Genomic DNA, 106,864 nt, shown 5'->3' with positions numbered 1-106,864 from the left:
ACCTATCCAGAAGGATACAATGGTCGATGGTATTGAAAGCCGCTGAGAGGTCCAGGAGAATCAACAGGGTCGCACTCCCCCGGTCCCTCTCCCGGCAGAGGTCATCCCACAGGGCGACCAAGGCAGTTTCCATTCCAAAACCAGGCCTGAAGCCCGACTGAAATGGATCTAGATAATCCCTTTCATTCAACAGTGCCTGGAGCTGTCCTACAACCACTCGCTCAAGCACCTTGCCCAGGAAGGGGATGTTGGCCACTGGCCTATAATTGTTAACATCCTCTGGGTCCAGGTTAGGCTTTTTCAGGAGTGGTCTAATTACTGCCTCTTTTAAAGCGGCAGGCACCACTCCCTCTCTCAAGGAGGAATTTACAACCTCCTGGACCCAGCCGGACATCCCCTCCTTGTTTGATGTAATAAGCCATGAAGGGCAAGGGTCAAGCACACAAGTGGTCTATCAGACTTGTCCAAGCACCTTGTCCACATCCTTAGGCCTCAATAACTGAAACTCATCCAATAAAACTGGACCAGACGGTGCTCTGAACGCCTCTACCAATGGAACTGCATTAATGGTGGTGTCCAATTCATGACGAATCTGAGTGACTTTATCTTCAAAGTGCCGCGCAAACTCATCACAGTGTGCAACCGAGGGTTCCACAGTCTCTCTCCCAGCCCAGAATGTAACAGGCTGCAAACCACTTGGAAAATCTCCGCTGGATGACACTGAGAAGATGCAATGCTGGTGGAAAAGAACTGTCTCTTTGCCACCCTCACCGCCACAGAGTAGGCTTGATAGTGGGCTCTTACCTATGTTCAGTCAGACTCAGCACGAGTTTTTCTCCACCTGCGTTCTAGCCGTCTCCCCTCTTGCTTCATTGCCCTCAGCTCAGGTGTATACCAAGGAGCTGGCCGGGCTCTGCTCAGAGGGAGAGGGCGCTTGGGCGCAGTCGTGTCAACCGCCCGAGTCATCTCTGCATTCCACAGAGCGACCTGGGCTTCGACAGGAGCACCAGCCATGCCAGCAGGAAAATCCCCCAGAGCCCTCTGGAATCCATCAGAATCCATTAGCCTCCGGGGGCAGACCATTTTAATAGGTCCCCCACCCTTGCAGAGGGGGAAGGCTGCCAAGTGTCTAAACCTCAGCAGGAAGTGATCTGACCATGTCAAAGGGACAGATGTTAATTCCTCCACTTTCAGATCACCATCTTCCTGCCCAGTTGAGAAAACCAGCTCAAGCGTGAGTCCTTTTACATGTGTTCGGCCGATGGCATGTTGGGACAGCCCCATGGTTGTCATGGCGGCCATGAAGTCCTGAGCCGCCCCGGATACAGCGGCCTCGGCATGGAAGTTGAGATCCCCCAGGACCATCATCCTAGGGGTCCTCAACACCAAGTCCGAGACCACCTCCGTCAGCTCAGGCAGGGAGTCTGATGGGCAGCGGGGTGGGCGGTACACCAACAGAATCCCTAATCTGTCCCGGGTACCCAACGCAAGGTACAAACACTCAAGATCTGCACTCAAATGAGCAGGAAGCCTGGAGAGGGAGATTGAATTCCTATAGACCACGGCAACCCCCCCTCCCCAACCCTCAAGTCGGTGTTGGTGCTGCACGGAGTGCCCAGGAGGGCACAGCTGGGAGAGAGTGACCCCTCCCAGTTCCCCCACCCAGGTCTCAGTAATACATGCCAGGTCAGCCCCCTCATCCACAATCAAATCATGGATGAGGGAGATTTTATTTTGGGCTGAACTGGCATTCAGCAGCAGCACCACCAGACCCGAGGGCAGACTGGTAAGGCTGCCAGGAACCATCAGGTTGGGGGAAGAACCAGAAGAGGGGGCAGCTGTAAGGTGTCTAGCCCCTCTTCTCCTCAGCTGGCCTGTTAATCCCCCAATGCCAAACCTCCCCCTGCCCGTGACCACAGTTATGGTGGCACCTCCCCGACCCCCTGAGTTGCTCAATGAACTTCCCAGGGGAGTAGTGACAGAAAGAGCAAGGAAAGCTAGAGGCTAGGAGGAGGGAAGCAGCGAGGTAAAGAGGTGGAGAGAAGAGAAAAGGCGAGGCTAGACGGAGGGAGAGGGAAATAGTAAGACAAAAGGGGAAAGAGCAGAGAGAGAGAGAGAGAGAGAGAGAGAGCCAGGCTAGAGGCTAGGAGGGGGAGGAACTGAGGTAAAGAGGTAGCTGGGAAAGGAATAGCGAGGACAGGGGTTGGGGGAAAGAAGCAGCGAAATAAGGGAGTGAGTGGGAGAGAGAGCAAGGCCAGGGCTGCGAAGGGAGAGAAAGAAGAAATCTAGGGATGGGGAAGAAATAGTGAGGCTTGAGGCTGGCCCTGGAGAGTGAGAGATCAAAGGGCGAAGATCTGTGCAGGCGGAGGAAGACTGGGTTGGTCTCCTGCCTGCCGAACAGGTGATCAGCAGCAAGTTCAGGAACAGGAAGGAGAACCTGGCACCTGACTGTTTTTCAAGGTTTTTCTTAAACATAAATTTTTGAAGGGGTCAGGGAATGGAGAGTTTCATGGCTGCTGCTGGAGCGGCATGCGGGCGCCGCGTTGGGGACCCATGCTTTAGGAACATGAAAAGCGCTATGATATCCCTCTCCAACTTCTCTCCGCAAGGCTAAACATACGCTGTTCCTTCAGTGAACCCCTTTGCGTATGTTGCAGGGTTGCCCTTCCTTTATGCCGTATCTCCCCACAAGCACAGGGACCACCCTTGGGGGATCACCTGCTTCCTTTCCAGGACAGCCCCATGAGACTCATTTGGTTTTTCTGGGTGTGTCTGCATGTATTATTATTATTATTATTATTATTGGCAACAATAGATGCTTCATAGGTTCCCCCACCCACAGATCTTCTTCCTTCCCTGAGAAAAACACCAAATCAAGCATAAGCCCCTGTAGAATGGAATGAATCGTAAGAATCACAGAGTTCAAATGGACCTTGAAGATCATCTAGTCCAACCTCCTCACAGGTTAGTGCCCATCCAGGCCATACAAAAGCAGCCAAGATGAGTTCAAATCCCAGAATTCCTTAAACTGACACAAAACACACAAAAAGCCACAGTGCCCTATTTTTACCTTCAAAACTGGTTCGGTGCTGTGTGGTTAGCATACACTCTGAGCTGCTTCTGAACTGCCAGAGTGAAAGAGGTGATGGAGCTCGCTCACAGCCAAGCAAGAGAGAACTTCATCACAACCAAGAGCCACCAGCAGGAGAAACCCAAAGGTGCTTGTGTGAGGCAGCCAAAGACTAAGTCAGTGACCGACATCGGAACCTGACCGTCTCCTTCACAAAGAGTCGGGCCTGCTCAGAACCTCATTGTCATGGCAACCATGTAAACATACATGGCATTGGAATCCAGAGCAGCCAGTCTTGGGGGGTGGGGGGGAAATGTTTGTGGACCAAGTGGGGAGAGCCTTGGGGGTCTGGCAGTGGAGTTCAGTTGCTTAAGATGTACTAAAATGATGGGTCAAGGAGGCAGAGGGAATGGCTTCTTACCAGATTTTTCTGGCAAGTGGCCTCAGAGGGGGTGGGTGGGAGGAATTGCCCCAGCCATGATTCAAAACTCAAAATATTGTCAAGCTGGTGCTGTGTTTGTCTGAAGGCCATAGCGAAGGATTATTTAAAATAGTCGTCCCCACCTGGTATGCTATTCTGACTGGGGATTATGGGAGTTGTAGTCCCAACACATCTTAAGGGCACTGGATTGGGGAAGGCTTATTGAAACTGTCTTCCATTTAAGTAGGACTAACATATAAGAAAGGTTATGTCGTTGACACCAATGGACCTCTTTCATCAAGTGAGCGGATGATATATTGGCAATGTGCCTTTCACAGTTCAATCAAGACACTCCCTCTTTACTGCCAGTATACCAATGAGCTGTTCATGGAATTACCTTGTGAGCAGTCGCTGGCTACACATGAAGTTATGGGCAGAGAAAGAATCAGTGTGGTGACCTATGCTTGACTACACAGGGAAGACTTTGGTTTTGATCCCCGCTCAGCCATAAAGCTAGGTGAACTTTGGCTACGTCACTTAAGAGGTAGCTAGATCTACCTCTTGGGGATGATACAGTTGGGGAGGGAGGGGATAATTAGAGGAACACCAGCTTAAGTTTCTTGGACGAAAGGCAGTTTCAGTGGAGGCTGGTGGCTCCGATGGCTGAGGGGCATTGAATCCGCTCCAGGTTTCAGTCAGAACTCTATAGGAGCTATCCAAGATGCAAGGATAGCTCCTTTAGAGTTCTGACTGAAACCCGGAGTGGATTCACCGCCCCACTGACATCAGCGCCACTAACCAGCCTCTGCTGGGCAGTATACAAATATGATAAACTCTTGTAATTCTGTCATATGCTTGTCTGTGTATTTGGTCTTGTATCTCTGCGGTTGCTAATGTATTATCATCTGAGATGTTCAATCAACAGACAGCAGACTGGATCCTGCCCTCAAAGCAATTTTATATGAGCCCCAGCACCTTACTAATTTTTACGTAATAGGGTAAAAAAATCCTCAAACTATAAGAGGGAACAAAGTGAGCGAGAGTATACGGGACACGGCATCTGAACGAGGTGAAGCAATTGTGACATGAGGTTGAATTGGTAGTTTGTTCTCCCATGGGGAAGACAATCCTATCGCTGCACTTTTGTAAACTGGGACCAAGTGATACCTTCTGTGTTCATAAGGGAGAGACAATCTGTAGGTGGGAAAGCTCTGAGAGGACTACTAGGGATGTGGCAGTTCTACTGCTTAGATCCCTCCATAATAAAAGACCCCCAACAACTGCAGTTAATTGCCTCTTCTTGTTTAGGAGGCGATATTGCGATTCAAACCCATGCTAATGAATGCACGATGGTAACACAAAAGCAATCGTGCCTACAAGAAGGAAGTGCTTTTTCTAACCAGTGTTGGTGGTCTTAGATACGGAACTGCAGTGCAGTATTTATTCTGGACTAGCAAAAAGCTGGTCAAACTTGACTGGAAAGAAAATTGTCCTGGGGGGAGCAAGAAGTAGGGGCTAGTCCTACTTTTCAAAATCTGGATCTTTCCTCCCAAACCAAAGATGCCCTCCAGGTAAGGCAAGACATGCTACCTGCCTCCCAAGCCGGAAGCTGTGTTCTGTCCTTTTCACTCCAAACCAAGACTCTCTCCTTTGCAACCTCAGAGCTGCCTTCCGGCATGGGAGGAAGGAAATTGTTTCCCCTCCACCCCACGATGCTCCTGGCCTTGAAGAGAACATTGTCCTCAAGTGCATTGTTTTACGTTGTCCCTGGGCCAGCCCTACCATTAGGCAGAGTGAGGCAGCCATCTCAGGAGGCTAGGAGGTGGCAACAAGAAGTTGGAGGAGAGAGCTGCATGTCAACTGGCTTGTCCTGTGCTCCTGAAGCTTGGAGGATGCTGTCCCATTGCCAGAGTCAATGAAAGATTCAACTGCCAGTCTAGTCAGTGTTTGTACATGGAACGAGAGGCGCGCCATCTTCTTCTGTGCCCGAGGCAGCAAAATGTCCTGGGCTGGCCCTGGATAGGAATGCGTGGCAGCCACTCACTTATATAGGAGGAAAAGGGGGTGGGATACCATTGGGGTGGGGGCTAAAGCTGCCTCCTGGCACATGAAGTCATGAAGAGATCACCTGTTCCTCTGCATGGCCCCATTCCCGATTCTGATGCTTGGTCACACTCGGGTGTTGGTGATATATTAGACGAAAGTTGGCTTTTTATATTTTTCTTACTACCCCATACAGAAAAACTCCTTACACACAGAAAAAGGAAGTCTAGCAGGACGGTTTGACCTTCCCCTCCTCTTAACTGGAAGTGGTACAGTCCAGGAAAAGCTTAAGCACTTGATTCTAATGACTGTATAAATCGACCATCAGAGTGATCCATTTGTTTCTGAACTTTGACTGTTAAAAAAAATGAAAACGCCCTTGTTTCACACGGGCTCGCCATTTTCTATTTCACTCTTCCAGCCTTGGTCTGTCCTCTGTTTTGTTTCCCAATGCTTGGCTGTCCCTGTCTCCAATGTCTGAATTCCTGACATCCAAAGGCCCCATTTGTGCCCCCTGGCTGGAGATGGAGCACATGAGTATTGTCCCATAGTCCTGAACTCTAGGCTAGGGAGACTAAAGTGAGGAGAAAAACGTTCTTGTGGTTAAGGATGGTGGCATGAGGCTGCTGAACCATCTCAAAGCCCCAGGTGAGTGAAATGAATGCCCCAACACAGTTTGCAAACTTTCAACCCAAAAGAAGATAGGTCCCCTGTCATTTCTCCACTTTATTGTCCACAAAAGATGCATAATACTGTCACAATGATACCGAGCGCAACACGGTCCCAACCATCACTCACACACCCACACGCGCGGAAATAGCAGCACCCAAACAAAGCACAGTGTGCTGGACAAGAGCAGTTGTTGAGTGGCTAACGGAGCGTACACGCATACACACACACACACAATTTTGCAGGTATCCTGGCTGAGACCAACGGTGAGAGTTTAAATTAGAGATCTAGATGCTTTCCATTGGCTGTAACAGACACACACTCGCACTCAGACCCCAACCGTGCGCAGGGGCCCCATCTCCCCTGCCATGACCTTGCCCATGTCCAAAAATAAAAACCCCAAAGGCGTCTCCCACGAACACATGTGTGGGGGCAGCAATACCACGAAGGCGACGACTGCTTGCGCAGTCCCACGCTACCATGGAAGTTTATGTACATTATTCACATCCTTTTGTACCCAGCCAGTTAAATAACTATGTGATTATATCGTCTTGTGGGATGAGCTATGGGTAGGGGTCAGTCTGATAAGGTGCATATTAAAAAATAATAATAAACATAACAGGAGAACAGTAAGAGAAAGAGACAGTCCGTGGGGCTGGGCCAAACCCAGCCTGTCTCCCTGCGTGTCCTCGGTCCTTGCAGGGAGCCATCATCTTCTGGTTAGAGCTAGCCTGGAGTTGGCACGTCGTTACTCCCGTCCTTTGGGGGTGAGGAGGATGGCGTCACTGCTTACAGAACCTCTGCAGGAGAAGAAAGGAAGAAAGAACCTGATCAGAGGTCTCCCAGCCTGCCTCCTGCCTCCAAAAACCCTTCCGCCCAAACCAGCTGCTCAGCTGTTGCCGTGCCCTTGTCAGGACACTGGTTATGGCCTATCAAAAGCCCTCAGCGGCTGGGGAATGCTGGGTGTTGTAGGATTTTTTTCTGTCTAAACACACATAGGATTGCACCCTTATAAGCTATTTTGCCACCGTGGAGCTATTCTGACATAAGCTATTGGGCATTTTGTCAACTGTAATTACCTGCTGCTGTTGTTTCAAAAAAGCCATTCTTGGGTCTCTCTACATAAGGGACAAACATCTGCCATGTCCAACGGTTGGGCCAGAGTAGAATTCCAAAGTCAAAGGGCCACTTCATCCCTTCCCAGGGTTCCCCTCAAAGGAAATGGTTTTCCATCACACAGCTCATAACTACGGAATTCGCTACCGCAAGATGTAGTGATGGCCACCAGTTTGGATGGCTTAAAAAGAGGGTTGGACAAATTCCTGGAGAAGGCTATCAGTGACTACTAGTCCTGATGCCTCTGTGCTACCTCCAGTGTGCCTATGCACACCAGTTGCTGGGGAACATGGGCGGGATGGTGCTGTTGCGCTCTTGTCCTGCTCGTGGGTTTCCGGTGGACAGCTGGTGGGCCACTGTGTGAACAGAATGCTGGACTCGATGGACTCTGGGTCTGATCCAGCAGGGCTCTTCTTACAGTCTTATGTTCTTCCTCTCTGGGAACCAACTCTTTATGGCACACGGCTTCCTACATATGGTATCAAAAATAGGCTTGCAAAAAAAAATTATGGGGAAAAGGCAAAATGGCGGCTTGCCTCGCGACTCACTGTCGCCTGCCTGGATGGCGTGCAAAGGAGGCGTGGACCAGGAGTCCTTCTGCCAGTCAGTCGCAGACTCTCACCCCTTGCACAACGCAACGGGGGCTCCCAGCCACGAAAGGGAATCACGGGCAGGTTCAGCTGGGAGACGAAGACTACCGCCAGGTTCCTCCTGGGTCTGGGGATCAGGGATCCCAGTGGGCCACTCCCGCTGCCTGCTGTTGAGCTCAGAGATCTGCTGCATTCCCTTCGTCCGGGCAACTTGCCTTGGAGAGCTATAGCTCTGGGCTGGGGCACCTGCGTGGCGTACGGAAGGCCCCGGGTTCACTTCCCAGTTTTTAAGGTGTGTGTGCGTGGTGGGGTGGGATCTCAAGTACAAAAAGTCCCTCCTAAAACCCTTGGAAAGCCAGTACTAGGATAGGTGTGTCAGGAGTGCCCTGGCGGGCTATTGCAGTAGACTCCAGTAGCCAACTTGAGACACAGACGAAAGGATTCTTTTCAAGGCTTTAATCCTTTTACAACTTAATGACTCTTTCAGATGCTAATCACCAGTGACTAAGCAAGGAACAGCAGAGTAGCCTATGCTCCGGGTATGCAGTTGGTCCCCGTTTGAAGGAGAATCACTTGAAGACCCTGAACGTATGGGCTAGGGAGAGATCCTCCCTCTTTCCCTTGGGTCCACGGGACGCGGCCGTTGCTTGCGTGCCAAACGGGTGCTACGCCTCCTTTCTGCGCCCTCCATCGCTCGTCGCTCCCTGCGTCTGCGTCAAGTGTCTAGCAAGCCCCCCTCCCGCACTCTCTCACTGCCCGGGTCACTATGTATCTCAGGAATACCGGCAGGAGGAATCTCTGCCAGCTGCTGTGCCTGTGAGGGATGAGCTGGCTCCTCTCCCACGGATTGCTGATCCTCCTCAGAATCAGAACTGCTCTGGGGTTCTATCGGCTCAGTTTCCACCCTGACAAGGTGGACTACTGCACAGGTGGGCAGAAAGTAGATCTGGGCAATCTCTGGGCAATTTTTAGAAGACAAGCAAGGATTTCTGACTCCCCTCCTGCTTGCCCTAAATTATACGGATAAAATGGAGGACGCTTGGGGCGGGGGTGTAACCAGGAGTGGATGTTTGAGCAGAAGGACCGTGTGCTCCATCCCGTTCTGGTACTCAAAATAAATTCCTGGGCTCAGAATGCCTCGTTTCTAGGTGCTTGTCTTTTGCACCAGGCTGCAGTTGGTGCTTAAAAAAACAATGTGGGGGACGTGCAGCCCTCCAAACGTTGTGGCACTGCAATTCCCATCAGCCCTAGCCAACCCGGACAATGGGGAGGGTTCCTTGGAGTTGCAGCCCTGAAACATCCGGAGGGCCACATGTTCCCCATCCCTGGACTGGGGATCCCACTGGTCCCATAGTTCATGCTTTGCACACAGGAGATCCCATGCTTGGTCCCTGGCATCCCTGCTTCGAAGGATTTCTGGCAGAAGGGTTGGGAAAGACCTCTGCTTTGGACGGCCAGAGAGCTTCTGCCTCCCAGCGCAGACAGGTCTGGGCTAGACAGACCGTAAGAACGTAAGAAGAGCCCTGCTGGCTCAGACCAAGGGTCCATCTCGTCCAGCATTCTGTTCACACAGCGGCCGACCAGCTGCCTGTGGGAAACCCACAAGCAGGACATGAGTGCAACAGCACCCTCCCGCCCATGTTCCCCAGCAACTGGTGTACACAGGCACACTGTCTCCGATACTGGTGGTAGCATAGAGCCATCAGGATAAGTAGCCAATGACAGCCTTCTCCTCCCCTAGTAACAGCAGTTCCATAACTTCCTGCAGTCTTAAGAACATAAGAAAATGCATGTTAGATCAGAGCAAGGGTCCATGCGATGGATCTCATAAGAGCCCTGCTGGCTCAGACCGAGGGCCCACCTAGTCCAGCATTCTGTTCACACAGCGACCAACCAGCTGCCCATGGGAAGCCCACGAACAGGACATGAGCGCAACAGCGCCAAAGGCCCAACTTGGTATAAGTATAATGAAGAACGTGGTCTACTTACCAACAGCTCCAGGGCCAGCAGCCGGGGCTGAACCCTGCCGGCACCTGGACCCGGACGGAGAAGGGGTGGCACTCACCTGTGATCTGTGGGGCCTTCGCCACAGCCTTGGTGAGGAAGGGCTCCTTGTTGACGAACGGCAGGATGGGCTCGCCAGCCATGCTCAGCCCGGGGCTGGCAGGGTGCTCCCGCCCGCTGGGCTCCTTGGGGGAGGAAAAGCCGTTCTCATGCTTCCCGGACTGCAGACCATTCACCAGGGACAGGGCCGGGGTAGTGGGGGAGCTGCAGCAGAGAGAGGGTGCCGCATGTCAAACTGAGACATTACAAGCCCGGATCGAATGAAGGCCAGGCTGTGTAAGGCTGCACAGCAACAATTAAAACATCACAAAGTGCAGAAATTTGTGATCATTATCAAGCCTCCATATTTGCATACAGTTTGCATAATTTATTCTGCTTCTGGTAGTCATGGGGAGGGAGCCTCCGATTGCTGGAAATCTCCCTCTGGCTTCAGAGATTCTGCCGGATATAGCCCACTCACTTTCCAGCCTATCTGCAACCATAAGGACTAGTAATTTGATTTCTTTTTAAGAGGAAAGAATTCTGGATTCCACACCCAATATATTCAGTGTGTGGGCAGAATACACATAGACCTGGGAAAGCCACGTCAACTCGTCAAATTCCCCTGCCCCCACTGGAGTAAAACCCATTTCCAATTTTCGCCACTGAGGCTGTTTCCAGACAAGGATTTATTGTGGAATTGCCATGGCTCGTTCACTTAGATTTTATAGGGAATCCACACAACGTTGTCATGCCTTTGTATTTGTCCTCTTGTGTTTCCCATCTTTTTTCTGCCCAGAGACTTTTTTGAGAAGGACTGAAGAGCAGCACAGTCTTCACAGCTGTAGATGCCCTTGATGCCACTCTTCTCTCTCTTTTAAGAGGCATGATTTTGAAATGGTCACCTAGTGGGCAGGTGAACTCACATTCTGTATAACCTTTGCAGTGGGTGCCACATTTATCACCTGCTTTTAAAAATCGATCTTTTAAGTAGCATGTATATTTGAAAACATTAAAATAATAGTGAAATACCACTTAAATGAAGGAGTGTTCTAGGTCCTATAATGTTATAATGCTTCCTCTCTACCTAAACTCACACACACGCGCGTGCGTGCACACACACACACACACACAAAGGATGAAAGGAATTTTTTTCATAATTTTAAAACAACAACATTAAAACAACAACAGGGTAACTTGCTATAATACTCTTTCGCTTAAGTGGTATTTTGCTATGGCTGCAAAAGTATTTTAATGCCAGACAGGTGATTAAAAATGGCACCCATGACAAAGAGTATAGTGAATGTGTGCTAAGCTCTGATACGTTCAGCTGCCACATCAAATTCATGCCCTTAAAGAAGATGGAAAAGTAGTGCTAAGGGCACTGGTGTGGACAGAATTTAGTGGGATGTACACACAGAAAATGCAAAATATCCTCCAGTATTGTGGAAAGTCAATTGGAATTCCACTTGTAGTTTATAGCAGAAGAGCAATGGTTTATATTAGTCCTAGGAGCCATCTATCTGGAAGCACTCTGTGTGTACTGGACTGATCTTCTCCCCTCTTAAAGCGTAGAATAGAGTAGCATTATTACACTGTGCTTCGTTGATGCAGCTGAAGATGGCATTAGCTTTTTTAGCAGCTGCGTCTCACTGTGAGCCACTAAGGTTGCAATCCTATGTATGTTTAGATGGAAAAGAAGCCCAACAACTTCCAGCATTGGTGGGAGTTGTAGGACTTTGTTTTAGGACTTTTTTCCTGTCTAAACATGCATATGATTGTGCCTTCAGATCCCTTTCACACATACTGCTGCCATGCTAGGACTCCCCATATGATCATGATCCTGCCTCTCCCTTCCTGGTTTGGGCATGCCTTCATTATGGAGTGGGAGAGAGCCCCAGGGAAGCGGTAATCCATCCATTCCTGTAATGTAGGAACTGGTCCTGATGCAGGCCAGGTATGTGGCATTCCCGCGGCTAGTAATACCTGTGCTGTGTTCCCTCAGGGACTGGCCCCTTGCGACCAGCTGGACTCAATGCCTGCATCTCAGGCAGCTCCTCTTCCTTAGGAAGGCTTCCGGGGCGTTTTTCACCACCTGCAAAATGTAGGAAGGGAGTTTGTCAGGGGCCACGAGAAAACTTTGAATCTAGGTAGACACACCTCAGCCACCTAAGATGCAAACTTGGCCAATGTGGGCCAATTTAAGATCTGGTCTCAAATTTCTGCTCATCAAGAAGGTCACTGAGTGAGCCTTGGGCCAATCATGTTTTTCAGCCTAATCTTATCTCTCAGGGTTGTTGTGAGGATAAAACTGGAATTCTAGAGGGAACCTGTTTGACACCCTAATCTCCCAAGAAGGGGGCTAGGATAAAAATATAGGATTGAGTCATTAAGAGTGTCTAGTGCTGAATAATAATTCAGTAGGCAATGGCAGGTGGCAGGCTACTGAGTTATAGTGTGTTTTAGAGGGGATTTAGTCCAAATGGTGGAGTAACTAGGTCCCGACCCAATCCAGTTTGCCAGTGAACTCCCCTCAAGTGCTGGAGTTAGGGGTTGGGGCTGAACATTTCCAAAGGATTCCAGGAATGTCCCCCCACCCCCCAACACCAGAGCTGGCCATGGAGGCCGAGATGGAGTGGAGCTCCTCCAAGCGCAACACAGAAAAAATGGAGGCTGACTTTAGGGGATGCAGAGAGACAGCATTATCTTGGAGACAGGGCTGTATAACGTCTGGATCCAAAACTGCAGGCGGATGAACCCCAAACCCTCCAGGCTAGCAAAGCACCAACCACAACAGGGGCGGTTCTCACCTGTTCCCGTCTCGGCCTCTTGTTTCCCTTCCTTCCCATTCACAAGTTTCTTGTCGTCTTTCTTCTGTAAAAGCAAAAGCAAGTATGACTGACTTCCTTGGCATCCAGCCCCGGAGGGCATGGAAGGAGCATGCGCCTTGCTTGATCTCTTCCCTTAGGGAGGGGGAGGGTGGGGAGGGCACCCCCCCCGACCTCCTGGGGTCCTGAAAAGGTCCCAGAGATGCAGAGCTCAAAGGTCCGGAGACCGCCCTGTCATGAGACGATGATGGACTCATTCAGCAGAGGGGGAGACAGGAAGGCCTAATCCAAAAAACCCTCCCACGCAAGCCCCACGGAAACACACAGGAGCTGCACATGAACACTGGGTGGATGGTGACCTGTTCCTTAACGGGGAGGGCTGCTCTTTGCAGTTTCTGCCTCAGACATAGAAACCTCTTGGGCCCAGCAAACTGTCGCTCACCACTTCCTTAAGAGCGAGTCTGGCACGTTGAACGGGTTCACACAATCTCCACGGGAAAATAAGCCTCGGCGGCTTATTTTCCCTCCCCACGCGTGACGAACACCCTAATTGCCCTCGCCAGGCGCGGGTCGTCATGAAGTCCAAACCCAGCAAGGGTGGGTGCCTAGAGTGGTTGACACACCACCCAGCAAACCTAGAACAAGCCATGGGTTCGCGACCAATGCGTGCAGTGAGGGTAAATAAGGTACCACTGAACTGCCCATCGACATGGTTTACATGTCGCAATAAGCCACCATGGGTTAATTCACCCCCAGGGGTGCCCTGGCTGCCATTTTAAATATGCAAGCCTCAGCGGGGGCACGCCGCAGCTTGCCACGTCATGAAAACCTGGGTGTCATGAGTTATTTGAGGATTGCCCTGGAACAACCTGTGGAGAAACAACCCTCTAATAACCCAACAACAGCCTGTGGGTTCTTTCAGGGTTCTTCCCCCCCACCCCCCAACAAGCCATGCTGCCTGGGTTCGCATGACATGACAAGCTGCGGCTGGGAGGATGATTATGGAAATCGCGTCTGACATGTGCCATGGCTTAAACAAGCCACTGTGGTTTGTTTAGCCTATGATGATCGTCTGAACCCAGTGAACTAATTGGCCCCTCAGTTATGGAATGATCTCCCTGACAAGGCCCGCCTGGCACCAACATTGTTATCTTTTCGATGCTAGGTTAAAACTGCCCTCTTCTCTCAGGCATTTGGCAGCATATGAGGTTTTAATCATATAATCAGGTCGTGGATGGTCTTTGGCTGATTGTTTAAAAATTGTTTTTAGATATACAGAGTGGCCCAAAAGTAAGTATACAATATAGTTTATTTGCATTTTATTATATTGTTTATTACATTTACATTTGTTTAACACTGTTTAATCTCGCAAGTGCTCGAAATGTATTCCATCAGCATTGCAGCATTCCTTGAACCTGTCCAGAACACTGTGACACACAGTACGACACAAATTCCGGTCCGCATCCATGTCCATAAATGCTTCTGAGATGAATTCTTTTAATTCATCTACTGTCTGGGGATTCCTCTCAAAAACCTTATTCTTTACTACGCCCCCCAAAAAGAAGTCCATTTTCAGTCTTCCAGTACTGCTTTAGAATCCACTTTCTTTGTTCTTGACTCAGGTTCGCTGCCATCATTCACAATATCAGTAAAAAAACAACTAAACAACTGTATACCTACTTAAGGGCCTCACTCCCCTCACTCTCTACACTTAACTGATTTAACTGTCACTCCCTGTCACTCACTCTTCCCAACTGTCATTCTGACTCCACCCACACATCTTCTCATGCATTCTCTCCCCCTCCCATCAACATTCTAAACAACTGTATACCTACTTTTGGGCCACCTGGTATGTTGTCTGTGTATGTGTTTTTATGTAAATGGTTTTTGTACTTAGTATAATGTATTTTAATGATTTTTAATGTCTGTGAACCACCCATAGAGTTTTGGCTGGGGGTGGGGTGGCATAGAAATTGAATGAATGAATGAATGAATGAACGAACTAGGTCAGTCCCTGGCCCAGCTTCTGGGGTAGAGAACGGGGGAATTTCTCACCTTGGCATCAGCTCTGTCTGCTTTTCGTGTCCTCTTCATGATCTCCTCCAGCCGCTGCAGGGGGGAAGAGAGGTAGACAGCCTTCAGGCAAGTCACACATAAATGTTTTCCACCTTGCCAGCTACAGCACTGTGTGTGTGTCGGGGGTGGGGGGAAATAGGCAGTGCAACCTTTTGCTGGTGGTGTATAAACGCTCCCTTTATAGTTTGTCACGGGCTAGAGACACCAGAGAACACACATCTCTTATCAATTCTGAAGGGCATGTGCAGGAACTAGTTGGCGCATGTCTCTTTAAAACTGGCTGGGGCCTGAACAAATACCCGCAAACCCAAGTATGTTACCATTATCAAGCTAAATTTGCAGGCTCAGGCTCAGTGCAAAGACAGTTATACAGGCAAGTACTCTGCGGGGATTATTGCCTGCGCACCGTTCCTCTGTCTCAGTTTCTCTACACCACAGACTTAAACTGGTTTAACAATCATTCTATCTTCCCAGGGAACTCTGGGAATTGTGGGTTCTTCAGGGCAGGTTAGAGAACTCTTGACAAATTTGGTAGCACCTCCGTTCCCATGGCACTTTGGGGAAAGCTGTGACAGTTAAAATGGTATAAAATTGATGCCATATTTATATCATAAAATGATACAAATTATTAACTGTTAATTAATAGCTAATATGGTTTTGGCAGCCAGCATGGCTATTGCTTATAACTGGAGATCTATAAAGACACCTTCCTTATGTGACTGGCTTTATAAAATATGGGGTGTCCAGCTTATGGAAAAAATAACTTCAGCTGCTTAGAGTAGAATGGGAAATCTGAATACCATTAATACATTTTGTGAAATTCTGTCATCCTTTTATTCCAGATTGGAATGACAAAGTAGGATATGTAACACCAGAGCACAAGTATTGACTTTGTTATAAGAATTACTGTATTGTCTTCAAACCAGTTTAGTAAATTGTTTTGTGTGGCATGGATATTTATAGTTTATTTTTCTCTTTCTTTTACTTTGCTGTTTATTCATTATAACATTTATAACCCACTCTTTTTCCTCTCGCAAGGAACCCAAGGCGGTTTCCATGGCCCTCCTCCTCTCCACTTTATCCTCACAACATCCCTGTGAGGTAGGTTCGACTGAAAGTCAGTGACTAGCCCAAAGTCACCCTGTGAGCTTCATGGCTGAGTGGGGACTCAAACCCAGATCTCCTGAGTCCCAGTTCAACACTCTAACCACTACACCACATTGGCTCTCCTTGTGTTCTTTAGTTTCTTATTTATATTTCTGCATTTCTTGGCTCTGTATTTTTATGGTAAATTACTATTTATTAAAAGTAAGCATTGTTGCCCAGTGCAAAAAGCAGTCTCGAAACAGCTCGCACACAAATACAGAAATCCATAATTAATATAACAGAAAAGAACAGTTTAAGCCATAATCAGCACAATAATACAAAAAAAGATAAACACCAGAATAAACAACAGAAAAACATAATCTAAAAACAATGCAACGTGGAATGACAGTAGGGATGTCGGAGAATTCTGCCACGGACCACAATGAGTCTGTGGCGGAACGGATCGCTTACCTCCACCTCCTCCCCAGAACCGTCCGGAGCCGGATCCTCCCCGCAGTGGAGCCTATCGCGGGAAAACCCGCGGACGCCATTTACCGCTGCATTTAGGTTAATCTAAGAGCTTTACGGCTGCAAATGGCGTCCACTACACCATTTGCGTCTGGAGTCAGCCCTTAACCTAGCGATACGGCACGGCAATGGCGGCCGGCTGTATTGCCAATGATACGGGGCTGGCGGCTGGCTCCGCGGAATTGCCGCGGAGTGGAGCCGGCCAAAGAGGATCCCGGGGAGAGGGACGGATTGCCTCCCCTCCGGGAGGACACCGTCGCGGGATGGACGGTGAGTGATCCGCCCACCCCTAAATGACAGTGCACAAATCTCCCCCGCCCAGCCTAGAAAGAAAACCATCAGAGTAGCAATGGGGCCATGACTCATGTCCAAACTCCGGGGAAAACAAGCACGTAAGTCAGTCTGAAGACCAATATACGCGTATCGGTATCCCAGTTTGTGTGGCTATCCACTATCTCCCATCCATCCTATGTTCTTCTACGTACCTTGCTGACTTGGCTTTCGTTTTATTTTGATATCGCCCTTCTTAGACCCTTGCTATACAGCCGCGGCATGTGAGGCCCACACGGGCTCGCCCCCGCAGTGAAGGGCATGCTCACCTTCTTCCGCTCCAGCCGCTCTTGCTCTTCTCTCTGGAAATGCTTTTCTCGCTCCACCCGCTGGCGCTCAGCCTCCTCCCGCGCACGGGCCTCCGCTTCTTCCCTCTGCAGCCGACAGGGAGAAATTTACATGCCGAATGAAAGAATGAAGGAAGGAATGCTGCCATTTGTGTGACCTTCTCCACTCAGCCATTGCAGAGAGCCAGCGAGACACAACGGGCCAGCTGGAAACGGGGTGACCCGGAGGTTTCCAACTCCACAGGGACACAGAGCGGGGGGAAGCCACGGCCTCCTGGTTCAGTTCTAAAGCTCACCAGCTCAGGCACTGACTGGTGCACTAAAATGGTCACGTGGGATCAGGGAGGGCCTTGTTCTCCCTCCTGGCTCTTGGAATTCCTGCTCCCTACAATGGAAAGCTACACTATTTATGTAAAACCCTCTGGCAGGGGTGTGGGATCTCAGGCCTGCGGGCCAAATCTGGCCCTCTGGGGATCCCCAGAAGGCCCCGTCCCCTGGCCCCACCTCCCTGACCGCTGATTCTCTGCTTTTGCTCGTCCCCCCCCCTTATTCTAAAAGGTTGAAATGCCAGGCTGAGTAACTGGCAGTAAAAGCTTCAAGGTACAATATGATGGTATTTTAGCCCCGCCCCTTTTGCCTTTGACCCTGCCCACCACTGGAATGTGGCCCCCAAGAGATTCTCTGAAATGCAATTTGGCCCTCGAGCTGAAAGAGGTTTGACCCCCCTGTCCTACAGGATGCTCCATAAATACAGAAGTTGCTTGAAACCCCTCCCCACCCCCAAGGGAAAATACCAGCTAACAGAATGTATTGTTCTACAGGCATTGTCAAATACATCTGACACAGGCATTCGAGATATGGCTACCAAAGTGAAAGAAAGGACAATCTGGGCCTGGCCACCAGCCAGAAGCCCAAGAACTGCTGGGAAGTTGTGGCCCTTTCTTCTCAGAAAGAACACTGCCAGCTTCTCTCTAGAACCATACGAGTTGGAAGGGATGCTGGAGGTCATCTAATTCAAACCCCCTGTTCAATGCAGGATCTGCAAGGGAGGATCCAATTACAGCGTCCCTGACAGATGACTGTCCAGCAGTCTCTGAGTCACTGCCACATAAGGCAAGCGCTGTCTATGGGGGAATGGTTCACGGACTGATAAAGAAAAGTTCCATTTCTTATTCTTTTAAAAATATATATCGCACTGTAAATATTTGTGTGACTGGGTCAGAAATAGGAGTGAAATTAATGTATATATTTGTGGGCACCCCTGCAAATCAGTGGCTTTTTCCTCACTCCAACCACATTTAAAACCTTAGTGGTAACCTTAATCCCCCCCCTTTGGGGGGGGGGATATTCATCTGAAGTTATGGCCACACTTAATTTTGTTTAAAAGTGGGGATCATCACCACGCGCCCCACAATTGCACCTATGCACTGAGCAAGCAACAAGGGTGTGTCTTTCGATAACAGCTATCTTCCTTTGCATGTGGGGGTGTGGGGATCAAAACAGGAACCTTAGGAAGACGTTTCAGGGAAACATCTACGGCCTCCACCCCCCACCCGCAAATTTGTAGGGATTTAGACATGACTGATTTCCATCTAACAAAGCATAACCAGTTCCCACCACTAGATGGCAGTGCTTCTCCACCCAGTCTACTGTCCTCCGGTTACTAATACAGGGCTGAAAGAGTCCTATGAAGTCCATAAATCTCCACCCACCAAGAGCATGCCAACCCTGCACTGTAGCCTGCCAGATGTGGAACAATCTCTTTGTTTCTTGTGTCCCAAGACAGGCAGAAAAAAGCAGGAGCCTTATGAAACTTACGACAAACGAACCTGACCATTCCTGCATTTGGCCTAGTGCAGGGTGGGCAACTGGTGGCCCTCAGCCGACACACGGCCCTTACCCTAATTTCAAAAGCCCTCTGCATAGGATCAGTCCAGGCCTCTGGCAAAAGTGACCTGTCCTTTCCCTGACAAACTGCTGCGTGGGAAAGAAGGAAAGAGCGGCAGAAAGGGGGTGGGAGAGAGAGAGAGAGAGAGAGAGAGAAGCCGTGACCCAGGCCATTTTGGCTCTGGCCCTGCTGGCTTTGGCCCGGTCCCATGTGCTGGCAGGTTACCCACAAGGCAATGCGGCTTTCGACAGAAAAATGTTGCCCACCTCTAGCCTACCGAGTGCCGAGTTCCACAGGCCTGCATCAACAGACGCCCCCGTTCTGATCCACAGAGCCTTCTCCCTCGGTTTCCATGCCCTCCTCCCCAGTAAACGAACACACCTGTTTCTGCAGCCGCTCCTGCTCCTCCTGCTCAGCCTGGGCCCGCTCCTGGGCCTCGCGCTCCTCTTGGTGGGCAAGCTCCTCCTGCTGTCGCCGCCGCTCTTCCTCCAGCCTGGCCAGCTCAGCCTGCTGTTGTAGCTGTTCTTTGGCTTCCTGCTCAGCCCGCTCCTCAGCTAGGCGCCTGCCAGGTACCAAATCTCACCGTCACACAGGTTGGTTCAGCCTCCCTCCCCACCCCAAGGATGCGAGAAAAGATTCCTCTTCCCTCCCCAGCCCTTCTTCCTTGTGTGTCGTGCCTTTTTTAGACTGTAAGCCTGCAGGAAGGGACTGTCTTATTGATTGAACGATTGATTGGATTGATTGATCGTAAGCTGCTCGGGCAGCCTTTTTTGGCTGAGGAGTAGGATAGAAATACTATGAATGAATGAATGAATGAATGAATGAAAAATATGGTGGTGGGGGAGAGCAAAGGAATGAATCCAATATTATGGTAGGTGGCGGCCACTACTGCCTGGAAATTGAAACCACCGTCCTGGAAAACCTCACCCTAATTCCAGAGATCTGGTTTTGCAGCGACATAATGAGGAGAGAATAGCATTCTTCACATGCTCAAATGCACTGTCTTGTCATCGTTTGGTACATTCTAGGGTCTGAAAACAGGCTCACACGGTAAACCCTAGTGAGGCCTACCTAAGGACGAAAGCCTTATCTGCCACCCTCAGCTCGTTGTGTGTGCCCTGCACTGAAATGAATCCAAATTCTCCACTGAGAAAACACCGACCGATATGGCAAGGAAGCGCACATGTTACATGTTACGCTGTATGCATTCGTTCATTCTGCTCAAAACAACAACCCATCTCCCGCCCTCTGCAAGAACCTGAAACCTTTGGACAAGAACTTGGAAGAAAAGGAAAAGGGAACCATGTGGAGACCAGGAGTGGGCAGATTGTGGAGGCACTGTGCCAACAAAACGCCGGCTACAAGGGAAGGGAAAAAACCCTGACCCCTGGAATCCTTGCTCAGCCTCATTTAGGGTGCTGTGATTTCATCGAACCCCAGCTACATGTTTCCAAAGGGTTTTCTTACCCGCAGCCCACAGCGAATGCCATAAGGCCTAGAATCTCGCCTTGCTTAGAGAAGGTCTGGGAAACATGTTTGAACCCACCGCTCTCGCTCCTCTTGCTCCTTGCGCTCCTGCTCCTCCCGTTCGCGCTGCTCCCGCGCTTGCCGCCGTTTCTCCGCCAGGAGCCGGGCAGCCTCCTCTCGGTCTGTGGTGCCCGCCATGGGTTTGCCCGGAGTTGTGGGAGGAGGAGCTGGCCCTGGGCTCACGGCGGCGGGAGTGGTGGCATCTGCAGAACCCAACATCCGTGGGTTAGGCCACCTCACCAAGAGGAGGGGAAGACCTGGCCTCACGGTCCCTTCGCTTTGGTGCCACTCGCATAATGGAGCCTGGAGGCCAGGGGTGGGCTACCTTTTTCTGTCAAGCGCACACTGCCTTGTGGGCACCTGTCAGCAGATGGGGCTGGGCCAAAGCCAGCAGTGAGCAGGACCAGTGTGAAAACGGCCTTTCTCTCTCTCTCTCTCTCTTTCTACCACCCCCTTTTTGCCGCTCTTTCCTTCTTTCTCACACCACAGTTTGCCAGGGAAGGGACAGATCACTAGACACCAGTCTCCTCTGGACGAAAATGCAAAGCTTCCCACCACCGCAGCCCGTAAGGCCCCACCTGGTGCCCGTTCGCTGTTCCCGGGGACCTTGGGGGTCTCGCTCGGGGCCGGGGAGGCTCTCCCTCGTTCCTTTTGCTCGTCCTTGCGTTCGCGGACCCTTGGCTGGCTGTCGTGCTCCCTGCGAGCCCGCACTTTGGGCGAGGATTGGGCGCTGCGGGCCAGGCTTGAGCGATGTGGAGAACCAGGGCCTATGCTAGGCGAGGCTGGGCGCTGCTTGGCAACAGCTGGAGATGCGGGCCTGGCCTTGGGGCCTGGGCTGCCGGAGGACAAATACGGAGAGGAGTTAGGCGAGGATGGAAAAGTGGCCAGGCCTTGGCAAGCGACCAGCCCTGGCCCCAGGGGTGGAATTCGAACTCAAGAAGGCGGTTGGCCCCACAGGAGATGGGAGGTCGCTGTCCATCTACTGTAATCCAAACTAGTACAACATGCTGCAAAAACCTGAGGTGTTGTGGAGCGTGCCGCAGTGTATTTAATATAGCACAAGTAAATGGTTAAATGCTGGGACTGTGAGAGGAGAAGGGCAGAGATGGTCTTATTTTTCATCTGTGTAAGCCACTGTGGGTGCCTTTTTTTTTAGCTGAAGACCGGGGTAAAAATGCTGTAAGTAAGTAAGTAAGTAAGTAAATAAATGGGCTTACTGTGTATCACCTCAGGCACTCATTAAGTGGAGGGATGGTCTAAACATATTCTTAGGGTGCAATCCTATGCATGTTTAGCCAGAAAAAAGTCCTACAACTCCCAGCATTCCCCAGCCAACTAGCATAGTTGTCCGGGGCATGCTGGGATTTGTAGGACTTTTTTCTGGCTAAACACGCATAGGATTGCACCCTTAATTACTTAGGCTGGGCCCACCTTTTAAACTAACTCGCTGGGCTGGGCCTGCCTTGAGTTCCGCCCCTGCTTGTCCCACTTAGAGCGGTAGCCCTGCTACCGGACTAGGCCAAGATTACTTAGAAGAGAACCACCCAGGGCAATCCCAGTTCCTCCAGTGGGTATTCCCAGTTCCTCCAGCTTGTGGCCACTGACTAAGAGGGCCAGCGCAGCCCCCGTCCTGAGGGAATTGTCCCTGAGGATAGGCAGGAAATAGCGCCATGGCGAAGTTGAATGCACGGAGCCCAACTCGATGGTGCTAAACTGACATCTCCCAAAGCTGCCGTCGAGTGGAAAGATGCAAACATGAGGCGGCCCCCCAGCACTCCCCGCTGCCTCGAGCTTCTACCTGCTCTCAGGTGTGCGCAGCTGACGAGCCTGCCCAGGAGGCATAGACTGGCGTTTGCGTAGGGCGAGGGCGCTTTTCTCTTGGGCGTTCTCCCGATCCTTGTCCTTCTTTTCCTTCTTCTTCTGAGGATGCAAGGGGGGATTGGTAAGAAGGACGAGAAAGGAACAGCAGTCAGACCCAGATGAATTTGTGGAGGAGAACAGGGCTATCAGTGACAGTTCACCGGGACAGCTCAACAGAACACGCTCATGTTCAGGGCCGGGGTACCTCTGAACAGCAGATGCTGTGGCCAAATTAGTTAGAAAAGGATACTGCCTTTGCACTCGGTGGAATTCCCAGAGGCATCTGGCTGGACACTCTTGGAAATAGGAATGCTGGATGATCCAGAAGGGCTCTCCTTGCATACTTATTTCTATTTATTTCATTTTAGTACGTTTATACTACGGGTGCAGAACCACAGGCCTGGGGGACAAATGCGTCCCTCCTGGAATCCCAATCCAGCCCTCCGGGGTTCCCCAAATGGCTCCACTCCCTTCCCCCTGGCCATGCCCCGTTCCCCCCAACCATAAGTACACAAGAAGTGCCCTGCTGGATCAGACCAAGGGTTCCATAGTTCATACTTTGCACACAGAAGATCTCATGTTTGGTCCCTGGCATCTGCTGGGAAAGATTGAAGGCAAAAGGAGAAGGGGACGGCAGAGGATGAGATGGCTAGATAGCATCACCGATGCAATCAATATGAACTTGAGCACGCTCCGGGAGAGAGCGCAGGACAGGAAGGCCTGGCGTGCTATGGTCCATGGGGTCATGAAGAGTCGGACACGACTGAACGACTGAACAACAACAACAACAACAATCCCTGCTTCGAAGGATCTCTGGCAGAAGGGTTGGGAAAGACCTCCGCTTTGGATGTTCGGAAAGCTTCTGCCTCCCAGCACAGACAATACTGGGCTAGACAGACCATAAGAATGTAAGAAGTGCCCTGCTGGATCAGACCAAGGGCCTGCCTAGTCCAGCATTCTGTTCACACAGTGACACAAGCAGGACACAAGTGCAACAGCACCTTCCTGCCCATGTTCCCCAGCAACTGGTGCACATGGGCACAGTGCCTCTGGTACTGGAGGTAGCATAGAGCCATTAGAATTTGTGGCCGTTGATGGCCTTCTCCTCCAAGCATGTTTCATTTGGTGGTTTGGTGGGTTTTGTGCAGTCCCGTCCCCCCCCCCCCATTCTAAAAGGCTGCAATGCCTCTCCTAAGCCTTAGTTCCTTAGCCAGCAAGAGCGTTAAGCTAAAATATGCTGGCATTTTTAGTATTTTGACGCCACCCCGTTTGCCTCTGGCCCCTCCCACACTGGAACGCGGCCCCTGAAGGCTTCCTCGAAATGGAATTTGGGATGAAAGGGGTTCAACACCCCTGATTTAGACCGTGCCTTCTTCCTGAAAGTCACGGCAGCATACACGGGGTTCCCAGGGGGTGTCGCATCCAGGCACTGCCCAGATTCAGCCCCGCGTAGCTTCGGCAAAGTAGCTGCTTCATGTACCCCAAGAATTTGGAAACAGTTGATGTAATGAGGGCTCCGTGTAGCTAAGAGGATGGCAGAAATGGAGAATGGATGGGCCAAACGGTTTAGGCTTCAGTAATTCTTGTGGACCCCAATTCTTGGGTCTACATCCCATGCTCCCCCACTGACCCCAAAACTTGGGCCCACACATTTTCTCTGGCATTTGATTGCGCTGCAGTTAGGCCCCGGCCATTAAGCTCTCGTTGGCATCCGCATGTCTGTCAGCCCATCTGTCTCCCTGTGGTTGCTTGGCAACCAGAGGATATTTCCTTTCCGCCTGTTCCCCAAGGCAATGCCCTGTACGGTCCAGGACTGAAGCATGTTGGAATATAACCACAGGAAAGACACCTGGCTGCAGAGCTCCCCCGCCCCCTTGTGCCACAGGCCTGAAGCCCCATCGACCCCCATTCTGCCCAAGAGGTCAGGCCCTGGAGTCTGGTTTAGGAAGAAGGCCGTAGCTGGCCCCAGGACATGGTCCCAGCAGCTCCAGGGATGGAGAGAACACTGGAATGCCGCAGCTGAGAGAACGGCCACCATTTTCACACCCTCCTCGATAAAATGGCTACTGCAAAGCTCCAGCCGCCCCGGGCTCCTTGCAAAAAAGGGTGGGATAGAAATCAAATAAATAAAGGAATAGGCACAGAGTATTGGAAGAGCAGGCCTTGCAGCTCCAACCTCTGGTCGCCATGGCTTCCAACAGTAGAGAGGATGTAGAGGGGGAGGATGGGAGTGAGGATAGGGCTGGGGTGGGGACAGAAAAAGCACCGTCACTTACTGGGGAGGCTTCAGCCTTGCGCCGCGGCATCATATCGGGGCTGCTGGTCATGGGTCGCCGTCGCTCCGAGCACCGGTGATGCAGGCGCTGGTTGTTGCAAGGGCTGAGCGGGCTGGCAGAGGCTGAGCGGGGGCACACAGGTACTGCTGTGGGGGTGACAAAAGGAGAGGGGCGGTCAGCAGGTCCCCTGAGAAGCTGGGGCCTTGGGCTTTCAAAGCTGTGCCACAAAGGAGGACAAGACTCTCTACGCACTAATGTAGCTCTACATGTTTCAGAGTAAAAACTCCTTCTTCGGGAGCATGGAAGGAAAATGCAAACATTCCAGAAGTAAGAAGTAAGCTTGCTTGTTCTCTAGGTATAGGGGAAATCCTAGAAAAACAAAGGAGCAAAGCTTTCCTGTTCTCCTACATTAAAGGTGCAATCCTATGCATGTTTAGACAGAAAAAAGTCCTTCAACTCCCAGCATTCCCCAGCCAACATAGGGTCTAAACATGCATAGGATTGCACCCTACAGCTACATTAAAGGTTTCTATCACCACTCAGCAGTCTTCTCCTTTCTGGTTTGCCTATCTGAGGTGCTGTTTATTCCTTTTCATCTCCTATCAGGGCTGAGGCCAAATAGCAGAAGAAATTAAGTCTGGGAATGCAACCCAACAAGTATATAACATAGCAATGACACCGTTCCCAATGTCAAGCTTACAAAAACCATTTCAACAACAGAAGACAAACAAGAGCAATGACCCTCTTGTGCTGTCATTTGGGTTTTTGTTTCCTTCCGAACTGCTTTCACATGACTTGTACGATGTGCTTACGAACCAGGATAACCTTTTTGTTCCGGCAGGCTTTTGTTCCTCTTTTACTGACTGCTTTGCTTGTTGCGTTCATGAGACTGTGATTTTTATCAATGTAAGCTGCACTGAATGGTGCAGTTGCACGGACAGGGTGAGATATAAGGGTATAACCCACGGGTAGGCACTTTTTTAGGCCCACGGGCACATTGGGCAATTTGAAAAATTATTGTGGGAATCACCACAAAATGGCTGCCGTGGGAGCTGAGGCTAGTCACAAAGGACAAGTAACCTGCACAAATATGTACAAGGCAGAGGTGGGGGCCCAGAGCCCAGAGGCATTCATGGGAAATGACGTTGGCAGAAACTGGAGGTCCTCACTTTGCTTAGAAATAATCCCAGGTGCCGGTAAAAAATGTGTTAAAGAGAGAGAATGAGTGAGAGAGAGAGAGAGAGAGAGAGAGAGAGAGGTGGGTAGGGCACATAGTGGACACCAAGGAAGGTGTCTGGGGGCACATTGATGCCCCAGGTACTACTCCTGGTATAAATGAACAAACAGACAAATTCATTTAGCTGATTTTAATCTGTCTGCTACTGTTTTTCATACTGATTACATTTTAAATTTTTTTAATAGTTTTATTGTTGCTTTTCATTTATATTGAAAGCCACCTTGAGGACTTCTTGAAAAAAATGGAAAGTTGAGGTATATGTTTTTAAAACAAATAAAAATGAGAGTTTGGTGACAATAAACTCTTAACCATCCTTCCATACTCACATGCACAATGGTTAATAGTGACAGGGTGCATTTTTTCTACGTTGTTTAAATGGGGAAGGGTTGGGACAGAGTGAGTAGATGGAAGCAGGAACCAGTGAACCAGCAGAAGAGCAAGGAACTGACAGAGTGTTCGGTGTGGACACAGGAGGCAAGAGTTCAATTCCCCTCAACAGGGCTGTTTGCATGTATCGCAGCATTCGGTGGCAAAGTGTGGGTTATTTAACTAACCCATGATTTGTCAGGGATACACAAAGCATACAGGCCACTTCTGGGCTGTTAGCGTGACATCTGAACCTGGCACTTTGATTTATTCGTGGGTTAAACAACCCAAAGTCAACCTAAGAACAAATCATACATTATCTTTGGGTTGTTTAACCCACAAACAACCCAAAGTGTTTGGGTTTGGATGTCACGCTAACAACCTATGAATGAGCTGATTGTAGGTTGCTCTTTAAAAGCGGAAGTGGCGGGCATGCAGGAGGCAATGCATTAGCTCTCTCCTGCTCATGCGCGACAACCCATGGGTTGTTTAAACCATGGGTTGTCATTACATGCAAACCAGGTCTCTGTTATGATAGTGTTGAATGAGAGGAGGGACAACAACCTTTCCCCTCGACATAATTTCAGCCCCATCACGCGATCCCACTTGCCCTGTTCCTTGCCATTGCCAGCAAGCGTCACAGCACTCCGGCTGCGTGCCAGGAAGGACAGCGTTGGTGTCATGAGTCGGTCCACGATGCTGCTCTCCCAAGGACTGAGCTGTAGGCTGCGGTCTGGAGAGGGAAGGACAGACCAAAAAAAAAAAGGTTCTAGTTAGGCCAAGAATTGCTAGTCCGTTTCAACCCTGACTAACCCTCCAGCCATCAGTTTTGGTGAGTCTTAATCCTGCTTGAGTGTTTACTACCCACTGACTTCCAAATGGAACTCCAGCTCCAAAGCCACATTCTCCTCGAACGTACGTAGGCCAGGTAGCAAGTCCTATTGCCCATAGGCCATTTTGTCTCCTAAGTAGCAGTTAAGGCTAGCTGCAGAGGAACAGGGGTGGCACCAAGTACTGTTGTGTATTCAGGGGAGAAGAGAGGCTCTATCAGACACAGCGCCTATGGTTAAGAGCCATCTGGTTGAGCTAGTAGAAGCCATAGAATCATAGAATAGTAGGGTTGGAAGGGGCCTACAAGGCCATCGAGTCCAACCCCCTGCTCAATGCAGGAACCCAAGTCAGAGCATCCCTGACAGATGGCCATCCAGCCTCATCTTGAATGCCTCCAGTGTGGGAGAGCCCACCACCTCCCTAGGTCATCGGTTCCATTGTCGTATTGCTCTAACAGTCAGGAAGTTTTTCCTGATGTTCAGCCGGAATCTGGCTTCCTGTCACTTGAGCCCATTATTCCATGACTCCTGGAGATTTGGGGTGCTTCCAGATGGAGGGCTCCTAGAACTAACAACACAAAGGCATTGTGCAACAATTCCATCTTTTTTTCCCTTAGCGGATTTTCCGCAGTAAAGAAAAAGATGGAAGAAGGGGTGGGAAAGCCCAGGAGGGCTACAAATGCAAGATGTTGCTATCTGGATGCCCTATAAAATTCAGTGACCAAGGCAGGGAGATGGCCCAATAAAAGCCTCGCCTGGAAGCCCCCTAAAAGGCCTCTGCAGTAGCTACATAGTGAAGCGATGAGTTGACTTTCCAGGCACGGTGGATAATAATGCAAACCATATTGATGTTGTGGAGGTTTAGCCCAGCAGCTCCTGAAAGGCCTTTGGTGTATGGACTGAGACAGGGACCAGAGAGTCACAATATAGACAGATGTGACCATGCCAAATTGGGGAGCAGCAAAAGGCAGCCAAGCATGGACAGGAGCTGCCTGACAAGAGCGAGATTCCCTTCTCTTGGAAAGTTTGCCAGAACTCAAGCACTTTCCAGAAATAACTCCTCATTTTCAACGGCCTCAGTTAAGCAGACAGGAAGGGGTTTTAATTGACTTCGGTAATACCGCAGATGTTGTTATTTTGTAGGATCTTTTATCTTGGTTTTATCAGTTATTTTAAGTATTGCTTCTTGACCCAAGCCCACTATATAACCACATTAAAGAGAGATTATATTAAATTAGATAGAATAGACTTCCCAACTATTACTTGGGTCAAGAGAAATCCAGGAGGGAGAGGGCTTGGAGTAAGGAAAGGCACAAGCGTATGAAATAATACAAATATAGAATATACATTGTAGAATTAAATGTATTCATCAAAAAGCGACCATTTTTTAAAAAAATATTTTTTTCTAAGGTTAAAATGAGATGTTCCTCTTTTTCTGGGGAAACCCGTTTCTATATGCATGTGTGTGTGCATAGAGGGGTAACTCTCTGAAGGCACAATCCTATGCATGTTTAAGACAGAAAAAGGTCCTACGCATACATAGGTTTGCACCCGAAAAGATTCTGTATGGGGCACCACCCAATTCCATATCCATGAACAATGCTGCTGAACCCAGTGACACACTCTGCAAGCTTTGCTCAGCTCAGACGCAGCCCCCCCTTGCTCCGCCGCTCCCTTTGCCTCTTCCGGCGTCTTGTTCAGATGCCTTGGGTATTTTTAATCATCGCTAAGCAACGAGGAAACAAAACAGCTAGAAGCGGAAATGCTACTCTTAGCAGCGGAGATAGGTCTGAGGAGGGGAACAGAGAGGAGACGCTGGAGCCAGGATGTCCCGGCGTTGTTTGATCATTGCTTGAAACAGTCAGCGCCTGAAATCCCAGCCCAGCCCAGCCCAGCCCAGCCCAGCCCAGCCCAGCCCAGCCCAGCCCAGCCCAATGGAGAGCTGTGGGGGTGGGCTTTCCAGAGCGCACCAGGAATCACGTACACTTGATCTGCATGGGGAGAGTCCTGGTTCAATTCCTGATGTCTCCAGTTAAAATCCTCAGGGTGGAAGCACTCAGTTAAAATAAACAAAACCAAACCTAACCTCTTCCTGAGACCCTGGAGCAGCCTTCCCCAACCAAGTGCCTGCCAGATGCGTTGAACTAAATTTCCTATTATCCCCAGCCAGGACGGCTAATTGTGGCAGAAGTTGTAGTCCCAAACATCTGGAGGGCGCCAGGTTGGGGAAGGCTACCTTGGACGGCCAGGGCCCGTCGTAGTTGACATTGCTGGGATAAAATATACCATTGTACATGTTGTTGTTGTTCAGTCGTGTCCGACTCTTTGTGACCCCATGGACCAGAGCACGCCAGGCCTTCCTGTCCTCCGCTCTCTCCCCGAGTGTGCTCAAGTTCATACCATTGTACATACCAGTGTACAAAATTATGCTTGGTGTGAAGAAAGTGGACAGGCAGACCTTTTTCTCCCTCTCTCATAATACTAGAGCCCAAAGGGGTCATCCCATGAAGCTGATTGGTGGGAGATTCCGGACAGAGAAAAGGAAGGATGGTTTCACACAGCCCATAGTTGAACTATGGAATTCACTTCCACAAGATGTTGTGAAGGCCACCAGTTGGGGGATTGGACAAATTCATGGAGGAGAAGGCTATCAATGGACCACATGCTACCTCCAGTACCAGAGGGAGTATGCCTATGTATACCAGTTGCTGGGGAACATGGGTGGGAGAGAGCTTGTGCGTTTCCTGTGGGCAGGTGGTTGGCCACTGTGTGAACAGACTGCTGGACTAGACGGACCCTTGGTCTGATCCAGCACAGCTCTTCTTATGTTCTTATGTTCATTGCCCTGATTTATTAGAACACACGTTTTATTATTTTGTTAACATTTGGGATGCTCCGTCTTGACAGTGCCGAGTGCCTGCCACCCGCTTGGTCTTAGCACCGTCCCCCCCAGCCCCAGTCCAGTGCCAACAGCAAACTCACCAACCCACACCCAGGAACAGAAGAGATGTTTCTATTAGCGACTGGGATGCTCCCGTGCATGAGCATACCATAGCATTTAAGAGACTGAGCTGTGAACCAGGAAGGTCCTGCGCCATATCTTCTCAGCCACGAACTAACTCAGTGACTGTTTCTTAGCCTCAACCCAAGCCACACCCCTGGTCTACAATACTGGGAATAAGGACATCAACCTGCCTTACAAGCTTGACATCAGAAGAACATATGCAAACCATTTTAAACACTCAACAAGCACTATATGAATGCAAAGATTATTCCATCCTACCCCGACAAGCAAGTGGCAATGCTTCAGGGATTGTTCTTGATGGGGGGGGGGGGAGATCTACCGTAAAGCCAGATAGCCTGATATACTGGGTGACCAGCCAGATGGGCGATTAATAAATTTAATTAATAAATAAAATACCACACAAGGCTGCTGTCCTCTCAACCGGTCAGCAACCCTACCTCCATCCACATAACCTGTTGTCAGTCCTGACCTCTTTCACTCCCAGTCACTCCCCCCACCCCCGCTGTCAGACATAGATGATTCTAACTTTCTGAGGTTTTTATATGGTGTTATTGTATTTCATGGTCTTAAGCCTTGTTTTGTGAATCAGTCAGAGAGCTTTGGCTATTGTGGAGCATAGGAATGCAATACATGAAAAGCGTGGAGCCGGCCTCACTTTGGGGTGTGTCGGGGGGCTCAGCCCTGCTGAAAGACTACCCTGCCGAAAGCAGACTACCCTCCCTCAACTATCCACACCAACAGCCATCCCAGGAGACTGCAGCAGAAGAAAATGAGAGTGGAAACAAGGCCATGCCACCAGCCCTGGTGAGAGGCCGCTCTCTTTTGTCCCGCTTCCCTCCCCATCCTTTTTTCTGTTCGTGTCATGTCTTTTTAGATGGCAAGTCTGCGAACGGTGACTCCCTTGTTTTGTATTGATTGTATGTATGTAAGCCCTTCTGGGAGCCTTTTTGGCTGAGGAGCGGGACAAAAACGCTTCAAATAAAGAAATAATAAAGAAATGCTTTTAAAAAGCGGTACAGTTAATAAACGTAAAGGCAGTTTCGTACCTTCATGGCAGGAGCAGAAACTACAGCAATATGTCCTCCCCCCAGCAAGAACAGGAGGGTCTCACTCCAAGTGCACTTCCTAAGGAAGGGGGGGGTGCAATAGCCCCCTCCCATATGGAACCTCTCCCAAGCCTTAAGTTGAGCTTCAAAGGATCTGCTCTGTGTCCCATCTGCATCAAACACACAGTGGGTGGGTCCAAGAGACAGGGCCTTCTCTCGGGGGCGGGGGACCCAGATTATGGCACCCACCCCCACCAGGGCTATCTGCGGTTTAAATGCATGTCTTGCCCTTGAAAGAGAAAAACTAGTTTTGCTCAGGCTGCAGCTGAAAAGATAGGCCTCCCTCCGAGTGTTCTAAAATGTTGCCACGGGTGGGAATGTGGAAATGCATTGTAAGCAGATAAAGAGGATGTGCTGGGATGTTGCAAAAGCTGGCATGGTGTAAGTAGATGAGAAAACTGTGCTGGAAGGTTTTGTTGCCTGTATGTACGTGCTTTAACTGCAGTAGCCCCACTAGCGTGGTAGTACCTGATCGGCTGAGCACTGTGGCACAGCAAGAAATTGCAAAGTATATAAGTTACTGCTTGTCTGTACCAAGGTGTGGACCTCCTGTGTGTGCACGATTCACCCATGCTAGCATGCTCTGCTCAAAATCTGCGTTGGCTTATAGTGTCAGAAACCCACAGCCTGCTGTGGTTCTTGGGAAGGTCTGAAAACGTTCCTCCTCACTCCTCAGCCGATCTGTTGCGTTTGAATTCTGCTGCTATATCTTGTTTCTCTCAAGTGCCTCTCTTCAGATTTGTACGTTTTTAATGACGTTAATACAGCTTGTGCTGAATACCTTTGTGATTTTAAAACTTGTTAGCCACTTTAGACATTTCACACAAAAAAGCAGGGTACAAATACACTCAAACAAACAAATAAAGCTTGGCAAGGGAACACTGGGACCAGAACCAGAATTGGGGCAGCGGTCAAACCTGGGAGATAGGGAAAGACCCAAAATAAAAATAAAAATCCCACCGTAAGAAAAAGGAGCTGAGCTATTAACACGCTGAGGACATCGCTGAAAAGCACTGTTCAGTTAACAGCCCTGCAATGTAGTCCAGTGTTAATACTGCAAGTTAGGGTATTAGGCTGAGCAAGTTAGGCTCAGCGGTTTACAACAACCTTGCAGTATAGTCCAAATGTTAATACTGCAAGTTGGGCTGAGGCAGCAGGATACAGCAACCTTGCTAATGTTGCAGGTTAAAGGTGGTTCTGAGGCTGGCTTGGATTTTCCACCTGAATATTTCCCCCTACAGAATATACAACCCTGGTTGCAAGAAAGGTCAGTCACCTTAAATCACCTTCTCAGAGCCTCACCCAGCCCAAATCTAGCACTCAGTTGCACAAGGAGGCCTCGAGCTCTGTCGACTTGCATACCGCCTGGCAAAAAGGGCTGGGCAACAGCATTTGCTGGCATCAGGCCACTTACGCTGGGCCTGTTAATAGTGCCTGGCCAAGCCCCTCTCGTGCCTATTGTTCGGGGCTGTAGCATCTCGCTCCCTGTTGTAGGAGTCAAGCTGTCTAGTGTCCGTTATTCCAGTGCGCCAGGTTCTGAAGAGGCCTTCTGTAGCCTTCTAGACCTAACTCAATGCATTCACTGTTAAGAGTTGAATCTAGGCTTTGTCATGCTTTAGTCCCATTGAAGCCAATGTGACTTCAATCATGGCTGGCTTGCCTCATTGAATTCAATGGGACCAAAGCATGACTCCGTCGGACTGGATCCAACCCACCCAATCCCTCCAGCGACACAGTCCCTCAACCTCACATACGGTGACTGCCAATTCCTTCTTGGTGAGTGGCCCACCACATCTAGTCCCGGGACACGTAAGTAAGCAGGGATGAACCAGTTTAGGAAACAAAAAGCGGCAGGACGGTGGTGAGGGAGGGGGGTTTGCCTGTATCTGTGGGGCTCTTTCAATGGTTGCGACGTGCCTCCGGTTTTCATGGCCACAGTGAGCTAAATCTAGCCAAATAACTTACTATTACAGGTTGCTTCCTCAGAGTCAGAGCAGGGGGAAGTTTTGTAGGTGATCTAATCCAGCCCCCTGCTCAATGCAGGAAATCCAGAGTTATCCCCACAACAGATGGCTGACCCACCTCTGCTTGAAGACTTCCAAGCAAGGGAGAAATCTCACCACCTGCCCAGGTCATTGGTTCCATCATTAAATTCCACATGAAGATAAACGGAACTTCCCACCATTCACCTTATGCAAATCTGCATATATTTGCATGATTTATGATGTTTCTGCTAGTCACAAGGAGGGGCAAGGTGCCCTGCCCTCAAACCACTGGAAATCCGACTGAAACCCACCTCTGGCTTCTGAGATTTCACCAGCCATTGCACAGAAACGTTCGTGGTGCCTTGGCAGCCATGAGGGCTAGAACCTTGAATTTTTTTTTTAAAGCCGAGGTTCTCACAATGCAGAATTCTGTGCCGAATACTAAATTCTGCACATCTTTGCCTGTGCGGAACTGCTGCATGCACACAAAGCCTCTATGGTATGGTGTTATATGGATCTTTTAAAAATCTCACCAGTTTTTAAACATGCCCTCAGCCTATGGGATAGGAAGGGATACAGGTTTAAAATCAGTACCGTACTCTACCTCCCCTCACCCCCAGGGGTCTCTTACTTCTACTGGGCGAATTCCAGAGGGTGGCAGAAGATTTGGAGAGGCGCTTGTTGATTATAGAGTCCACATGTTTGGGGAGATTTACGGCAGAGAGAGAGCATCTGCTCGCACCTATGAGAGGGAAAAGACACACGGGTGTTAAGGACGGGGGGGGGGACTTAGCAGACATGCGAGCATGCGGCGGCGGCGGCAGCAGCAGATGTCATGCAGTGGAAGGAGCAGGAAAGGAGACATCTGTGAGGTAACTCTGCGGGTCCAGGGTGGCCATCCTGCACCATCTTACATCATGTCTATGGCGGTGCAAAACCGCATACCTGTTTACATGCGGATTGGCAGCCCATGCTCACGCTTAGCACTGACACTTGGCTCAGCTGCGTGCCGCCTACACTGGAGGCACAGCTGAGCTTGGCAGGAAGCGGGTTGGCGCATCTGATGGCGCATGCCATGTGCACTGTCCACAGGTCTGCAGACCTCCAGGAGAGCTACCAGCTCTGGGTTTTGCCACACAATGCCCAACTGAGCAATATATAAAGAACTTCGTAGCCTTTCCTTCTGCATCCAAGCAGCAGTAGCGGAATTATAAAACCACAGAGTTGGAAAGGGCCATTTAGGCTATTGAGAAGGTGCAGGAGCTGGCTGTTTACAGTTTACAGTTGCACATTTACTCAGAATCAGGTCCCACCAAGTTGATTGGGGCTGAATCCCATGGGAAGATTGCATTAAATTGCAGCCTTAGTACGTGATTTTAAATACTAGGTAACTGGATGCAGGTATCAGACATTTCTACTAACTTGGTGAATACAAGATGGACGCCAGGCTTAGGACACGAAACAGACGCAGTCACCCACAAGTATGCCCCTCTTCAGGCTCAGAAACCACACAACAAACAGCCTGGGTTAAAAACAAACAGGATTTTCCATACCAGCATTGCAAGATTTGTTATTTCTATAGTGTGAATTCCCACTACCAGGCAGCAATGATGTGTCTCAGGACAGACAGATAACTTGAAAGGCTCTTTTCTTTCTTTCTTTTCTTTGACTGAATTTCTTAGTCGCCTTTCTCTTTAAAAAGACCCAAGGCGACTTACAACAAAATTATTAAAACATACAAAATACAAAATAGCTAAAAACAATTTCCATTAAAAATACCAAAACATAATAAATCAATAAAAACATCAGAAGGACCAACAGCAAACAACTGATGCATAAAAAGCCCATCATATGCCTTCAATGCTTTGAGGAGCAGAGGAAAGTCTTGACCTAGTATCATGTTGTATCAGCCCCCTGCAATAAGTGTGGGACTGGGGAGGGTCCTTAGCCTGCTTAAATTCCTTGCTTGAAATCATTACAGAGACAGACAGGGTGTGCAGTCTAAATCATCGGGCTTTCCACTTTTGGGTTTGGGAGTGGGTCCAGGGGCAAAAGAAAGGGTAATTGCCCTTTCCAGGACCCCTCTCTGGACTCTGGCCATGTGCTAACCCAGAAGCACAAAGTTTAACCTAATGGATATGTCTTCATCAGGCTTTGTGGATGGTCATTTTTATCTCCATTTCACAGGTGGAAAACTGAAGCTGACGGTGAACTGGGCACTTGTTTGTGACAAGTTTATCAGTGATGAGTACATGGCTTTCTTGGTAGCAATACACGGCTTTCTTGGTAACAATTCTGACTTTCCACAAAATTTCAGCATTAGAATGTCAGAGATTTCACTTCTGCTGTTGCTCAACATTTATTTAGTGCAGGGCTAGGGCCACCTGGTGCCCTCCAGAGGTTTTGGATGACACCTCCCAGAAGCTCCCAGCTAGTATGGCCTATGACCCGGAATTATGGGAGTTGCAGCCTGACACATCTGGAAGGGGCCAGGTTGCCTGTCCCTGACTTGGTGCTTACAGCAGCCTTCCCCAACCTGGTGTCCTCCAGAGGTGTTGGACTACAACTCCCAATAGCCTCCAGGAGGGGGAAGGCTGGCTTACAGCATGCACTGGGTGCTGTACAGATGTAACACCATGCCCAGAAAGCCTATAAATAGACAAATGAATCATGATGGGAGACAAGACAGGGCTAAGATGGGTGTGTGAAAAGCTGCCTGAAAACTCGCCTGTCAGCCAATAAAGGAGATGCGCAGAGTGCCACAAGAGAAGGCCATTGGTGCTGCCGGCAAGGATGAGACTCTCCACTAGGGGAAGCATGCTGCTGACGATTAGCCCACCTGCTGCAGGCCTGGAGATGCTGAGCCCGGGGAGGTGGAGGAAGGGAAGCAGTTCTCTGGTCCAGCCCACTTTTCCTGGAGGGAGGATTCCACCTGCATCGCTAGGCCTGCTGCCATGGCTGGGCATCCCTCCAGGGCATCCTTCCCAACTCAACGAGGGGCAGATGGCTTTGGGCCTGGCTTTAAAATCCTTGGCTGTTTTCACAAGTGACTGTAAGTAAGCCAGTTATGCTTCTAACACCCTTTCTGCCTTGAACTGGTGAATATGCTTCACCTGGCGTGAGAACTCATTGTTTTTCATTCAAAGGCTGATTTAATTAAAGGGGTACAGAAATTAAAGAACCCATGCCAAATATAGAAATGCTAGTTATTTGGGGGATGGGGTGGGGGGATATCACGTATCAGAATCCACACTGTCGGATTCTGGGGAAGCAAATTCATTTTGATACGGTGACATCTACTCAGAAGAGTCAGCTGTATCCCGGAACACAACAGAGAGCATCTGATGGAGCAGGCAGTGTCCATGAAAGGTTGCACCAGAATAGATTTGTTAGTGTTTAAGGTGCTGCACCACCTCAAAAGACAGCTGGACCCTTTTCCTCGACATTCAACATTTGTCAGTATCCCAGCAATTGTGGCACTTGGATAGTTCACTAGAAACTGGGAGCGGTCTACTATTGGTCTTCGACTCCTGGCACTGCAGTCAGCGGCACATCCCCCATGTTCTTTGTCAGGGCAACCAAACTTCACCCTCACCCCCCCTGGCCCTTCACTGATTCGGTGCCTTTTCCCCATCACAGTGCCAAGGGAGGAAAATACAAGCATAAGCCTGATGACACCAAACCATCTCTAAAAATTCCACAAAGGGAGATGGATTTGACCTGGAGCTTCAGCTGCCCAGTTGGTTCCATGGAGTTTTAGCGTATGTGTGCATACGTGCGCGCATGCGTGCGTGCGTGTGTGCATGCGTGTGTCCATGTAGCTGTGTTTCCATGTAACTCTAAGCCATGGTTTATGTTAATCATGCTTTGTTACTTGAGCCATGAACTGTCTTGCAGATGAACAAATAAACCACGGCTTGCTTCCCCTATTTCTGGTTTGTTTCTCTCCCGTTCATTTTGCCAAGCTTCAGAGTGATTTTGTTTTCAGGCTGCTCTTTGCTGGGCACCTCCATTTCAATGTGGTCAGCAGCGGAAACAAGGCAGGGATAAACTGCAGTTCTGGACCCAGACATCACGACAAACCGTGATTTTAAAAAGCCAGACTTTGAAAGTCAACAACAAACCATGGCTTTTATTCGTGGTTTCCAGCTGGTTAACAAACCATGGTTTGTTTGTAGGGATGGATTTGGACACAAGCACAAGCCAGATTTCAACAAACCACACTATGGCTTAGTGTTATATACAAACCAAGTCTGTGTATGTATAATGTATTATGTCATATATTTTACTACCTAGTTTGGTGGATTGTCCTGTTAAGGGTCTGTGGGTTGCGCAGAGATAAGAAGAAAACAGAGAGAGGGATCTCACTGAGTAGATACATGATTTCCAGAATTCCCCCTCAGGTGGAGGTGCCCTACGCCCATGCATGCTCCACATCAATGGGGAATGCACAGCTGGCAGGGGGTGCGGTTGATGCCCACTTCATGAAGCAAGAGGTCTGGCCAGAAAGCATGATCCACCCCCCCCCCACCTGTTCATGAACGTGTGAGGGAGGTCACATGAACCCATGAGTTAAGTCTGTGGTTGAGAGCGGTTGAGACATGGAATGTTAAGGTGTCTGTTGAGAGGGAAAAAGAAGGCAAATGGAGGGTGGTGGGAGAGCGTTGTGGATGACGCGAGTTGTAGCACAACAAATCTGGAGGGCGCCAGGCTGGGGAAGGCTGGTGCGGATTATGACCGTGGCAGACTGAGAAGATGAGATATCCAGTTGAGCTCATTATTGGCCACCATGAGCTATGACGGAGTGGTGGATTTGGGCTAGGGGAGACCTAGATTCAAATCCAGTGGAGGCTGATGGCTCTGATGTCAGTGAGGCAGTGAATCTGCTCTGGGCTTCAGTCAGAACCAGTCAGAACGCTAAAGCAGCTATTCCAGGTGCACCTTGGAGAGCTCCTTTAGAGTTCTGACAGAAACCAAAGCGGATTCACCATCCCAGTGGCATTGGAGCCACCAGCCTCCACTGTTCAAATCCCTGCTCAGCCAGCCACAAAGTTCATGAACAAGTGAAGAAATCATGTTAAAAGAGTTGGCTTTCAACATGTAGAGAGTGTCCTTCCACCACCATTTTATCTACGCATCAATCAACCTCTATGAATCTCGGAACAGAGGGAAGAGTTCCTTAAAGAGGAAAAAAGGCAGGATATAAATGTAATAAATAAATAAATAAATAAATAAATAAATAAGAGCACCCACCATACCTATCTTTTCAGAAACTTGCTGTTTTTAGTTCCTTATTTTAAAAGTGATATATCCTGCTTTTATTTCCAAAATGAAATAAAACACAGCTAATAAAACGTTAAATATTCTGTGATGCCAAACTACAAAAAGCAAAGGAGAACAATTAAACACACCATATTAATCACAAATATTTAAAATGCCACATGAGTCTCACGAACAATGAAGCACCTATGGAAATATTACAGGGTTAAAGCCTTTTTCTGAAAATCAGGAGGGTTTAGGTTTTGAGGGACCATTCTTGAGGGGGGGAAGGAGGATTCCAAGGGGAGGAACTGAACAGAAGAGGCCCTAGCCTGTACCCTATAACCCAATAAAAAAATGAGATTTGAGGGGAAGGCCTCCAGTTCTCAGTCAGAGAGGGGTGGTTTGTATCTCGCCCCTGCCATGAGCTCACAGTGCAATCCTATATATGCCTACTCAGAAGTAAGCCCCACCGAGGCTGTGAAGGGCAACGGCATCCTTTGTATTTGTTTCCAGCATCTGGTACTCAAAGCCATATTATTTCTGAAGGTGGACAATCCATTTCGTAGCTATCATGGGCAGCAGACCTACTTTACAAGGTTGTTGTAAGAGTCACAAAAAGATAATATAGGTGAAGTGCTTTGAATGCTGCTCTATAAAAATGCTGCTAATAAAAATAATAATTTATTATTATTATTTATTAGCAGCGGCAGCAAATCCCAACCTGTTCAGGGCTTCAAAGGATCAAAACCAAACCACAAACGTTATTAGCCCATGACTGATTTTACTACTTTGCCTGCCCACACATCGTCATTTGCAGCCTGAATGAAAATAAAAACCAACTTTTGTAAAGCTTCCTTGCCTGGTTACCTGGAGGGAATTGTTACTCCCCACAGGCGATCAGGCAAGCTGCTATTTTCAGGCAAGTTGCTATTGTTTTTCCCCCTAGTCTGCTGGAAGCCTTTCTCAGGCAAACTACTAGTTTATCATCCTGCATCAGAAACTGCACATTAACTTCCACCCATTTCTCCTCATCCATGAGGGCTAGGCACCTTCTTAACAAACACACCATAGACTCTTGGGCTGGGCAATTGCACGGCAGAAACGATGCCCTTCTATGTTTGAGCATAGCTTGTGCTGCCAGTGTCCATGAACTAAATGGATTGGCCACAACAGATTCATGTGACTCACAGCCTGGCCCAAACTATGCCCAAGTTATGTCACGCTCTTGCAAACCCTGATGTCCAATCTTACATGCCAGGACAGCAAACAAATGAGGACACAGATGTGGGAGGTTCTGAGCAGCACCCAGGTAGGGAAGGGAAACACCAGAGAGCCACCACACCACAGCATCCAATGGTCCACTGACTATGCAGCCCACCGAAACAGGAAGCTACAAAGAAAAGCCCAGCTTTCCCCATGCAAAAAAAGAGAGGCTGGTTTGTACTGACCTCTGCTTACAAGTCAGGGTGCAAAGAGGCCCTTTCTGGGTCAGGCACATGCAAAATCCACCAGCCGTGCAAAAGCATCGAGGTCCACCATGCCTGTGTGTGCAACCGCCACATTTGTCCTGACCTACATGCACATAGTGGCTCTCCCCCAATGTGTGCAAGTCCGCATAACATGTGCCAGAGAGGGTCTGTGCAGATGTCTCCACTCACCATCCTTGTGAGCAGGGGAGCCCTGGTGCAGCGCACCGGCCCACGACCACCGTTGCTGCCGGATTTCAGCCCAGGTTTTCTTTGCTGAGCGCTGGATGGCGGCTTCATAGCGTTCCTGATGACGGAAGGAAAAGGGAAGAAGTGAGGAAGGACACAATGACCCAGTTTGCACATAATGACAATCCACAGGCTATTTATCCATGAACGGGCATGGGTGACCAGGAGCAAGCAAGCATGCTGCCTCTGGCACACTCCTCTCTTCTGCCTTTAGTAAACAACCTAACATCACCCCATTTGTAGGTTGTGAGTGTGACGTCCGAACCTGGATGCTCTGTGTTGTTTAGTGGTTAAACAACCCAGAGTTAACCCAAGAACAAATCATAGGTTATCTCTGGGTTGTTTAACCCCTAAACAGCCCAGCATGCCCGGGTTCGGACAGCACGCTCACAGCCTACAAATGGGACGATCGTACGTTGTTTACTGAAAATGGAAGAGAAGAGTGCACCGAAGCCAAGCATGCTCATTTGCTTCCCCTCGTGCTGGACAACCCACAGCTTAAACAACCCATGGGTTGTCGTTATGTGCAAACCAGATCAATGCATGGAGAAACACTAAACCAGGAGTGCAGAACTTTTGGCCCCCGAGGGCCGCATCAGGCGGCACCATGTTGGGGACCCCAGTGCTACCTGATTCTTTTAATTGGCAACGCTGAGGATTGAGTCTAGGGCCTTCTCCATGCAAAGCATGTGCTTTGCCACTGAACGACAAGAACAAGCTTTATTGGTGGAAATATAAAGGAACTGTAAGGAACATATAAGGAAAACCACATCTATATAAACAATATATGAGAGACAAACACACAGACTGTAGGCTACTCAAATGCTCAGTAAGAAGCCATTCCTGCTCCTGAATTGGTGGGTCCTTGGGCCTTCTGATTTTTAAATGCACCTCCCATGGTAAATGCAAGGGTCACCTTCAGAACACAGGAAGCTGCCTTATACCGAGTTGAACCCATGGGTCCATCTGGCCCAGTATTGTCTGCAATGACTGGCAGCATCTCTCCAAGTTTTTAGGTAGGTATCCTTCCTAGTCTTATACAGAGATGCCAGGGATTGAACCTTGGGGGGGGGGGGATCTTTTGCATGGACAGTATGTCGTTGAACTACAGCCCTTGCCTTTAAACATAGTGACTTCCCCAAGGCTGAGCGAGGACTGAAGCCAAATCTCCAAAGGGCGAACGGTCATAACAGTAAGGACTGGAAGCTTGAAAAATGGAACACTTTGATTTCCAAGGATCAAGGCTCTGGAATTCCCTGCTGAGGCGGGGTGGGGCAGATTGGCTCCCTCTTCCTTATCCTTCTGCCAGCATGAAAAGACATTTTTATTCAGGCAGGCCTCTGGCATGCAAGTGGATTTGTTGCTGAAGGGGTTTTTACCTGGTTATGGGTGCTGTCTATTGCTTTCACTATTTATTTCTTTGTGTGTTTGTTACGTTTATATCCTGCCTTTCCTCCAAGGAGCCCAAGGCAGGGTACATGATCCTCCTCCTCTCCACTTTATCCTCACAACAACCCTGTCAGGTATGTTAGACTGAGAGTCAGTGACTGGATTAGTGAGCTTCATGGCCGAGCAGGAACTACAACCTGGATCTCCCAAGTCCCTGTCCAACACTCTAACCATTACACCACACTGGCTCTCTACTGTTGGGTTTTCATTGTATGTTAACTGATTTGTTATGTTTTAATCATGATTCTGTTTAAAATCTGTTGTTTTTTAATCAGTGTTAGCTGCCTTAAGCACCACTTTTGGCAAAAAGATGGGATATAAATTTAACAAACAAATAGACAGACAGACAGACAGATGATAGGTAGGTAGGTAGGTAGGTAGATAGATAGATAGATAGATAGATAGATAGATAGATAGATAGATAGATAGATGATAGACAGACAGACAGACAGATATAGATAAATATTAGTTTCCTGGAGAAATCACCATGGACTAAAATCCCTGCCCATCCTCCTCTCTTTCCTCCCATGCTATTCTATATCTTGCCACCTGGCATTTGCTGCCCCACCTGTTCTAGTGATCTACAGCATGGGTGCTGAACCCTTTTAGAGAAGATCTCGAGGGCCTCATTCTAGTGGCAGGTGGGACCAAAGACAAAACAGGGTGGAGCCAAAGGCAAAGGCGTGGACCCAGGCAAGTACTGTAGCATAAGGGCGCAATTCTATCCATGTTTAGACAGAAAAAAGTCCTACAACTCCCAGCGCTATGCTGGTTGGGGAACGCTGAGAGTTGTAGGACTTTTTTTCTGTCTAAATAAGCATGGGATTGCACCCTAAAGCGCTTAGTACCAGTAACTAAGCCTGAAGAGAGGCACCTCGATCTTTTAGAATGGAGAAATAATGGCACAAAAGCAAGGAGGCCGCCAAGTTATTGGCAGTCATGGGAAAGGGGATGGCCCCGGGAGAAGGGGCTGTGGCCATCTGGGTGGGCCAGACCTGGCCTGAAGGCCTGACGTTCTGCATGCAACAGTGCCAACAGGGATCTGAAGAAACAGCCATCAGGCTGGAAACCAAAGTCAAAAAAGAAACCGCTGCACCCACTGAATTTCCAGTGCGTTTCAGCCCTTGGTCTTGTATCAAGGGAAAAACTCTGGGAGATTCTTTTAGAGGATTCCCTCTCCCTTGCTTCTTCCAAAGAGTTTTTCCCTTGATAAAGACCAAGTATCGAAATGCGTTGGGAATTCAACTGGTGCAGCGGTTTCTTTTTTGACTTTGACTGACACTCTGCACCCCTAATCCACAGCCTGCCTCTTCGCAAGCCCTGTGGTCAGTGACCCTGGGGCCACCTCCCTTGCCTCCCCTGCCAACCTTGTTCCTCTCCTGCTTTTGACGTTGGCGCTCCTCCAGGGCAGTGCGGCGCTTCTCTGCTCGCACCCGCTGCTCTTCGAGACGCCGACGCCGCTCTTCCAGCTGCTTTTCACGCAACACCCGCGCTTTCTCCTCTTTCTCCAGCCACAGGGCCCGCTTGGCCGCTACCAGGGGAGAGAAGACGATCAAGGAGAAAAAGCCAGACACAGATGGGATATAGCAATAGAGCGCATGGCCTGGCCTAAAAATGCACACACAGATTCCCTCACTCCTGGGGCATATTAAGTTACAGTGAGGCGGTGTGGCTTTCATTTCATCCAACAAGTCCCCCAGGAAGAGCGCAGGAGAGTATTTAGAGGAAGTCCGGCAATTTGAGGATACGTCTGAAAAAAAGAGCCCTGCTGGATCACAGCAAAGGTCCATCGCAACCAGTATCCCAGCCTTCTGGAAGGCTGGTTGAAAGCTATCCTTTCTAGTACCCCCACCCACATCTGGCTATACCAGCTTGCAGTTTGGCTTCTTTAGTGTTTAGCAAACACATTTTATTATTGCTCTTCATAAGAACATTAGAAGAGCCGTCGGGGCCGGCCCTACCATGAGGCAGAGTGGGGCAGCTGCCTCAGGCAGCAGATTTAAAAGGGCAGCAAACTGTTAGCCATTCAGTCTGTTAATACTGTGTTTTTAGTGATAGAGATGAGGAAAGGAGCTTGTGGGATTTTCTGCCTCATGTGCCCAAATGACGTGACTGGCTTTGCATCCCATGCACCTTGACTTGGATGCGTGAGGGGCACCATTTGCTGCTCCACCTCAGGCAGCAAAATGCCTCGGACCAGCCCTGAGAGCCATGCTGGATCAGATCCAGGGTCCATCTAGTCCAGCATTCTGTTCACACAGTGGCCGACCAGCTGCCCACAGGAAACCCACAAGCATGACATGAGTGCAACAGCACCCTCCCACCCATGTTCCCCAACAACTGGTATACATAGGCTCACTGCTCTGGTACTGGAGGTAGCACATAGCCATCAGGACTAGTAGCCATTGATAGCCTTCTTCTCCAGGAATTTGTCCAACCCCCTTTTAAAGCCATCCAAATTGGTGGCCATCACCACATCTTCTGGAAGTGAATTCATAGCTTACCTATGCCAACCAGAGCCACATGTAAAAATGTGGCACAGGTGGGTAGACATACTTTATGAATTAAGGAATGGGCGCATAGTTTCACTATGCGCTGTGTGAAGAAGTCCTTTCGTTTATCTGTCCTGAATCTCCCACCAATCAGCTTCATGGGATGACCCCACTGGGTTCTAATATTAAAGAGAGGGAGAAAAATGTCTCCCTATCCACATTAGCGTATCAGTGAGAAGGGCAGGCTAGACTCTCTGCCTGATATCTAGTTTTCTATGTGAAGGGAGCTTTTCGCACGGAGGAGCTTAAGTGGCCAGGTCAGGGCCAGGACCAGGCTGGACAGGGCTCTGGGCAAGGTGCCCTCTGGTAACTCCTCCTGCCCCCCAGCGCCTCCCTAGTGGGCCTCCCAAAGCTTACCAGGGTTCAGATGGCAGCAGAGGGGGCAAATGGCAGCACTAAAAGCGGTGCATCTCCAGTCACCTGGTATTCCCTCAGCCCTGCGTGGTAAAGAGAAGTGCTGGGCGAGGCAGCTGTCTCCTTCCTGAGCCCCAAAGCCTCTGGGCTCCTGATGTGAACGCAAACATCGGGATAAGGAAGACGGTGGCGGCAGCCACTGCCCAGCCCAACACTCCTTTTTATGATGCTGGGCCATAAAAACAAGTACACGCTTTCTTAAAAAGCGAGGGAGTTTGTGTCAGCCATGGTGGGCCCTGAAATTTGCCCCAACATGCCAGGCGCTACCTGGTTACAGTCCAGACATGGGCTGACCAGCTCATCTCATGCTTGTGCAGATTAAGCCTACCTTTTTCCCTAGGGCCTTTGGATAGCAGGAAAAGGAAAAGATCTGGGGAGGTTTGAGGGGAGAACGGTTACGCTTTTAAGTTAATCGTTCAATTGCTTTGACGTACTTTGCGCGCTTCAAATGTCTGTGAGCCGCCTCGAGCAAAGTTCGAAAAGGCAGGTGACGGAGATTTTAAACAAATAAAAATAAATGAGTAAATAAATAAATAGGAGCTTTCCGCAATGGAGAGCCAGGTTGGCAGGCCCTGGCTGGGGAGAGAAGGAACAAGAGAAGCGGAAATTGGCCGAGAGCAGGGACTGGAGTGCAGTAACTGAATCCCCCAGCTTCAGGAATGAACCCCACAGCTGGTGACAGCAGGCTGGGGGGAGGGGGAGATTCGAAACAACAATGTGGAGCAGGATACTAACAGGAGGGCGGGCGCGGAGGGGAGATGCAGCCGGGGCCAGGCACAAAAGGAACGGGAAGCTGGCCCGAAAAACACATTCAGGCCAGACAATAGGGGAATGGGGGTGGAAAGTGATTTAGGCTGGAGTGGCCACAGTACAGGGGAAAGTGACAGTGTTGTGGAGGGCAGGGGGAGAGCTGGAGGGAGGCTGCTAGAGCATAGATGCAGCAGCAGCACCCAGCAAAATTAATGACCTCAGACCCACTGCCTGGGAAAGGAATGTCTGTAGCCAAGACGTTACCGCCACATCTCACAGATGCAAGTAACAGAAGAAGAACCCATGATCCCAAATGACTAAACTCTCTCTTGGGGGCGGGGAGGAGGTGTGTGTGGTGTGTACTTGCTAGAAGGAAAGAAGAATTGCGATGATTTCCTTCCCACTCACAACTCTGTACACAGGGAAGGAATTTTCTCAAACTATCTTGGGTCGAAGAACATGCATGTAAACTTTTTAATTCACCAAAATCCACAGGGAAGAGGGAAGGGAAAAAGACCCATCTATTCTGTGAAAAGTTAGTCATTTGGCAATGCTTTTCCATACCCATCTCCTTTGCTCTTGTTTTTTGTCAAAACAAATGTTCATGTTGTTCACAAAACCTGGATTCTTGGAGGGTTTCATCCAGCACAGCTATCACAAAGGGAGCTGATCCTTGGCTGTTTTTGTTTTGCAAAAATGCTGCTATGCCAATAGGAAAGCTGTTCCATTTACTCTCAGCCCTAAAAATCAGTTCAAGACAGGGGGTTCACAGCCTTCTGTTTTGGTATGTGTTTGCATACAGTGGGAAAGAATGCATCATGAGCCTCTGCTTATAGGTTTTTCAAAGCACACAGTGGTAAGGGGTCAAGTCTGCTTTTGGAGGTCTGCTCTACAAGCGACATCCTTCAAACCAGAGATTGACAACTTCCATATCTCCAGTGACCACTACTTTCCAGACAGAGGTCTTTTAAGGATTTTTTCCTGAAAGGATCTCTCTCAAGGTTTGAGTTTGCCCTTCTTTCTCAGGGACACCGGTCTCATTTTGGGAACATTGTCCCACCCGCTTTATTTTCTGCTTGTGGAAAAAGCTTCACCGGCTACTTTTTTGGGCATTTGGGCAGGGCTGTTAAAGGCACATGAGCAGGGCCAATGAAGAAACATGGCAACCCTCAAGCGGAAATATATTCTACCTCACAACCCTGCTCCCCATCACAGGTTGGTTGGGCACTGTAATAAAAGTGGTGCCCCCAAACAATAAAGAGATTTGAAAGTGTGGCACCTTCAGGCATGGCTTGGGCATTACATTCAAGATCCAAAGAAACAGACAGTACAATCCTAGGCATGCCTACTCAGAAGTAAGCTCCACTGAGTATGATGGGACTTGCAGAGGTAAATGTGTATATAGGACTGAAGTGTAAATAACATTAAAGATCAGTCCTATGCATGTTTAGACAGAAAAAAGGCCTACAACTCCCAGCATGCCCCAGTCTAAACATACATAGGATTGCACTCTAAAATAGGGGTGAGCAACTGATGGCCCAGGGGCCAAATTGAGTCCTCTGAGTGGTGTCATCTGACCCAGAGGGACAGATCAGCAGCAGCTGTGACTAAAGAACTGGGAAACAGACTATTTTGAGGGACAGAGCACGACATTTGCTACCTGTCCTTGCAACTCATTTGTGAAAACGGTCCTTCAGCAAAACTAGTTGCAACTTTGAAGAGCAGAATATCTCTTGTCTCTCACAACCTTTTCCCACTCGTGACTGAAACTGGACATTCTTTTTTTTTTAAACATACTTCAACTAAAATGTGATAGGGGTGTGTGTGTGTGTGTGTGTGTGTGTGTGTCTGTCTGTCTAGAAGTCAGATATATGTCACTTCAGGTGCAATCCTATACATGTTTGGACAGAAGAAAGTCCCCAGCCAAGGGAATGCTGAGAGTTGTAGGACTTTCTTCTGTCTAAACATGCATAGGATTGCGCCCTTCAGGGACTTCTAGTTGCCCATTCTTTCCCCCCAAGATGCTTTGGCAATGGAGGCAGAAAAAAATCCAAACAGCACATTCTCAGCAGCACAAATACGGAAAACATTAAAGAGCCAACAGTTTCCTACCCTTTAAGGATATCCAAAATCTGCCGCCTGAGGAAGCTGCCTCATTCTGCCTCAAGCCGGGGCCAGGCCTAAACAATGACTGGAAAACCTTAACAGCGCCTCTTTCCGGCAGAGTGAAGAGGTGCAAAAAGAAGAGACACACCTTAGGGGCAAAGGAACATAGAAAGCTGCCTTATACTGAGTCAGACCCTGGATCCGTCTAGCCCAGTATTGTTGATACTGACTGGCAGCAGCTCTCCAGGGTATCAGACAGGAGTTTTTCCAGTCCTACCTGGAGATACTGAGGACAGAACTTAGAAACTTGCTATATGCAAAAGAGGAGGTCCGTCACTGAGCCACCGCCTTTCCTTCTCTCCTATGACCTTCCTCCTCAATAATTGAATCAGCCTACTTCCAGTTTCTTTGCATGGGAGTCAGGGACATTGGATGCACTCTTAGGTACAGAGCAATATCCATTCCAGCTCTGTATGCCAGACCTCCCAAACACACGCGCACGGACACACACAGGGGCTGCTTCTTACCCAGATGTTTGGCTCGCTCCTCTCGCCGCTCCCGGGCCAGTTTGTGTCTGGCTTGAGCCTTCTGGGTATCTGGGAGAGACAGAGAGAGGGGAAAAACCAGTCAGCAAATCCACACACAAACCCACCACCTCATGATACCGGCCAAGTCCTCCTCACGGCTGTGCCAGTCTTCTAAATAATCAGTCTTCAACTGGTGCAAGGGATGGGGACACCCCCAAACTAGATCTCAACCTGACCTTGAAGTGGGTCACACCACCGCTATCACTGCCATGCTTTTGGTTAGATTTATTGTAAACCAAGAACAAACAAAACCAAAACAATGTAAGTATATAAAGAAGAGTAAACAGAGAATTGGGGAGAGAAACGCAAGCAAGAGGAACATCAAATAAGAGAGAGACCAACAAATGGACCTCTGGTAATAAAAAGTGGGACTCGTGGCAGGGTGGGGCTAAAAGTACAAAATCTTAAAAGGTTGAAGATGGATGCTGAAAGTCACAATCAGGCCAACCACCACCCCTGCTTCTCCAGCACCAAACCAGCCCTAGATGCTGTGACCCTACACGTCAGCGGTGGGCAGCTTGTAGCCCTCCAGATGTTTTGGCCTACAGCTCCCATCAGCCCTATCCAGCACAGCCAATGGTAAGGCATCATGGGAGTTGTAGGCCAAAACATCTGCAGGGCCTCAAGCGGCCCACCCCTGCTATATGTACTCACCAGCAGGCTGTGGGGAAAGCCTTGTAAAGAAACCCACGGAAGTTACCAGCCTGCATTTTTTTTCGACCAGCCTACCAAGAAGCGACTAGCCCAGGTTTCCATGCAGGGAGGGAAACCCCCTCCTCCACAGTCAGCATCGAAACGCAGGCTCGTAGCCTCTTCGCAAGTTTTTAAAAAAGAAAATCCTTCCACCAAACAGAGTGGTGGAGAGGCACTGAGTGATCTGTCATCCCACTGCATTTCTGTGCTGGGAAGGAAGAAGGGACTTTCCTTCCTCCTCAGCTAGCACAGACCCAAATGGGATGTCAGAGGAGAAATGGAGAGATCCACCCCTCCTCCACCATCCCACTCGCTCGCCTGTATGGAATTCCTAGTCACCCATGGCAACCAGGCACGTTGTTGAATAAAAGGCTGCGCAGGGTGATGGGTCGACCGCTTCCCTTGCTGTTCTCTTGATTTTCTTATCGCAGTTTTTAAATGGTTTTATTGTTTTATTGTATTTTTATAACTTTTATTGCTGGCTGTCTTGAAAGTTTTTGTAATGAATGGCAGGACAGAAATGTTTTAAATAAATAAAATAAATGCAATTTGCCAGTCTCCCTAGTGTATCAAGGAGGAGGTCCTAGCTTAGCCTTTCCTCCATCATGTTATTTTTGCAATGTGCTGGCAATGTTTTATGCAGGGGAACAGGCAAACACAGGCAATCTGCAGGTTGCAATCATACAGCCCAGCAACAGATACATCACGGGGAGGTTCTGCTTTAACTTGCTGGCAAATGGCAGTGCCCAAGGGGAGATAATTCTGCTGCTCACACAGGGGTGGGTGGGAGGAGGTTAAAGAGCCCTTTACTTGCCTCTTGGGTGTCAGTGGGAGAAGTCAAAAGCCATCTACACCATCCACCCTTGCTGCTCTGGTCTAAATTTGGCCCCTGTTAAACAGGAAAAGCCTAGCACTTGGCCAAGGGTCTAAAGTCTGCAAACCAACTACACACACACCCAAATACACACACTCCTAGCCGATAACCATCTATTTATCACATACGTGGTAGCCCAATTTGCTTTGGCAGCCAAGAAGCTGCAGTCTTGCCACATCTAGAATTATCGTTGTAGATATGAATGGTCAACCTCCTTAGCTGATGATAAACATGGTTTGTTCTTAATAGCTTTGTTGCGTTTTTAAATAATTTTTATTTAAATCAAAGTTTTGTATTAGGAAAGGTTTCTTTCTTTTTAACATTTATAAGCATTGTAATGGCCTATAGCTAGATATAATAAAGTTTGAAACAAACAAAAACACACCCCAAAATTGCAGTTAAAATAAACATCTGTGCTTTTAATCCCTTTATCTGACTTTGTGTATTTATTACAACTGCCCAATGTGGCTGTTTTGGATTCTTCGAGGTGGGGGATGGCTTAAACAAAGCATATCCAGTTCTGTCCATATCTATCGTGTCCTGCTGAAAACCAGGAGGGGTTGTGGTTAGGAACGTAACAAGACTTATACAGGGCCAACCCATTTGATCCCTCTAACTCAGTATTGTCTATAGTCCATGGGTGGTCAAACCGCTGTCTCAGGACTGCATGAAAATGTCACGTGACCTTGCTTAATTTTTTGCAGGTAGTGGGAGCCCTGAGGGAGAGAAGGTGGGCAGGAGAGAATAATTATGGGGTGGGGGATCTGAAAGAGACAGAGCAATACAAGAGGGGAAGCCCTGCAAGTGATCAGTTCAGACCTCTGGCAGGAAGGGGGTGAGCCAAAATGGGATGGATTTGTCCCCTGGGGACAACATTATGGTAAAGGCCCTATTCACTCCCTTGACTTAAGGGGACTTAATGGTCCTGTATATCAGAGATCCCCAACCCCCGGGCAGCGGACCGGTACCGGTCCGTGGCCTGTCAGCAACCGGGCCGCAGGGATGTGCAAAATCCCCTCACCTTGGGTCCGCAACGGGGGGGGGGAGGCGATCCGTCCTCCCCCCACACACCTTGGAATCCTCGCCCCGGCCAGCTCCGCTCTGCAGTGAGTCCACAGAGCAGCTGGCCGGCTCCGGCCGCTGGCGGACTTCCGGCTGCTGGGACTCAAATGGTGTCCATGCCCCTGTTCTACAAGTAATAGGCTACATAAATCTTTATGTAGCCGATTACTGCAAAGAATAGGGACACAAATGGCGTCCCAGCGGCCGGAAGTCCGTCAGCGGAAAACGCCCCCCCCCGGTCCATGGAAAAATTGGACTGGTCCCTGGCGCCAGAAAGGCTGTATATTACCTACAGAGATGTGGGGAAGTGCTTTATTTTTCTGCAGAAAAATTTCCATTTCATAAGTTCACTAGTAAGAATGAATGCATGAATGCAAGCCTCCAAAAGCCACATAAAGCAAACACAATATCAGGTAAGCTTGGCAGTTTCAAAGTTGTAATCAACATTTTCCAAGTGATTATCTCTAGCAGGTATGTGAAAGAAAACATCTATGTCATAGAATAGTAGGGCTGGAAAGGGCCTACTCTCTCTCTCTCTCCCTCCCCCCCGCCCCCGGTGTGAAATGGAACGAATAATAGTGACAGCAAAACTGAAGGTGCCCCAAAAACCTCAGCGGAAGAGAGTTGAACTCTGTTGAAATAAATGAGTGGTTGTCAGCATATCGTGCACAGTTCTTTGGGTTGCTAAAATTTATGACTGTGTCAACAGTTTCAATAGCTTTGGGTTTTTTGTTACATTTAAACAATGTAAGACAAGTTCATGCTGCTGTCTTTAATTTTAAGTATGCCAATAAATATTTCTGCATAAGATAACATTTAAATCACACTAAGTGCTTGGCGCTGGATGGCGCAGCTCCTGCAGACGGGGACGATTTATCTCTGCGCACAGAGGTCCCCCCAGGGATCCTTGCAATACACAAGCCTGTCCTACAGGCCCTATCCTTTGCAATTATGGTTCAAAGAACATGGCAGGTTATCGTGGGTTAATTAATTAATCCATGAATTAATAATTAACTCACGATTAGCTGCAGTGTCTGGCTGCCATTTTGAACATGCGACCTCTGATCGGGGCAATCGGGGGTTGTGGCGTGGCGTGCGGACCCAACCGTTGTGAGTTAATCGAGGGTTAAACAACCCACACTTAACCCAAATAAGGATTAAGTGTGGGTTGTTTAACCCTCATAAGTGTGAGTTATTTAACCCTCGATTAATGCACAACGGCCAGGTTCGCATGACACACCACAACCCCCTATCACCCCAATCGGAGGTTGCATATTCAGAACGGCAGCTGCACACACCTCACCTGTGCTGCGGCTAATCGTGGATGAATTAACCCACTGTATCATGTGAACCGGGTCATCGTAACCCTATCTACTGTCTCCCCACAAGAAAGCAAAAGTTCCGGGAAGTCACATCATCTGGACAGGTTTCTGATCAGCCTGGTCAGTTTTAGCTTTTCAGCACCATGCACATCAGACAAATGTACCTTGTTTATTCCGGGGGTTCAGAGAGCCCTGGGCAGGGGAAGACTGTTCACTCTTGAGTGACGGTCGGGCGCTTTCTTGGAGGCGTGTTTCTTCTGCAGGAGGCATTGTTGGGGCACCTATAGGCAGGGGTCGGTCACTCTTAGGGGGCAGGGTCTCCACAGCAGGAAGCGTTGTGGCAGGCATGGGGCCGGCCTGGTTAGTCTGAAGGGAAGGTTTCACTTCAGCAGGGGGCACTGTGGAGGTCTTGATGCCTGAGCAGCCATTTTGGGTAGGCGACATCTCTCCTGTAGGACCAGCAGCAGCTGCAGATGGCAGAGGAGTGACTGAGGGTGTGGGCGCAGAGGGAGGCTGGTCGCACTGGGGTGTTTCTGTCTCCCTCATGAAGGGCACTGTGATGGGCGAAGGGCTAGTCCATTCACTCAGGGGGAGCTGCGTCACTTCCGGGAGGGTTTCTTTTGAGGCTGGAAGACAGGAGGAGGCAAGGCTGTTTACGTGGAGACTCCGAATGTCATCATGCCGCCCGCCCGAGTCATCTTCCAATGCTAGTACCAAACAACCTCTCCAGAGTTAAGCCAGGGCTCCCTCCCATCTTGAGGCAAGGGTGCCAGGCACAGCTAATTCAAAATAAACGGTACTGTGCGTTGTCAGCAGTGCAGCCAGGCACCATGCCAACTGGGCACAAAGACCCCTTCTCCCTTGGGCCCAGGAAGCCGGCATGCCCAAATGCAGCAGTGAAAGATTGCTATATGGAGCCCATGTATAGTTGCCATTTGAGGGGTTGCTTCCCCCGCCTCCAACAGTACTCGTGCGCCACAAGCAACCACATAGCAGGCAAAGAAAACTCCCTTAATGCTAACTTGCTCTTTCCTTCCCTAAGAGTTCCCGAGGATACTCTTTCCGAGTTTCAAACTGTTAATTGTTAAATGGAGACAGAGGGCTTCAAAAGGGTGATGGGATCCCATTTCTCACCCCACAACAGCCGCTCCCCCAAGGCAGCACATGAATGGAGCTGGACCAGAGAGAGAGAGACTCCTGCTCCCTGTTACATAATTCACCACCGTCCTCGACACACGCACACACACACACTGCTCCCTCGCAGCGTCCTTCAGACAACAATTAACTAATGCAACAAGAATGTCCAATGTGAAACCTGGAGAACGCCAAAGGCAGGGCTATAAATGCTTGCCCTGCCTGGGGCTGTGGGAGCTCCCTGGCTAACTTCTATAGCAAGGGAGGCAGACAAGAGGCAGAGCGGCTGGGATGAGGCAGGCAGTCAAGACATGACGGAGGGAAGAGGCCCAGCAACCACAGCAGCGTAGGAAGAGTAGGAAGGAAAGGCCTGTGGTGGGTGGCAACCGAAACCTTCCTGGCAGAGGGCTTCTGGCACTATGGGTCAAAAGGCACTATGCATCTCTTCCATCTTTTCCTCCTTGACTTTTTTTTTTTTTTTGGTGGAAAGAGAAAAGATGGAAGTCCTAGTGGGGGAACGTGGGAAGGTTACAAGGGTCTGGGATTTTTGTTACATTCCATGAGCAAGGCAGGGCAATTGCACAATAAAAGCCTCGTCTGGAAGCACCCTGGATATCCCATGCACAGCGATGATTGTTGGATGGGGAAAGTGGGGGTTTGGAATCACCCCACTCAGAACAGCCCCTCCAACAGATCAGCCTCCAAAAGCCACATAAAGCAAATGCATCGGTTGTTTTTATTCTGTTAAAGTTGTCTGTTTTAATTGTGTTTTCATGCATTTGTTTTATTAGTGTTTTCATCAAGTTTTATTTATGATCGTAAGCCGGCTTGAGTGCCGTTTGTCTTGGTAGAAAGGCAGGGTACAAATCCAATAAATAAATTAAGGGCGCAGTCCTATGCATGTTTAGACAAAAGTCCTTCAACTCCCAGCATTCCCCAGCCAGCATGGCAATTACAATAAAGGGCAATTACAATAAAAGCCTGAGCTACAGACCCTTCTGAAGCAGGGCTAATTCAGTCTTCCCAGTTCTCCAGTTTCCGATTTTGCTTTTCCAACTGACGTTCCCGGATGCCCTGAGCATGCTCAGTCGCCCATGAGCCCTTTCGCGGCCGGGGTGGGAGGAGGCCCCTCTTTGGGTTTTCTCAACGTTTTCTGCTTCTGCATGCCTTCAAGTTCACCTGAGCATGCTGATATCACCCTCTTGTTTTCCCATGACCCTGGTTGGGGAGTCTTTGAAGGCAGTAGTCCTCAACCTTTTGAGACTTGAGAACCACCTCTTGCCCAAATGTGCATCTGGAGACTCGATTTTAAATTTCTTGCCATGTATTTGCATGACAGTAGTGCTGCTACTGTCCACCTTGGCTCAGACCTAGACCCAGGGGTGGCTTCCGACCCAGCAGGGATTTAAGGGAGCACAATTTGCTTTAGTAAGTTGCAGGCGGTAGCGTTGGAGGAGCAGGAGATTATACGCGTGGAGAGCCAGTGTGGTGGAGTGGCTACAGTATTGGACTGGGACTCGGGAGATCTGGGTTCTAGTCCCCACTTGGCCATGAAGCTCATGGGGTGACTTTGGGCTGTCACTGACTCTCAGCCTAACCTACCTCGCAGGGCGGTTGTGAGCATAAAATGGAGAGGAGGAAGACCACGTGAGCCACCTTGGGTTCCTCGCAAGAGGAAAAAAGGTGGAATAGAAGTGCAATAAATAAATAAATAAATATGAAGGGATACAATGAGAAACAAGAGTTGAAAGAGAAGATGGGGCAAGGCCATGGGTAACTTTAAAGGCAAGGAGAGTGAGTTTGTATTGGAGACAGAAGCGGATGGGAAGCTGGCAACTGGACAATCTATTCTGCACAGCATCAAACACCATTGAGAGTTCTAACAGATTTGGGGCACTTGCTCTGTCGTCCTCAAAATGTAGATCAGCCTTCCACAACCTTGTGCCCTCCAGATGAGTTGGACTACAACTCCCATCATTCCCAGGCAACATGACCATCTGGAGGCCACCGCGTTGGGCAAGGCTGACATAGATAATTCTCCAGAGCCAATATAATGCCATTTCATTTCAGCCCAATAAGTAGGTGTGACACATCCCCTATTCTCTTCTGAGCCTGAAGAGAGCTCCAAGGCCAGAACAGACCTGGTTCCAGGTAGCTCACTAGTTCCCAGTCTTAGGCCAGGAGGTTCCCAGTTCAAGTACCCTATAATGAGAAGCCACTGCATGGTAATTGCCTCGCCAGGCATGTATGGGTAGACATCTGTAAGTAGAGATGGGATGGTAAAAGAACAGTGGGCAGCCAACACCAAAAAAGCACCGCAACACTGCAACAGTCTGGCCCCAGAAGTTTGCTTTTGTGCTTAGGAGTCACATGCCTCACGAGGCTTTTGGAACAAACGTCACTTGACCTTGCTGGTGAGTAAGTTGTTATGCTGCAGTTTTCTTGCAGAGCACCATAGCAAGGATAATTTGCTTAGGAATTCCAAACCCATTTTGCTAAACATACTTCTCACTTTGCAGGTATTCCTGGTCTGAGTCACCATTTGGTTCCTGCCTCCCTGTGCCACAACGCTGGTTTGTCCAAAGAACATTAAGAAGCACCCTGCTGTATTAGATCAAAGGCCTATCTGGACCTGGATTCTGTTCATACCATGGCCAACCAGCTGCCTGGGGGAAGTGCATGAGCAGGATGAGAGCGCAAAAGATTCTCGTGCATATTCCCCAGCAATTGATATACAGAAGAGACATATTGCCTCTGATACTGGCGGCAGCATATAGCCATTGACTAGTAGGAGTTGATGGCCTTATCCTCCATGAATTTGCCCGATCCCCTTGTAAAGACATGTGAGCAATGTCAAGCGACGGGAGGGCCGAGTTTAACTTCCCTCCCCCAAATGCTCTATTTCATGTAAAAAGTAGAGCAACCGCCCCCCTCCAGTTTATATTTCAACAGGCCTGAAACATGGATGGCTGCTCCCTCGTATGTAGTTTGACCTTGAGATTGCAAGGTCTTTGGGGCAGGGACCTGGCTTTACATGTACGGAATTCTGTACAGCGCCACGTACATTTGTGACACTGTGTCATAATAACAACACTGGCAATGGCCCTCAAGCAAATACCTTCGGAAGCCACTTTATATCAGGTCAGCGCATATGTCCGACCAACCCATTATTGCTCCCTCTGACTGGCAGCGGGATCTCCAGGGACCCTCTGCATGCAAAGCATGTGCTCAAGAGCTGAGCTATGGTCTTCCTATCTTGCCGTTCAAAAACAAACACACAACCAATACAGGAGGGATGATCAATCAACAGGTATTTTCCATTATCCCAGTCGCTGTCCCTTTAAACCTTTAATCACCTCTCTGCCTCATGTAATTAGTGGGTACAAGTTGCAGAGTCAACAGCAACACTCTGTTGGGTAATGGTGAGTGATGTATAACCATGGAGGAGACAAAAGGACCTCAGCAGACAGAAAGTAAAGAGAGGGGGAGGTGGGAACGGGCACGGAGAGAAGCTGCAGAGCGGCAAGTAGGACAGGAACGGCGGTTGGCAAGGAGACCCGGAGACAACTAGTCCCTGAAGATGGTGAAAAACAGATTCCTAAAGGCATGACCTCATGAATATACAGTGGAGGTGAGGAATAGATTTCAGGAATTAGACCTGATAGACAGAGTGCCTGAGGAACTATGGACAGAGGTCCGTAACATTGTTCAGGAGGCAGCAACGAAATCCATCCCAAAGAAAAAGAAATGCAAGAAAGCAAAGTGGCTGTCTGATGAGGCTTTACAAGTAGCTGAGGAAAGAAGGGAAGCGAAAAGCAAGGGAGAAAGGGGAAGATATATCCAACTGAATGCAGAGTTCCAGAGAATAGCAAGGAGAGACAAGAAGGCCTTCTTAAATGAACAATGCAAAGAAATCGAGGAAAACAATAGAATGGGAAAGACTAGAGATCTCTTCAAGAAAATCAGAGATCTCAAGGGAACGTTTTGTGCAAAGACAGGCAAGATAAAGGACAAAGAAGGCAGGGACCTAACAGAAGCAGATGAGATTAAGAAGAGGTGGAAAGAATACACAGAAGAACTATACAGGAAAGATCTGAATGTCCCTGATAGCCACGATAGTGCGGTCACTGAACTTGAGCCGGACATCCTAGAGAGTGAAGTCAAGTGGGCCTTAGGAAGCATTACTAACAACAAAGCTAGTGGAGATGACAGTATTCCAACTGAGCTATTTAAAATCCTAAAAGATGATGCTGTTAAAGTGCTGCATTCAATATGCCAACAAATTTGGAACACTCAACAATGGCCGCAAGACCGGAAAAGGTCAGTTTACATTCCAATTCCAAAGAAGGGCAATGCCAAAGAGTGCTCAAGCTACCACACAATTGCGCTCATTTCACATGCCAGCAAGGTGATGCTCAAAATCCTACAAGCTAGGCTTCAGCAGTATGCAAACCGAGAACTACCGGAAGTACAAGCTGGGTTTCGAAGAGGCAGAGGAACTAGAGATCAAATCGCCAACATTCGCTGCATCATGGAGAAAGCAAGAGAATTCCAGAAAAACGTCTATTTCTGCTTCATTGACTACGCTAAAGCCTTTGATTGTGTGGATCACAACAAACTCTGGCAAATTCTTAAAGTGATGGGAGTACCAGACCACCTTACCTGTCTCCTGAGAAACCTGTACGAGGGTCAAGAAGCAACAGTAAGAACCGGACATGGAACAACCGAGTGGTTCAAAATTGGGAAAGGAGTACGACAAGGCTGCATATTGTCACCCTGCTTATTTAACTTATATGCAGAGTACATCATGAGAAATGCCGGGCTGGATGAATCAGAGGTCGAAATAAAGATTGCTGGGAGAATTGTCAACAACCTCCGATATGCAGACGATACCACCCTAATGGCAGAAAGCGAAGAGGATCTCAAGAGCCTCTTGTTGAGGGTGAAAGAGGAGAGTGCAAAAGCTGGTTTGAAACTCAACATTAAAAAAACTAAGATCATGGCATCTGGCCCCATCACTTCCTGGCATATAGAAGGGGAAGAAATGGAAGCAGTGACAGATTTTACTTTCTTGGGCTCCAAGGTCACCGCAGACGGTGACTGTAGCCATGAAATTAAAAGACGCTTGTTCCTTGGGAGGAAAGCTATGGCAAACCTAGACAGCATAGTAAGAAGCAGAGACATCACCTTGCCGACAAAGGTCCGTCTAATCAAAGCTATGGTTTTCCCAGTAGTAATGTATGGCTGTGAGAGCGGGACTATAAGGAAGGCTGAGCGCCGAAGAATTGATGCTTTCGAACTGTGGTGCTGGAGAAGACTCTTACGAGTCCCCTGGACTGCAAGGAGGTCCAATCAGTCCATCCTAAAGGAAATCAACCCTGAGTGCTCATTGGAAGGACAGATAATGAAGCTGAAGCTCCAATATTTTGGCCACCTAATGCGAAGAGAAAACTCCCTGGAAAAGACCCTGATGCTGGGAAAGACTGAAGGCAAATGGAGAAGGGGACGGCAGAGGATGAGATGGCTAGATAGCATCACGGATACAATGAATATGAACTTGAGCACGCTCCGGGAGAAACGCAGGACAGGAAGGCCTGGCGTGCTATGGTCCATGGGGTCACGAAGAGTCGGACACGACTGAATGACTGAACAACAACAACAACAAGGGTATTTTAGAAAATGTTTTTATTGTAGAATTTTATTGTTTTAAACTGTTTTTATTGTATGTTGTACATCGCCCAGAGTGGCTGGGTGACCAGCCAGATGGGCGATTAATAAATTTAATAATTAATAAATAAATAAATAAATAAATACTGAAGCTGAAGCTCCAATATTTTGGCCACCTAATGCGAAGAGAAAACTCTCTGGAAAAGACCCTGATGCTGGGAAAGACTGAAGGCAAAAGGAGAAGGGGACGGCAGAGGATGAGACGGCTAGATAGCATCACCGATGCAATGAATATGAACTTGAGCACACTCCGGGAGAGAGTGGAGGACAGGAAGGCCTGGCATGCTATGGTCCATGGGGTCACGAAGAGTCGGACACGACTGAACGACTGAACAACAACAACAAAAGGCATGACAAGTAGTGGAGGCTAGTGGCTCTGATGTCAGTGGGGCAGTGAAACTTCCTTACATTCTTTCAGTCATAAGAACATAAGAAGAGCCCTGCTAGATCACACCAAAGGTCCATCTAGTCCAGCATTCTGTTCACACAGCGGCCGACCAGCTGTCGACCAGGAACCCACAAGCAGGGCATGAGTGCAACAGCACCCTCCCACCCATGTTCAGAGGTCCAGTACCTCTGGTACTGGAGGTGGCACATAGCCATCGGGACTAGTAGCCATTGATAGCCTTTTCCTCCAGGAATTTGTCCAACCCCTTTTAAAGCCATCCAAATTGGGAGCCATCACTACATCCTGTGGTAGTGAATTCCATAGTTTAACTATCCAACTAAGGTTGGAGAGCTCCTTTAGAGTTCTAACTGCTTCTGACTGAAACCCAGACTGGATGCACCACCCCATGGACAACGGTGCCACCAGCCTCCACTGACAACAAGTTTCCTCTTTAGCTTGTTTGCTGAATCCAGCTCTCTCTTTCACAGCCAAAACAGCACATTGTGCCATCCAGGAGTGAAAAGCAAGGAGGGTCAGGGTTTTCCTGTGCTGTCACAATTAACATTTCATCTAACAAAGCCATTCTTTCAATTCGTCCACATTGGGGGTTTACTTAAGGTCTGTGTCACAGTTACTGCTGGGTATCAAGATGATTTGTTGTGGATTTGAGGAACTTAAGCCCTGCTTAAAAGTCTTGGGGGAGGGGGAATTGTGAAAAAGACCACCACCAAAGCCCTTCTCTCCACCCTGCGATACCCAACTGGCATTTGGCTGGGGATGCTGGAAAGGGCCTTTTCTGTAGCCGAGCCATGACTCCATCGAGAGAAGCCCAACTTGCCTCCTCCGAGGACATTGGCATGATGTGACATGACTGCATTCGTGTGCTGGGACTGGCATTTTGTGGCCCAGCTTGCTGTCCCTTCTCGCCATCTGCAAGGGGGGTGAACCTCACCCCCCACCCCTTTGTAATTGGGGAGAAATAAAGTTCTCCAGTCTCTGTTGCGGTGTAGTCTTGGAAGCACTGCCAGCTGCAGATTCACCAACCTGCTGCCCTCTGCTTAGGATTGTTGACAGCGTGTGCATACACACAGACCCGCAAAGATGCGCAGACCTCCTTCCTTCTTTGACACTTGCTGCAATGCAGGGCGCATGTGGGCATGCTGCTGGCAAGAACAAAGCAGAGATGGCAAATCGCCAACAGGAATACCATGTGTATGCGAATGTGTGGGTGCCGTCTTTTCTTTCTTTCGTTCTTCAAGAAATGTATTTGCTTCTAAAATGTAGTATTCCCCCCTCCCCACAAATAGAGTATATATTAAAGGTATAGAGTATATATTAAGATAATTTTTTCAACACATAGGAATATGGAACTAACACCACCACTACAATGATGAGCAGAAAAACAATAAAAACAGAGCATTCCGATCGTTTTCTTTCAGCCAGCCACTCTACCATAAGATTGAAAGCAGAGCAAAGAACAAATGCAAATACAATCTACTCTCTTGGTGAAAAGCAGTCTGAAACAAAAACTACATTTTTAGAGTCTGCCTAAAAGACATGAGAGACAGGGCCTTTTTAGAGGTCGCCTCACATTATGGAACTTTTCCCTCTGAAAAGGCCTTATCTCTCATGCCGAGAAAGTCTAACCTCCCTTCCTGGTGAGCATAAGAGAAAGGCCTCCATAGCTGATCTTAATGCTCTGGCAGATTCATATGGGCATAGGCAGTCCTTTATGTAACTTGGTCCCAAACCATTAAGGGCTTTAAAGGTCAATACCAGCACTTTGAACTGGGCTTGGAAGCAAATCTGGATGCCCAGGTCTCGGCAGTGGCCAGGAGTCCGTTTGCACAGCTGAGGCTAGTGTTACCACTGTGCCTGTTCCTAGAGACCTCTGATCTGGCCATGGTCACACACGTCTTAGTTACATCCCGTTTGTACTACTGTAACACCCTCTGAGTGGGGCTGCCTTTGAAAACTGTTCAGAAACTTCAGCTGGGCCAGAATGCTGCAGCCAGGCTGTTGACTGGGGCCAGTTACAGGGACTACATGACTCCCTTGTTACAGAAGCTTAACTAGCTACCAGTCTGTTTCCAGACAGAATTCGAAGTGCTGATTATGACCTATAAAGCCCTATATGGTTTGGGAACTGGCTACCTGAAAGGCCACCTTCTCCCATACAAGCCTGCCCAGTCCTTAAAATCTTCTGGCGAGGGCCTTCTTTTGAGACCGCCACCTTCAGAGGCATGCTTGGTAGCAATGCGAAGAAGGGCCTTCTTAGTAGCCGCTCCCTGGCTGTGGAACTCCTTGCCAAGAGAGGCTAGATTTGCTCCCTCTGTGTTATCTTTCCACCAGCAGGCAAAGACTGTCATTGGAGGACAATTAAGAGAAGCTATTCCAGAGGCAATTGCTAGGCTATTCATCATTAATCTCATTGCCATTTTATTTATTTATTTATTTATTTCATTTCTATACCTCCCAATAGCCGAAGCTCTCTGGGAGGTTCACAAAAACTAAAACCAAACAACACACAATAAAACAATTTAAAATATATAGAACATTAAAACCACAATATAACAATACAACCACAATAAAACCTAGCAGCAGTACAGGAGTTTAAAATACAGATTTAAAACAGCAAAGATAAAAATTTAGAAAGCTAAAATGCCTGGGAAAATAAAAAGGTCTTCACCTGGCGCCGAAAGGAGTACAATGTAGGCGCCAGGCGAACCTCACTAGGGAGCTCATTCCAGAGCCGGGGTGCCACAGCAGAAAAAGCCCTCCTCCTAGTAGCCACCCGCCTCACTTCCTTTGGCAGGGGCTCACGGAGAAGGGCTGCTGCTGATGATCTTAAGGTCCGGGCAGGCACATATGGGAGGAGGCGATCCTTCAGGTAACCTGGCCCCAAGCCGTTAAGGGCTTTGAATGTTAACACCAGCACTTTGAATCGGGCCCGGAAATGGACTGGCAGCCAGTGCAGCTGGAAAAGTACTGGCGTAATATGAGCTCGCAGGCCAGTCCCTGTTAACAATCTTGCTGCCCTATTTTGGACCAGCTGAAGTTTCCGGACCGTTTTCAAAGGCAGCCCCACGTATAACGCATTGCAGTAATCCAGACGAGAAGTTATCAGAGCATGGATAACTGTAGCTAGGCTATCTCTGTCCAGATAAGGGCGTAGTTGGTATACCAGCCTAAGCTGATAAAAAGTGCTCCGTGCCACTGAGTTCACCTGTGCCTCAAGTGACAGTTCTGGATCCAAGAGCACCCCCAAACTACGAACCTGATCCTTTAGGGGGAGTGCAACCCCCTCCAGAACAGGTTGAATATCACCTAGCCGGGCAGACGAACCACCCACTAACAGTACCTCCGTCTTGTCTGGATTGAGTTTCAGTTTATTAGCCCTCATCCAGTCCATTACCGTGCCCAGGCACTGGTTCAGAACAGCCACTGCCTCACCTGGTTTTGATGAGAAAGAGAGGTAGAGCTGGGTGTCATCCGCATATTGATGGCACCTCAGCCCACACCTCCGGATAACCTCCCCCAGCGGTTTCATGTAGATGTTAAACAGCATAGGGGATAAAACAGAGCCCTGTGGAACCCCATGGCACAATTGCCATGGCACAGAGCAATAATCCCCCAGTACCACCTTCTGGAATCGGCCATCCAAGTAGGAGCGGAACCACTGTAGTGCAGTGCCTCCAACTCCCAACCCAGACAACCTATCCAGAAGGATACCATGGTCGATGGTATCGAAAGCCGCTGAGAGGTCCAGGAGAATCAACAGGGTCGCACTCCCCCTGTCCCTCTCCCGGCAGAGGTCATCCCACAGGGCGACCAAGGCAGTTTCCGTTCCAAAGCCAGGCCTGAAGCCCGATTGAAATGGATCTAGATAATCTGTTTCATTCAAGAGTGCCTGGAGCTGTCCTACAACCACCCGCTCAAGCACCTTGCCCAGGAAGGGGATGTTGGCCACTGGCCTATAATTGTTAACATCCTCTGGGTCCAGGTTAGGCTTTTTCAGGAGTGGTCTAATTACTGCCTCTTTTAAAGCAGCAGGCACCACTCCCTCCCTCAAGGAGGAATTTACAACCTCCTGGACCCTCCTTGCCATGCTCAACACAAAGCCATAAAAACAGGAACTGCATGCAGGAACCTTTTAATTAACATTGGAAAGTACCATTGCTGAATGGGGCTTAGTTGTAAGTAAATATTATAAGAGGAACTTGGCAGTGGGGAAGAACATTGCTAGATGCATGGGTGGAACCTCCATTTGAATTCACTTCCAACTAATTGTGGGAAAGCGATAAAGGGTAAAGCAACCACAGAATGTGGAGCTTGCAGAATAGGGGTGGGGAAGGGAAGAGGTTTTGTTAGAAGGTTCATGGTGCAAAGGGGAAGAGTGATTCCAAATACTGGAAACTGGACATCCTGAAGCACCAGACTGATTAATTTTTGTCAGTCCCAGTACTTTTTTAAAAGTAAGGTGGAAGGGGTAATGGTATGAGGAGGGGCACCGGAAGTGACTGGGACCCATGTTGAACAAAGACATACTTCCTTCTGTCCCAGTCTTCCCCCAACTGGTGCCACCCAGATGTTTTTAATTACAATTCCCACCATCCCTGACCACTGGCCATGCTGGCTGGTGCTGATGGTAGTTGTGTTCCAAAACATCTGGAGGGCACCAGATTGGAGAAGACTGCTCTGGCCAGTGGAAGTCCTATGTAAGCCCACTGTGTTTTCTAAATCATTTGCTGAAAACTGCACACACTGTATTTATTTCCTGTTATCATGGGGACTAGAAGCATGCTCGCAAAAAGAATTAAAAACTGTATTTTTTAAAAAAGCAGCTTGGACCACCGTGCTTCATAGGATCTGACACATTCTATAATCCATTGTGTGATGACAGACTACTCTACTCCCCGTCTCAGTATACACAGGGCAAATCCAATTTTTGTGTCCAAGCTTGATCAAGACTCCTACAAGCAGCGTAGGGAAACGGCATTTGCTGTTGTGCTCAAGGGTTACTTTCCATTGACTTTAAAAGGCCAGAGGCAGAATGCTGAGTTCTTCCAGTCTGACCACATAAACACACGTGCAGGTTGAGTAACCTCCTCCAGTTATTTTTTTCCACCAAACTGCATTAAACTAAAACATATTTTGCAACAAGTATGGAGAGATTTGGCCAGGGGCTTTCCTTCCACCACTGACAGTTTATGGCTTCAGTTTAAAGACGGTACATGCTCTGTCCATGTATTATGATGGCTTTCTCTTAATGGAAGGGTGGGGAAGGCCCTGGGGTAGCCTGCCAGACCCTGAAGCTGGCAGGACCTTTGAATTGGTCACAAGATCTTCCTTCAGTCCATTTTTGTTCCACACCCATGATTCTTTCCAGTTTGGTGAGGGCAGGCGGGAGGAAAGATGCTTGTTGTTATTCTGTGTGTGCACATGCGTACACGCATACAGCAAACCAAAGCCAAATGAGAAATCCTTGGGGGGGGCGGGGAGAAACCAGGGTGGAGTAGGAGGGAGGATAGAACGGCTTGATGTAAAGCTTATTTAGAAAAGTCATGGGAACGCTGACTGACTGATTTGGGCAGGGGATAAAACACAGTACAGTGGAGCGGAAAACCATTTGGCAGCAGGGAGAGTTTTGAGTTCATCACCACTACGATAAAAATTACACAAGGCTGTAAACTACATCAAAGAATGTGAGGTTCATTAAATAAATCGCCTTCTTTACTAGCCTGAGCCCAAAGGCAATCTGGACCCAAACACAGACACCTGCTCATAGAAACAGAAACATGCTAGGGCACCACAGATATCCAAGTGCTGGGGGCCCGTTTAAAATGCCCTTTAACACACAAACACACACAGAGAGACTATAGCAGCCTTCCCGAACTCGGTGCTCTCCAGATGTGTTAAACAACAACTCGCAGCATCCCCTAGCCAGCATGGTCTCTAGCATGTCATCTATAGCATGGGTATTACTAGATCTGTATAAATAAATGCAATGCTAATTATGAATAGCAGAACTCCCCTTTTCTCCTCCATTCATCAGCACTGCCTTATGGGAATGCACCATAAACTGCACATCTTTCCAGGCAGTATACCTAGCATACCTTTAAGCCAAAGAACAAAAACAAACAAAAAACTCCACTGAAGCTTTAAAGACTAACAGATTTATTATGGCATACAGCTTTTGTGGACCACATGCACAGCATTGTGCTGTGAATTGGTGGAGGAACCACTCTTGCAGAAGAAATTCATCCAGCATATACAGATTCATATCCTTCTCTGAACATACTAATTTCCTTTTTTAAAAAGTCCACATTGGGCAAACACAACAACGAAGGGGAACGTGTGGGAACATTCCCACACTAATATATAACTGGGAGGGACTTAATCCCCAAAACTGTTTGCGTGCCTGTTTCAACAGGGAGATGAATCAGAGACATGCCTCCCCTGTTCTTACATGTGGTTCAATCCTCAGGCTTAAATTCTCATGGAGGTGGTCAACCTGTATTTGGGCTATACTTCTTCAGGAGGCAGGTGAAAGGCTTAATGACTGAATGCTCCTCCATATTAAAAACAAACAAACAAATATTTCTCCGTGCAGAAAGCTAAACAGCTCAGGAAGAAATGTCACCTTCTCCCCAACATGCAAGTCCTGTGTGCAAGGAAAATCTTTGTACAGAGGAGCATCCAGTCATGTGAGCCCCCGCCCACAGTCTGAAATGGTACAGGGCAGACCACCTTGGTTTACTCTCTAACCCACTTCAGAAGATGGGTGGGGTCTTGCAGGCAGGAGGGTGGAAGAACCGACATGTTCCCAGGAAGGACTTCTCTAGGCCAGAACTCTTACAGAATCAGTTGTGCTCTTGGAGGTGGAGGAAGCAGCACAGTCAAAAATAAAATACACCGGTATTAAAATTCTGCACATGATGCTGCTTCAAGATATAGGCCTGCAAAGAATCCTGGATTTTCGGGGCAGGGGAACCAAAGAAGGAAAACGGTCCAAGGAGCGTGGGCAGATTAAACAGGATCGGGGGGGGAAAGAGCTTTCAGAAAATCAGAAAGGCATAGGCAGAGGCACCTCTACTCCCCTCTTCTTTTCCTGAACACACCTTGCTCCCCCCACCCACCCCGTAAATGCATACTTTGGTTTCTGAGCCTTTGCCAAACACTGCCCACGTTTCCTCACGTTTTCATAAGGGCTAAAATCTCCCATAACCTTTAAACCGCATGCTCAAATTGTCCCAGTGACATATTCCAGGCCAGATAAACAGTTCAACACTCCTGTGGAAATGCAGGGAATATGATGAATCCAATTTTAGTGGCGCTCAATAAAACCGTGCCAGTCGGAGACTACCAACGCTCCATCAGACTGCTTCTGCAATAAAGATTAGATGCTTAAAATAGATGCTTTTACCCAGCTGAACTCTTGCTGACGATAACGAGGGGCAATTTCCTGAGTGGTGGTACATTGCCGGCGTGCATGTGTGTGTCTGAGAGACAAACGCTAGTTGATCTCAGGGGTCTCCTAGTAATTTGTGAATGGAGACACCCTTTCTTCTTAATGGAGCTCAGTAACGGAGTAATTGCAAACCCCAACTCAGAACCTAAGTGAGCTGAGCAGGGTCTTGGGAACCAAGATAGACTGGTCCCCTAAGGATACCTAAGCGAAGTGCCCAGCTTGTGCTAGGCCAGAGAATGGTGGGAATTCCCCTTTATTTGCAGGGAGCAAGCAGAGGGCACAGTTCGGGGGTAACAGAATTCCTGTCCTAAGATTGCATCTGGTTTGGGGATGATTTCTGCTCGGCTAAACCTGCTGCATACATCCCAGTAGCCACCAACTTCAGCATACGTAAACATCAAGAGGATGCACAAAGAAACCCGGGTTTCCTGAGGTCCAAAGCAGAAGTGACAGCAACAGCTGTGTGTGTGTGTGTGTGTGTGTGTGTGTGTGTGTGTTGGACAGGGAAGTTCCACAATGATATAGCATCGCAGAATGAAAGGGACCATGGAGGTGATCTAATCGAACCCACAGCTCAGTGCAGGATCCCTGTCCAGCTTCTGTTTAAACACCTCTAGCATAGAAAAGCCCCCCAACCTCTCGGGTCAGTCTGCTCCACAGTCAAACAGCGTTTATCCCAGGGTTGATTAAAAAATCAATGATTTTTTTAAAAATCCAAAAAAATTGATTTTTAAAATTTAAATCAGCTTTTGAAATTTTCTTAAAAGAATTAGTAAAAAAAAAAAGAGCCTAGGTCAAAGATATCATCATGAATACTAATGATAGAACTTGTAATTATATTCTATGAATATCCTAACAGCAAGTTATAGAGATGGGAGATAACCTGGACAGTCCTATTCTGCACTGCTGGTGGTGTGCAGAAGTGCGTCTCGCTCTCGCTCTTTCTCTCTCCCTCTCTCTAGGCCTTGCCTCTCTCTAAGTGCAAAGATAGAGAAGGAGAATGAACAGAGAATTTGGGAAGATGGTGTAGATCTAGAGTGTTGGCCTGGGAGTCGGGAGATCCGGGTTCTAGTCCCCACTCGGCCATGGAAGCTCACTGGGTGACTTTGGGCCAGTCAGAGACTCTCAGCCCAACTCACCTCACAGGGTTGTTGTTGTGAGGATAAAATGGGAGAGAAGGAGGACTATGTATGCCGCCTTGGGTTCCTTAAGGAAGAAAAAAGGCGGGATATAAGTGCAATCAATCAATCAATCAATCTGAACAAGGAGAAGGAGTCTGGATATGAATGCAAGGGAGAGGGGAGGAGAACAGAAAGGGAAACCCAAAGTGAACAGAACACATTCATGCAGTCCTGACTCCTGAGGAAACTTCTGCTGCATGTATCCTCCACTGTGTGCCTACCTTCTAATGAAACCTACACCTCTGAATACATATTAAGGTTATATTAAACAATAATGTACTTCCACTAAAAAAAAGATGATTAAATAGAATCTTCCTCACTAGTGATTAAAATGTGATTTAAATCATTAAAACGGAGTCCTTCAGAGAAGTGATTTAAATCTTGATTTAAATCGATTTGCTTTAGATCAAATCAACCCTGGTTTAGCCATTAGGACGTTTCTCCCAATGTTTAGACAAAACCTGCTTCCCTGCCATTTCAGCCCACTGATCCCAGTCCTACCCTCTGCTCTACCTTCTGTGCAACACCCCTTCAGATATTTGAAGACCGCTGGGGATGATAGGAGGTGTAGTCTAACCTATCAGGAGGGCACCAGGTGGGGAAAGACTGACTGAAGAGATGCGCTTGGAGACACGCGTGAGGCAACATCTGCTGAAATCTCAGAAGCCAGAGGGAAGGTTACGCGACACACACAAGCAGCGGTGCTCCCGCGCTCTGTACTTCTCTTTGCCCGACACCGAGTGACGAGGAAGCAAAATCAGCAGCACAAAATATTCAGAATTTTCCGACAGCACAGAGTTGGAGGCACATATGGGTTTGTTGGCTTTTTGTTTTCTTCCATGTTTAAAGAGGACGTTTGCTTTAAGGCTTCAAGCATCACACAAAAGGCAGCTGTGCAAGCATATGCACAGAATGGGACAGGGCCATAGGGTGCACCAATGCTTATGCGTGCTTCGGATGCACAGATTCCCATTTTCAGTCCTCAGCATCTCCAGGTAGGGCTGGAAAACAGCCCTGTCTGAAACCTTGGGGAGCAGTTGCCATTTAGGGTAGACCCACCTTCCCCAATCTGCTGCCCTCTAGATGTGCTGGACCACAACTCCCAGAATTCCGAATATTTTGCACTGCTGATTTTGCTTCCTTGTCACTCCTTTCCCATGCCGCTTCCTTTCCCTTGCAAAGAGAAATACAGAGCGCTGGAGCACCGCTGCTTCTGTGCGTCACTTAACCTTCCCTCTGGCTTCTGAGGTTTCAGCAGATGTTACCTCACATGTGTCTCCAAGCACATCTCTTCAGACAGTCTTTCCCCATCTGGTGCCCTCCTGATGGGTTTGACTACACCTATTATTCCCAGCCATCTTCAAATATCTGATGGAGTGCTGCACAGAAGGTAGAGCAGAGGGTAGGACTGGGAGCAGTGGGCCGAAATGGCAGGGAAGCAGGTTTTGTCTAAACATTGGGAGAAACATCCTAACAGCTAAACCAGGGTTGATTTGATTTAAATCAAATTCTGGGAATATGGTCCAAGACATCTGGAGAGTAACAAGTTGGAGAAAGCTGAACCGGAGACAATACTGAGCCAGTTAGCCCAAAGGTCTGACTCTGTGTGAGGCAGCTTTCTAATGCAGGAAAATACAGCGTGGCTGGCTGGAGCATCTCTTTCCACAGACAGATGTCACGTCTTGGAAGAGCCCACCATTTCTCACAAAGAGCAGATCCAGTGTCCAGTTACCCCTCATGCTGGACAGCTGCTTTATATTTTGGAGGTCACGTTTAAGGACATTTGCTATTGTATCTGATCCATGCCTATGTAGTTCTACAGTCCATTTAAAGCAGGTGGCCCTGGGAAACCTGGTGGCCCTGGGAAGCTCACAGAGAGGTATGTGACAGCAGGACTCCTCCCCTGTTGTTTGACCCCAGCATATGGTACCCAGAGGTATAGCCCCGGTAGGTGGAGGTTCCAGCTGCATCAACGTTCCAGCCGCTTTCACCATCGAGCGCAGAACAGCTTGCAAACCAGAGAGCAGCAAATTGAACTGTGATACTTTAATGGAATGCAATCAAACATAAAGCTGGATGTTCACTGAAACACGACAGCAAGTGCCCTGCAACAGTCGGCGGAGACATTCCCTGTGAATTGGGAAACCCTCTCTTCCTGAAGTGTTGACCTATGAAAGGCTGAAGAAGCTCCAATCAGGCCAGGGGTGGAGGGAGAGGGGAAAAGATATGGAACAAGCAACGCAGAAGCACCCATCTCTATAGTGCAAGCACTCCTGGGAAAGGATTGCAGGAACCAAAGGGCTTTCGAGGCGAAAACCACTCGCTGCGGCGGGATTCTTCAAACACAACGCCGACAGCAGGGGCTGATGAGGACTCAAGAGAGACAAACGGTGCCGTTTGGAGGCGTGGGTCTTGAAAGGGAAGGGGTGCCAGCGCCGCCTCGACAGCACACTTGCCACGCTTGCCAAGCAGACGAATGTACTTGCCACCCAGGGCAGGGATGTGTAGGGTGGGGAGAGGCTACCCCAAGAAACTCGCATACATGCAACCGCTTCGTTTTGAGTCAGCACATGGATCCATTGAGCCTCAGTACTAGAGATCCTTTGACCAGGACATGCTGGGGATTGAACCTGCAACTATCTGCATGCAAATCGTGCATCCCGCCCCCCTCAGTTATGGCCTCTGCATCTCCCCTAGCAGCATGCGTCTGGAGAGACGCCCTCCTCACAAGCTAAGAGCCCTACTCAGGGCCAGTCCTAGCTCCATAATAGAGAATGGGTTCACTCAACACGCTAACCCACACTCAGTGTTTAGAGTGTGGGTTGTTGTTGCTGAACCGTGGGTTATCATGTTGCCTGAACACAGTGTGTTTTCCACAAGGTGGCTTGTTAACCATTCAGTGTGGCTTATTCTTCTGAAACAAGCCACCGTGAGAACCCACCGTTTGTTGTTGGGTTGTTCCACGTAGTTAACAAGCCGCACCGCATGGTTAACAAGTCATGCTCACGGCCACAATTTACGTAAACGTATGCACTTTATGGCCACAAATGGCATAAACTATGCAAATTACAGCTGTAATTTTCCCATGATGAGCTAATGCCAGCCTCCATTAGCATATCTTTCCATTTTTAAAGCCAGAGAGCTGCCCCAAGAGAAATCCGGAGGATGCACAGGTAAGGAGGACCGGTCCACTGCAGACGCCGCAGGTCAGATGCTTGGGAATCTGGCCTCATTGGAGTCCGCAGCAGATTTCTCCAGCATCCCTACACAGAAGTGGTGGGCTTATGTTCCAAGACCCGGCAGACCTGAAAATCCCTTCCAGGTTTAAGCCCAATTGAGCCGTTCCCCCCTACCCCAACCACATTTGGTATCGCCATGTTTCCTCTATCACATTGGACTTCAACCTGGGTCTTCAAGTGGTGTAGGCTTTCTGAATCTGGTGCCCTCCAGATGTGTCAGACTACAACTCCCATAATCCCCCAGCCAGCAGAGCCCCAGCTGTTAAGGAAGAAAAGATGGAACCGCTGCACAGTGCCTTCTGATTGGTGGCACTAGAAGCACCCACACTATGACAGCCAAACTAGAAGTGTCACTAGGAATCACACCAGGAATTTCCATCTGGACTGACCACTGCACATGGGAAGGAGGATTAAACCCTTTCCTTCTCCACTACAGTTCAGACAAAATACCACCCACCACCACATGCACCAAGCTGCTGATTGCCCCGGAAGGAACACTCTCTTGCATCCCTGCCTTTTCGGGGCAAGAAGGGATTCCTAGTCTGTATTAGTCATAGGCTCCCACCCAATGGAATGCCCTTCCAACCGGGACCAGGCAAACATCAACACCCTTTGTTTTCAGCATTTATGATGAGCTTTTCAGGCACGCTTTTCCTGACCCATGAGTCTTCTTTTCAGGCACGCGCTTCCTGACCCATGAGTCAATTCCAGCCACCGTTTGTTTTTACCAGAACCTTTGGTGTTTCATGCTTTCATTCTTTGTAGATGGTTCCAATACCTCTCGACGTGGAGCAGTTTAATTCTATAATAAATATACTGCGAGTTCCGAACAAGGATCAGTTATCTACTCCAGATCAGTTTGTGCGGGGGACCTGGGGCAGGATCTGGTCTACGGGGCACAAGCAAAGGCCTGGCAGGCGTTGGATAGGATCTTGGCCAAAAGGATATCCAGCTAGGGCAGAAGACTGGGCTCAGTGATCCATCTGATTGCTTCCTTCTGTAATTCGGGGACAGCATGTGGGGAGGCATGGATATCGGGAGATTTTTTATTTTCGTTAACCCTCATTCTAAAGTCCGCCTGTCAATGGCTGTGGCCAGCTGCATCACTAGAGATTCCACAACACAAGTAGGGAAAGGAGCTTCCCAAGCTTCCCTGCACAGAGGGGTCCCAGGCTTCATCTGTCTCACTGCCCCATCACCAATTATAGGGCAGAAGAAACAGAGGCCTGTCGTCAAAGGGAGGCTCCGAGAGCTTAAATACAAGGTTTGCAAAGCCACAGCTCGAGAGCAGGCGGCCCCTGTCCTGCCTCCCGAGCTCCAGCCCACAGAGTCACATGCGGGCCAGATGGATGCTGGTTGCCGTTATTTAAAAAAGGGCTTAGCAGGGCTGCAGTTGCTTCCCGCTGCACCCACCCAGCTGCCAAACCTCCTCCATCATTGCTCAGCATGGACAACGTCACTCAGCATGGACAACGGCAGGATCTCACTGGCAGAAAACAGACACAAAGGCCATACCCGAATTTGGGCTGCAGGAAAAAGTCTCCTGGGCTGGCTGCTTGGAAGGGAGCAGGATCGCACCAGAGGACAGCCCATGCAATTCCTGTTCCCTGAAAATGCGGTGATGAATTGTGCCCTCAACTATTCAGCACAAGAAAACCGGAACACACTTGGGTTTACTTGGGAATGGGTCATGGCTCAGCAGTAGAGCTCCTGCTTTGCACAAATAAGGTCCCGGGTTCAATCCTCAGCATCTCTAGGTAGGGCTGGAAAAATTCCTACCCGAAACCCTGGAGGGATGCTACCAATCTGTGACCTAGTTCAGAAGTAATGCGAACTATGGTCTAATTAACTATGGCTTGTTGAATTGTGGGTTGTTGTTCCATGCAAACCCAGAACTATGGGTTAATGATGGGGTGTTAACCACAAACAACTCATGAAGAGAAACCCTGGTTTGTTGTTGGGTTGTGAACTGCGGGTTGTTTAAACCATGGGTTGTTTGTTACACTGAACCTCAAATCGTGGATTGTTCATGGGTTGTTTCACCAGGCTACAGAGGCAGTGGGCAAAAGCAGTAAAAAAAAAATCGCCTCTTTACCTGCCAGTACTGCAGGTACTCCCTGTCAGGATACAAGGAGGGAGCAGGCAAAGGAGGAGAGAAACAAACAACACAGGGACTGAGAAAACAAATAATGGTTTGTTTGATCATCTGCCAGACAAAGCTTGGGTAGGACAGCAAACCATGGGTTAGCATTATGTGCAAACCAGTCCCATGTTGACAATACTGGGCTAGACCAATGGACTGACGCAGTATAAGGCACCTTCCTATGTAAGCTTCTTAGCAGTATCAGGCCAGAGCAGGTCATTTGCAGGCGTCTACGTTTTCACCTTTGCCATGTGGAGGGACCCCAGCACATGGAGCTGAGCACTTCCACTGAGCTATGGCCCCTCCTCACCAACTGAGCTTTTAAGGCTGGGAAGGGCAAGCCTCATTTCCACAAGAGGGCCACAGCACCTCTTGTTGGCACAGAGCAGCAGACGCAGGGGCGAGGGGTGTGATGCCGCTGGAAATGGAGTCCCTACTGTGGAGGCCGGTGGCTTCGATGGCAGTGGGGTGGTGAATCTTCTCCGGGTTTCAGTCAGAAGTCTAAAGGAGCTCTCCAAGGTGCTTCTTCACACCTCCCCACTGACATCGGAGCCACCAGCCTCTACTGAATCCCTCCCGGGAAAAGGGGAAAAGGCACATGAAGCTGGTTCATGCAAAAGGCCTCAGAATTAGGAATGGCGGAGAATTCCACCACAGACTGCGGGGGGGCTGGACTCTAAGAATCCGGCCCCCTCAGAGTCCGTGGCGGAACGGACCACCCCACCCAGCCACCCCGCGAAGTCCGACCCGGCTGGATCCTACCTGGTAGGCTGGCACTGCCGGATCCGCGGTCAGTCTTCAGACGTGAATGGCATCCAGCCTAGAGGACGCCATTTGCATCCCTTCCCCTTCTGTGATAGGCTACGTAAAGCTTTACATAGCCTAACACGGTAAGGGGAAGGGACGCAAATGCCGTCCACTAGGCTGGATGCCATTCGCGTCCGGAGACCGGCCATGGCCGGAAGTCTGGCAGCGGCTGGCCCCGGCTGGCGGCTCTGCGGACTTGCCGCAGAACGGAGCCAGCCAGAGAGGATTCCGGGAGGGATGACTGGATCGCCTCCCCCCCCCAGAAACCCCGCCAGCAACCCCCCCAGCGGATGCAAGGTAAGGGGGTTTCGTACACCCCTACTCGGAATCACCAGGCAGGGCAGAGAAAGATCCCTGCCTGAAACCCCGGAGAGCAGCTGCTAGTCGGAGCAAACAGTGCCCGACTGTCAGCTCCCAACTTTCACAAGTTCTCCCACGGCAGGGCAGCCGCCTGCCCCCAGTCTCAGAGAGGGGCAACCTTGATGGTGCGTCAATATTTCCTTTGGCCTAGGAGACGGCATTGGCATTACAGCGAGGAGGGGAGGCGAACCAAAACAAAGGGGAAAGAGAGCAACGAGGGGAGGCGTGAGCAGGTTTTTAGTAAGTATTTCACGCTGAGCTTGGAGCAGTGTCGTGCCCTGGACATCATTCCTCCAGCTTTTCATTGGCACCATGTGTCTCTCCAGATAAGGCTTTCAAGGTCCTAGACTGGAAGAAATGTCACACTCTGTTCTTGGCACAAAGGCCAGATTAGCTGCCCCTAAATCATCTCAGGTTGTATGTTATTCAGACGTGAACCTTAAGGCCCCGGTCCAATGCAAAGGTCAACCTAGGAACATAGGAAGCCACCTTCTACAGAGTCAGACCAGTCGGCCATCTAATTCAACCTTTCCCAACATGATACCCTTCAAACAGGCTACAACTCCCATCAGCCCCTGCTAGCATGGCCAATGGTCAGTGGAGATGGGGGGAGCTGCCATCCGAAACGTCTGAACGGGGCCACGCTGGAGAAGGCTGCCTCTTTGTTGTCTATACTGCACTGACTGGCAGTGGCTCTGCAGGATTTTAGATGGCGCTCTTTCCCACCCCTACCTAAGATGGCGGAGACTGAACCTGGGAACTTCTGCGCGCAAAGCCTGTGCTCTACCACTGGGCTGCCTAGTTCCAATTGTCAGGAGACTTATGACAATCAAGGCAGACATTTTGGCTGGCTGGCAAAGTTCCAGGGGTTTTCTAAAAGCATATCTGAAAGGGAAACAGAAAACCTCCCAACAACCCTGGGTGAGATTTGGATATATCTTCAAATGAATGCAGGTCCATCTGTCCTAATGCAAAAGAACCCATACATCAATTAGACACATTCATGGAGGATACATTGCTCAAGGTATTAGCTGTGATAGATAAAAGGAGCCCCCAGATTCAGAGGCAGTATACCTTTGACACAGAAAAGAACAGGAAAGGGCTTGCTGGTGAACTTCTCAGAAACATCTGTCCAGCCATTGTAGGAAACAGGATTAGATGGACCTACTGACCTGGTTTGCACAACATGCCAACTCACCATGGCTGATCACCCATGGTGGGTTGTTGTGTTGGGCGAACCTAGTGCAGTTTCTGCAGGGTGGCTTATTTTCATGAACAAGCCACCCTGAGAACCCATGGCTTGTTTTAGGATGGTAGATTCCCATGGTGGCTTGTTGTGTTGTCCGAACCCAGCAGGGCAACTTCGTCATGGGTTGTCAGGAACAGCTACAAAGCCAGTCAGCCAAAGCAGCAGAAAGCAAGGCAGGAACCAAGGAAACAAGGAGTTCTGTCACAAAGGTGCCTGGGATACATGCTGGAGCTGGCAGGAGGACTGAGGGGGAATGAAGGGCGAAACAGACAACCGGGCTTGCCGTGGTTTGTCAGCCAACCCATGGTGGCTTATTCGCAGGGTCGCTTAATGCGATCTGCTAACCCTGGCTGATCCAACAAGGATCACAGATGCTTGCTAATCACTGTAGCATCTCAAGGCAACTCGCACATCTGAATGAGCTATCGCAGATCAAACAGCCACAGACAGGATTTTCATATCCCCTAAAGCAGCCTGGCCCAACCTATTCAGCACCTTTGAAATATTTTGGGCTACAACTCCCAGCAGTCCTGATCATTGGCCATACAGGCTGAGGAGTTGAAATCTAAAATGTCTGGAGAGCACCAGCTTGAAGAAGGCTGACCTAACAGCACAGTGCTTTTCAACGGAGTCAATTCACACATTCAGAGAAAAGTTATGGGGCGCTAAGCAATGCAGTCACATCTGAACCAATGGAGGCTGGTAGCTCCAATGTGGTGAATCCACTCCAGGTTTCAGTCAGAACCAGTCAGAACTCTTAAAGAAGCTTTCCACCTTGGATAGAGTTCTGACTGAAACCTGGAGCAGATTCACCACATCGGAGCCACCAGCCTCCACTGGTCTGAACTGGCCCATGGATCTGCACTTTACCGCTGGAACTATTCTCTGGAAACCCTTGAGATTATCAAGTTCACTTTTGTGTGTGTGTGGGGGGGTGTTCAATTCAATGTTAGGCGCTACCAGAAAATTCAGTTCAATTCAATTCAGTTCAATTCAATTTTAGGCGCTACCAGAAAATAAAGCAACAGTTCCCGGGTCGCGGAAGAACATGCATGACCACTCTGGGATCTGAAGGAACCATTCCTTTCCCGCAGGACAGAACTAGTTTACTAGGACATCCTCCACTGTCCTTCACGCAGTGAAAGGGAGAATGGGATAGCTGTTTACAGCATGAAATGCAGAAGGGGATGTACAATTCGAGAACACTTTACTTGGACGATGTGCAAGAGGAGAAAAAGCAGCAGAAGCTCACTGTGGACAGCACAACGTAAGATAAAACTTTCCACAGGGCAACCAAAATTATCACAGGCTGCAGCACCTTCCTTCCTTACAGAGAAAAGCTACAATGTTTGGGGATTATTAGTTGAGCGCAGGGGATGGGCAAAAGGTAGATTGGGATCTACTAGTAGATCTCTGAGTGATTTGCAGTAGACAGGCAAAGGTTTCTGATTCCCAGTTGTCTAACAATAGAGAGAACATAAAGGCTTTAAATGCAGCTGCTGAAAAAGAATGGTTGGGGGAAAAACAGGAGTGGAGTTTTGTGTGAAAGGGCTCGTGAACTTGGTTCACGACCACCAATCCCTGGGCTGCACATGCGCTCAGAGGCACCCCCATTCCTTAATTCATAGCGCATGTCTACCCACCTGAGCCACAATTTTACATGTGGCTGTGACTGGCATAGTTAAACTACGGAATTCACTTCCAGAAGATGTAGTGATGGCCACCAATTTGGATGGCTTTAAAAAGGGGCTGGACAAATTCCGGGAGGAGAAGGCTATCAATGGCTACTAGTCCTGATGGCTATGTGCTACCTCCAGTACCAGAGGCAGCATGCCTATGTGCACCAGTTGCTGGGGAACATGGGCAGGAGGGTGCTGTTGCATTCAGGTCCTGCTGGTGTGTTTCCCGTGGGCAGCTGGTCGGCCACCGTGTGAACAGAATGCTGGACTAGGTGGACCCTTGGTCTGATCCAGCAGGACTTTTCTTATGTTCTTATCAAAGTTTCTATTAAATTGCAGAGTAGATCCTGCAGATCTGAAGTCTGCCCCCATCCCTGGTTTAGAAAAAAAAAGAGACCGGGAAGCAGGGGCACATCAAAGAGGCTTATAAAAATGGTGTGGACAAAGTGGACAAGGGGACCTTTTTCTCCCTTTCTCATAATACTGGTCATCCAGTAAAAGTGAATAGTGGGAGATGAAGTGCTTTTTCCCCCGGTCTGCTTCACAATGGACGCAGTTAATTTGTGCAATAGGATATGTTGCCACAAGGCTTGGAGTGCTTGGAAAGAGGGTTAGACAAATTCAGAGAGGACTAGGCTATCAACGGCTACCAGTCAAGATGGCAAGGTGGAACAGCCAGGTTCAGAGCCAGTCCAGGAGCCTTCTCTGATCTGGTGCCCTCCAGATGTGTTGGACTACAACTCCCAACATGCCCAGCCACTGGCCAACGAAGGGAGCAGGCTTTGATTTTCAAGACTTACTCATGGACATCTGGTGGGCCGCTGGGAGAAACAAGTTGCTGAAATAGATGGAGCTTTGGTCTGTTCCAGGAGGCTCTTCTGACATTAGGAACATAGCAAGCTGCCCTATGCTGTCAGGACATCAGTCCATCTAGCCCAGTATGGCTGCCAGTCCATTTCCGGGCCCGATTCAAAGTGCTGGTGTTAACATTCAAAGCCCTTAACGGCTTGGGGCCAGGTTACCTGAGGGATCGCCTCCTCCCATGTGTGCCTGCCCGGACCTTAAGATCATCCTCAGCGGTCCTTCTCTGTGAGCCCCTGCCAAAGGAAGTGAGGCGGGTGGCTACTAGGAGGAGGGCCTTTTCTGCTGTGGCACCCCAGCTCTGGAATGAGCTCCCTAGCGAGGTTCGCCTGGCACCTACATTGTATTCCTTTTGGTGCCAGGTGAAGACCTTTTTATTTTCCCAGGCATTTTAGCATTTTAGCTTTCTAAACTTTTAGCTTTGCTGTCTTAAAAATCTGTATTTTAAACTCCTGCACTGCTGCTAGGTTTTATTGTGGTTATAGTGTTATATTGTGGTTTTAATGTTCTATATATTTTAAATTGTTTTATTGTGTGCTGTTTGGTTTTAATTTTTGTGAACCGCCCAGAGAGCTTCGGCTATTGGGCAGTATAGAAATGAAATAAATCAATCAATAAATAAACAAACAAATAAATATTGTCGACACTGACTGGCAGCGGCTCTCCAGGGTTTCAGGAAGGAGTTTTTCCAACCCTACCTGGAGATGCTGGGGATTGAACCTGGGACCTTGGGCATGCAAAGCTGGTGTTCTGCCACTGAGCCATGGCCCCCAAGCTGGCACCCTCCAGATGTGTTGGACTTCAGCGCCCATCATTTCCAACCAGCATGGCCATGCTAGCTAGGGATGATGGAATCTGTAGTCCAACACATCCAGAGGGTGCCAACTTTGGGAAGCCTGTCATAGGTGATGTCCTGGTGCAAGACATTCTGTAAAGAGCTCTAACAGACAGACAGCATGGTGTAGTGGCTAGGGTGTTGAACGGGGACTCGGGAGATCTGGGTTCTGGTCCCCACTTAGGTCACAAAGCTCACTGGGTGACTTTGGGCAATCACTGACTCTCACCCTAACCTACCTCACAGGGTTGTTGTGAGGAGAAAATGGAGGAGGAGAAGGAAGAACATGTAAGCCGCCTTGGGTTCCTTGCAAGAGGAAAAAAGGCAGGGCAGTAATGTAATAAATAAACAAAAATATTTATTTGGAGCAATACTTCTTTGGCCCTTACTTTTGGAGTTCTGGCTATTTATTCTAGAATGACATTCTTGCTAATCTTCTATCCTCTTTCCAGCCCCCTCAGATGGCCATGGAGACTCATTTCTCTCAAGGCTCTCGATAACGGGTTTCCCAACATCTGAGCAATTTATGTTATCATGCATACAGTCCCTTAGCCTTCACGTCTCCAGATGAAACAAGTCCCACTCTTTCAGCCTCTCCTCCTGGGTCTCACTTTTGCAGCCAAAATTTGCAACCTAGTGCCCCATGACCCTGCCCCACACTGGCCAAAGGCATACTTGACTCCCCTTGCCCTCTATTGCAACATGGAACTACAAATGAAACGCACTCGGCTAGGTGTGCGGCTGTTTTGCAAGGCCAGGTGAGGGGCAAGCAGGGCAACATAAGTGAAAATACTTCACTCAGCTGCAAATGGCAGAGCTGCAGGAAGAAGAGAACACATCGCATACAGTACCTGGGCACTCTTCACGACAACCTTGCAAGGCAGGCTGCTGCTGTTATTCCCACACTGCCACTGGGATGGCAGAGGGTAGAATTACACATCACTAATGTGTAAAAGCCCCTTCATGGATCACTGCCTTGTTGTGGCGAAGGGGCTTGCGTAACTCAGTGAAGCCATAAGCTATGCCGTGCAGGGCCACCCAAGATGGACAGGTCATGGCGGAGAGTTCTGACAAAATGTGGTCCACTGGAGAAGGAAATGGCAACCCACTCCAGTATTCTTGCCAAGAAAACCCCATGGAACGTATCAAAAGGCTATAAGAGATGACGCCGGAAGATGAGCCCCTCAGGTCAGAAGGTGTCCAATATACTACTGGGGAAGAGCAGAGGGTATTTCCAAGTAGTGCCAGAAAGACTGAACCGGCTGGGCCAAAGCCGAAAGGACACTCAGCTGTGGATGTGTCTGGGGGTGAAAAGAAAATCCGATGCTGTAAAGAACAATATTGTTTAGGAACCTGGAAGGTCAGATCAATGAATCAGGGTAACCTGGAGGTGGTCAAACATGAGATGGCAAGATTGAACATCGACATCTTGGGAATCAGTGAACTCAAATGGACAGGCATGGGCGAATTTAATTCAGGTGACCATCATATCTACTATTGTGGGCAAGAATCCCTTAGAAGAAATGGAGTAGCACTCATAGTCAACAAAAGGGTGGGAAAAGCAGTACTGGGGTACAATCTTAAAAATGATAGAATGATCTCAGTACGAATCCAAGGCAAACCATTCAACATCACAGCAATTCAAGTCTATGCCCCAACCACTGAGGCCGAAGAAGCTGAGGTTGATCGGTTCTATGAAGACCTACAACACCTTCTAGAACTAACACCCAAAAAAGATGTCCTCTTCATCATAGGGGATTGGAATGCTAAAGTAGGAAGTCAAGAAATCACTGGGATAACAGGCAGGCATGGCCTTGGTGTACAAAATGAAGCAGGACAAAAGCTAATAGAGTTTTGCCAAGAGAACACGCTGATCATAGCAAACACTCTTTTCCAACAGCACAAGAGATGACTCTACACATGGACATCACCAGATGGTCAATATCGAAATCAGATTGATTATGTCCTTTGCAGCCAAAGATGGAGAAGCTCTATACAGTCAGTCAAAACAAGACCTGGAGCTGACTGTGGCTCAGATCATGAGCTGCTTCTTGCAAAATTTCGGCTTAAATTGAAGAACATAGGGAAAACCACTAAACCATTCAGGTATGACCTAAATCATGTCCCTTATGAATATACAGTGGAGGTGAGGAATAGATTTCAGGAATTAGACCTGATAGACAGAGTGCCTGAGGAACTATGGACAGAGGTCCGTAACATTGTTCAGGAGGCAGCAACGAAATCCATCCCAAAGAAAAAGAAATGCAAGAAAGCCAAGTGGCTGTCTGAGGAGGCTTTACAAGTAGCTGAGGAAAGAAGGGAAGCGAAAAGCAAGGGAGAAAGGGGAAGATATATCCAACTGAATGCAGAGTTCCAGAGAATCGCAAGGAGAGACAAGAAGGCCTTCTTAAATGAACAATGCAACGAAATCGAGGAAAACAACAGAATGGGAAATACTAGAGATCTCTTCAAGAAAATCGGGAGATCTCAAGGGAACGTTTTGTGTAAAGACGGGCATGATAAAGGACAAAGAAGGCAGGGACCTAACAGATGCAGATGAGATTAAGAAGAGGTGGAAAGAATACACAGAAGAACTATACAGGAAAGATCTGAATGTCCCTGATAGCCATGATAGTGCGGTCACTGAACTTGAGCCGGACATCCTAGAGAGTGAAGTCAAGTGGGCCTTAGGAAGCATTACTAACAACAAAGCTAGTGGAGATGACAGTATTCCAGCTGAGCTATTTAAAATCCTAAAAGATGATGCTGTTAAAGTGCTGCATTCAATATGCCAACAAATTTGGAACACTCAACAATGGCCGCAAGACTGGAAAAGGTCAGTTTACATTCCAATTCCAAAGAAGGGCAACGCTGAAGAGTGCTCAAGCTACCGCACAATTGCGCTCATTTCACATGCCAGCAAGGTGATGCTCAAAATCCTACAAGCTAGGCTTCAGCAGTATGCGAACCGAGAACTACCGGAAGTACAAGCTGGGTTTCGAAGAGGCAGAGGAACTAGAGATCAAATCGCCAACATTCGCTGCATCATGGAGAAAGCAAGAGAATTCCAGAAAAACGTCTATTTCTGCTTCATTGACTACGCTAAAGCCTTTGATTGTGTGGATCACAACAAACTCTGGCAAATTCTTAAAGTGATGGGAGTACCAGACCACCTTACCTGTCTCCTGAGAAACCTGTACGAGGGTCAAGAAGCAACAGTAAGAACTGGACATGGAACAACCAAGTGGTTCAAAATTGGGAAAGGAGTACGACAAGGCTGCATATTGTCACCCTGCTTATTTAACTTATATGCAGAGTACATCATGAGAAATGCCGGGTTGGATGAATCAGAGGTCGGAATTAAGATTGCTGGGAGAATTATCAACAACCTCCGATATGCAGACGATACCACCCTAATGGCAGAAAGTGAAGAGGATCTAAAGAGCCTCTTGTGGAGGGTGAAAGAGGAGAGTACAAAAGCTGGTTTGAAACTCAACATTAAAAAAACTAAGATCATGGCATCTGGCCCTATCACTTCCTGGCATATAGAAGGGGAAGAAATGGAAGCAGTGACAGATTTTACTTTCTTGGGCTCCAAGGTCACCGCAGACGGTGACTGTAGCCATGAAATTAAAAGACGCTTGCTCCTTGGGAGGAAAGCTATGGCCAACCTAGACAGTATAGTAAGAAGCAGAGACATCACCTTGCTGACAAAGGTCCGTCTAATCAAAGCTATGGTTTTCCCAGTAGTAATGTATGGCTGTGAGAGCTGGACTATAAGGAAGGCTGAGCGCCAAAGAATCGATGCTTTCGAACTGTGGTGCTGGAGAAGACTCTTACAAGTCCCCTGGACTGCAAGGAGGTCAAATCAGTAAATCCTAAAGGAAATCAACCCTGAGTGCTCATTGGAAGGACAGATAATGAAACTGAAGCTCCAATATTTTGGCCACCTAATGCGAAGAGAAAACTCTCTGGAAAAGACCCTGATGCTGGGAAAGACTGAAGGCAAAAGGAGAAGGGGACGGCAGAGGAAGAGATGGCTAGATAGCATCACTGATGCAATGAATATGAACTTGAGCACACTCCGGGAGAGAGCGCAGGACAGGAAGGCCTGGCGTGCTATGGTCCATGGGGTCACGAAGAGTCTGACATGACTGAACGACTGAACAACAAATGTGTAAAAGAATGTATAAAAGCAGGAGGGGGCATTTTTAGGGGAAATGAAACTGGGGGGGTGTTTAACCTTTCCTTTCCTGCTTTCTCCCTGCAAACTCTCTTGGTAGTTCTGCACGCACATGCACACACACGCACACACACCCTATTCCCTCTTCTCCCCACTCCCCATGGCACCCTGAGACTGGAAATAACACAAGCTATGGGAAAGGTGATCAGGATCCCCTCCTGCCTGAAAACTCCTCCTTCCTCCAAACAGTCACATTTTGTCAGCAGACTCAGGGTGGAAGACCCAGGCTTCCCGAAGCAATATCTACTCTGCCCTCAGCTAGAGTCATAGGGGCTTGCCACCTGGTCAGTTCATTAGGTGAGGCGAGATTCGAACTGGGGGCATCCCAAAAAGAAGGGTGATGAGACGGCGCAAAGAGCACTGAAGTTGTGTGGCGGTCCGCTGGAAACGAGTGAGGCTGAGCTGGCTTTTCTCCCCCAAAGCTCTGTACGTTTCCCCTGAAGGCAGGGCAGGCCGCCCCATCATAATGACAGGCGTTCTCAGCCAGGTGTGAAAAGATACATTTGCAGAGTTAATCTGCAGGAAGTCTTTGTGCGTCTGCATGTTTAATGGGGCATGCAATCTCTCTGGGCACGCCAGATGAGATGGAGCCACTTCTTGGGATACATGACCCTATGGGAAGCAGGAAAGAACCACTGTAACATTTTTTTTCTGGCTGAGACTGCTGGTATCTATCAAGAAATTAGTTTCCACAACTTTCCTCCAGTTTTGTGCCGGTCAAATCAAGAAAATCAAAGCATTGTTTCCAAGATTCAGGAAGCAACGTCCCAACCCTGCTTGTCACTGGTACGGCCACACCCAGAATCAGTGTTTAACTTGGTTGAACCTCATTTCAGGAAGGATGTTGGATCACTGGAAGATGACTTACGCCACTTTTATAGATTTATGTGCAAAACCGTCCTAACCAATCTGGGTTCTAGAGAGCAGGTTGGCCTTCAAGGCATATATTATCCCACTTCAAAAAACAAACAGTACATAATTCTGTGCTTATCTAATGCTATGTAACCTTGAGGACTAGTAGCTTAAAGTGCAAACTGACTCCACTGAAAAGCATTATGCTTGAGGCGACATGAGTCAGTAGGAGAGTTTTGTTCAAGATGTTTGATCTGCAACAGCTTTGGCACACAAGCTACTGGCCACTTGATGCACCAGCCGTTGAGAGATTAATACGCACATGTGAATCAGCCTAGTTTACTGTGTACGTCTTATAGCAATATATACCTTAACCATCGAAGATATTTCTTTTATGCCACAAAATTTCAACATTTGGCAAAACCAGGGCACAAGTCAAAGCAGCAAGTCAAACAGCACCAACATTTTCTTTTCACCCTTTGCAAAACAGGGTAAAATGTTTGATCACCCAAGATGGAAAAGTGTTGTATGTACAGAAAATAATGTTTCTTAAAAGTATGTGGATTATAAACAGTAAAATCCATACTACCCATCATTAAAATTGACACAGACAAATATGACAAGAAGTCTAAAAGAGGGTTTGGCTTTATCAACCCCAACTGCTATTTTGTTCTCTTCCAAATATGTAAAAATGCATTTGTCATTTCAAACCCCTCAAGGATTGTAATTAACAACAGTGTGTCATTTCTGAGCGCAAGGAACAATTCTTCTCCCTCACCGACCCTCGACTGTGTGCAAGGCAGGAGCCAAGACAGCGGATCACTTTGAAAATAAGGTGCATTCAAGCCAAACATTATTTGGCAAGCCTGAAAGAGTAAGCACATAAGAGGAGCCATGCTGGATCAGACCAAAGGCCTATCTAATCCAGCATTCTATCCTCAACACGGCAAACCAGATAGTCATGGGAAGCCCACAAGTAGGATATGAATGCAGCAGTACCCTCCTGCCCATGTTCCCCAGCAACTGGTGTACATAGGCATAATGCCCCTGATACTAGTGGTAGCATAGAACCATCATGACTAGTAGCCACTGAAAGCCTTGTCCTCCATGAGTTTGTCTAATCCCCTTGTAAAGCCAAGCTAGCAGCCATCACTTCATCTTTCCAAGAAATGCAATTTGCCTGTCCGATTTGGCAGGGAAGAAACCTGAGGAGTCACCCACATAAAAGAGCTCAATGAACAGAAGAACTGCCAAGCTGGATCAGACCAAGGTCCACCTAGTTCTGATTCCAAGAGCAGCTAGCCAGGTGCCCTTGGAAACTCACAAACAGGACATGGAAACAATGGTTTTTCCAGCTTTTTTTTATCGGCGGTATACTGCCTCTAAAAATGTAGATCGAAACATAGGAAGCTGCTATTTACCAGACTCAAAGCTATTTACCAGACTCGTCCACACAGCTCTGTCTTGTCGACCTTAACCAGCAGGGGCTCTCCAGGGATTCAGACAGGGGTCTTCCCCCAGCCCTAACTGGAGATTCCGGGAAGAACCTGGGACCTTCCGCATGCAAAGCATGCGCTCTACCTCTGAGCCAAAGCCTTTCCCCACTGCAGCCCTTCACTTGGCTATCATAGCTATTAGCTGTTGATTGGAAGGGCAGTTGCTCAGTGGTAGAGCACTTGCTTTGCATGCAGAAGGTACCAGGTTCAATTCCCAGCATCTCCAAGTAGGGCTGGAAAAAACCCTGCCTGAAACCCTGGAGAAACACTGCCAGTCAGTGACTGGGTTTGCACAACATGCTAACCCACACTGATGGTTGAGTGCGGGTTGCTGTTGAACCGTGGGTTGTTTGATGAACCGTGGATTAGCATGTTGTCCGAACCTAGGACATTCTCCGCTAGGTGAATTGTTAACCATGCAGTGTGGCTTATTTTTCTCAAACAAGCCACCTTGAGAACCCACACAAACATGGTTTGCTGTTGGGTTGTTCAGGGTGGTTAACAAGCTACATTGCATGGTTAACAAGCCACACTGTGGAAAATGTGCTGTGTTCAGACAACATGATAAACCGCCCTGTGGAAAACATCCTGCGTTCAGACAACACAATAACCCACGGTTCAACAACAACCCACATTCAACCACTGAGTGCTGGTTAGCATGTTGTGTGAGCAGCCCCAGTGTCGACAATACTGAGCTAGATGGACCCATGGTCTGACTCAGTATAGGGCAGCATCCCATGCCCGAATTGGCATCTCCTTCTCCATCAAACCTAGCAGTCATCATCACATCTCAAGAACAGGGTTTAAGTTCACTTTCTTTCCGTGTGGAAAAAGTGCTTCCTTTTGTCTGTGCTGAACCAACATCTACAACTCAGATGCCTCCAAGACAGGCTGTTAACAAGGGGGGAAATAGCTCTGCCCTACGCCCTCTCCCCATTGCAATTTCAAGATAAAGGCACAAAAAAGTACATTTCTGGCCGAGAGCACCTCTCTGCAAGTAAGCAGTCAAGAGAGCTATGGGCGGAAGGAAGGAGGGAGGCAGAATGCAGTTACTAAAAGGAAAGCGTTCTTTAAGAACAAGAGAACCCTAAGGGAATCCTGTTCAAAACGCAGGTCCGGCTCTGCAATTTGTGGGTGGATGCATGGATGGATGGATGGATGGTGTGTGTGTCTATGCACAAACACACACACCCTGGAGATATATCAAGAAAGGGACAAGGGCCCAGGGTAGTAGAGGGCAGAAACCATTCTGTACCTGTGCCTTGGCACAGCTCTGGCAGATTTCAGCTCTGGGGTGAGAGCCAGGCATTGGCTTACACTTCAGTTAAAATATACATGAAGGAAAGACAGCCAGGGAACCCGAGATGCCCTGCAAGGCCAGTCACTCCCAATCACACATTCTCCATCACGGTGAAGCTGTATCTGAGCCAAAAAGACACGGAGAGCCCAAGGAACACAGCGTCAGGGCACCTGCGACTTCTTTGCTTACCCTCTTGCCAAAGAGAAGGTTGGGGCAGTTCCAGGAGAGCAGCCCAAAAGGGAAGGCAAAGCCTGCCAGAGGGTCCCGCCCAACACACACACACACACACACACACACACACACACAGAGAGAGAGAGAGAGAGAAAGAGACATATTTTGGGTTATAGGCAACATTTTCTTGCTGTGCGATTGCCTGGGACACTGCTAGGCCTTTAAAAGATTCAGGGCCTAAAGCCACAGGACACAAATCTGCATAATTTATAGCTATATCTGCAAATTTAGAATTACTAGGATTTCTTTAAAGTACACAGGAGGCAAAGCCAGACTATCTATCTATCTGTTTGTCTGTCTGTCTGTCTGTCTGTCTACACTGCCCAATAGCTGAAGCTCTCTGGGCGGTTCACAAAAATTAAAACCAAAAAGCACAAGATAAAACAATATAAAATATAAAAGCATTAAAATCACAATATAACAATTTATTTTCTCATCCAAATAATCTCAAATAAAATAAATTCTTCAATTAATTTGCACCCTGACTGAGATCATCCCAAAGCAATGGGGAAAAGTTTTTTCTAAGCTAAATTGCCATACAGGGAAAAAGGGGGGGGGGGGAGGTTGCAGCATGTGGGGAGAGTTAACCCTCCCCTCTCCAGCTGCAATCTCCCCTTGAAAATTTCCCCCTGCATGGCAATTCAGTGGAGGGGGATGGGGGGAAAACCCTTCCATTGACACCAGTGGACATCCAGGGAAATAGAGTACTTCCCAGGGGCCCCTTAATCCTCAATGCGTAAATGGTGGCTGTGGGAAGGAGAAGGCATGTGATGCTTTAATGAGCTTCCACCGCGCATTAATGAACTTTAATGAGCTTCCACCGCACATTAAAAACGTGGTTGTTCAGGCAGGCATTTGGGGTGGGTTAGGGTATTTTTTATGATGTTTTTAATGTCAAATTTTATTGTTTTAACTGTTTTGTTGTTATACATCGCCCAGAGTGGCTGGGTGACCAGCCAGATGGGCGATTAATAAATTTAATAAATAAATAAATAAATAAATAAATAAATGTGCAGGAGCGTGTTTGATGAGGGTTCCACAAACATGCGCAACAGGTTGCCCGTGGCCACCGTATCCTTTCCACCAGCAAGTGCAGTGCAGAAGGGCACAGACTCATCCCCACAACCGTGCTGAGCTTTGAAGCCACCCAGAAAGCAGCAAGAATGTGTCTGCATCCGAAGCACAGAGGGACTGAAGGGAGGAGTCCCTGCACTTCTCCGAGCTGGAGCATTCTGCAAGCAGCAAGACACGCAGTAATTTCTTAAGAGGCTCCAAATCTTCAAGGATGAGCTTCACTGACTTGGAAGGATACAGGGTGGTCTTGTCTCCAACACCGTGCTCTCCTGAGCACGAATTCACCCGCACAAATTCACCCACATGATCAAATCAAGACCACTCCGTTGCGCAAGACTGAAAGCGGAAGATTCCAAGGGACATCATGCAAAAAGGCCTGCAGAGCAAATAGCTGTAGATCAGCCTTCCCCAACCGGGTGCCTTCCACGTGTGTTGGACTACAACTCCCATCATCCCAGCAAGCCTGGGCACCAACCTGGGGAAGGCTGTGCTAATAGAGAACCCTGCCACAGTCGCTAGCCAATCTGACCTAGATGAAAAATCTTGCCGTTGTTCAAGTTACTGCAACAAGGGCTGCACATCACACATTAGAGTGGTCTTGCCCAGATAGCATTTCCACAGGAAACTTTCCCAGCCCTACCTGGAGATGCTGGGCACTGAACCTGGTGCCTTCCGCACGAAAAGTGTGTGCTGTACTCTGTTCCCAAGCCAGGGCCCTTCCTCTGCTTTTTGCTTCAATGGCTTCCACTACTGGTCGAGGCAACCTCCCCCATGTGGCCCAACTCATCCATGAAACGTTGCCCAGATGTACCCTGTGCACAGATTCCGCTAGAGCCCATGGCTCTGCATCTGGAGGAGAGCATCCAAACAGGAAAGGAATGTCCTGCTTCAGAAACAATGGAAAGCTCAGAATGTGTCATTTGCTTGAGAAGCAGGGAGCTGAAGAGGGCAAGCAGAGAGCTTTGAACTGCTTGCTCGATAGGAAATTTTTTAAAATAAAATAAATAAAGGCAGCTATCTAATGCTGCATCAGATGCCTGCAATCCAGGGTTTGGGGTGACTCAGCCTTCTCTGCAACAGGGACAGCGGAGCGGGAGGGGTTTGTTCCTGTGCTTCTTATTGCTGCATTCCACACCAAGGGCCACAGAGCCACGCCTGGCCACCCTGTTCTTGCAGAGCTGCTGGGTGGAGCTCACGAACCACGTGCAAACCTTAGTCATCCAGTGGAAGAGGCCACTCTAAGGCGCCGCCTCCGTTTGGGCTTGGTCACTTCCCTGCCAGGGAGTTCCCAGAACCACAGCAACAGAAAATGGGGGGGGGGGGGCTGGGACAAGACCAGAACAGTCCCACCCCACCCCCGGTGATATTCAAAGCCCCTTCCCTTTTCATTTAAAATGCAGGAAGCTGCCTTATACTCACACCATTTGTCCATCTAGACCACTACTGTTCACTCCAGGGGTAGACTACAATTGCCTTAATCCCTGATCCCTGACCATGCTGGCTGGGGCTGATGGGAGTTATAGTCCAAAAGCACCTGGAGGGTACCGGCTTGCCTACGACCGGGTCTAATCTGATGGGCAGCATCTACCTGAAATCCTTTTTAAGCCAGCAATTTATTGAACCTGGGACCGTCTTCAGGCAAACCGGGTGCTTTACCTCAGTACTACAAGAAAAGGGAAATCTTTTACTGGTGGAAATATAAAAGGAAAGTCTAAGGAAAAGCATACACGTCCATATAAGGGGGTGGACGCACACACAGTAGCTGACCCAATTGCTCAGTAAGAAGAAATTGGAGGATTCTTGGTATTTATTTCAATTTTTAAATCAAATGTGAAAATGGATACGCTTCAAAAGTGCTTATGCATGTGATTCTGCATTGACTTTCCACGGTCTCTTCACTGCCCCTGAGCTGCCACCCCCGCCCCCCATCAAAGCATTTCTGGGTACGGGATTGGCAGCTCAGAAGAAAAGGGATGCCCTCAGTATCAAAACACACCTCCAATTTAGTATACCCCCACCACATGCTACCAACCAGTGGAGGCTGGTGGGTCCAATGTCAGCCGGGCAGTGAATTCGCTCCAGGTTTCCGTCAGAACCAGTCAGAACTCTAAAGGAGCTAACGCTCCTTTAGAGTTCTGACTGGTTCTGACGGAAACCCGGAGTGGATTCACTGCCCCACTGACATCGGAGCCGCCAGCCTCCCCTGCCACCAACAACACCCCAGCCCCAAGGTAGCCTCACCACTGACTCGATGTTCATTAGTTTTAGCTGTGCTCTCCAGATGTATTGGGCTACAACTCCCAGCATTCTCGGCCACTGGCTACGCTAGCTGCTGGGAGTCCAATTCCAAAATGTCTGGAGGACACCAGGTTGGGGAGGGCTAGGTTAACACACGTTTCTCATGCAGAAGACCCCAGGTTCGATCCTGCCTGAAACCCTAGACAGCTGTTGCCAGTCAGTGTACACAGTACTGAGCTAAATGGACCAAAGGTCTGACTAGGTATAAGGCAGCTTCCTATGCTCCTAAAGTTTCAAAACCAGTCACCCAAGGATGGTCTGTAGCCAAGGCAACAGGCTGGAGCATCTCCATAGAGGAAGCACCGCAGCTCAGTGGTGGAGCACACGCTTTGCATGCAAAAGTTCCCCGGCATCTCCAGGTAAGGCTGGGAAAGATCCCTGTCTGAAATGCCAGAAAGCTGCTGCCAGTCAGTGCAGACAATACTGAGCTAGATGGACTAATGAAGTAGTTTCCTATGCTCCTAAAGAGGGAAACTCTCACCCTTGCACCCAGTTTGATTGTGGTCTTGAGCTGGATCCCATCGAGAAGCACAAGTGGACTTTGCTCTTTTGTCCACGGGGGGGGGGGCTATTTGGAGGGACTGCTGCTGTACCTGAGCCCCTTCAGGGATGCTCACCCATCTCCCCACCAGTGGAGGCATTTTTAGGAATGGCCTGAAAAACAATCTGCTCCTCTGTATACCTCATGAGGCGGTCCCTAGAAGGATAATCTTCTCACAATAAAAGTGCTTTACAACTCTGATAATTCACTCATACTTCCAGAAAAGTGGCTAGAGAAGTTTCTCACAGCTCAGTTTTGATGGCATGAGGTACGGCTTGCCCTTGAGTTTGTGGCTAAAGAAGGGATTTGAACGCTGGTCCGGGCCTGGCCCTCTCTCTAAAGCAGGCACGTGTCTGAAAGAACCGACTGGGGGACGTCAGCAGGCCGCACAACCTGCAATTAGTGGGGACTCTGGATGGCGGACAGAGGAGAGCTGCGACAGGCCAGAGGTGGAGGCTAGAGCAGAGGTTGCCTGGCTACTTTGAGGTAGGGTGGCCATGTGTCCTATTTCACAGAGGACAGTCCTCTATTTGAAGGCATCCTCTGTTTGAAGAGCTGTCCTGTTTAAAGACAAAGAACTCTAAGATGGGAAAACTGCAGGGGCCTTAAAGCTGCCCATCCAGAGTTAGCATCTGGAGACCACCCTGAGCAAGCACACAGGTCAGAGTCTTCCCCACTAACATAAGTACATAAGAACATAAGAAGAGCTGTGCTGGATCAGACCAAGGGTCCATCTTGTTTAGCATTCTGTTCACACAGTGGCCAGCCAGCTGTCGGTCAGGAACCCACAAGCGGGACATGAGTGCAAGAGCACCCTCCTGCCCATGTTCCCCAGCAACTGGTGCACTTAAGCTTACTGCCTCTGGTACTGGAGGTAGCCCCTAGCCATCAGGACTAGGAGCCATTGATAGCCTTCTCCTCCAGGTATTTATCTAACCCCCCTTTTAAAGCCATCCAAAATGGAGGCCATCACTACATCTTGTGGTAGTGAATTCATAGTTTAACTATGCCCTGTGTGAGGGATAAAAGGATCTGTCCCGAATCTCCCACCAGTCAGCTTCATGGGACGACCCCAGGTTCTAGTATTCTGAGAGTGAGATGTATGCTGTTTAAATTATAGTAAGTATTTCTAAATATGCAGCTCTACAGCTATATGTTAACATGTGCAAATCTGTGTCCGCTTTTGCCCTCTTTGTGGGGTGAGGAGTTTCCCCTTAGGTAAGGGGTGTACCTTGGCTTTCTAACCTGTAAAGATGAGGTGGTTGAGAGATCAGTTCCACCAGAGACGGGTCCCAGATCTTGCCTTCCAACGCAGATTTTATCAGGATAGGCTTTCCCTCTTGCCTAGGATTCACCATCAGAATGGGTGAAAATAACACAGGCAGAGCAGCAGGCTGCCACCGCCGCCACCACCACCAACACCAGGCCTTCCCTGTGTTCTTCTGCCTGGCAGACCTCCAGTCCCTGCAGGACCAGGCCCCCAGGTACTGAGCCAGCTGTGCTGCTTCCACCTGCCCCTCCCTGGAAGGGCTACATAAGCTGGCTGGCTGAGGTGGCATGGGAGAGCCAGGGCCTGCAGGAGAAGCCACTACCACCAGGGAAGAGGTGCCACCGCTGCCAGGCCTTCCCCATGGACTTCTGCCTGGCATTATTTTTAAGGGAATTTTTTAGTTGTTTTTTTTAATTTCTGGGGGATTCTGTTGTGTTTTTAGGGGTGGGTAGCCTGCTTGATAGGCGGGAGTGAGGGGGCATGTGTCCACCTGATGGAGGCAGTGGGGGGAGTGTTGGGGGCCAGAAGATACCGAGGCTGGGCGGCAGGTGCTGGTGGAGTGCTAGGGGCAGGCCATGCCAGGTAAGGGGAACAAGGGAGAGATGTGTAGTATCTGTCCCCTGCTCCAGGCCTGTCCAGAGCCAAAGGATGGCTGGGGGAGACGTGACTCCACCTTCTGGCCTTCGTTTGCTGCTCTGCAATGCCAGGTCTGTTACCCAGAAAACCTCCCTCATCCATGACATGATCCTGGATGAGGGTGCAGACCTGGCATGTATTACGGAGACCTGGCTGGCCGAGGCTGCTGCTCCAACTCTTGCGGCCATGTGTCCAGCTGGATTTTCGTATGTACAGCAGCCAAGGGCTGGGGATCGGGGAGGGGGAGTGGCTGTTATCTGCCGAGAGTCCTTGGTCTTCACCAGATCCCCTCTCCGGGAGACCAAGGTTGCTGAGTGCATGTATTGGAGGTTGGGCCCAAAGGGCAGTCTGGGGGTTCTGCTTGTGTACCGTCCATCCCGCTGCATGACTGACTCCCTGGCCGAGGTGCTTGAGGTGGTCTCTGATGTGCGTGTACAGTCCCCTAACTTATTGGTGTTGGGGGACTTCAATGTACATTCGGAGGCCATCCTCACAGGAGCACCTTGGGACTTCATGGAGACCATGGCTTCCTGGGAGCTTCACAGACCTTGTGTTTGTTTCTGGAGAAGCGGGGAGTGATCTGGAAGTCGGGGGTATATCCACCACCCCCTTGTCATGGTCAGATCACTATCTGGTGACGTTAGACTTCTTGGTTCCACAACCCCTCCGCGGGGGTGGAGGACCCATTAAAATGGTCCGCCCCAGGCGTCTTATGGATCCAAATGGATTCCTGAACGCGCTTGGGGATTCTCTGGAGCACGCCAACAGCCATTCGGTCAAGACCCTGGTGGGTGGCTGGAATGCCGCAATCACTGGGGCATTAGATCAGATGGCTCCGAAACGCCCTCTCCCCCTGAACAGGGCTCGGACAGCACCATGGTTCAATCCACAGTTATGAGCTCTGAAACAGGAGGTGAGACGGGTAGAGCGCTGGTGGCAGAAGTCTCACTCCAAAGACGATCAGACATGGGCTAGAGCTGTATCGTCAGCCTATCACGTGGCAGTGAAGGCAGCAAAAAAGGAATATTATGCTGCCTCTATCGCATCTGTAGAGTGCTGTCCCAGGAGGCTGTTCCAAGTGGTCCGGAGCCTGGTCGGTCCAGTGGCTCCGGAACCACTGGAGCATTCTAAGCCCTCCTGTGAGGCCTTGGCAAGGCACTTTGCAGATAAAATTGATCGAATAAGGAGTGTTACTCCGCGTGCTGTGGATACAGTTAGTGAGCAAGAGGCAGTCTGTGGCAAACCGGTTTTGTGGGATCGGTTCCAGCTTCTTCCTTCTGATGAAGTGGACAAGGTGCTTTCATCTGTAAATGACCACCTGCTTACTTGATCCTTGCCCATCTTGGCTCATTATGGGCTGCAGAGAGAGACTGGGTGAGGGGATCAGGGTCATGGTGAATGTCTCCCTTGAGGAGGGAGTGATGCCATCAGCCCTCAAGGAGGCAGTGATAAGACCGCTCTTAAAGAAGCCCTCCTTGGATCCCCAAGTTCTGAACAACTTTTGCCCAGTCTCAAATCTGCCATTTTTGGGCAAAGTGATTGAGCAGGTGGTGGCAATGCAGTTGAAGGCACACTTGGAAGAAACCGATTATCTAGACCCATTTTAGTCGGGCTTCAGGCTTGGGCATGGGACAGAAACGGCCTTGGTCGCCTTGGTGGATGATATGAGGAGGGCTCTGGATAGGAGTGAATGCTGCTTCCTTGTTCTCCTCGACCTCTCAGCGGCTTTTGATACTGTTGACCATGGTATCCTCCTGGACCACCTGGAGGGGTTGGGCATTGGAGACACTGTATTGTGGTGGTTCCGGTCCTTCCTCTCCGGCAGGTACCAGAGGGTAGCAGTGGGAGAGGAGGTTTCGGACCCATCGCCACTCACTTGTGGGGTGCCACAGGGTTCCATCTTCTCCCCGATGCTATTTACCATCTATGTGAAGCCGCTGGGGGCTATCAGGAGGTTTGGGGTGCGGTGTCATCAGTATGCGGATGACACGTAGCTCTACCTCTCATTCAAATCTTCACCAAGGTTGGCCGTAGAATCCCTGTCCAAATGTCTGGAGACGGTGAGTGGCTGGATGGGGAGGAATAAGCTGAAGATGAATCCTGACAAGACCGAGGTACTTTTGGTGGGGGACAAGAGGAGGCTGGGGGATGTTGACCTGGTGTTGAATGGGGTATGGTTACCCTTGAAAGACCAGGTCCGCAGCCTGGGGGTCATTTTGGACTCCCAGCTGTCCATGGAGGCTCAGTTGTCAGCTGTGAGCTGGACAGCGCTGTATCAACTCCATCTGATACGGCAGCTGCGCCCCTTCCTTCCCGACCATCTGCTCCCATCTGTAGTACGTGCCCTGGTCTCCTCTCGTCTAGACCACTGCAATGCACTCTATGTGGGGTTACCCTTGAAGACAGTTCGGAAGCTGCAGCTGGTACAGAATACGGCGGCTCGCCTGATTAAAGGCAGCCGCCGGCAAGATCACATCACTCCAGTGCTGAAGGAGTTGCACTGGTTAGCAGTTGTTTTCTGGGCCAAATTCAAGGTGTTGGTTTTGACCTTTAAAACCCTATATGGTTCTGGCCCAGCTTATCTTAAGGAGCGCCTCCAGCAACACCAGACAGACTGCTTAACAAGATCAGCCTTGGCTGGCCTTCTCTCTGTCCCATCAACCAGGACAGCTAGACTGGTGGGGACGAGGGAGAGGGCCTTTTCTGTGGTGGCCCCCACTCTATGGAACTCCCTCCCTAAGGAACTCCGTCATGCTCCCTCTTTAATGAGCTTCCGCCGTTCATTAAAAACGTGGTTGTCCAGGCAGGCATTTGGGGTGGGTTAGGGCATTTTAGAAAACATTTTTATTGTAGAATTTTATTGTTTTAAACTGTTTTATTATATGTTGTACATCGCCCAGAGTGGCTGGGTGACCAGCCAGATGGGCGATTAATAAATTTAATAAATAAATAAAAGTAAGGCCGTTGGTACAGACAATTGCATCCAACTAGTAAGTGTTGGGAGAGCAGTGGGAGGTGCAGCCTGTAGTGGTAGCCGCTGTCGATCCTGAGAGGTGTCTACCGAAACGAGCGGGACAGTTGGCTGTTCATCCCAATTCAGAGAGGCAATGCATATGTAGCCACCTTACTTTGAGGAATGAGCTAAAAATACAAAGCACAAACTGGCAGAGGTCACACAGGCAGCTGGGTCATGGGAAGTAGGGTTGGCAGAGGTTGCAAAGATGGGTCTGTGGCTAGAACCACACAGCAACACGGATGCTTGCTGAAAAGGCGGTGTGCATGCACTCCAACTCTCCTCATTTACCAAGGACAGCCTGGCTTTTCTGGTCTCTCCCGCGGCAAATCCCTCCCACTATGTTTTGGCTACCCAAGGATGACTTTTTTAAAGTATTGCTAGCATGAAATGCTAAAGTTGTTATTCTCCCATGTTCAGTCTTCACCCCTTTGCTTCCCACTGCAGTCCCAATCCAGACCAGGATGCCCTGTATCTGGCACTTACTTTTTTAAAAGTCATTTGCACAATCGCAAATGGCCTGAATTTTTGTCTCGTTGAGTCTGACTGTGAGAGAGGTGGATGCATCTTGTCCCTAGAGCGCATGCACAGAGACACATGTGCAGGAACACTAAAAGGTACTATGCAACGCGCAGCCAGCCATTTCCCATGCTGCAGGCACCGAGATCGGCTTCTTGTTACACATCCCCATTTTCACACTGGGGGATACGGGCATGGCTTTGCACATACTACCTCTTGCCAACACTCCACAAGACAACTCCAGCCATACCAGGGTGGAAAGATACAATATTCAGACCCAGAATGTGCCAACGCAAAGGTCACCCCACCACCACCCAATAGCTTGGAATACCAAACGCTGGTGCAACTGGCTGAGAGGACTCTGCAAGGGCACTGCAGTCATCTCAGGGCACTTGACAGAGAATCAAATTAGCACCAAGGGAGCCTCCTTGAGAGAGAGGATGAGGAGGAGCGGTCACCAGCTCTGCTTCCTTAGCTGTCTTTATTGGCCTGTCTCCATATCCCAGACCTTCATCTGCCTCTTTCCAGACACTTTAAAGCCCACAATGACATATAGTCTGGTCCCCACATCCCCAGTTGAGCGAGTGAGGCTTCTACAGTGCCAGCATGGAATAGTGGTGAGAGTGTTGGACTGGGACTCGGGAGATCTGGGTTCTAGTCCCCACTCGGCCATGAAGCTCACTGGGTGACTTTGGGCCAGTCACTGACTCTCAGCCCAACCTTCCTCACAGGGTTGTTGTGAGGATAACATTGAGAGGAAGAGGATCATGTAAGCCACCTTGGGTTGCTTGCCAGAGGAAAAAGGGTGGGATATAAATGTAATAATAATAATTATAACAAAATATAGAAGTATCAACTTGGAGTAGCATCTAATTCCACTGTTACACCTCAGAAAGGGGAACTACTGCAGCCATTTCCTCCCCGCCCCCTCCACTTATAGACAGCAGAAGCAGAGGAATCCACAGGGAGTGTGGAAAACGGATTCCTAAACTTAAGAAATGCCCTCCTCCCCATCTAGACAAGCTGTGTTGGCCTAGATTCTAGGCTCTAGATGCATACGCCCAATCTGATTTCGGTGTGTTTACATACTCCCTCTCCGCCTTGATTCTGGACTCTCCTCCCTTTATTTCAGCAGCCTAGTCCAACCGCCTGGCAAGACACTTACTTGCTGCCCAGTGCCCAGGCTTTTTGCTACATCTCTAGTGAAGTTGCAGGGTGTTCTGATAAATACACACACACACACCTCGCTTATAATAAATTCAGTACCAAAACGGGTGGTGGTGGGTGTTGGTAGGGAAGGCTCAGTAGCCCACTGGGTTTGCCACTCCTCTTCTCTTTGCTCTTTCTTTCCCCGGCCATTGAGTCACCAGTGACTTGGCAAGAGCCACCAATACCCAAAAATAAGAAAACACACAGGCTTGTCTGAATTGGCTGCGTCCCAGGAGTGCTGTAGGGGACTCAGACATTAGTACAGCCCTCCCTGCTTAACCCACCTCATGCCAGTTCCATGATCTGGAGCAACCCTCAACCTGGTGCCCTCCAGAGACATTGGACTATACCTCCCATCATCTCCAGACAGCTACGCTGGCTGGCGGATGATGGGAGCTGTAGCCCAACACCTCTGGAGGGCACCAGGTTAGGAAAAGTTGATCTGAAGGATGGCCCCTTCCTACTTCCAAGCCATGTTCACATAGTCAGATCCTCCAGTGGATATCTGCCTCAAAGTAACAACCTTAGGAAATTAAAAAATGTTCAAGGGGGGATCTATCCCCCCTTTAACTGGATCTCCAATCCCACCTTTACTCTCAGTGATTTTTTTTTAAAATCCCACCTCTTTTTCACTCCTCTTAGGGTGCAATCCTATGCATGTTTAGATATTTAGTATGCTGGGAGGTGTAGGCCTTTTCTCTGTCTAAACATGCATAGGATTGCACCCTTATTCTGTAAAGCCACATCAAGCTTAAAGCCACTTCAGAGTGGCTACTCTTGAGTAAAGGATGGCAAAACCAACCCTCCAGTCGAGCTTTAGGCAAGTGTGGGAAAGAGTTTGACAGCCCCACCACCAACCAAAAAAACGCAGAACAAAGAGAAGTACTTCAAAACTTGAAATGTTGCAAATAACTGGCACAGCTGCCATAGAAACTCATGAGTTCCAAACAACTGTCATCTTTTAAAGCGCATGGCCACAGCCAAAGATAAAGACATTCTCCCCCACCCCAAAAAAACAACCCTGGAGTTTTCAAAGAAAGTGTAAGCCCAATGTCCCACATGATTTTAGCAAACAGGGCTCGAAAACGCTTGAGATAGAAAACAAAGTACAAATCCAAAAACAGAACCCCAATAGCCAATGGAGACAGGACATTACCCTTGTAGGAAGCAGAGACTGGAAGAAAACCACAAAAATCATGCACACAGCTTGTAAGAGGGAAGATTACGACAAACTTCACTGGCAGAGGAGCAAGAATTCCGTATCCCAATTTTGGGAGAAAGCATTCCTCCCCCCTGCTGCTGCCCCCCCCCCCAATTGCCAGGGGCAAAACTGAGCAGTAAACTGGAGGACCAGCCCCCAAACCTTTCCCTCAAAGCCACAGGGAAGTTGGATCTATTGTGGGGCTGCTCCCAACCCCCTTCCCTTCCAACTCCATCGTCTCATGAAACCCCAACCACGGATGCAAGAGCGGAACTAGGCCCACAAAGCCTTCTTTAAGCCCATCCCAGGCAGGGCCCCCATCCTGACCACCTTTTCAAACGAGGCTGCTAGGCTGATCTTGGGACGGCGCTTACAACAGCAACTGCCCCCACCGACCGAGGTGACCCACTCCCACCAAGGTCAGGAGAGAGGGGGGGGTGTCTCTCTCCTCCAGGGCTCGGTCGCCTCCCCGAAGCAGCTGTCGGAAGATGCCAATCTGGGGTTGGGTTGGGGAGAAGAGGGTTATTTATAAACCCCCACCTCCTTGTCAGGGCGGACGCCCCCTGCTGTTGGGGTGTGGAGCAACGGAAAGGAGGGGGTTCTGAGGGTCTGTGCCCTTGGCTGGAAGGAAACAGGATCCTCGACGTGGCCTCTCCCACCATCCCCCCCAGCACCTCACCCGCATGGGAGATGAGTTGAGGCTCAACATCCTTTGCATCCATCCATCCATCCATCCATCCCAGACTAGTCCCAAAGGCCCCTGCAAATTTCAGCCACATCCCTCCACGTTCATCCTCCCCCCCCCCCCGCATACACACACACACACACACACACAATGGCCAGGCGATGAGTTCATTGCGGGGGGGGGAGGAATAAGAGAATGGCTGTTCTACAACTTGGCTGTTCCCCAGCATAGATACCCCCCTCCCGTTCCCCACACTCCCAGATCTGGAGGGAAATGGGGTGGATACAAAGTCTGCCGTCTGTCTTCCCCTCCCTCTCTCCCACTTCAACGATTTGCAACATCATCCTCTAAAAAAGAGTCCTTCGCAGAGAGCAAATATTTACCTCGGCTATCAACCGGCTGTTGCTTCATCGCGACCGTGGCTTCCTCCGGCTCTTCCCTCTTCTCCATGGTGGCTTCTTTCTCGGAGCGAGGGAGGGCTGGCGGGCGGGCGGGTCGGTGGGCGTGATCCTCTCCTCTCCTCTCGATTCGGATTAAGCCCCCTCCCCCGCGAGCCTCCAATTTATTTATCTATTAAAAATCGAGGCGAATCGATCTTTTCCTCTTTCCCAAGAAATCAATCAAGGCCCTTCCTCTTTTCTCATTCCTCCGTGATTGCAGCTTTCATCGCAGTTTCCGGGGGTGGGCGAGGGGGAGGTGATTAAAAAAAATTTCTCAGGCTGAGAACTTTCTCCCCAATTAAAAAAAAACAACAACAAAAAACATACGATTTTTCGTTACTAAAAAACCAACGATAATGGGGAAAACGACCCCCGCCCCCCAACAAAAATCTTTTGTGCGTCTTTCCCCCCCCCCAATGCTACTAGGATCTGGAAGCCGGGAGGAGGGGGAGGGGGAACTTTCCAGCAAAGCAGGCTGGAAGGAAAGCAAAATATTTTTTTTAATTAAAAAAAACCCAGCACCCCCTCCCGGCACAGATCTTCCCCCGTCGTCCAGTTGCGGTAGCGGCTGATATTGCAAAGAGAGGCTCAACTATTGTATAGTCCCTGCCTCGTCTGGCCAGTCAAACTGGGAGCTACCACGGCCGGGGAGGGGGGACGGAATAGACTTGATTGGCACTCACTCCAACCCGCCGTCCAGCCAGGGTATAAAGGAAGATGGGTTGGGTGTCGAGGCCCTTTTGGAAATGGTTCAGGGGCCCTGGACACCGAGGCTGAAGAGGAGGGTTGGCATGTCCGGCTTGGCCCTCGCACACGCGCCCCTCGGTGGCTTCTGCCTCTTGGTCGCGCCCGGGAACATGTTGAGACTATGTTGGGAAAGTTGGATTCTTTGCCTAGCAGCTGAGAGGGTGACTCATTTAGCCAGAAAAAAGAAGGGGGGGGGTGCAAGACCGAGCCTGCTTGCTTGGAAAGGGGGGGGGGGTTTCCAACCTGATGTGGGCTTTGCAAGGGTATTGGGGCATGCGGGGTTTACCCCACATCCCTGTTTTTACCCATCATAATACCAAGTCTTAGCAGGGATCAGGAGGGGATTAGAGATTCCTGCTCTTGTTTCAGGTTCCCCTCAGTTCCAGGTCTTCAGTGAGTTCCCCTCCATGTCTCATGCTCTCCTCATCCTGGTCTGATGAGTAAGTAGGGTTGCCAGCTGTTATGCTCAAAAATATCTGGTTCCTTGAGCCAGGTGCCTCTAAGCATGTGCAGAGTGCCTTCCCCACTGTTTTTAAAAAGACACCCACAGGTACACTGTCTCTGATAATTGTGCAGAGTGCCTTTTATTTGGGAAAGGAACAGGTGTTTGTGTGTGTTTCTCATGAACTTACAAGGTACTTCTGAGCATCTGCACAGTATCCTTGCCCTCAGGTAGGAAGCGGGCTTTCAAATAAAGACAACTTCTTCTAGGTTGCGGTGGGGGACCTTTTTTGGCTTGAGGGCCACATTCCTTTCCGGGGAACAGTCCAGGGGTTGGGGGCTAGAAGTGGGCAGCCCTCCCCTCCCCCAATGGGCAGGGTAGACAGGGCCACCCCACACATTCTTTCACATACACATGCATTCTCACACATAAGTTTTCACATACAGACATCTGTTTTCACACATGCACATTATAAACATACATGCATACACGTGCACGCTCTCCCCACCACCGCCTTGAAAATGCCCCCTCCATGATGCAATCGGGGTTTTTTTTTTATGTCTCCCTTGTCACCAATAGAAGCTTTTGAAAAGCTTAATTGCAGCACGGGATGGTTTTTCGGGGGGGGGGGTGTCACAGCGTTTGCAGGGGGTAAGCCGCCCCTCCCCACAAATCTCTGTGCAGCAATTAGCCTTTAAAGCCTCCACTGGCATCAGCAGAGGCTTTTTGAAAGCCTAATAGCAGAGTTTCCCTGCCCCTGCTCTGTGCATGGTGCCCCATCCCTGGAACGGTAACATTGCTTAACTTCATTCATTGATTTCAGCTGAGTAGAATCAGATTGGCTTCAGAAATGGATATGAGCCTTTTAGGAAACAAAAATACAAATCACTATAATGACTCTGTCTTTCTGCTTCTATTTATACTTTACTCTCCTAGAAGACTTTAGGTAACATTATTATGAATTAATATATAATGTGCTTTGTTTTTTAAAATTAATTTTCCGCATTAATTCCAACATACAAACATTGCATTAATTAATAAAATCCTTTCAAAATGCTTTCATTGTTTTTACATACAAACTTGAATAATTTAAGTGTTGAAAGAAAGAAGTTTGAAATTAAAAACAACATTTATGAATCTTATGTTTGTGACACAGTGAAATATTTAAAAACCCGAAGAAGGTATCAAAGCTAAGGATTCAGTCCTATAGCCACTTACCTGGGAGTAAACCCTATTGAACTCAGTGGTACTTACTTCTGAGTAGACACTTGGAAATTGTGTGGTAAATCGGTTGCGTAGGCCATAGCCAGCTAAAAGATTTACAATGATTATTAAAATATTTGCTACTAAGCCTGTTTATTTTTACCAGATTAATCACCTCCCACGTTCTGTTCAACCATTCCTTTCTCTGTCGTCTCTGTTGTTTGTTCTAGCAACAAAACATGAAGTTATTAAAGTTATTTAGGACGCAATCCTATGCATGTTTAGACAGAAAAAATGCTGGCCGCGGAATGCTGGGAGTTGTAAGGCTTTTTCTGTCTAAACATGCATAGGATTGCACCTTTATAACCCTTTTTTTAAAAAACAAACTTCAACTTCTAATTGACTTCATTCATCCCCACAGCAGCCCTGTGAGGTAGGCTCTTAGTCTTCCCATGTTTTATTGCTCTGCCCACAACTGCCCAGTTAGCCCATTAATATGCTGTGGTTGTGTGCCATCCCCCAAATGCTCGTGGTCTAAGGTTGTATGGTCAAAAGAACAGAATGCAAAGTGGTTATCCCCTAATATTCTTTAACTCCCCTGCTAAAGATGGCCAGCGACGTAACAGCCTATCACACATGTTTGAGTAAAACCTTCTAGGTAAAATGAGGATTTTCACGCATGTGGGGATCGCACATGGAACTGGGGTGTGATGGATTAATTAGCAAAGAGTGTCTGGGTATAATGTTGTGTTTGTGGCATTAATCAAAGGGAAAGCCAAACCTGTATTCCATGACAAATCTCTTCCTCAACTCATCCTGAGGCTGGCTGAAATATATGAAAGGGGGGACCCCCTCATTCTTGCATTCCATCATTTGTGTGGCTTTAGCCAGGTCTCTGCTGACATGCTGCCCATTGTTCTGGGGTGGACGACGTCCCCCGTAAGAGTTGCAGAAATATCCCTTTTTCAGACTTTTCAAATTGTCAGAGTCTCTTGGGCCATGTATGCACCACCTTTCAGCTTTCTAGGTATTGTGGAACAAACCCTCACAACACATTAGTGCAGCCTTCCACAACCTGGTACCCTCTATACGTGTTGGACTACAACTCCCAACATCCCCAGCTGGCTGGAGATGATGGGGTTGTGGTTTAACACATCTGGAGGGCACCAGCTTGAAACCCAAGCTGCTTTTAAGCAAGGATGCTAGCTGGAGACAATGCCGCTGGGATAGGATTAAAAGGGGATGGGGCATACAGGCAGGTCAGAGGAGGTGGAATAGGGCTGTCCTGTACAAAGCTTCCCCTCCACAGGACTAGAATAGGGACAGAGGAGAGGCAAAGCCCAGTGTGAATTTTATCAAACATATTCTCTGATTTGGAAGCCCTTTCCCTAAGCTCAGATGGTGGTGATGTTTTTATTATGTATCATCACCACTATCAAAATAATAATAAAATAATAAAATAGGTAGCACATTTAGAGTGTTCCATCTCTTTCACATGCATTTCCATGATTGCGATCCTTCCGACAGCCCTGTAAGGTAGAGCACTATTATTAGCTCCACTTTGTAGCAAGGGAGCCAAAGCTGAGAAAACAGAGGCTTGTCTAAACCTCTCTGAAAGCAGAGGTGGACAGACTTTAGGGGCACAGGGGAGTGTCTGCTTAGGTCAGCCGCAGTAGGTGGTAAAATACGTAAACAGAGCCCTTTCAGAATGGTAGCTTGGGGTGTGTGTGTGTGGAGTATCAAATATTACAGCTGGGGTGGGCAGACTTCAGTTTTAGGGGATCCACTTCATAGGGTTGGGTTGTTGTTTTTACTAGAACCCTTCTTATGGGCTTCCCACAGGCAGCTGGTTGGCTCCTGTGTAAACAGAATGCTAGATAGGCCTTTGGTCTCCTTCAGCATAGCCAAGGTCAGCCTAGGCAAGATTGCACCCCCTCCCCATTTTACATACAGAGCCCAGCTGGCCTGGCAGCTGAAACTAGCAGCAGGCGAATTTAGGGTCCTGAATACATGTGCCATACACAGTTCTGTCCTCCTACAGAGGGGAACTGCTGGAGAGTTCAGGAGGAGGCCTGCCACCATTGTCTTCCAGCATCTGAGACAAGGGCAATTGCCTCACTCTGACTAATGGTAGGGCTGGCCCTCAATATGGCTGTTCTTATGTTTTTTTAACCCTAAGGTTCAGACAGGTTCAAAACTATGTCTGAGTGTGAAATCAGGCTCAAAGTGGTGGTGATGTAGCAGCACAATTTACCCACCGCACCCATGAGATAGATTAGGATAGCCTTCCAGATGAGCTGGACTACAACTGACCATTGGCCATGCTGACTGAGGCTGCTGGGAGTTGTAATCAAAAACATCTGGAGGCCACCAGGTTGCCTAACCCTGCATTACGATGACCGGGATATGCACGAACAGGTAAATGTCCAAATGACTAAACAGATCTGAGAGTCTAACATTGCATTCGAAAACTGGTTGGCAGAACTGCCCAAAGGCCTGGCCAAAAGCAGCCAATTTGCATCCATATTTTATAGGTGAGGGTGGAACATGGAGGCTGAGAGCTTCCCAATTAGCACGAAAGCAGCCCTGGCAAAGAAAAGGCACAAGGCCAGAGGGTTTTTTTAAATGCTATTCTTAAACAACTAAGTATCAGAAATCTTTTCTGATCTACTGAAAACTATCCAGAGGTCTACCAGAAATTCTTGATGTACCTTCTGCTCATCCAAGCTCCCTAGAGCATCCTTTCCCCCAAGCTGGTGCCGGATCTGTTCTGTGTTGTGCAGGTGACATGAGATGCAGTCCAATACATCCGAAGGGGTCCAGCTTGTGGGAAAGGCTGCCCTAGAGAGTTCATGGCAAAAGAATCCTTTAAACAGGAATCATTCCAAATTCAGATGGTCCAGCTGAGATCTCGTCAGCAGTTACTGAGATGGATCTTCCCAAACATATCAACCAAACAAGTTTTCTGATATCTAAAGCCCTGCTCTCCGGAAATGTGGATGCCCAGGAATGATTCAGAGAAGAAGCATGACTAGGCATGGGTGAGCTGGCTTGCTCAAGGGCTTCCCTACTGTCTGTAGCCATGCCACCTGCACAACACAGAACAGTATTGCAGTATCCGCCTCAGTTGCAAATCTCACCTTGTAACGGGTGTGGGTTCAGCCAGTGAAAGCGCCAGATGGGACTTTCTAGGGCAGTCTTCCCACACCTGGGGTCCTCCAGATGTGTTGGACTTCAACTTCCACCTGCCCCAGCCAGCACAGGCAATGGTCAGAAATGGTGGGAGTTGCAGCCCAAAACATCTGGAGGGCACCAGGTTGTACAAGGCTGTTCTAGGGCACATCAGGGCCTAACTCAGCTGTGCCTAAGGTTAGCATTTTTTAAATTGGTTGTACTTTCAATGACAGCAAAACAATGCAAAAATGTAGCTGGCGATGCTTTTCCTGGCATGAAGATAAAGGCCTGGTTCACACAGAACAACAACCCAGAGTATGTCTTGTTGTTGAATAGTGGGTTGTTGTTATATGCAAACCTTCAACTGTGGTTTAACTACGGATTATTAACCATGAATAACCCAGGAAGAGAACCCATGGTTTGTTGTTGGGTAGTGAACTCTGGGTTGTTCCTAGTTAACAAACCACAGTTAAATCACAGTGCAAGGTTCGCAAGTAATGACAACCTATGATTCAACAACAAGCCATACTCAACCAGTACACTGGGTTGTTGTTACATATGAACCAGGTCAAAGTGAGGGGAAACTATTGCCTGATCTACCTCTGGGTGTCAGCTGGCTGTAAAAGGCACAGGAGCAGTAAAAAGGTTGGCAACCCTAGCTGTGCCTTTCACAGGTCGGGAAGGCAACCCCTCCACATCAGAACTCTGTATACTAGACCTCCTTAGATTTTTCTGAAATCTTCACTCAAGTCACCCCATTATTAACGTCTACTTTGGGGCTGGGGCTGGGATTCTTAGCCCTTATTAAGTCATCCCTTTCTTAGCACCTGTGTAAATCAGCTACTGATTTCTGCAGGTGAGAAGTTGACCCTTTTCTAATTGGCACATACTCATTCCCAATCAGGTTGCAACAACTTTCTGCACACAGCATAAAGATCTTTGGCAATGTATAAGGGATAAAAATTGCCACCTTTTTTCAGTGGTCGTGCCCCTGTGCCTTTGGCAGAGGTCTGATGTGCAGAAATTAAACAGTTGAAGCCTTGTGCATGTAAGGCTCCTGTGCATGTAAGGCTATGGGAACAGGCCTGATCAATGTCCTCCATCCAGCCACGGACTGAAGGCATCATGGACAAGTGTGGGGCTTGTTTATCTGAGCACAGGAACTCCTGAAACAGATGGGAAAGCTCTGGATGAGGCATAGGGCTGGTAGATTTGCTGAGTTTTAATTTCTTTAAACCCCCTC

General features: G+C 48.8%; 1 protein-coding gene across 4 annotated transcripts; it reads right to left on the bottom strand.

Annotated features, from left to right (window-relative positions):
- Positions 1 to 5,432: 5,432 nt before the first annotated feature.
- MAP7D1 (MAP7 domain containing 1) lies at positions 5,433 to 100,080 on the bottom strand. 4 transcript variants are annotated; one of them, XM_084816007.1, is made up of 18 exons: positions 99,999 to 100,080; positions 52,138 to 52,599; positions 47,963 to 48,031; positions 42,981 to 43,144; positions 40,108 to 40,222; positions 33,819 to 33,929; positions 26,852 to 26,974; positions 24,639 to 24,784; positions 22,301 to 22,422; positions 21,081 to 21,337; positions 20,522 to 20,705; positions 19,357 to 19,537; positions 17,070 to 17,174; positions 14,836 to 14,889; positions 12,763 to 12,826; positions 11,939 to 12,047; positions 9,975 to 10,177; positions 5,433 to 7,003 (listed from the first exon to the last, which is right to left on the bottom strand). In XM_084816007.1, the coding sequence occupies exons 1-18, from the start codon at positions 100,063 to 100,065 to the stop codon at positions 6,993 to 6,995; spliced, it is 2,547 nt and encodes an 848-aa protein (XP_084672133.1). In that variant the 5' UTR covers positions 100,066 to 100,080; the 3' UTR covers positions 5,433 to 6,992. The 4 variants fall into 4 exon arrangements, with proteins under 4 accessions (XP_084672133.1, XP_084672134.1, XP_084672135.1 ...); XM_084816008.1 differs by having other exon boundaries at positions 26,864 to 26,974; XM_084816009.1 differs by lacking the exon at positions 33,819 to 33,929.
- Positions 100,081 to 106,864: the final 6,784 nt, after the last annotated feature.

Source organism: Heloderma suspectum, chromosome 10 (assembly GCF_057233095.1).
Source record: "Heloderma suspectum isolate Gila_16-S chromosome 10, 16-S_ref, whole genome shotgun sequence".
Taxonomy (NCBI): domain Eukaryota; kingdom Metazoa; phylum Chordata; class Lepidosauria; order Squamata; family Helodermatidae; genus Heloderma; species Heloderma suspectum.
Note: the sequence above shows the minus strand (reverse complement) of the source record. Positions and strands in the feature narration are given on the sequence as shown.

Bases quoted from the DNA above. Each gene is read 5' to 3' on its own strand.
- MAP7D1 (XM_084816007.1), bottom strand. From the start codon at position 100,065: ATGGAGAAGAGGGAAGAGCCGGAGGAAGCCACGGTCGCGATGAAGCAA. The intron at 40,223-42,980 runs GTTGGCAGGGGA...TTCCGTCATCAG, and splicing joins AAAAGCAGGAGAGGAACAAG to GAACGCTATGAAGCCGCCAT. The intron at 20,706-21,080 runs GTGGGGCCTTAC...TGGGTTCTGCAG, and splicing joins GAACAGCGAACGGGCACCAG to ATGCCACCACTCCCGCCGCC.